The sequence below is a fragment of the Salvelinus fontinalis genome, chromosome 5, assembly GCF_029448725.1.
Source record: "Salvelinus fontinalis isolate EN_2023a chromosome 5, ASM2944872v1, whole genome shotgun sequence".
In the NCBI taxonomy this organism is placed as follows: domain Eukaryota; kingdom Metazoa; phylum Chordata; class Actinopteri; order Salmoniformes; family Salmonidae; genus Salvelinus; species Salvelinus fontinalis.
This window is the reverse complement of record NC_074669.1, coordinates 16,727,932-16,846,166: the sequence shown is the minus strand read 5'-3', so window position 1 is coordinate 16,846,166 and position 118,235 is coordinate 16,727,932. Positions and strand designations below refer to the sequence as shown.

Sequence of the window (118,235 nt, the reverse complement as noted above, 5' to 3'; positions counted from 1 at the left end):
AACACAATAATTGTAGAGAAACAGACTGGCTGTGCTGGTTGTCCTGAAAAGCAGTGTGTATGTAATAGGGGTCATTGAGACCTGACTGTAACCTATTGGGTGGACCCTGCGTGCGCTTTCCCCCCAGGCAGTTGGATAAGCGTTCAAAATGATTTATAATGTACAAAAACATTGTCAAACTTCCTCGACTCTGAAGTGCAGCATGCTGAAAAAAACGAGTCCATAGTGCGTTTGAAGATGAGGGGGACGCAGATTGACAGTTTGGTTTGGTGTGTGTGTTTTTCTATTGCATCCGTCTTCCGCCGCGAGGTGAGCTCAGAGACATAGAGAGAGAGAGACACGGGCGGGAGGAAACGCTCTGCGCCACGCCGCGGCCTTGAGAGAGGGAGGGAAATCGGCTGCACATTGCATGAGACTCAATCATTGTTCGGTGGTGTCTGTGACAGTGGTCGTCAACACAGCATTAATTAAAAAAGAATACAAGCATAAAATATAAACATAAGGCCACAAAAGCCACAACTGCCTCCCATATCAATTCTGGGCCCAGCCAAATAAGTCAATAAAATAATACTTTCAAGATTTGTTTCCCCAGCTAGAGAGCCCAACTATCTAAGGGCTTAAGTGAAATGGATTATTCAACAGATAGAAGCGTGAGGAAGTCATTCATTGGAAACCAAGCATGCCGGCATTAGATCCTGTTTCACATGACAGGGCCTGGCAGTCCCGCTCTGCAGATGTGCAACTTGGCATAATATTGAGTCATTTCTAAAATAACCCGTTTTTTTCTAGTGTGTGTATGTGTGTGTGAGTAAGTGAGTGCGTGCAGGGGGTTTTGGGGGGACAGCTGTAACGGAATCACTTCATAAGTGATATAGCACTCCGGGTACCATAGCCCGCTACAAACCAGAGCTGTGGTACAAATGTTTTTCCAACATGGCATAGATTTATCCAAGCATATTGGGAGTAAAAAAAAAAAACATTTTTCACTTCCTTAATACAAGAAACGAAAGAGGTTGTGACTCTTGTGCTTGAGTTTGGTTCCCAAGACTCATTTTATGCAAACACACTCGAGTAATGTTGGCAATGTTTAAACAATTTCAAAACTCTGACATTGATGTTCATGTAAAAAGGAGCACAATGAATACTTCTCCTTTGGGAAGTTTATCAACCTATGCAGTTGTCTGTTTCACTGTTTTGTTTCTGACAAGACGTTTACTAAGATGTGGTCTCGGATCACTCTGGTTTAAGTGAGAAGACAGTCTATTCAACGCCAGATAATGCAGGCGCTGAAATGCATTCGTTCTACATAGTTTCACATGGCAAGGGGTATTTTGCATCCCCTAAAAAGAAGGAGAAACAATGGCCTCTCACTCTGAATTTTCTAGAATGGATTATTGAAGAGGGTGAAGGGATGAACTACATTCCACAGGCCTGGTGGGAGAAAACAAGATGGCCGCCCGTCAGTGGGTGACATGTGGCTTTGTTGGCCCAGCAAGGGATGCCTCTCACGGCCATCATTGTGTCAGAGCGGGTTACTTCTAATCACAGTTGATGGGTAGGGACCAGGGGACGGATTTGCTGAGGTAGGGAGGGAGGGAGAGAGCCACAGCAAGCACGGCTTCATGATTCAAATCATAGCCGGTTAAAAAAGAACCATGACCACACATTGACAGCTTAAAATTTCATACGTTTAACTCAAATCGCAGGCAGTTAGAAGAGAGCCTTGATCCACCTCCACCCCACCCAGTAGGACCGCCGCAGATAACATTATTCAACCGTTGTCCCCATTCCTCACTTCCCCTCCCTTCTGGCCTTAACGTGATTGAATGTTACTATTGGAATGCCCATTGGAATGCCCAGGATGGAATTCCATTGAATGGCCACTGACCTGACTCACTGCTTAGTGTCGGCACAAGGCACATACTCAATGATTAGCAACTAGACCATGGTGACCGTAGTGCTGCAGATCGGACGTCTTGACCTGCCTGGGCCTTATGACTGGCACAGCTACTTATGGAAACGGGCGGGTGGTCAGGGAATCCCATTCAGAGCTGCCTGACCATTAGAAATGACCTCTCATTGTTTAGCCATGGTGGGACCAAGGAAGAATAGCAATGTGAGGGTTTACCTAGACAACTTTTCTCTTATTGAGTATCAAAAAGTAACCAAAAGGACAGGAATATAAAGAATATCTGTGGTATGGAGTTGTTGTTGTTTTGATACAAAATTGCTCTAGTTTATAACGCAATTCAGGTTAGAACCCATATTTATTTGAGCAGATTATATGGTTGCATCAGCTGGTGCCCAAATTCCTCAAATAGCAACTACTTACCTTACCTACCCTCCTCTGGTATGTTGTCCTCTTTTGACTCCACACCAGTCAATGCATGATCACTCTTTAGGAATATAAACATGAGTTCGGTGCCAACCTAGCAACTGTGATGTGAGATCTAAATATCCCTCATCCACACTTTTCATGTCACAATCAGTGATGGATCCCTTTTTGTCCCCAATGTCATGTCTAATTTATTGTGGCAATAATGCGCATCCCAGCGTCAGACAGAAACATGCACACAGAGCATCACATCAGACAGAAACATGCACACAGAGCATCACATCAGACAGAAACATGCACACAGAGCATCACATCAGACAGAAACATGCACACAGAGCATCACATCAGACAGAAACATGCACACAGAGCATCACATCAGACAGAAACATGCACACAGAGCATCACATCAGACAGAAACATGCACACAGAGCATCACATCAGACAGAAACATGCACACAGAGCATGACATCAGACAGAAACATGCACACAGAGCATCACATCAGACAGAAACATGCACACAGAGCATCACATCAGACATACAGGAGTTGTACTCTCATGACGTGGCGTCTCTCAAATCTCACAAACAAAGCAGAGCTAGCAACAAAATCATCAATAACTGACTAAGGCCAAATGTGACAACGGTCTTAGAAAAGGCTGCTTTGATCATGTAATTCACCCCCGTACACAATTACAAGTGTTTATTAACTGTCTAATTGCCTTGACCACACACAGACTGAAATCATTCCACAGGCGTTAAGCTGAGTGTCCAAGTGTCACTGGTTAGACTGGATAACCTTAAATACCCTGGCAGGGAACAATTACTGTCACTTCATCAGATTCATCTGTAGGCCACAGATTATCATCTCAATGCACCTGTAAAGTAGGAATGAGACATACAGTTTCTATGTGTGAGTAGTAATGTTGACAAAGGGAAATCTTGTCTGTACTATCTGATGATGATGTAGAACTTGGTGTAAACCGGGCGCAAACTATATGTGCGGAAATGCAAAGCCATGGCCATATCTTTTGAGATGTATACCAGATAGACAATGACGTTTGTGTGAAGTAAAATCAAACGAGTGGGAATAGGATGCAGGACCTCTCTGCCAACATTCTGAGTGTTCCCCAGCTCACCACCACCACACATGGGAATCCTATAGCATTTATCTTCTGGCACAGGCCAACTAACAGTATGCTATATTTGTTTTCGTAGCAATTTAATTACCACTATCCTTCTGCACAATAGACAAGGTCTTTATGTGGATCCTGAGTGATATGGAGTGCGTTAGAGACATAAGACTGTTTCCAATCCATCAGGGTGGTGGTGGTGCACCTGTTTATACCAAAACACTGTGGCCGATGATGGCATGTCTTCTTCGTAGAGATTGAGGGTGTCAGTGGGTTCATGTAGCCTATCACATTGTTGTCCTAGATTGAACATAATTAGTCACTGAGCTCATACTTGCACTTAGAAACCAGCCAAAGTGATGGTGTTGAATTGTGTCTGACCACAGATTGACTCTATCATGGTGTTTTTTTGCCAATAATTTTGTTACAGATGTGAAATGACATCATCATGGCTTAGTTCATTGTCCTGAAAACATTGCTGGAATGTTCGTGTAATGTTTCTGAAAAGATTGACTGTAGTGGCATTCCTTACATTTGAACAACAATATAATGACTATGTCCCTTCATTAGCCCTATACTGTAAAAGGAACCAAATAAAGATAAGACCCCACAGCCATGTAACAGCTGGTGGACTGGGGAGAGAAGGATGGGAAAGGAAAATAGGCTGACTTGTCACTGGGACGCTGCCATTCCCAGTGTGGCATTCGCTCTCTTTCAGGGGCCAGTCAGGGGCGAGGGGGGACCTGTGAAAGGGCCTGCAACTGGGAGAAAGGAGCCTCTCAGTGCCCATTGTGTGTGAATGCTGCAGCTCTTAGACCTGTCTGTCTCTCTATCTCTTCTCCAAGACACAGGCTTTCAGCCTCTTCCTAACCCCCCCCCCCCCCCCCTCTCTCTCTCTCTCTCTCTCTCTCTCTCTCTCTCTCTCTCTCTCTCTCTCTCTCTCTCTCTCTCTCTCTCTCTCTCTCTCTCTCTCTCATTACCCCAGACCACGCTTGCTCTCTCTTTCTCTTTCATTACAACCCACCCCCACACACGGCTGTCTTGTATGTGTTATTGTCGAGTGCAATGGATGCTATGCAGTTGTGCTGACTCGTTTGTCATTGGATTGAACCCCTTTCGCTGTCCGTTGACCTTATTTGTCCATACACATCTCTAAACGTTAAGTTTATTTTCTAAGCTTCAATTCAAGACATTGTTGTTTTTCATAGCTGTGAACATGAATACCCTGTAGATGGGGTTTGCAGTCTAGCTAAATCTGTGTTCAGTGGTGAATTGACGGGTTAAGTTCTCCATTCCAAACATGATATTGAGGCTAGATCCCTCCGCCATCGCTTGGACTGAGTGTAAGAAGTGTCTGGGATCACGGTTTGTTTTGCTTCAGCATCCAGCCTATAATCGGAGAGATTTATATCCTGTTCTACCTCTGTAATTAAAAGGCTTCCTAATACTTCACCCTAATACATATATATAGAACATTTAACTGCCCCACATATCAGGACAACAGCAGCTATTGGGATGTCAGCATCAAACTGGAAACACAAGGAGGTTGCCATAGTGACAGTCATCACTCACACACTACTCTAACCGTCTCTAACCATCTCCATTTTGGGCCAGTGTTTTGTCCTCTGGCCAGATCAGGGCACGTTTCTTGGAGGAAGTCAAAAGGGAAGTCTTACATTTATCATTCACAGTAAAGTTAGGAGTAGAAAGATGATTTAAAAATGAGAGGTTTAAACCGAGGGATGCCAAAATATGTTGACATTTCAATCTGTCACAGAACAAAGACATGTCAGTTTGTTGACAGGCAGACGGTATACCTACAGCACACACTCAATACTGTAGTTGTATTTATTTCAGAAAAACAATTTTCTGAAATAACACCAGACTATGGTTCAAACTATGGTCACAAGAGGAGACACAGAGTCCTCACTCCCTTAGCCTCCTCTGGTGAAGGCAGCACACTAGGAAACATGGCCAGAGACAGACCTCTGTCCGTCCAGGCTGAGGAGTTCTATCCATGCTGTCATCCATCTGGAGATGAGAACCTCACCACTGGCTCACCCACCACCCAGTAGACAGATGCTTCCCAGGTCACGTCTCAGCTAGCACGCGTTGTATGGTCGACCGGTCGGCCCACTGGTCAGGCACCACTCCCTGCCTACAACCACTGTCTGACAGCTCCATTCTCAAACCAACCTGGACTCATCGGAAAAGCCTGGCTAGAGCCAGCCAGAGGCTGGCCAGGGGACAGAGGGCCTGGGCTGCCTGGCTGGTGGTGTCTGACTAGGCCTGCCCTTGAGCCCCATCACCCTGTTCAAATGGTCATCGCAATGGCCCAGGAAGCAGGCTGTTATGGCCGGTGTGATGAGAGGTGTAGCTGTGGGTCGCAGAGCAGACCAGCCAGGCAGGGAGCAATGAATTAACTGTCTGGGAGTTAAAAATGGATTTAACTGCTGCTCCAGAGACCTAATGGCACTTCCCAATGAGGTCTAATGCATTTAGGTATTTGTGGATTTATTACAATTCAGCTCAATATAACAGAGAAACGTAAGGGCAGAAGTTTTCTTTGGAAAGATGACACATACATGTAGAAACCAGAAGACATTAAAATTAGAAACACATTAAGTTTTCCTTGCTTTCAGCCTCAAGACGCTAATTGATCAAACATAATTCCGGCAACTGACCACACATTGAAAGACGATGCAACTGCAGTGAAAAGTATCAGTATGAACTTGAAAGTCAATTAGTCTGTCAACTCAGAGAGTTTATGATTTTTATTTTCACAAATAGCTTGAAGCATTCATTTAACTTGCTGTGTTGTGTCGTGAGGACTCATAACAAAGGAGTCCATTAACACCCCATAATGATGCAGCCACTTGTTTCTCCTTGATTTGCATTTACAACACAATTGTATTGATGTGTGACAATCTCTCACCCACAGAACGTAATAGACTCAACAAATAAGTCATTTGAGATTCCAGTCAGACTTGACTAATTTGCAGGCTTTCCCTGACTCAACCTTTGGTGTACCTCTTTGATCGAACAGAGTCTATTGTTAAGCTGACAGAGCACCATAAGTTAATTTAACTTCAAATAGAGACCGAGGCCCATGATTACTGGATGTTTTGTGGTACAAGATTTAAGGAAATAATTATTGTGGGGGATGTGAAATAGTTGATTGTGAGTTCACCCATCACTGGGTGGCCCTCTTTGTGGTCCTTCGAATCAGATGGTCTTAAACTGCCAGAGCAATACACAGAAACATGGAGTGGCTCACTCCCCTATTGAATGACTCTTGAGTGGGCGAGGGTTCACATACTGTATCATATAGGCTACTGCTCAGTTCATGATATCTGTGCACTTGAGTTTCATTCAAATGATGTGTTTCGTTATGTTTCATTGACCCGTCTCCTCTGTAGCAACCAGGTGGGGCTGGTAGGGTCACTGTGGAGCTTGGCAGAGCAGTGTCTACAGTGCCAGAGAAAGAGAAGGCTGTGGGGGGTTAAACCCTGAGATCAAAGGCCCAGTGATGGACCAATAGGCTCTGCTAGATCGTCAGTACGACCTCTGTGCATCAATCAGGCATTAGGGTTCCGGATTGTGGCTAGAAGTGGACCGTTTAGTGAGGTTGGGCTGGGGGGGGACTAGGACCAGCATAAACAAGAGAGGAAAACTGTGAGGAGGAAGAGGAGGAGGAGGAGGAAGAGGAGGAGGCAGAGGAGTGTTGGATTAAAACCCAACCATCCTTTCACTTCTACAAAACCACATGACGTTCATGTCCAAAGCCCTACATATTCAAAGGCATGTACTCCAGCCAGCTCCAACCCTGTGACACAGATGGAGACCGAAATATACAAGTGCAGGCCGACCGGTCTCTCTGATGTTGCCATCGGTGTGGTGTGCTGTGCTGACAGAAGGAGTTAGCCATCAATCCTCTGAAGATAGAGATAGACAAGTCCACTCATATTTACTTTCATATGGTACACCGCCAACGTGCTGAAACAGACAACGGCTGTGAATCAGAACGATGTCTCTGCTATCCTAAAAGGATTGATGGCAGGGGAACCTTGTAGTATAGTGGATCAGTTGTCCTGTCACCCAGGATAAGAGTTAAATGGTGAGATGACACAAACCTCCTCTATATTAAAAACAAAAGCGAAGTTTTAAGTGCCAAGTAAGTATTGGTCTTAAGACTAAAAGGAAATTCATGAGCACCACAATGTGTACTTCACCAATGCCCCACCAAGGTTTTGCAGCACACAGCTTTGACCTAACACATTTGCTATGTTGATCAATTGTACTTCCAACAATGTGTAAGCAGGTTTCTTTGGATTCAAACCTTATCACAGCCTAATTTATACTCTTAGAGTAGGTGCTCCCACAGTATTGTGATTTGTACTGCATACAAGATAATGTATTGCATTCTTCCCACCCCACACTAAGACATTACCCCATTCCACTACCTTTTCAAAGAAAAATATTATATTAAAGCAAGCTTTGCTTTTATGCTTACAACTCAATCAGGGTTGATTGAGCTTGTTTACACAGTAAAAAATCTCATCAAATGTATTTGTCATATGCGCCAAATACAACAGGTGTTGACTTTAACGTGAAATGCTCATTTACGAGCCCTTTCCCAACAATGCTGAGTTAAAAAGTAAAAACAATTTGCAAATAAAAAAAGGGAATAGAAACACAACAAAATAACAATTAGGCTATATACAAGGAGGACCGGTAGACAATGTGCAGGAGTACGAGGCAGTTGAGGTAACTCACAGATATATATATATATATATATATATATATATATATATATATATATATATATATATATATATATACTACCGTTCAAAAGTTTGGGGTCACTTAGAAATGTCCTTGTTTTTTAAAGAAAAGCAAAAAAAATTGTCCCATAAAATAACATCAAATTGATCAGAAATACAGTGTAGACATTGTTAATGTTGTAAATGACTATTGTAGCTGGAAACAGCATATTTTTTAATGGTATATCTACATAGGTGTACAGAGGCCCGTTATCAGCAACCATCACTCCTGTGTTCCAATAGCACAGCACGTTGTGTTAGCTAATCCAAGTTCATAATTTTAAAAGGCTAATTTATCATTAGAAAACCCTTTTGTAATTATGTTAGCACAGCTGAAAACTGTTGTTCTGATTAAAGAAGCAATAAAACTGTCATTCTTTAGACTAGTTGAGTATCTGGAGCATCAGCATTTGTGGGTTCGATTGCAGGCTAAAAATGGCCAGACACAAAGAACTTTCTTCTGAAACTCGGCAGTCTATTCTTGTTCTGAGAAATGAAGGCTACTCCATGTGAGAAATTGCCAAGAAACTGAAGCTGGCTCTAACCAGGTTCGTGCCATAGGGGAGATCTTCGTGGGCTATTCCTGGCCTTGTCTCAGGGTAGTAAGTTGGTGGTTTGAAGATATCCCTCTAGTGGTGTGGGGTGCTGTGCTTTGGCAAAGTGTGTGTTGTTATATCCTGCCTGGTTGGCTGTATCGTCGGACTGGGCCATAGTGTCTCCCGACCCCTCCTGTCTCAGCCTCCAGTAATTATGCTGCAATACTTTGTGTCGGGGGGCTAGGGTCAGTCTGTTATATCGGGAGTATTTCTCTTGTCTTAATCTCTCTCTCTCTCTCTCTCTCTCTCTCTCTCTCTCTCTCTCTCTCTCTCTCTCTCTCTCTCTCTCTCTCTCTCTCTCTCTCTCTCTCTCTCTCTCTCTCTCTCTCTCTCTCTCTCTCTCTCTCTCTCTCTCTCTCTCTCTCTCTATCTCTTCTCTTGGAGAACCTGAGCCCTAGGACCATGCCTCAGGACTACCTGGCCTGATGACTCCTTGCTGTCCCCAGTCCACCTGGTCGTGCTGCTGCTCCAGTTTCAACTGTTCTGCCTACGGCTATGGAACCCTGACCTGTTCACCAGACGTGCTACCTTGTCGCGGACCTGCTGTTTTTGACTCTCTCTCTCTACCACACCTGCTGTCTCTAACTCTGAATGATTGGCTATGAAAAACCAACTGACATTTACTCCTGAGGTGCTGACCTGTTGCACAACCTCTACAACCACTGTGATTATTATTATTTGACCCTGCTGGTCATCTATGAACATTTGAACATCTTGGCCATGTACTGTTATAATCCCCACTCAGCACAGCCAGAAGAGGACTGGCCACCCCTCAGAGCCTGGTTCCTCTCTAGGTTTCTTCCCAGGTTCCTGCCTTTCTAGGGAGTGTGCTTCTAAATCTGCATTGCTTGCTGTTTGGGGTTTTAAGCTGGGTTTCTGTATAGCACTTTTGTTACATCGGCTGATGTAAAATGGGCTTTATAAATACATTTGATTGATTGATTGATTGATTGAAACAGACGCCTCACAAGTCCTCAACTGGCAGCTTCATTAAATAGTAAACGCAAAACACCAGTCTCAACATCAACAGTGAAGAGGTGACTCCGGGATGCTGGCCTTCTAGGCAGAGTTGCAAAGAAAAAGACATATCTCAGATTGGCCAATAAAAAGAAAAGATTAAGATAGGCAAAAGAACACAGACACTGGACAGAGGAAGATTGGAAAAAAAGTGCTATGGACAGACAAATCTAAGTTTGAGGTGTTCGGATCACAAAGAAGAATATTTGTGAGACGCAGAAAAAATGAAAAGATGCTGGAGGAGTGCTTGACGCCATCTGTCAAGCATGGTGGAGGCAATGTGATGGTCTGGTGGTGCTTTGTTGGTGGTAAAGTGGGAGATTTGTATAGGGTAAAAGGGATCTTGAAGAAGGAAGGCTATCACTCCATTTTGCAACGCCATGCCATACCCTGTGGACAGCGCATAATTGGAGCTAATTTCCTCCTACAACATCACAATGACCCAAAGCACAGCTCCAAACTATGCAATAACTATTTAGGGGGAGCAGCTTGACCATATGGTACATAAAAAGCGCCCATCAAGCCAATCCAACTTGTGGGAGGTGCTTCAGGAAGCATGGGGTGAAATCTCTTCAGATTACATCAACAAATTGGCAACTAGAATGCCAGAGGTCTGCAAGGCTGTAATTGCTGTAAATGTAGGATTATTTGTGTCACGTTCCTGACCTTATTTCCTTTGTTTAGCCTTTGTTTAGTTGGTCAGGAAGTGAGCTGGGTGGGTATATTCTATGTTATGTGTTTCATTGGTTTAGGGTTGTCTAATTGGCCTGATATGGTTCTCAATCAGAGGCAGGTGTTTTACATTGTCTCTGATTGGGAACCATATTAAGGTAGGCTGTTCTCACTGTTTGTATGTGGGTGATTGTTCCTGTTCGTTGCGTTCTTTGTTTTATATGTTCACTAGTTCAGGATTGTAGCGTCGTTGGTTTCGTTCTGTTTGTTGTTTTGTTCGTATTGAAGAGTATTCATATAAATATGGATACATACCACGCTGCCATTTGGTCCTCCTCTCTTCCACATTACGACGAGAGTCGTTACAATTTGACGAAAGCAAAGTTTGAAGGACACAATTATTATTTAAATAAAAAATCATTATTTATAACGTTGTCAACGTTTTGACTATTTATTTTGCAACTAATTTCATGTTTTCATGGAAAACAAGGACATTTCTAAGTTACCCCAAACTTTTGAACAGTAGTGTATATATATATATTATTATATAATTTAAAAAATCCTCATCAATCTACACACAATATCCCATAATGACAAAGTGAAAACAGGTTTTTAGAAATGTTTGCAAATGTATTTAAAATGTATAAAAATAATACAGAAATACCTTATTTACATATGTTTTCAGACTCTCTGCTATGAGACTATAAATTGAGCTCAGGCGTATTATGTATCCACTGATGATCCTTGAGATGTTTCTACAACTTGATTGAAGTCCACCTGTGGTAAATGCAATTGATTGGACATGATTTGGAAAGGCACACACCTATCTATATAAGGTCTCACAGTTGACAGTGCTTGTCAGAGCAAAAAACCAAGCCATGTCCGTAGAGCTCCGAGACAGTATTGTGTCGAGTCACAGATCTGGGGAAGGGCACCAAAATGATTACGCAGCATTGAAGGTCCCCAAGAACACAATGGCCTCTTTTATTCTTAAGGAAAAGGTTTGTAACCACCAAGACTATTCCAAGAGATGGCTGCCCGGCCAAACTGAGCAATCGGGAGAGAAGGGCCTTGGTCAGGGAGGTGACCAAGAACCCGATGGTCACTCTCTGGCAGAACTCCATAGTTCCTCTGTGGAGATGGGAGAACCTTCCAGAAGGACAACCATCTCCGCAGCACTCTACCAATCAGGCTTTTATGGTAGAGTGGCCAGACGGAAGCCACTCCCCAGTTAAATGCACATGATAGCCCGCTTGGAGTTTGCCAAAAGGCACCTAAAGGACTCTCAGACCATGAGAAACAAGATTCTCTGGTCTGATGAAACCAAGATTGAACTCTTTGGAATGAATGCCAAGAGTCACGTCTGGAGGAAACCTTGCACCATCCCTACGGTAAAGTGTGGTGGTAACATCATGCTGTGGGGATGTTTTTCAGCGGCAGGGACTGGGAGACTAGTCAGGATTGAGGGAATGATGAACAGAGTAAATTACAAAGATCCTTGATGAAAACCTGTTCCAGAGTGCTCAGGACGTCATACTGGGGTCGATGTTTCACCTTCCAACAGGACAACGACCCTAAGCACACAGCCAAGACAATGCAGGAGCGGCTTTGGGACAAGTCTTTGAATGTCCTTGAGTGGCCCAGCCAGAGCCCGGACATGAACCCGGTCAAACATCTCTGGAGAGACCTGAAAATAGCTGTGCAGCAACGCTCCCCATCCAACCTGACAGAGCTTGAGAGGATCTGCAGAGAAGAATGGGAGAAGTTCATCAAATACAGGTGTTTCAAGCTTGTAGTGTCATAGCAAAGAATACTTATGTAAATGTGGTATTTCAGTTTGCAAAAATTTCCACAAACCTGTTTTTGCTTTGGCATTATGGGGTTGTTGAGGATCTGAGGACCCATGCCAAATCTTTTCAGGCTCATGAGGGGGAATAGGCATTGTTGTGCCCTCTTCACGACTGTTTTGGTGTGCTTGAACCATGTTAGTTTGTTGGTGATGTGGAAACTAAGGAACTTGAAGCTCTCAACCTGCTCCTCTACAGCCCCATAGATGAGATTGGGGCGGGCTCGGTCCTCCTTTTCCTGTAGTTCACAATCATCTCCTTTGTCTTGATCACATTGAGGGAGAGGTTGTTGTCCTGGCACCACATAGCCAGGTCTCTGACCTCCTCCCTATAGGCTGTCTCGTCATTGTCTGTGATCAGGCCCACCACTGTTGTGTCATCGGCAAACTTAATGATGGTGTTGGTGTCGTGCCTGGCCGTGCAGTCAAGAGTACAGGGAGTACAGGAGAGGACTGAGCACGCACCCCTGAGACGCCACTGTGTTGAGGATCAGTGTGGTGGATGTGCTGTTCCCTACCCTTTCCACCTGGGGACGGCCCGTCAAGAAGTCCAGGATACAGTTGCAGAGGGATGTGTTTATTCCCAGGGTCCTTAGCTTATTGATGAGCTTTGAGGGTACTATGGTGTTGAACGCTGAGCTGTAGTCAGTGAATAGCATTCTCACATAGGTGTTCCTTTTGTCCAGGTGGGAAAGGGCAGTGAGGAGTACAATAGAGATTACATTTTGTGGATCTGTTAGGGCGGTATGCAAATTGGAGTAAGGTCTAGGGTTTCTGGGATAATGGTGTTGATGTGAGCCATGACCAGCCTTTCAAAGCACTTCATGGCTACAGACGTAGTCATATAGGCAGGTTACCTTAGTGTTCTTGGGCACAGGGACTATGGTGTTCTGCTTAAAACATGTTGGTATTACAGACTCAGACAGGGAGAGGTTGAAAATGTCAGTGAAGACAATTGACAGTTGGTCAGCGCATGCTCGCAGTACACGTCCTGGTAATCCGTCTGGTTCCGCAGCTTTGTGAATGTTGACCTGTTTATAGGTCTTACTCACATTGGCTGCAGAAAGCGTGATGACACAGTCTTCCAGAACAGCTGATGCTCTCACGCATGTTTCAGTGTTATTTGCCTCAAAGCGATCATAGAAGTAGTTTAGCTCCTCTGGTAGACTTGTGTCACTGGGCAGCTCTCGGCTGTGCTTCCATTTGTAGTCTGTAATGGTTTGCAAGCCCTTCTACATCCGACGAGCGTCGGTGCCGGTGTAGTACGATTCGATGTTAGTCCTGTATTGACACTTGCCTCTTTGATGGTTCGTCAGAGGGCATAGCGGGTTTTCTCATAAGAGACCGTAGCAACAACATTATGTACAACATAAGTTTAAAAAAAGTTACAAACAACTCAAAAAAAAAAACATAAAAACACAATCAATTAGAAGCACTTGAAACGTCAGCCATCTTCTCTGGCGCTGTCTTACAATTGATACATGGATTGTGTATGTGTGTCATTCGGATGTTGAATGGGCAAGACAAAATATTTAAGTGCCTTTGAACGAGTTAAGGTAGTAGGTGCCAGGCGCACCGGTTTGTGTCAACCGCAACTCTTCTGGGTTTTTCACACTCAACAGTTTTCCATGTATATCATGAATGCTCTACCACCCAAAGGACATCCAGCCAACTTGACACAACTATGAGACGTATTGGAGTCAACATGGGCCAGCATCCCTGTGGACTGCTTTCGAAATTTTGCAGAGTCAAATTGAGACTGTTCCGAGGGCAAAAATATGTATTATTTCACTAGCAGGACACTTTAAAGTCCATTATCCCTCTAAAGAGTATGATTTAGGCTGGTTGAGAAAGTTTGAAACCGAAGCAACCTCCCTACACAATGTTGGAAGTACAATAGACCAACATAGCTACTGTAGTAGTACAAAGCTGTGTGCTGGAAAACCTTGGTAGAGCAAGGTTTACTTTCTTTTTCAGCTTCAGACCAGTGCTTACTTCTCACTTAAAACATTGTTTTATGTTTTTAATTTCCATGGTTTTTACACAGGACGGGGATTATGCAACATTATTATACAACATTATAATACAGCATAACACAGTAATAAAAGTACACAATAATGACAAATGGCAACAGAAATAATGTAGTTATTATTTTTGATTTAATTTCCCACACAACATACATAGGTGCTACTGATAGTGTGCGATGTACTGTGCGCATATGGATGAGCGTGTGGTTTTTTCAGTTCCACGTGGGCCAACTTGTCAAATTTCTTAGCTTCTCACATGACAGAAAGTGGCGCCTGAAAAGGAGAAACATTTACAACCTGTGCAACTTATGGCATGCATTTGTACCGTAGGGATGGCTTGCATCTGATGGATGAGGGCAAAGACATCTTCCTTGAGAGATTGAGAGCTATATGTGACTGGTCTCTCTTCCTTAGTAGCAAGACGCACACACTAGTACTAGTACACATCACACTCCCTGTCCCTAGCTAGCTAGCAAGCTTCCTTTTCCATCTCATCCAACTGGTGTAAGCTAGACAGACAAAGACAGGGAAAGATGATGCTCAGTACTGGATTTTACCCACCTCTGTACACAGACAGACAGACAGACAGACAGACAGACAGACAGACAGACAGACAGACAGACAGACAGACAGACAGACAGACAGACAGACAGACAGACAGACAGACAGACAGACAGACAAACAGACAGACAGACAGACAGGGGAAGATGATGTTCAGTACTGGAGTTTACCCATCTATGTACACAAGCTACTGTCTGACACAACACCCGCACAAGGCAATGGCATGTAGTGCTGTTGTTTACAATACTTTTTAAATAAATGTCTTTTTTTACTGTATCTGAGTGCGAGTTGAACCGTTGCGAAAAGTACCTCATTGAAATGATTGTAAAGTCTGATCTCTTCTCACAGTTGGCAGATAATTTCTTAGCTTGTTGACAACATCTTGAGTGCTCTGAAAGCTAACCAAAACATTCAAAATGCAAAATATTTTCCAAATGTCCAAGGAATTGGGCTGTGGGGTATCGAGTTCTGTGGTCTCAGCTGTGTAGCACATTGATGTTTTATCAATTGAGAGCAGATCACTCAGAGCATGGCATTCTGGGCCATTTTCATGTTTCTGGCTTGGACCTGGTTTGTAAATGCAAGAAAACAATGCTCCTTTCTTTCTTCAATTCTCTCTTTATTATTCCCGTTTAATTCTAGCATGCAAGAGCAAGAGGATTATTACCATTGACAAAATGGCGTTTGTTTTCTTGTGTTTTACATGCCTGCTACTGGTCAAACAGTCACTGGTAAGTTCCAAAGCATTTTGTCCTCTGTTTCTTTTGAGGAGGGTGGGGTTGGGGTTTAGAGGAAGGGGCCAGTTTCAAATGTAAACTTTCAATGGATGTGCTAAGAAAAGCTGTGAAGGCTCCCTCTGAGTTTCCCTAGGTGGAGTCTGCTTTTAGAACCACAACCTCACTTCATGAAAAAAACAAATGCTAGGAAGAAAATATCCTCAAGGAAAAGCCGTGGCCTAGCCAACCACCGGACACCGAGACACACTGCACAAAGCGCATGTGGGCTGTCTTCGAACTCTACCCACCAATGTATCCATGTAGAAACCCACTTCCCTATGGGATCTGTCTGTCTGCCTCCAAAAGACACACACTAATTCATACAAAGCAACACTCATATATTCAACCTTTATTTAACTGGGTAAGTCAGTTAAGCACAAATGATTCTTTACAATGACGGCCTACCAAACCCAGATGATGCTGGGTCAATTGTGCACCGCCCAATCATGGCTAGATGTGATACAAACTGGATTGAACCAGGGACTGTAGTGACACCTCTTGCACTGAGATGCAGTGCCTTAGACCGCTGTACCACTCAGGAGCCTGTACAGCCACTCGTACATACAGACTCTCATACATACAGTACAGACACTAAGAGTTAATAAACAATGCAGTTTTAAGAAAATTACCTAAATAAAGTAATAAATAAAAGTAACAAATAATTAAAGAGTAGCAGTAAAATAACAATAGCAAGGCTATATACAGGGGGTACCAGTACAGAGTCAATTCGTGAGGGCACTGGTTAGTAGAGGTAATTGAGGTAATATGTACATGTAGGTAGAGTTGTTAAAGTGACTATGCATAGATAATAACAGAGAGTAGCAGCAGCGTAAAATGGGGGGGGGGGGGGGGATGCAAATAGTCTGGGGTAGCCATTTGATTAGATGTTCAGGAGCCTCTTGGACCTAGACTTGGAGCTCCGGTACCGCTTGCCATGCGGTAGCAGAGAGAACAGTCTATGACTGGGGTGGCTGGAGTCTTTGACAATTTTTAGGGCCTTCCTCTGACACCGCCTGGTATAGAGGTCCTGAATGGCAGGAAGCTTGGCCCCGGTGATGTACTGGGCAGTACGCACTACCCTCTGTAGTGCTTTGCGGTCGGAGGCCAAGCAGTTGCCATACCATCAATCAATCAAATGTATTTATAAAGCCCTTTTTACATCAGCCGATGTTACAAGTGCTGTACAGAACCCAGCCTAAAACCCCAAACAGCAAGCAATGCAGATGTAGTAGCACGGTGGCTAGGAAAAACTCCCTAGAAAGGCAGGAACCTAGGAAGAAACCTAGATAGGAACCAGGCCATGAGGGGTGGGCAGTCCTCTTCTGGCTGTGCCGGGTGGAGATTATTACAGAACACGGCCAAGATGTTCAAATGTTCATAGATGACCAGCAGGGTCAAATAATAATAATCACAGTGGTTGTAGATGGTGCAACAGGTCAGCACCTCAGGAGTAAATGTCAGTTGGTTTTTCATAGCCAATCATTCAGAGTTAGAGACAGCAGGTGTGGTAGAGAGAGAGAGTCAAAAACAGCAGGTCCGCGACAAGGTAGCACGTCTGGTGAACAGGTCAGGGTTCCGTAGCCATAGGCAAAACTGTTAAAACTGGAGCAGCAGCACAACCAAGTGGACTGGGGACAGCAAGTAGTATTCCAGATATAACAGACTGACCCTAGCCCCCCGACACAAACTATTGCAGCATAATTACTGGAGGCTGAGACAGGTGGCGGGAGACACTGTGGCCCCTTCCGACAATACCCCGGGACAGGGCCAACTAGGCAGGATATAACCCCACCCACTTTGCCAAAGCACAGCCCCCACACCACTAGAGGGATATCTTCAACCACCAACTTACTACCCTGAGACAAGGCCGAGTTTAGCCCACGAAGATCTCCCCCACGGCACGAATCCGAGGGGGGCGCCAACCCGGACAGGAAGATCACGTCAGAGACTGAACCCACTCAAGTGACGCACCCCTCCTAGGGACGGCATGGAAGAGCACCAGTAAGCCAGTGACTCAGCCCCCGTAATAAGGTTAGAGTCAGAGAATCCTAGTGGAGAAAGGGGAACCAGCCAGGCAGAGACAGCAAGGGTGGTTCGTCGCTCCAGTGCCTTTCCGTTCACCTTCACAGTAAAACCATGAAATCAGCCCTAGCCTTAACGGGAAGCCAGTGTAGAGAGGCTAGCGCTGGAGTAATATGATCACATTTTTTGGTTCTAGTCAAGATTCTAGCAGCCGTGTTTAACACTAACTGAAGTTTATTTAGTGCTTTATCCGGGTAGCCGGAAAGTAGAACATTGCAGTAGTCTAATCTAGAACTGACAAAAGCATGGATACATTTTTCTGCATCATTATTAGACAGAAAGTTTTGGATTTTTGCAATGTTACGTAGATGGACAAAAGCTGTCTTTGTAACAGTCTTGATATATTCGTCAATAGAGAGATCAGGTTCCAGAGTAACGCCAGGGCCCTTTACAGTTGTATTTGAGATGACTGTACAACAATCAAGATTAATTGTCAGATCTAACAGAAGATCTCTTAGTTTCTTGGGACCTAGAACTAGCATCTCTGTTTTGTCCGAGTTTAAAAGTAAACAATTTGCCACCATCCACTTTTTTCTTCCAGGAAGGGCCATTTTTTCTTCCAGGGATGGCAATTCTGGGGCTTCACCATGTTTCATTGAAATCTACAGCTGTGTATTGTCTGCAAAGCAGTGAAAGTTAACATTATGTTTCTGAATGACATCACCAAGAGGTAAAATATATAGTGAAAACAATAGAGGTCCTTAAACTCAACCTTGAAGAACACCGAAATTTACAGTTGATTTGTCACACGACAAACAATCCAGAGAGACAAACTGGTATCTTTCCAACAGATAAGATCTAAACCAGGCCAGAACTTGTCTGTGTAGACCAATTTGGGTTTCCTAACTCTCCAAAAGAATGTGGTGATCGATGGTATCAAAAGCAGCACTAAGGTCATTAAGGTCATTGACGCCATTAAAATATAATTTACTACGTTCACAAGTGCTGTCTCATGGCTATGATGGGGTCCAAAACCAGACTGAAGCATTTCATATACATTGTTGGTCTTCAGGGAGGCAGTGAGTTGCTGCGCAACAGCTTTTTCAATTTTGTTTGAGAGGAATGGGAGATTTGATATAGGTCGATAGATTTTCACATTTTCTGGGTCAAGGTTAGGCTTTTTCAAGAGAGGCAGAAAACAGTTTTCAACCAGTAATTGAGTTGTGAGACTCTGCTGTAGAGCTCATCACTCCCCCTAACTGTGAGGGGGCCAGATACAATTACTCGATGCCGACACATCTGTCTAGCTGATTTACACGCTGAGGCTATGTTGGGCTTGGTGACCTCTGACTGTTTCATCCTAATATCGTTGGGGCCGACATGCATAACAATATTCCTATACTCTCTACACTCGCCAGTTTTAGCCTTAGCCAGCACCATCTTCAGATTAGCCTTAACGTCGGTAGCCCTGCTCCCTGGTAAACAGTGTATGATCACTGGATGATTCTTTTTAAGTCTAATACTGCGGGTAATGGAGTCGCCAATGACTAGGGTTTTCAATTTGTCAGAGCTAATGGTGGGAGCCTTCGGCGTCTCAGACCCCGTAACGGGTGGAGGAGAGACCAGAGAAGGCTCGGCCTCTGACTCCGACTCGTTGCTTAATTGGGAGAACTGGTTGAAAGTTTCTGTCAGCTGAATGAGCGACACCGGTTGAGCATTCATACAGCATTTCCCTCCAGAAGCCATGAGAAAGTTGTCCGTCTGCGGGGACCGTCCGAAGGGGTTTATACCACCATCTGTACTTATTTGTGGCACAGACGCTGTTTCATCCTTCCTAACGATTGCGTATGAAGCTGGGCTTGCAGCACGGCTACCCTCCCCATTAGGCGATTGTTCTCCTCTATATTATAAGTACAACGACTGCAATTAAAAGGCATAATGTTAATGTCACGCCAGTACTTAGCTTCGGCTGGTAAGGTACTGTAGAACCATGTCCAGATAAAGCGTACGGGGTGAAAAGGTTGAATGAAAAAAGTTGAGCGAGGGGAAAAATGTAAATATAAAACGGTAATTAAAAAAGAATAACCGTAATCTTATGCAGGTAGCAAAGTAACGCTAGCAACAAAACACACAGCATCACGTAAACAAGTCCACAAGTTGTGACAGGAAATTACATAATCTCCAGTGATTTCTTGTTCACCAGGCAGTGATGCAACCCGTCAGGATGCTCTCGATGTTGCAGCTATAGAACCTTTTGAGGATCTGAGGACCCATGCCAAATATTTTCAGTCTCCTGAGGGGCAATTGGTTTTGTCGTGCCCTCTTCACGACTGTTTTGGTGTGCTTGGACCATGTTAGTTTGTTGGTGATGTGGACGCCAAGGAACTTGAAGCTCTCAACCTGCTCCGCTACAGCTCTGTCGATGAGAATGGGTCTGTGCTCGGTCCTCCTTTTCCTGTAGTCCACAATCATCTCCTTTGTCTTGATCACATTGAGGGATAGGTTGTTTCCCTTGCACCACACAGTCCGGTCTCTGACCTCCTCCCTATAGGCTGTCTCGTTGTCGGTGATCAGGCCTACCACTGTTGTGTCATTGGCAAACTTAATGATGGAGTCGTTCTTGGCCGTGCAGTTATGAGGGAACAGGCTGTACAGGAGGGGATTGAGCATGCACCCCTGAGGTGCCCCTGTGTTGAGGATCAGGGTGGCATATGTGTTGTTATCTACCCTTACCACCTGGAGGTGGCCCATCGAGAAGTCCAGGATATAGTTGCATAGGGAGGTGTTTAGTCCCAGGGTCCGTAGCTTAGTGATGAGCTTTGATGGCGCTATGGTGTTGAACTCTGAGCTGTAGTCAATGAATAGTATTCTCACATAGGTGTTCCTTTTGTCCAGGTGTGAAAGGGCAGTGTTGAGTGCAATAGAGATTACATCATCTGTGGATTTGTTGGGACAGTATGCAAATTGGAGTGGGTCTAGGGTTTCTGGGATAATGGTGTTTATGTGAGCCCTGACCAGCCTTTCAAAGCACTTTATGGCTACAGACGTGAGTGCTATGGGTCGGTAGACATTTAGGCAGGTTACCTTAGTGTTCTTGGGCACAGGGACTATGGTGGTCTGCTTGAAATATGTTGGTATGACAGACTCAGACAGGGAGAGGTTGAAAATGTCAGTGAAGACAATTGACAGTTGGTCAGCGCATGCTCAGAGTACACGTCCTGGTAATCTGTTTGGCCCTGCGGCCTTCTGAATGTTGACCTGTTTAAAGGTCTTACTCACATTGGCTGCGGAGAGCGTGATCACACAGTCGTCCGGAATAGCTGGTGCGCTCAAGAATGTTTCAGTGTTACTTTGCTCGAAGCAAGCATTGAAGTAATTTAGCTCATCGGGTAGGCTTGTGTCACTGGGCAGCTCTCGGCTGTGCTTCCCTTTGTAGACTGTAATAGATTGCAAGCCCTGCCACATCCGACAAGCGTTGGAGCCGGTGTAGTACGATTCGATCTTAGTCCTGTATTGATGCTTTGCCTGTTTGATGCTTCATCGGAGGGCAGAGCAGGATTTCTTATAAGCGTCCGGGTTAGAGTCCCGCTCCTTGAAAGCGGCAGCTCTACCCTTTAGCTCAGTGCGGATGTTGCCTGGAATCCATGGCTTCTGGTTGGGGTATGTACGTACAGTCACTGTGGGGATGACGTCATCGATGCACTTATTGATGAAGCCAGTGACTAATGTGGTGTACTCCTCATTGCCATCGGAAGAATCCTGGAACATATTCCAGTCTGTGCTAGCAAAACAGTCCTGTAGCTTAGCATCTGCTTCATCTGACCACTTTTTTATTGACCGAATCAATTGTGCATCCTGCTTTAATTTTTGCTTGTAAGCAGGAATCAGGAGGATCGAATTATGGTCAGATTTGCCTAATGGAGGGCAAGGGAGAATTTTGTGCGCGTATATCTGTGTGTGGAGTAAAGATGGTCTAGAGTTTTCTTTTCCTCTGGATGCACATTTACCATGCTAATAGAAATTAGGTAAAACGGATTTAAGTTTCCCTGCATTAAAGTCCTCGGCCATTTGGTGCCACTGTTTGCTTATGGCAGTATACAGCTCATTGAGGGCGGTCTTACTGCCAGCATCGGTCTGTGGTGGTATTTAGACAGCTACGAAAAATACAGATGAAAACTCTCTAGGTGGATAGTGTGGTCTACAGCTTGTCATGAGATACTCTATCTCAGGCAAGCAAAACCTTGAGACTTCCTTAGATGTCGTGCACCAGCTGTTGTTTACAAATATACAGTATATAGACCGCAACCCCTTGTCTTACCAAAGGCTGCTGTTTTTCCTGCCGATACAGTGTATAACCCGGCAGCTGTATGTTATTCATGTCGTCGTTCAGCCACGACCCGGTGAAACATAAGATATTAACGTTTTTAATGTGTCGTTAGTAGGATATACAAGCTTTTAGTTCGTCCAATTTATTATCCATCGATTGTACAATAGTATGGAAAAGGCAGATTATCCACTCGTCGCCTGATCCTCACAAGGCACCCCGACCTCCTTCCGCAAAATCTCTGTCTCTTTCTCCTGCGAATGACTGGTATGAGGGCCTGTTCGGGTGTCTGGAGTAAATCCCTCTCGTCTGACTCATTAAAGAAAAATTCTGCGTCCAATTCAAGATGAGTAATCGTTCTGATGGCTGTTCTGATGTCCAGAAGCTCTTTTCGGTCATAAGAGACGGTAGCAGCAACATTACGTACAAAATAAGTTACATACAATGCGAAAAAAATAACAAAATAGCACGGTTGGTTAAGATTCAATAAAATGGCAGCCATCCTCTCCAGCGCCATCACAACAAAACGCATCGCCATTACAAATGTCCTCACTTCTCTGAATTTTTGTTGATTTACTATTCTTGTGAGGACTTCTGGTACGCACAAGTATCGTAAAACGTGTACACACACACACACACACACACACACACACACACACACACACACACACACACACACACACACACACACACACACACACACACACACACACACACACACACACACACACACACACACACACACACACACACCCATCTGCTCAGCCTGGGGTTGGACCCATCACATCATGTAAGAGTACTGATGCTGTCTTAACTGTAGCTGTGGGGCCTGACTGAAGGAATCACCACATAAGTATTAACCTTGCCTGTATTTTACAAGCACCGCTTACCGCCCCTGTCCAACATAAACAGGTGTGCTGGCAAAATGACTCCCAAGGCAAATGTCTCGTCTCCACATACAACTTTCACCTTCACATTATCTATTCATCTGAAATGATTTAAAGTTTTACTTACGTATAGTTAGTAAATATCAAATGTCTATCACATTTACCCTGAAGAATTTGAGTAAATCATCTCTAAACATATATTACTGCTGAAATGTCAATGAATAGCACATTTTTTATATTCTAAGAGGTGTGCTCAAATTTGTCGCAAACAAAAACAGCAACATTTGCTTGTAGATTATGACCCCTTTCGTTGTCTTTGTTAGTCTCAATAAGAAAGTGATTATTTAGAATGAATATGCAACTTATTGATATTGGTTGACCATTTCCTGGAATTATGCAAATGTTATGTAGCCTCCTGAACCAGCCTCTAACAAGTAATGTGTGTTAAAGTTAATGTTTGAAGCCAAGAAGACTACATATAGTAAGTTGTACTGTTGAATAAATGAAGGTAATTGGAATCATTCTAAAGGGGGGTATACAAGTTGAATCCTATAGATGAAGACTACACCAATACAACAATGTAGTACGATGCAGGGTAGTGGGGTAGTCAGGTATACTGAACGCAACATACAACAATTTCAAGGATTTTACTGAGTTACAGTTCATATAAGGAAATCAGTCAATTTAAATACATTGATTAGGCCCTAATCTATGGATTTCACTTGACTGGGCAGGGGTGCAGCCGTGGGTGTGCCTGGGAGGACATAAGCCCACCCACTTCGGAGCCAGGCCCACCCACTGGGGAGCCAGGCCCGGCCAATCGAAATTATTTTTTCCTCACAAAAGGTCTTTATTACAGAAATATATACTCCTCAATTTCATCAGCTGTCCATGTGGCTGGTCTCAGACAATCCCACAGGTGAAGAAGCCAGATATGGAGCTCCTGGACTGGTTACACATTTTTTTATTTTTACATTTAACCTTTATTTAACTAGGCAAGTCAGTTAAGACGAAATTCTTATTTACAATGAATGCCTACACCGGCCAAACGCGGATGACACCGGGCTAATTGTGCACCGCCCTATGGGACTCCCAATCACAGCTAGTTGTGATACAGCCTGGAATTGAACCAGGGTGTCTGTAGTGACACCTCAAGCACTGAGACGCAGGGCCTTAGACCACTGAGCCACTCGCGTGGTCTGCAGTTTTGAGGCCGGTTGGACGTACTGCCAAATTATTTACAACGATGTTGAAGGCAGCTTCTGGTAGAGAAATGAACATTCAATTATTTGGTAACAGCTCTGGTGGACATTCCTGCAGTCAGCATGCCAATTGCATGCTCTCTCAAAACTTGAGACATCTGTGGCATTATGTTGTGTGACATTTTAGAGTGGCAGCACATGTGTAATGCACATGTGTAATGATCATGCTGTTTAATCAGCTTCTTGATATGCCTCACCTGTCAGGTGGATGGATTATCTTGGCAAAGGAGAAATGTTCACTAACAGGGATGTAAATACATTTGTGCACACAATTTGAGAGAAATAAGCTTTTTGTGAGTATGGGAAATTTCTGATATCTTTTATTTCAGCTATTGAAACATGGGACCAACACTTCACATGTTGCGTTTATATTTTTGTTCAGTATATATTTAAGAAGTCTCTGACTGGGGTCTGATGTTACGATCCCGGCTTCGCCATGCGGTCTATGATGTCACTCAGGCCTCTGCCTTTGAATAGCCATGTGTTCCTTGCCACTAATATCAAACAGACGATGCGAAACCTCAAAATGGCGGTCTTTCAATAAGACAAGCAGTCAAAACAATGTAAAATAACTGATGAGAAACACCATTCTAACCTAACAGCAGATAAAAGGCCATGTGATTTTGGAACTGGGTACAGTACTGTGTTGTAACCTTTGATGCACCAGAGGAATAGGTCCTGTTGACTTGGCAAAAATAGTTTGCACCTATTTTCTATTGATTCCATTTACTGGAAGAACACTTGAGTTTTGGTGTGTTGTTCTTAGATCACAGAAAATGATAACATGCATTTTAGATCTGAAATACATTTTAGAGCTAATAGAGATCCGTGGACATCAGCTGATTTACCTCTCAGGAACACTGAAGTCAGACTAAGCGACATATTCAATCTGTATGGTGTTACAGCGTGGTTGAAATGTAAAGACAATGTTCCCGTGTTAGCAGTCAATCGTAAATTTCCGTAAAATGTATAATTCGCAGTCTATAACGCTTCAGCGATACAGATTGAATTGAGTCTAAGATTACAATCAAATGACATATTATACTGTAAAAATTCTTACATCACGTTACAGAGTGCTACCATACCAGGACAGACTGTTTCAGCAGCACAGTAGTGCCTCAGGACTTTCTGTTCAGCTCATCAAAAGCCATCATCCCACTGGGCACATTGTCAATTCAATGTCTATTGATGTTCAGTGTCTGGAAGACAACAGTCCTTCCTTTCTTCTCTCTTGAGCCCTGGAAAATCTCAAACGTCAACTCCAACGACTCCTGACTCCTTGAATTTACTCCACCCCCCTGGTTTTGAGGAGATTTATTTTTCACCACCCTCGCCTCTCTCCCCCACCGCAGCTGTGTCTTATCTGTGATGGCCAGCCTCTGATCCTAAGGTTCTCGTTTGTTTCACAGAAGTTATAAATTACTGGGTGGAGCCAGATCCCCAGATCCCCTGAGCCAAGCTGGAGGAATCTATAGTGCTTTTGTCAATTCTGAAATGTTAAGGGAAAAGACACCTACACTGGTGTTTTCCGGTAGTTCTGTGCAAGGCAGGACTAGCTAACGTCTTTGTTACCTCTTTGGTGACCACCCCATATCTATTCTACATAGAGCTGGTCTGATACTTGAAGCTGACAGTTGGTTCTTGTGCCTCTGGGTTGACTCAGGCCCATTAGACCATAGGCGGTAACTAACGCTGCCCCATTTCCAGAAGCAGTGAATGGGGATGTTTGTCAGCTGATGCAGAACAACACTGCATGGTCAATCTGTGCAGGCACTTCAATGGGTCTGAACAGCAAAGACTTCCAGAAAAAAAGGAGAGAAAACATTCACTAGAATTGATCAGGAACTCACGAGGGAGGGCATCCAGCTTCCTGTCCTCTCTTCATCCTCTCTTTGCTCTGTGCTGTGGGCAACCAACTGGTCTCAAATGAGACTTGGCAGCCTTTTGGGCCTCTCTTATGTTCTTTAGACTCCGACTGTGTCTCAAATGGCACCCTATTCCCTATATAGTGCATTACTTCTTACCAGAGCCCTAATAGGGTGCCATTTTGGATGCACCCTCAGTCATCTTTAAGTTAACGGATCTCGTTCTCTTGCCAAAGTCATGTACATTGGATCAGACCTCCCCCTCTTGTTTGTCCCCACTCTAAACTCTTAATCATGACCATAGATGTGGGCTGGTTACAGATACAACCACTGTTCATCCATTCCCCACTAGTTTTTAATGACTGTGTTACTTTGCAACTCTCTCTCCCATCCCGGGCCCTGATTTGGAAAAGCAGACACGTCGCTCTCTAATAGTGTGAATTAGACCAGAAGCATTAGCTTGCAGAATATAACCCAATGAACTAATGATTCTGACACCTGAACAATAGCTGGTTTACAAGAAGGCACACACACAGCAAAGTCTGTTTTTCTATCTCATATTTTTTAATGACAAAATGTTTGTCAGACACAAATGGATTTATTTTTCTCAATCCAGGGTATAGTATGGGGAGCTTATGTGGTTCCGGTCCCCAGGGTTTCAGACAACTAACAAAACACATCTTACTTCTGCTCTGGTGCCCGGCTGTAATGCTTTTCACATAAAGGAGTGGGAGCCCCCACTAAATTAATAAAGTAGCATGGCCCTTTTCACAGTTATGTAGCGCCACTTTACATTAAGATCTGGATTCTAAATGTTGTCCAAGTTTAACACACAGCAACCATTTACACTTTTCACATAATAAAAAAACATAATTTACGAGATTTGTTTTCAATAGCTGTAATTTTGAAAGCTCTTTTTGTACAACGGTCAAAATATTACCTAGTAATGTAATTATGCATTAATATTGTGGTTTTTATACCAATTCACCCATCATCTTTACAAATATACACAGACACTTGTCTGTTTCAAAGCTGTAGATATATATATATCACATGTCAAATATACCATAAAACTCAACAATAATACCCATGGAAATGTTGATTTTGACTCATAGTCATGTATAAAAATAGCAATGTTGACACCATTGATTAAAAAAAAAAAAAATTGGATTTAAATAGAAATTAAACAATATTTTGTTGTCTAAATTATCTGGTAATATCTTCATATCTGAATTTTATTAAATACATGCTGGCCCAAGTGAATTTCATGTTTATTTTATTTTTCTTTATTTTTCAGGGATAACTAATTTGTTATATCAATCATATTGTCAATGCTAAAATACCAAGTTTTCAATTTTAAAGGCAACATTCACCCAAATTAGTCCTTCACTAGGAAATGACTAGGCACATTTTTCTCAACTCCACAATCTACATCACATCTATGGAGTTGAGCGCAGATGACTGTGCGTGTACCTCCAACAGCATTGAGTCTCTGTAAATTCTTAAACCCTTACCGTGTACCTATGTTTGTCCCCTGTAGCTGCACACATTTCTTTTTTTGCTGGAATCCCATACTTTTTAATAAAACGTTAATAAAATACAACCACCGACTGTTCCCTCGTATCGACTAAGTTGAGAAACCTATCTAGCAAATGACATGAACTTCTTAGCTCCTACAATGCTAATTTGAAGCTGTGGCTACATAAACAAACCCAAGTCTTGCTCACTGACTTTCAGAGTCCATATGAGAATCCATAGAAAAGTTGATTTAACCATCCACAACGAACAAGGGAACTAACCAACACATGAATTGGTTCAAAGATGAGTAGGCTATGGGTTTATTCTTACTTTTTGATCTGATCTTAATTGGATTTGAATTTTTTTAATTTATTTAACCTTTATTTAACTTATTGAATATTGACCATTAGAGAACACATTATCCCGGTTGAGGAAAAGACAGCAACACAAATCAAACATTTGTGATTCACATCATTTGCTCTCCGCCACACAGAACTGATAGGTTAATCCTACAGTTGTACTCCCTTAACAGTATCCCCACACGTTCTCTCCTTCTCCCAACCCATTTTCACCAGCCCCTCTCTCTCCTAACCATTCTTTTCACTTGCTGTTTCCGGCTGCACATGCACATCCTTGTTCCATCCAGCCATCCCATCCATCTAGAAAACACACTCAAAAGAACGACACTCTCGTTTGTGTCCAGAAACAAGAGGCAAACTGAGGCACTGCCTATTCAGCACAGGTCATTTGCATGGAGCTCCACTTCCCCAGTGACACTGGATGCCAATGCTGCCAACACAGAGCGTATGGAGAGGGTCCAGAGAGCTAAGATAATCACTGTACTGGTACTCTATCAACATATAAAGGAGGTCGTAACACTTGAGAGATAACTTATTGACGTCAATAAGTTATCTCATATCAAATGGTGATATATTGACGCACCGCAGTCAGGAACCTGGGCAATGCATGGTGACTGAGTTAGACCAGTTAATCAGATGATAGAGTGAGAAGGTTTATCTTCAGAGGCAGCTCTGACAATCCAAGCCAGACAACTCTAATTACCCAACATAAGAACTCCCAATGAGCCTTCACAAAGCCCCAAGACCACATGTGGCTGGTGGAAGCATAATTTGGGAGGACAGGCTCATTGTAATGGCTGGAAAGGGAAGAATTAAATGGTATCAAACACATTTTTTACCATGTGTTTGATACCGATCACTCCATTCCAGACATTATTATTATTACTATTATTATTACTATTATCCTCCCCTCATCAGTCTCTCTCAGACTCGCATGTGACTGTCTGACTCGGAGATGGGCTTCGAGAGATAATTCACTTTTTTTCCCTGCGTGCCATAACGAAGACAAACAAAGCACAGATTACTATGAACATGTGCTGTGTACAAAATAATGTATTTACAATATTTAATGATTTATGCTTCCTTCATATCGCCAATCGCCATATTAAGGGTGGTTGGAAGTTCTGAATAAGGGGTATGTTTTATATAAATGTTGGCAACTCAAACCTCTACATACAATGGCCAGACATATAAAGCATGTGTTCCATTTCAGGGAGTCAGAGCCCAAACAAGGGCTTTGGGTATTTGGTGGAACAGTTGACATGGGCAACTGAGATGAGCACCGACTTATAACATTATGTGGATTAACACGCACTTGGCCCAAACAATATTCAGTTGAAGTCGGAAGTTTACATACACCTTAGCCAAATATATTTAAACTCAATTTTTCACAATTCCTGACATTTAATCCTAGTAAAAATGTCCTGTCTGAGGTCAGTTAGGATAACCACTTTATTTTAAGAATGTTAAATGTCAGAATAATAGTAGAGAGTATGATTTATTTCAGCTTTTGTTTCTTTCATCACATTCTCGGTGGGTCATAAGTTTACATATACTCAGTTAGTATTTGGTAGCATTGCCTTTAAATTGTTTAACTTGGGTCAAACGTTTTGGGTAGCCTTCCACAAGCTTCCCACAATAAGTTGGGTAAATTTTGGCCCATTCCTCCTGACAGAGCTGGTGTAACTGAGTCAGGTTTGTAGGCCTCCTTGCTCGCACACGCCTTTTCAGTTCTGCCCACAAATTCTCTATGGGATTGAGGTCAGGGCTTTGTGATGGCCACTCCAGTACCTTGACTTTGTTGTCCTTAAGCCAATATGGCACAACTTTGGAAGTATGATTGCGGTCATTGTACATTTGGAAGATCCATTTGCGACCAAGCTTTAACTTCCTGACTGATGTCTTGAGATGTTGCTTCAATATATCCACATAATTTTCCTCCCTCATGATGCCATCTATTTTGTGAAGTGCACCAGTCCCTCCTGCCACAAAGCACCCCCACAACATGATGCTGCCACCCCTGTGCTTCACGGTTGGGATGGTGTTCTTAAGCTTGCAAGTTTCCGCCTTTTTCCTCCAAACATAATGATGGTCATTATGGCCAAACAGTTCTATTTTTGTTTCATCAGACCAGAGGACATTTCTCCAAAAGGTACAATCTTTGTCCCCATGTGCAGTTGCAAACCTTTGTCTGGCTTTTTTATGGCGGTTTTGGAGCAGTGGCTTCTTCCTTGCTGAGCGGCAATATAGGACTGTTGATATAGGACTCGGTTTTACTGTGGATATAGATACCTTTGTACCTGTTTCCTCCAGCATCTTTACAAGGTCCTTTGCTGTTGTTCTGGGATTAATTTGCACTTTTCGCACCAGAGTGCGTTCATCTCTAGGAGACAAAACGCGTCTCCTTCCTGAGCAGTATTATGGCTGCATGGTCCCATGGTGTTTATACTTGCGTACTATTGTTTGTACCGATGAACGTGGTGTTTGGAAATTGCTCCCAAGGATGAACCAGACTTGTGGATATCTACAATTTTTTTCTGAGGTCTTGGCTGATTTCTTTTGATTTTCCCATGATGTCAAGCAAAGAGGCACTGAGTTTGAAGGTGGGACTTGAAATACATCCACAGGTACACCTCCAATTGACTCAAATTATGTAAATTAGCCGATCAGAAGATTCTAAAGCCATGACATAATTTTCTGGAATTTTCCAAGCTGTTTAAAGACATAGTCAACTTAGTGTATGTAATCTTCTAACCCACTGGCATTGCGATACAATTAATTATAAGTGAAATAATCTGTTTGTAAACAATTGTTGGAAAAATTACTTGTGTCATGCACAAAGTAGATGTCCTAACCGACTTGCCAAAACTATAGTTTGTTAACAAGAAATGTGTGACGTGGTTGAAAAACGAGTTTTAATGACTCCAACCTAAGTGTATGTAAACTTCCGACTTCAACTGTATGGTCTTCTGCCAAAGAGGTTGGAAATAACTGATTCAGGATGAGTTTTTCATATTGTTTGTTTTGGTGTCGCTAAATGTGTATTAGTAATATTATGAGAAACTGTCTGAGAGATGGTTTGGATCATTTTCACACTTTTGTCCCCTTGTTGCTGAGTTCATACTGTATCTAGAAATAGCAACAGGCCTGCGGTGGTATTAATCAAAATTAGAACGCATATTCATTTTATACACCTGCACCTCTAGTAGCTGAGGAACACTCAACTCCGTTCTCTTATATCGAGACGGATATAAGCGGATAAGAGAACAGAGTTGAGCGTTCCTCAGCTACAGCTCTAGATGACATTAAATAGTTAGCTTTAGTCAGCAGACTATCCAGTTAATTACACTAGTATTGCATTGGAGTAGCACTTACATTGATAGCATAGTTGAAAACTATTAAGGACTAGATTTACATCATCACCACCATAAAACAGCACCTTCACCTAAATTGAGTGAATATTATTCAATATGCAAAACCTATGATGACAGATCTGTCTATCTTATGAAAACCAAGAAAATGAGCCAAGAAAGAAACTGGCCCATCTGACAGGTAAACCTTGGGTCATCATAATCTCAAATAAGCAGAAAGCAAATATTCGCTTATCAACATATGAAGGTTAAAGCTAGAATCGACTGTTGAAACTATACCAAAGTGGTCACCCGCCTCTGTTTTGGGAAAAAGTTGAGGGATGGGCCTGGAGAAATGTAACCACTCTCAAATTCATAGACAGAGCTATGGATGCAATGACTGACCATCCCTGATATCAAAATTATAGTTTCAATCATGTTTTAAGGCTATACAGTGTTTGGTTATGTTGTTTACAAACATTGGAGTAAACAGGCTTATATTTGGGGTTCTGATAGGATGAGACAGTTGAACTAAGCTCATGAGGCATTTACAAGTTATATTCTTCAAAAATCAATGGGTATATACCATTAGTTTATAAGTCCAAAAATGGATGTTGCAACTAAGTATTCTAGCTTTAAGCATGATGAAAAGATGCTGAAAATAATGACTGTTTTTGATCAGTGGTGTATACTGATGGTTTATGTCAATGAAACTCTACATAGCCTGACACTTGGTATAGTATAACCACAACCAATGAATAGAGATGAGAATGCCAACACAGCTTTGGATGCAGTGAATTACCGAAACTGTTGGCTAAAACCTAACATTTCCTCTCACGACCAGCAGACTTCACTCACTGACTATCAGTCTTGTTTTTCTTTGATTCTCAGTCTTGTTTTTCTTTGCAATAAATTTCAAAAAGCAGTCAAATGGGAGATTATTTCTTTTTAATTTTGGTCGTTTCTGAATAGAAACTAATATCAGTGTACCACTCTACAATACATCCAGCAATATCATGTTTAAATAATTGAGGAAGGATCTTTGCGGTTAAGAGATTAGTTCTCTTGCGACTGTCTATGCTAAATAACCCAGACAGGATGTAGGCCTAACGTCTGCTGCATAAATGACTGCAAACAAAAGCTATGCTACAGCAAAATATAACCAATGTGATTGATTGTGATGTGAAATACCCTGTATTGTTGATGTTTTATGTAGTCAACACACCAGTAGCAATGAAACCATTTTAGAAAAAGGGGGATTGATAGTGGGATGGGGCCATATTCTAAAAGACACGCATTATCTTCAGTCAGAGTTTTCTAAAAAGTAATTTTTACACTTAGTACATAAAAATACATTTCTACCCGTTAGTGCTTTGTTTTAAGATACTATAACATAAATAAACAATTTATTTTCAGTGTTCAAACAGACAGTTCCAGTGTGACTGGAAAACTAACATACTCCACCGTATTCCAGTTGGCAGCAGAGGGCTTACTATAGAGACTTCTCCACTTTCAATGTGCCCCAAGGCACCACACTTACACAGCGTTCTTCATGTCTACACAGCTCCAAAAAGATACACCTCCAGTTTGGGGGCTCAAATATTCACCTCTGAGCTCTCCCTCTGTGGAAAAAGAAAGTAAAACTCAAAGTTCTCACTGAAAGACTTTTAGAGTCTCAGGACAGTCTCATCCCTTAACAGTTACTGTCCTTTTCTACCACATCTCCAGAGTCTGTCTTTCTGTTCCATGAAGAATCCATTCTGTGAAAAAAATAACAACAAATTCCAGAGTGCAATGCACAGTTCCCATCCAGGCACCATTTGCTTCCTGTAGTCCTAACTTTTACATCAGTACGTGATCACACATTATTCTGTCTCAGTCAGTCAAAGATTTGAGTATTATTACCTATTGATATTTAGCCCTCACTTTTCTTTTAAAAAGCTCCTATATATTCTGCTGTGCAAAACGATGCCATGAAGAGCTGATATTGAACATTCCATTCCTTTTTATTTTTAAATCTCTCACTATTCCAAGACATGTCCTTTTATCTTTTCTCTGGGGGTCTTCCTTGTCATCCAGCTAGTCCTGCCACGCCCCTCCCAATTATAGTACCGTACTGTAGGTCCGTTATGTCATGCCCCTTTATTTGCAGGTAAACACCTCCGTCCTCTCGCTGCATGTGTTGCACTTGACGAAGCAGCACCACTGGAACTTACAGTTGCACTGCCACACTTTGGTGTACTGGTGCGTGTTGTAGCCCCGGCCACAGCACATGAGGTCGCAGCCGTCCGTGTGTGGCGAGGTGCGGTTACACAGCCTCCCCTGGGTGCCAACGCTCCCCGTGGCTGCGTCCTCCTCGCAGTAGTTGGGCGACCTCTCGATGTAGACGAGATCGGTCTCCATGGGCTTGCGGTAGCCCTGGGTCTTCTTCACCTTGAGGAAGGTGGGCTGGCGTAGTCGGCTGGCCCGGACCACCTCCACGTGGACCGCCTGGTTGTACTTGTCTTTCAGGACATAGCCGATCTCTCGGAACTTGGGCAGGGTCGTCCAGCAGGTTTTGGTGGTGCAGGAGCCTGACACGCCATGACACTTACACTCCAACTTCATCCGCTCCTCCAGGACCTGCATGGACACACAGGGATAGGGGAGGTTACATGGTGTTAGATTACATTGCTGAACATTACATGGACAAACAGGGAGAGAGAGTCATACATGACATTGTTTTACTGGGGTAGGCCCAGTGTTGAAATACAGAGATGACCTGACTTGGGTGGAAAGAGAAACCAAAAGAAACCCAAAGGGTGAAGAGGTTGCTAGCTAGCTCTGCTGCTGAATGAATGATGGAAAAACAATCCACAGAAGGTCAGTGAGAAAAGATGGTCCTTGGATAATATATATTTTTTCTATAATAAAAGAACATTAGACAAGACCAAGCTGTTCTCAAACGTTGGTGAACCACCACACTTTTCTAAAAACTCCCTACGAATTACCTCTTGAGCCAACAGCTATACTTTGAAGGGATATTATTTTAGTGCGTTTGGCAATAACTACTGAACTCCTAAACCAAATGCAAGGTGAAAACGTGACAGGATGCTGTCCAACAATCCTCTATTGGGCTTGGTAACACTGATGATGTTTCTTTTTAAAAAGTACGAGAACATTTAATGATACTAATGAATCACACTGCTCCAAAGTCTACCCTGACACTTTAAAAAGGACATACTCAGATAACAATCATGAACCAATTTTTAGTCTGAGAATACGTGAAAGCATAAAGTTTCAATGTCTCTAACAGTCTTTTAATATTCTTTAATTAAAAGTGTCAAAACATGGAGCGATACCACACTGTTGCATGGACCAAAAGACAACTGTTGTCTGTGATGTATTTGGAGCACTGTTAACTAATGTCTAAGTACAGTATACACCATAGCACTGTGGCAAAATGACACTATATAGACTACCGTTCAAAAGTTTGAGGTCACTTAGAAATATCCCTGTTTTTTGAAAGAAAATAAAAATTTTTTGTCCATTAAAATAACATCAAATTATTCCGAAATACAGTGTAGACATTATTAATGTTGTAAATGACTTGTAGCTGGAAACAGCATATTTTTTAATGGAATATCTACATAGGCGTACAGAGGCACATTATCAGCAACCATCACTCCTGTGTTCCAATGGCAAGTTGTGTTAGCTAATCCAAGTTTATCATTTTAAAAGGCTAATTGATCATTAGAAAACATTTTTGCAATTATGTTAGCACAGCTGAAAACTGTTGTCCTGATTAAAGAAGCAATAAAACTAGCCTTCTTTAGACTAGTTGAGTATCTGGAGCATCAGCATTTGTGGGTTCGATTAGAGGCTAAAAAATGGCCAGAAACAAAGACCTTTTTTCTGAAACTCGGCAGTCTATTCTTGTTCTGAGAAATGAAGGCTATTCCATGCGAGAAATTGCATATATAGATATATAAATATACAGAACCAGTCAAGAGTTTGGACACACTGTCACGGTAGTCCTCCTCCTCTTCATCCGAAGAGGAGGAGTAGTGATTGAACCAAGGCGCAGCGTTGAGAAATGACATGATTTAATTAAGACACGACAAAACAACGAAGACAGAAAACGAACTATACTTGAATAAACAAAATTACAAAACGAATGTGTAGACAAACCTAGACATACGAACTTACAATAAAACATGAAGAACGCACGAACAGGGAAAATAGACTACACAAAAATGACGATGAACAAACAAACCGAACAGTCCCGCATGGTGCGACAAACACTGACACAGGAGACAACCACCCACAACGAACACTGTGAAACAACCTACCTAAATATGACTCTCAATTAGAGGAACGCCAAACACCTGCCTCTAATTGAGAGCCATACCAGGCAACCCTTAAACCAACATAGAAACAGACAACATAGAATGCCCACCCAAACTCACGTCCTGACCAACTAACACATACAACAAACTAACAGAAATAGGTCAGGAACGTGACACACACCTACTCATTCAAGGGATTTTCTTTCTATTTTTACTATTTTCTACATTGTAGAATGATAGTGAAGCCATCAAAACTATGAAATAACACATATGGAATCATGTAGTAACCAAATTCTTTTTTTACACAAATCAATATATATTTTATATTTGAGATTCTTCAAAGTAGCCACCCGTTGCCCTGATGAAAGCTTTGCACACTCTTGGCATTATCTCAACCAGCTTCATGAAGGAGTCACCTGGAGTGCATTTAAATTAACAGGTGTAGCTTGTTAAAAGTTAATTTGTGGAATTTCTTTCCTTCTTAATGTGTTAGAGCCTATCAGTTCTGTTGTGACAAGGTAGGGATAGTATACAGAAGATAGACCAATTTGGTAAAAGACCAAGTCCATATTATGTCAAGAACAGCTAAAAATGAGCAAAGAGAAATGACAGTCCATCATTATTATAAGACCCGACACCAATAATAAGAAGAGACCTTCTTGGGCCAAGAAACACGAGCAATGGACATTAGACCGGTGGAAATCTGTCCTTGGTTCAAATTTGGAAAATCTGTCCTTTGGTCCAAATTTGAGATTTTTGGTTCCAACCGCCATGTCTTTGTGAGACGCAGAGTAGGTGAACGGGTCTGCATGTGTGGTTCCCACCGTGAATCATGGATGAGGAGGTGTGATGGTGTGGGGGTGCTTTGCTCGTGACACCGTCAGTGAGTTATTTAAAATTCAAGCCACACTTAACCAGCATGGCTACCACTGCATTCTGCAGCGATACGCCATCCCATCTGGTTTGCACTTAGTGGGACTATCATTTGTTTTTCAACAGGACAATGACATCCAGGCTGTAAGGGCTGTTTGACCAAGAAGGAGAGTGATGAAGTGCTGCATGGCCTCCACAATCACCTGACCTCAACCCAATTGAGATGGTTTTGAATGAGTTGGACCGCAGAGTGAAGGAAAAGGAGCCAACAAGTGCTCAGCTATGTGAGAACTCCTTCATGACTACTGGAAAAGCATTCCAGATGACTACCTCATGAGCTGGTTGAGAGAATGACAAGAGTGTGCAAAGCTGTCATCAAGGCAAAGGTTGGGTACTTTCAATAATCTCAAATATAAAATATATTTAGATTTGTTTAAAACTTTTTGGGTGACTACGGGATTCAATATGTGTTATTTCATAGTTTTGATGTCTCCACTATGATTCTATAGTAAAAATAAAGAATGAGTAGGTGGGTCCAAACTTTTGACTGGTACTGTATATACAGTTGAAGTCAGAAGTTTACATACACTTAGGTTGGAGTCATTAAAACTCGTTTTTCAACCACCCGACAAATGTCTTGTTAACAAACTATAGTTTTGGCAAGTCAGTTAGGACATCTACTTTGTGCATGACACAAGTAATTTTTCCAACAATTGTTTACAGACAGATTATTTCACTCATTATTCACTGTATCAGAATTCCAGTGTGTCAGACGTTTACATACACTAAGTTGAATGTGCCTTTAAACAGCTTGGAAAATTCCAGAAAATTATGTCATGGCTTTAGAAGCTTCTGATAGGCTAATTGACATCATTTGAGTCAATTGGAGGTGTACCTGTGGATGTATTTCAAGGCCTACCTTCAAACTCAGTAATTTGCTTGACATCCTTGGAAAATCAAAAGAAATCAGCCAAGTCCTCAAAAAAACTATTGTAGACCTCCACAAGTCTGGTTCATCCTTGGGAGGCCTACAAACCTGACTCAGTTACACCAGCTCTGTCAGGAGGAATGGGCCAAAATTCACCCAACATTGTGGGAAGCTTGTGGATGGCTACCCGAAACATTTGACCCAAGTTAAACAATTTAAAGGCAATGCTACCAAATACTAATTGAGTGTATGTAAACTTCTGACCCACTGGGAATGTGATGAAAGAAATAAAAGCTAAAATAAATCATTCTCTCTACTATTATTCTGACATTTCGCATTCTTAAAATAAAGTGGTGATCCAAACTGCCCTAAGACAGGCAATTTTTACTTGGATTAAATGTCAGGATGTAAACTTCCAACTTCAACTGTATATATATACTGTATATATATTTAAGCAACAAGGCCTGAGGGGGTATGGTATATTGCCAATATACCACGGCTAAGGGCTGTTCTTACGCATCGCGGAATGCCTGGATACAGCCATTAGCCGTCTTATATTGGCCATATACCACAAACCCCAAGGTGCCTTATTGCTATTATGAGCTGGTTACTAAAGTAATTAGAGCTGTAAAAATAAATGTTTTGTCATACCCATGGTATACGGGTATTTTGTTGAAATTGCTGCCGATTTCATTGATTGAATAGACATTTGGATGGTATTGCTCTATGGATGGTATTTCTCTGATATAACGTCAACTTCACAGTTCACACCAATGCTTTGTTTTCTGTTCAGTGTTACATGCTGACCAGACCGGACACGTCGCGTGCGCGAGCGTCTCAAAATAAATTTAGAAATCCATGTTATTCAATTATTGCACCCACAATGCTCGCGCGTGCCAACGCGCGTCTGCGATACCAAGGGCTAAAATAGAACACCTTTCTATTTCTGACGCAGATCGCGCTGCAAGTCCTGCATCTCCCATCTCCTCATTGGTTTATAGAAACACGTACCCACGTGCCATCTCCTCATTGGTTATACCCACGTGGGTGATTGAAAGACTAACTGTTTCGCCGGTTGTCGTGGTAATACTATGAAAGTGTAGATGCGATCACCATATAAGTTCAAAGATGAAAAAGCCTGGAAGGAGGAGAGATGACTAGAAACGATTTGGTTGGCCGTTTTATGTGTGGATTAATTGTCGGAGTAGAGGACCTTGTGCATTTCAGGTAAAATAACAACTCAATGTTTATAACCCAGGACAAATTAGCTAGCAACAGCAAGCTAGCTAAATAGGACAAATTAGCTAGCAAGTGCAAGCTTACTAGCTAAATTGCCATACATGTTTAATGCTTTTTGACCTGTCCCCAAATTAATGTCATTGGTTCAGAGTTTGTTTTGATATTTTAACCTGCGTGTCGTGATCGCGTTTGGTGTAGGGGGACTAAATAAATGTATGCACGATAGCGCATGATGGCGCACGCGCGCACCCGGTTTGGGTTCCGTGTTACATAAACATTAGGAACACCTTCCTAATATTGAGTTGCACCCCCTTTTCCCCTCAGAACAGCCTCAATTCGTCGGGGCATGGACTCTAAGCAAGGTGTTGAAAGTGTTCCACAGGGATGCTGGCCCATGTTGACCCCAATTTTTCCCACAGTTGTATCAAGTTGGCTGAATTTTCTTTGGGTGGTGGACCATTCTTGATAGACACGGGAAACTGTTGAGCGTGAAAAACCCAGCAGCATTGCAGTTCTTGACACACTGAAACCGGTGCGCCTGGCACCTACTACCATACCCCCTTCAAAGGCACTAAATCTTTTGTCTTGCCCATTCACCCTCTGAATGGCACACATACACAATCCATGTCTCAATTGTCTCAAAGCTTAAAAATCCTTCTTTAACTTGTCTCCTCTCATTCATCTACACTGATCTATCTCAAAGGACATCAGTCTGTTAAATAGCCATCACTAGCTGCCTTCCACCCGGTTACGCAACCCTGCACCTTAGAGGCTGCTGCCCTATATACATAGACTTAGAATTATTGGCCACTTTAATAATGGAACACTAGTCACTTCAATAATGTTTAAATAATGTTTACATACTGCTTTTCTCATCTCATATGTATATATTGTTTTCTATTCTACTGTATTTTAGTCAATGCCACTCCGACATTGCTCGATCTAATATTTATATATTTCTTAATTCCATTCTTTTACTTTTAGATTTGTGTGTATTGTTGTGAATTGTTAGATACTACTGCACTGTTGGAACTAGGAACACAAGCATTTCACTACAACCGCAATAACATCTGCTAAATATGTGTGGCCAATAACATTTGGATTTGATTTGATTGAAGTTAATTTAACAGGTGACATCAATAAGGGATCATAACTTTAACCTGGTCAGTCTGTCATGGAAAGATAAGGTGTTCCTAATGTTTTGTACACTCAGTGTAAATTCTTTAGAGAGAGACCAAGAAACATTCTGAGTGCAGAGGACATATTTATTTGAGTTCAATATTGTGTTTATTAATGAATAACAAAGCGTTTTCAGCAGACGGTTGGTGAATGCACTCTTTGTATGGAGGAGTCCCTGTAAGTGGAAACGGATGTTCACAATGACAGATGCGTGCCATTCCAAAGACAGATGTTTTGATTTGAAAGTATTTGAGTATATTGTGTTATAGAATAGAGAGTTGTGTTTGATCTGAATTCACACTGGTTGTTTGTTTTGTGCGTTGTGCCATAACCATTTACATCTGAGGGTCAAACATTCCCAATCTGGCGTAGAGTGACTGTTCCCTATGAAGTAGACCAAACCAGGCATATCTGACATTCTAAGAGGGACACTGATGCCAGCTATATGTCAAAAACAGGGGAAAATACACTTACTGGTAATATTCAACCATATAATTATCCCTACCTTCCTGAAGACTACATCAATAGCAAGGGAAAATAAATATAAATCTCATATAACCATACACCATTACGCTTGAGTTAAATGTGGATCATTCAGCTATTTAATGCGTTGCAGATACAACATACTTGTCACGTTCGTTGTATGGATGAGACCAAGGCACAGCGTGGGATGAACACATCTTCTCATTTAATGAAACGAAGAACACTTAAACAAACGTGAAGCTATATATGAAAAGTGCAGACACAGGCAACTAACACATAGACAATCACCCACGAAATACCCAAAGGAATATGGCTGCCTAAATATGGTTCCCAATCAGAGACAACGATAAACAGCTGCCTCTAATTGAGAACCAATCTAGGCAACCATAGACATATAACTACCTAGACTAGTCAAAAACCCATAGACATACAAAAACCCCTAGACAAGACAAAAACTAAACAAACCACCCCATGTCACACCCTGACCTAACCAAAATAATAAAGAAAACAAAGAATACTAAGGTCAGGGTGTGACAATACTCGACAGATGATTATTAACTGTTTGCATCTGGATCAGCGTGTATGCTGGGATCATGGTTTGGTTAATTAACTAAAGAAACATGACGTTTGAATGAAAGAAGTATTAAATATTGGATGTCACAATAAAACAGATCATCCAAATCAACACTTCAAGGCCTCGTATCTTAAATCAAAACACTCTTACATGTTCAGATAGCAGACATATATCTTAGAAACGGAATCGTTTCAAAATGCACTGGTACCCATTCATTACCAAGCTCATCTCTGACATGTGGCAAACAGTGTAGCAGAGAACTCCTTTTAAATGCCTAATCCTAGGGCATCTGGGAAATATTGTGTGGTGTGCTCAGCAGTTTAGTGTCAGGACCAAGTCAATCCTTGTTCTACAACAGGCCTCTACTTACCTACTGTAAATCTGCATTCTGTCACTACAGTACGTGCTGTATTCTGTGGAGAATAGAGTGGATGTCATTGAGTCATTGAGAAAAAACAGACTGTGGCGCTTGTATAGGACATGGGATACATATAGTAGTCCTAACATGATTCTTCCAACCTAACTGGGTGCTTCTACTTGTAAGAACCAAGTATGTATTCGTTATATAAGATGTTTAGTTTGTTGGCAGGGCATTTTTCCAGAGCAGTTATTTTCCTGGCATCACGACTTGCCAGCGGTAGTCATCGTTTCTGTCAGACACTTCCACAATGTACACAATGTACACAGAGTTATGGATTAATAAATGCTGCCTGATTCTTACATTGACACTGTATGTGTTTTGAAATCCCTCCTTAGCAGATATTCGATTGAAAGCGTGGGGGGAAGGTACATAGAATACTTGAGGGTCAACCGACAATCTCGTTACAGATGATGATTCAGAATGAGGATTTCCCAAAATATATGGTGGTATAAACCACAATGAATGTCTGTGTGAAACCGAATTACTGAATGGTTGAAAACATTTACTTTACACTGTGTCCATCAAAACCTTGTCTGCTACCAATTAGTCAGATATGACCAAATTTGTCAAACTCACTGGATCCCAGTATACAGAGAGACTAAATCATTCCATGGGTTTGTCTGTATTTATTTGGGATTCACAGAACTGGAGCCTACAGTGTTTGTGTCGGAATGTTCTAGATGCAGAGCGATCTTTGTAGTGGTAGAGTAGTAGTCTCGGGCCAGCATCAATCAAACCACAAACACTGTGAAGAAAATCACATTATTCCTGTGCTGTGAAAATGCATCCTTTCAAACAAAAAAATGTGTTTAGCTGAGTTTCCCCATTGTCTCGTTAATCAACAGATTGCACTTAAAAATGTACTGATCCCTCACAACGCCCTGTTTCCCCAGCGTGTGTTTGATTGAATCCCATCCTCTGTACCAAACCTCTGCCAGGCTTAACTCAGACGCAGACAGGTCATCTGACTACGATCCCCTCATATCAGTCTGCCTGCGTTAACTCCGGTATTGTCGCTGTGCTTTCAGAAACTGAATGGGCGCAGTGAAATGGCAGTGCTGTGTTTTTGGTACGGCTGAAAGACCAGCAATAATATCCTGTTCCTGACTTTACACTTCATAATTCCATGAAAGGGCTGGATGGAGGGCCATGGCAGAACTCCATCTGGCAGCCGGCTGCCGTCCGCGCTCCGCTTTCCCAGCGAACACACGATTAAACCCTGGACTTATTCATTAGATCCATTTGTCACCAGAACGCCAGAGAAGCCCAGGCAGGCATGCTCTCTCTTACTCTCTCTTGCTCTCTCACTCTTTCTCTCACTTTCTTGCTCTCGCTGTCTCTCTGTTATGATTCATGTTGTTCTTTGTTCTGGGATGACTAATAACAAACAAACATAACCCAGGACCACACCACCACCACCACCACCACCACAGGAGAAGTGTGCCAGATCTCCAAGAGAAAAACACCCCACGTTATAGTAGGAAAAAACCCTGTAATTGAGCTAAAGCAAAACAGGCTGCTGAGAGGCTAACTGTCAATCAGCACGACTCCCATTTAGGGGTTGCCGCCACCACTCTGTAGGTTCCATTCTTTATCTGGGCTGGGGTGTTTACACATGGATGCGCGTGCACACACACAAACCACAAATACACGAATGAACGAGTGTGCGCACACACACACACACACACACACACACACACACACACACACACACACACACACACACACACACACACACACACACACACACACACACACACACACACACACACACACACACACACACACACACACACACACACACACACAGACAGACAAACACCAATCTAAAAAGATAAAAATGTATTTCTTCTATGTGTTTGTTTACCTTTCTCCCTGCCTCATTGTTGTGGAGGTTCATCAGCCGGCGCGTGGTCTTCTTGATCTCGCGGGCATCCACGAACCTCCTGGAGAACTCAACGCCGTACTTGATGTCTGCCGAACAGCCTCCCCACTTCCAGCCCTCTTCCTGGTTATAGTAACCCTGCTTCTCCCGGTCACAGCCACACTGGCTCAGGTTTCCCTGGCTACACGCCGCAGTGATGGCATGGGCTACGCCGGCGGCCGTGATGGCGTACGTGAACGCAGCTTCCCGGCTACCTGAGAAGAGGTAGAGAGGTTAGGGACGTTAAATAATTGTAGAATTGCAGCGATGACAATAGAACGTCATAGAAGATTGTTTACTATGACCTTGTTGCTTTATTTTGACTTGATGATCTCTAGATAAGAAAATCAGGCACAATCGTCCAGGCAAGACCTCCCCGGCGTCCCTCCCTCCTACCTCCGGTCCCTCCAGCACCTTGGTAAGAAGGTGGTCACAGCATCAGACCACAAGTCCTCAAGGACAGCCTCCAAGTGTGCAGTGCTGTGATTCCAGGCCGAGTGGGGAGAGGAGAGTACTGTAGCTAGGTGCTGTCCACAGTGCTGAATTCCTCTCTTTGAGCACCTTGTACTGTATGCCCACATTACTACAGCTGTGATTTGCAGGTCTGTCTGGCTGTCTGGTGCAGTTACTTCCCTTCTCTCTATCTCTCTCTGGGAGCCTGGTGTTCTCTCTCTCTACAGTACACTTGCAGTGGTTAGGACTTCAGCTTTACTGGTATAGGCCATGTATGCATGCACAAGTTCAGACAGAGGACAATCAACAGACAAAAGTGATGCCGGTATGACATAGTATTTGCTCCAATGAGAGGAACTGTTCAAGTGTTAATACAAAATGCTTTTTTCTACCATCCCTTTTCAAGTATGCATCCCCCAGACAGTGCTGTCCAATTGTCAGTAGGGAGTGCAGTTTTTAAAAGACTGCTGTGCTCCAAAAGGGGCCGTGGATGCTGTGCTGTCACAGTGAGTTACCCAGGTGTCCCCTGAGTAGTCCTTCATGTGGGAGAAAGGGTGTGGGCCTCAGAGAGAGAAAAAGGGTCTCTGGGCCCCAGAGAGAATAGAGGGGCTCTGGGCCCCAGAGAGAGAGAGAGTAGAGGGGCTCTGGGCCTCAGGGAGAGAGAGAGTAGAGGGGCTCTGGGCCTCAAAGAGAGAGGGTAGAGGGGCTCTGGGCTTCAGAGAGAGAAAGTAGAGGTGCTCTGGGCCTCAGAGAGAGAGGTTAGAGGGGCTCTGGGCCTCAGAGAGAGAGAAAGGGTAGAGGTGCTCTGGGCCTCAGAGAGAGAGGGTAGATCGCCTCTGGGCCTCAGAGAGAGAGGGTAGAGGTGCTCTGGGCCTCAGAGAGAGAGAGGGTAGAGGGGCTCTGGGCCTCAGAGAGAGGTTAGATCGGCTCTGGGCCTCAGAGAGAAAGGGTAGAAGGGCTCTGGGCCTCAGGGAGAGAGAAAGGGTAGAGGGGCTCTGGGCCTCAGGAAGAGAGAGGGTAGAGGGGCTCTGGGCCTCAGGGAGAGAGAAAGGGTAGAGGGGCTCTGGGCCTCAGGGAGAGAGAAAGGGTAGAGGGGCTCTGGGCCTCAGGGAGAGAGAGAGGGTAGAGGGGCTCTGGGCCTCAGGGAGAGAGAAAGGGTAGAGGGGCTCTGGGCCTCAGGGAGAGAGAAAGGGTAGAGGGGCTCTGGGCCTCAGGGAGAGAGAGAGGGTAGAGGGGCTCTGGGCCTCAGGGAGAGAGAAAGGGTAGAGGGGCTCTGGGCCACAGAGAGAAAGGGTAGATGGTGGAAGGAGAACAAATGCTACTAGTGACAAACCAGTGGGTTTATTGGGCCTTAAAGGGGGATATATATATTTTTTTACATGGATGTTTCTGTTTCTTTACGTAACATACTTTGCGTGTAACATCACTCTGTAGAATTCATGGTTCTGTTTTCTTCTTACTCAAATATGTGTTCCATATCATGTAAACAATATTAATCAAGTATTTCAGATATCCAGGAGATTTTATGATCATCAGACCGACATGTACTTTCTGCTGTCTGGTCCATAAGGCAGAGCAGGCCTACTGTACCAGGCTACCAGCATGAGGGAAGGGGAAATGATATTGACCACTGCATATTGCAATACAGCCAAATTACATAAAAAAAACATGACAAATGTAACGATCGTTGTTGGAAGGATGGTCGGACCAAGATGCAGCACACCCTGACCTAACCAAAATAGAGAATAAAAAGGCTCTCTAAGGTCAGGGCATGACAGTACCCACCCCCAAAGGTGCGGACTCCGGCCGCAAAACCTGACTCTATGGGCGAGGGTCTCGGGTGGGCATCTAGCCTCGGTGGCGGCTCCAGTTTGGGACGTAGACCCCGCTCCGCTCGGGGATCCTTCCGCTTCCGTGGAACCGGACCGTGGATTGTTGCCGGAGGAACCGGACCGTAGATCGTTGCCGGAGGAACCGGACCGTAGATCGTCGCCGGGGACTCCGGCCCGTGGATCGTCGCCGGGGAATCCGGAACGTGAATCGTCGCCGGAGGAACCAGACCGTGGATCGTCGCCGGAGGCTCCGGGCCGTGGATCATCACCGGAGGCTCCGGGCCATGGATCATCACCGGAGGCTTCGGGCCATGGATCATCACTGGAGGCTTCGGGCCATAGATCATCACTGGAGGCCTCGGGCCATGGATCATCACTGGAGGCTTCGGGCCATGGATCATCACTGGAGGCTTCGGGCCATGGATCATCACTGGAGGCTCCGGGCCATGGATCATCACTGGAGGCTCCGGGCCATTGATCATCACTGGAGGCTTCGGGCCCTGGATCATTACTGGAGGTCTAGAGCGTAGAGCTGGCACAACGCGTCCTGGACAAATGACCACCTTCGCACGGCAAGTGCAGGGAGCTGGCACAGGACGAACTGGGCTGTGAAGGCGCACTGGGGACACAGTTCATATAGCCGGCGCAGGATGTACTGGACCCTGGAGGCGTACTGGAGACCAGGAGCGCTGAGCCGGCACAACCCGTCCTGGACAGATACCCACTTTAGCACGACAAGTGCGAGGAGCTGGCACAGAACGCACCGAGCTGTGGAGGCGCACTGGAGACACGGTGCGTAGAACCGGAAAACATGGCACCTGAACGGTGACCAACTCCACACGGTGAGTACAGGGAGTTGGTTCTGGTTCCCACCTTGGCTCTGCCAACCACCCCGTGTGCACCCCCCCCGCCCCCCCCCAATTTTTTTTAGGCTACCTCTCGGGCTTCCGTCGTGGCTGCCAACACAGGTGTCGTCGTTGTTGCTCACTCGCTGCCTCCGTCTGCTCCCATGGAAGGCGATCCTTTCCGGCCAAGATTTCCTCCCGTGTCCAGGATCCCTTCCCGTCCAATATATCCTCCCACGTCCAGGATGTCTGCTCCTCCTGGGCACGCTGCTTGGTCCGTGGGTGGTGGGATCTTGTCACGTTCGTTCAGAGATGGATTGGACCAAGGTGCAGCGTGGTAGGCGTACATCATACATTTATTAAATGAACACCAAAATCAAGAAAGAATAAACGACACGTAAAGTTTTGTAGCGCTAACACAGCAACTAACCAAAAACAAGAAAGAATAAACGACACGTAAAGTTTTGTAGCGATAACACAGCAACTAACCAAAAACAAGATCCCACAAACTAAAGGTGGAAAAAGGCTGCCTAAGTATGATCCCCAATCAGAGACAACGATAGACAGCTGCCTCTGATTGGGAACCATACCCGGCCAACAAAGAAATAGAAAAACTAGAATGCCCACCCAAATCACACCCCGACCTAACCAAATAGAGAAATAAAAAGGCTCTCTAAGGTCAGGGCGTGACAACAAATCTCAAATGTGAAAAGTTATACGTTATTTGGCTAAGCAAATAAATATTTAGAAACTTGCTAGATGCAGAATCACCGCTTATTTTACCTTATTTTACAGCCCCAAACACCGTGGTCACATCCAGTGGAGGCTGAGGACTAAGGCTGCTAGTCTGTGCTGCTGGAGATAAGCCCGGCCATGACTGCTGCTAATGCCCTGCCTGCCTGCCCACTGCCTGCTGTATGTACTGTATGGGGACTGACTCACAAACACCAGCCTTACTAGTTACCAACAGAGCTGTGCCCTGCCAGCTTGTGGTCACTCTCAGACACCTTCATCTCACACACACACACAGACACACACAGACACACACAGACACACACAGACACACACACACACACACACATACACACACACACACACACACACACACACACACACACACACACACACACACACACACACACACACACACACACACACACACACACACACACACACACATACACACACACACACGGCGGGGCAGTGTAATGGTAAAAACAGAATGGAGTATGACGTTTCCAGGGTAAGAAGGGAGGTTCCCTGTGTCATAGATGCATGCCTTTTTCTGGGCCCATTCAGCCTGCACTAACACTTCTCATGGGGGAAATGGTATTGGTTGACACCCCCTGTTGGGTCTGGAACTATCAACTAACGCTAAAGGCGTCAACATGCTTCAGTTTGGCTGGTGCCTAGCCGAGCTCGGCTAGGAAAACCAAACGAGTGTGCTCGCATACTCCCTTAAAGGACATTCACTTGAAAACATTTCCTTTAATTTGACCTTTATTTTAGCAGGGAGTCACCATTGAGACCAGTGTCTCTTTTTCAAGGATCCCTGCATATACAATATTCATAGAACTAAATAATATAATACAATTTAAAAAAAAGTCAAATACAGACAAGAATAATTACACAAAAGACAATCAACTAAAACAGACACATTGTTCATTATAACATTCCTCTTTCCACTCTCTAAACAGCCCCAGGGACACTAAGGCATCTCTCTAAACAGCCCCAGGGACACTCAGGCATCTCTCTAAACAGCCCCAGGGACACTAAGGCATCTCTCTAAACATCCCCAGGGACACTAAGGCATCTCTCTAAAGATCCCCAGAGACACTAAGGCATCTCTCTAAAGATCCCCAGAGACACTAAGGCATCTCTCTAAACAGCCCCAGGGACACTAAGGCATCTCTCTAAAGATCCCCAGAGACACTAAGGCATCTCTCTAAACAGCCCCAGGGACACTAAGGCATCTCTCTAAACAGCCCCAGGGACACTCAGGCATCTCTCTAAACAGCCCCAGGGACACTAAGGCATCTCTCTAAACAGCCCCAGGGACACTAAGGCATCTCTCTAAACATCCACAGAGACACTAAGGCATCTCTCTAAACAGCCACAGAGACACTAAGGCATCTCTCTGAACAGCCCCAGGGACACTAAGGCATCTCTCTAAACAGCCCCAGGGACACTAAGGCATCTCTCTAAACAGCCCCAGGGACACTAAGGCATCTCTCTAAACAGCCCCAGGGACACTAAGGCATCTCTCTAAACAGCCCCAGGGACACTAAGGCATCTCTCTAAACATCCACAGAGACACTAAGGCATCTCTCTAAACAGCCCCAGGGACACTAAGGCATCTCTCTGAACAGCCCCAGGGACACTAAGGCATCTCTCTAAACATCCCCAGGGACACTAAGGCATCTCTCTAAACAGGCCCAGGGACACTAAGGCATCTCTCTAAACAGCCCCAGGGACACTAAGGCATCTCTCTAAACAGGCCCAGGGACACTAAGGCATCTCTCTGAACAGCCCCAGGGACACTTAGGCATCTCTCTAAACAGCCCCAGAGACACTAAGGCATCTCTCTAAACAGCCCCAGAGACACTAAGGCATCTCTCTAAACAGCCCCAGGGACACTAAGGCATCTCTCTAAACAGCCCCAGGGACACTAAGGCATCTCTCTAAACAGCCCCAGGGACACTAAGGCATCTCTCTAAACAGCCCCAGGGACACTAAGGCATCTCTCTAAACAGCCCCAGGGACACTAAGGCATCTCTCTAAACAGCCCCAGGGACACTAAGGCATCTCTCTAAACAGCCCCAGGGACACTAAGGCATCTCTCTAAACAGCCCCAGAGACACTAAGGCATCTCTCTAAACAGGCCCAGGGACACTAAGGCATCTCTCTGAACAGCCCCAGGGACACTAAGGCATCTCTCTAAACATCCACAGAGACACTAAGGCATCTCTCTAAACAGCCCCAGAGACACTAAGGCATCTCTCTAAACAGCCCCAGGGACACTAAGGCATCTCTCTAAACAGCCCCAGAGACACTAAGGCTTCTCTCTAAACAGCCCCAGAGACACTAAGGCATCTCTCTAAACAGCCCCAGGGACACTAAGGCATCTCTCTAAACATCCCCAGGGACAATAAGGCATCTCTCTAAACAGCCCCAGAGACACTAAGGCATCTCTCTAAACATCCACAGGGACACTAAGGCATCTCTCTAAACAGCCCCAGGGACACTAAGGCATCTCTCTAAACATCCCCAGGGACAATAAGGCATCTCTCTAAACAGCCCCAGAGACACTAAGGCATCTCTCTAAACATCCACAGGGACACTAAGGCATCTCTCTAAACAGCCCCAGGGACACTAAGGCATCTCTCTAAACAGGCCCAGAGACACTAAGGCATCTCTCTAAACAGCCCCAGGGACACTAAGGCATCTCTCTGAACAGCCCCAGGGACACTAAGGCATCTCTCTGAACAGCCCCAGGGACACTAAGGCATCTCTCTGAACAGCCCCAGGGACACTAAGGCATCTCTCTGAACAGCCCCAGGGACACTAAGGCATCTCTCTGAACAGCCCCAGGGACACTAAGGCATCTCTCTGAACAGCCCCAGGGACACTAAGGCATCTCTCTAAACAGCCCCAGGGACACTAAGGCATCTCTCTAAACAGCCCCAGGGACACTAAGGCATCTCTCTAAACAGCCCCAGGGACACTAAGGCATCTCTCTAAACAGCACCAGGGACACTAAGGCATCAATCTAAACATCCCCAGGGAGACTAAGGCATCTCTCTAAACAGCCCCAGGGACACTAAGGCATCTCTCTAAACAGCCCCAGGGACACTAAGGCATCTCTCTAAACAGCCCCAGGGACACTAAGGCATCTCTCTAAACAGCCCCAGAGACACTAAGGCATCTCTCTAAACAGCCCCAGGGACACTAAGGCATCTCTCTAAACAGCCCCAGAGACACTAAGGCATCTCTCTAAACATCCCCAGAGACACTAAGGCATCTCTCTGAACAGCCCCAGGGACACTAAGGCATCTCTCTAAACATCCACAGAGACACTAAGGCATCTCTCTAAACAGCCCCAGGGACACTAAGGCATCTCTCTAAACAGCCCCAGGGACACTAAGGCATCTCTCTAAACAGCCCCAGGGACACTAAGGCATCTCTCTAAACAGCCCCAGGGACACTAAGGCATCTCTCTAAACAGCCCCAGGGACACTAAGGCATCTCTCTAAACAGCCCCAGGGACACTAAGGCATCTCTCTAAACAGGCCCAGAGACACTAAGGCATCTCTCTAAACAGCCCCAGGGACACTAAGGCTTCTCTCTGAACAGCCCCAGGGACACTAAGGCATCTCTCTAAACAGCCCCAGGGACACTAAGGCATCTCTCTAAACAGCCCCAGGGACACTAAGGCATCTCTCTAAACAGCCCCAGGGACACTAAGGCATCTCTCTAAACAGCCCCAGAGACACAAAGGCATCTCTCTAAACAGCCCCAGGGACACTAAGGCATCTCTCTGAACAGCCCCAGAGACACTAAGGCATCTCTCTAAACAGCCCCAGAGACACTAAGGCATCTCTCTAAACAGCCCCAGAGACAATAAGGCATCTCTCTAAACAGCCCCAGGGACACTAAGGCATCTCTCTAAACATCCACAGGGACACTAAGGCATCTCTCTAAACAGCCCCAGAGACACTAAGGCATCTCTCTGAACAGCCCCAGGGACACTAAGGCATCTCTCTAAACAGCCCCAGAGACACTAAGGCATCTCTCTAAACATCCCAAGAGACACTAAGGCATCTCTCTGAACAGCCCCAGAGACACTAAGGCATCTCTCTAAACATCCCCAGGGACACTAAGGCATCTCTCTAAACAGCCCCAGGGACACTAAGGCATCTCTCTAAACAGCCCCAGGGACACTAAGGCATCTCTCTAAACAGCCCCAGGGACACTAAGGCATCTCTCTAAACAGCCCCAGGGACACTAAGGCTTCTCTCTAAACAGCCCCAGGGACACTAAGGCATCTCTCTAAACAGCCCCAGAGACACTAAGGCATCTCTCTAAACATCCACAGAGACACTAAGGCATCTCTCTAAACAGCCCCAGGGACACTAAGGCATCTCTCTGAACAGCCCCAGGGACACTAAGGCATCTCTCTAAACAGGCCCAGAGACACTAAGGCATCTCTCTAAACAGCCCCAGGGACACTAAGGCTTCTCTCTGAACAGCCCCAGGGACACTAAGGCATCTCTCTAAACAGCCCCAGGGACACTAAGGCATCTCTCTAAACAGCCCCAGGGACACTAAGGCATCTCTCTAAACAGCCCCAGGGACACTAAGGCATCTCTCTAAACAGCCCCAGAGACACAAAGGCATCTCTCTAAACAGCCCCAGGGACACTAAGGCATCTCTCTAAACAGCCCCAGGGACACTAAGGCATCTCTCTAAACAGCCCCAGGGACACTAAGGCATCTCTCTAAACAGCCCCAGAGACACAAAGGCATCTCTCTAAACAGCCCCAGGGACACTAAGGCATCACTCTGAACAGCCCCAGAGACACTAAGGCATCTCTCTAAACAGCCCCAGAGACACTAAGGCATCTCTCTAAACAGCCCCAGAGACAATAAGGCATCTCTCTAAACAGCCCCAGGGACACTAAGGCATCTCTCTAAACATCCACAGGGACACTAAGGCATCTCTCTAAACAGCCCCAGAGACACTAAGGCATCTCTCTGAACAGCCCCAGGGACACTAAGGCATCTCTCTAAACAGCCCCAGAGACACTAAGGCATCTCTCTAAACATCCCAAGAGACACTAAGGCATCTCTCTGAACAGCCCCAGAGACACTAAGGCATCTCTCTAAACATCCCCAGGGACACTAAGGCATCTCTCTAAACAGCCCCAGGGACACTAAGGCATCTCTCTAAACAGCCCCAGGGACACTAAGGCATCTCTCTAAACAGCCCCAGGGACACTAAGGCATCTCTCTAAACAGCCCCAGGGACACTAAGGCTTCTCTCTAAACAGCCCCAGGGACACTAAGGCATCTCTCTAAACAGCCCCAGAGACACTAAGGCATCTCTCTAAACATCCACAGAGACACTAAGGCATCTCTCTAAACAGCCCCAGGGACACTAAGGCATCTCTCTGAACAGCCCCAGGGACACTAAGGCATCTCTCTAAACATCCCCAGGGACACTAAGGCATCTCTCTAAACAGGCCCAGGGACACTAAGGCATCTCTCTGAACAGCCCCAGGGACACTAAGGCATCTCTCTAAACAGCCCCAGGGACACTAAGGCATCTCTCTGAACAGCCCCAGGGACACTAAGGCATCTCTCTAAACATCCACAGAGACACTAAGGCATCTCTCTAAACAGCCCCAGAGACACTAAGGCATCTCTCTAAACATCCACAGGGACACTAAGGCATCTCTCTAAACAGCCCCAGGGACACTAAGGCATCTCTCTAAACAGGCCCAGAGACACTAAGGCATCTCTCTAAACAGCCCCAGGGACACTAAGGCATCTCTCTGAACAGCCCCAGGGACACTAAGGCATCTCTCTAAACAGCCCCAGGGACACTAAGGCATCTCTCTAAACATCCCCAGGGAGACTAAGGCATCTCTCTAAACAGCCCCAGGGACACTAAGGCATCTCTCTAAACAGCCCCAGGGAGACTAAGGCATCTCTCTAAACAGCCCCAGGGACACTAAGGCATCTCTCTAAACAGCCCCAGGGACACTAAGGCATCTCTCTAAACAGCCCCAGGGACACTAAGGCATCTCTCTAAACAGCCCCAGGGACACTAAGGCATCTCTCTAAACAGCCCCAGGGACACTAAGGCATCTCTCTAAACAGCCCCAGAGACACTAAGGCATCTCTCTAAACAGCCCCAGGGACAATAAGGCATCTCTCTAAACAGCCCCAGGGACACTAAGGCACCTCTCTAAACATCCCCAGGGACACTAAGGCATCTCTCTAAACAGCCCCAGGGACACTAAGGCATCTCTCTAAACATCCCCAGGGACACTAAGGCATCTCTCTGAACAGCCCCAGGGACACTAAGGCATCTCTCTGAACAGCCCCAGGGACACTAAGGCATCTCTCTAAACAGCCCCAGGGACACTAAGGCATCTCTCTAAACAGCCCCAGAGACACTAAGGCATCTCTCTAAACAGCCCCAGGGACACTAAGGCATCTCTCTAAACAGCCCCAGGGACACTAAGGCATCTCTCTAAACAGCCCCAGGGACACTAAGGCATCTCTCTAAACAGCCCCAGGGACACTAAGGCATCTCTCTAAACATCCCCAGAGACACTAAGGCATCTCTCTAAACAGCCCCAGGGACACTAAGGCATCTCTCTAAACAGCCCCAGGGACACTAAGGCATCTCTCTAAACATCCCCAGGGACACTAAGGCATCTCTCTACAAAGCACCAGGGACACTAAGGCATCTCTCTAAACAGCCCCAGGGACACTAAGGCATCTCTCTAAACAGCCCCAGGGACACTAAGGCATCTCTCTAAACAGCCCCAGGGACACTAAGGCATCTCTCTAAACAGCCCCAGGGACACTAAGGCATCTCTCTAAACAGCCCCAGAGACACTAAGGCATCTCTCTAAACAGCCCCAGAGACACTAAGGCATCTCTCTAAACAGCCCCAGGGACACTAAGGCATCTCTCTAAACAGCCCCAGGGACACTAAGGCATCTCTCTAAACAGCCCCAGGGACACTAAGGCATCTCTCTAAACAGCCCCAGGGACACTAAGGCATCTCTCTAAACAGCCCCAGGGACACTAAGGCATCTCTCTAAACAGCCCCAGGGACACTAAGGCATCTCTCTAAACAGCCCCAGGGACACTAAGGCATCTCTCTAAACAGCACCAGGGACACTAAGGCATCTCTCTAAACATCCCCAGGGACACCAAGGCATCTCTCTAAACAGCCCCAGGGACACCAAGGCATCTCTCTAAACAGCCCCAGAGACACCAAGGCATCTCTCTAAACAGCCCCAGGGACACTAAGGCATCTCTCTAAACAGCCCCAGAGACACTAAGGCATCTCTCTAAACATCCCCAGAGACACTAAGGCATCTCTCTAAACATCCACAGGGACACTAAGGCATCTCTCTAAACAGCCCCAGAGACACTAAGGCATCTCTCTAAACAGCCCCAGGGACACTAAGGCATCTCTCTAAACAGCCCCAGGGACACTAAGGCATCTCTCTAAACATCCCCAGAGACACTAAGGCATCTCTCTAAACATCCACAGGGACACTAAGGCATCTCTCTAAACATCCCCAGAGACACTAAGGCATCTCTCTAAACAGCCCCAGAGACACTAAGGCATCTCTCTAAACATCCACAGGGACACTAAGGCATCTCTCTAAACATCCCCAGAGACACTAAGGCATCTCTCTAAACAGCCCCAGAGACACTAAGGCATCTCTCTAAACAGCCCCAGGGACACAAAGGCACCTCTCTAAACAGCCCAAGGGACACTAAGACCTCTATGTGTACTGCTTTTTGGACACCAAAGGAGTCTCCAGAGTTAACCAACCCTGTGAACGTACTTTTAAATCTTAATAGTGAAGTTAAGTAAGTCAGAAGCTTGTGGAACAGGGCTTTGTGAACAAAATGAGCGTAATGATGTGATCTACATGACTTCAAAGAGGTTCAGCCAACCTTTTGGTAAAGAATACAGTGATGTGTAATAAAACTGTCTCCTGTGATAAAACGATGACAAAATGGCATCCAGGAGTTTAAGAGAAGAGGCAGCTGCACTTTAATAAATAGTATCACCATAAGCAACAACTGATAGAACGTTTGACTGCACAATCTGCTTCCTGCTGACTAGAGAGAGAAAATATCTGTTTTTGTAAAAGGCCACTTTAAATCTTAGTTTCTTAACAAGCTCATTGGTATGTTTTTTAAACTATAAATCATTGTTAATCCAAATACCAAGGTATTTGAATGACAGACTAGTACAATTATAGAAACATCCAACGAGTGAAGACCTAATCCATCTGAGACAATCTTACGAGAACTTGAAAACAACATGTATTTAGTTTTTCCTGTATTAAGCACTATTTTTAATCAGGGCTTTCTGCACTGCTGCAAAATTGGACTATAGCCTTGTCACAGCCAGGTCAGCAGTTGGAGCAATTGCATACATTGTAGTATCATTGACCAAGCATGTATATACATAGTGAAAAGACCAGGTCCTTTAATCAACCCCTGCCGAACACCTACATGTACTTCACGAAATTCGGACTTCACCCCATCAACCACGATGGCCTGAGTTCTGTCACTTAGATCAGTGGTTCCCAAACTTGACTACCAGTCTGAATTAATTGGTTGGGGCAGAGAGGAGGAAGTGCAACCCTTTAGAGATTAGACAGTTTTCCAGATTTTAGCTGAGTTTCCCTTGCAATCATAAAGACTGGTTAGATAATAATCACATTTAGCCTTTTTGGTCAGTCTTACACATTGACTGTTGCCTAAAAGAAAAAAAGCGGCTCTAGTACTGTTTGTCCATTTTGAGACGCCGTAGCCAGTATACACATCCTCAAAATAGTATAACTCAAGAAATCTGTCATTTATTTTGACGTTTTTGCCGAGGGGACCTTAGTCGCACAATTTTGCTTCTAACTAGGATGTTTGATGCAGTATTTTTATTTAACCTTTATTTAACTAGGCAAGTCAGTTAAGAACAAATTCTTATTTACAATGACGGCCTACCCGGACGACACTGGGCCAATTGTGCGCCGCCCAATGGGACTCCCAATCACGGCCGGATGTGATGCAGCCTGAATGACAACAGGCACTTCATTGAAGAATCTCTACTGTTGACCAATCACCAATGAGGTAGACTTCAGCTACTGACTTCGGCTTGCCTCATGAAAAAATGTTGTGCGCCCAAACAGCCCAAAAAAACTTGTTGTAGTCCAAATTGAACAAAAATAATAATAATAATACTTGCAAGATCTGTTCCAAACTGTTTTGGCTGTGAGGCATGTGGATGCCTTCAGAGGGCTGAACCTGGAACTGAGAGAATGGTAGGAGAGCAGCACCTCATTGTTAAATAAAGGTCAAATAAAGGTTCAATAAAACATTTATATACAAATATTCTCCTGCAGTGATCCTAAGCGCAATGGAGAGCTATGTTAGTGATAATCTGCATTATCCACTAGACAATGATATCAACTGGGAACCTGCATTATCCATTAGACAATGATGTCAACTGGGAACCTGCATTATCCATTAGACAATGATATCAACTGGGAATCTGCATTATAAATTAGACAATGATATCAACTGGGAACCTGCATTATACATTAGCCAATGATATCAACTGGGAATCTGCATTATACATTAGCCAATGATATCAACTGGGAACCTGCATTATACATTAGCCAATGATATCAACTGGGAACCTGCATTATCCATTAGACAATGATGTCAACTGGGAACCTGCATTTTCCATTAGACAATGATATCAACTGGGAAGCTGCATTATCCATTAGCCAATGATATCAAATGGGAACCTGCATTATCCATTAGACAATGATATCAACTGGGAACCTGCATTATCTATTAGACAATGATATCAACTGGGAACCTGCATTATCCATTAGATAATGATGTAAACATTTACCACTGCTGGACAACTTTCGTTGTGTCATGTTTTGACTTTGACTGCTTTAAGTGTCTCAAAACGCTATTTGAGTGTTCTACAATGTGATTTGAGTGTTCTACAATGTGATTTCTAAAATCTGTATCTTCTATTGTCAGCTCTTGTATTTTTATTAGCACATTTTCTTCATTGTTTACTCTGCTTTGTTGGACAGGCCTCTTAAGTAAGCATTTCACGGTAAAGTCTACACCTGTTGTATTCGGCGCACGTGACAAATAACATTTGATTTAATTTGTATAATTGTGGAGTGACACTTTAATACACGTTTCTAACTCTAACTCTACAACTGGTTTACGTTCTCATGAATCTGACTGATTTACCACTGACCCAAGACCCAACCCGAGGGTTTTAAAGGTTGTGATTTATGCTGTGTGAGTGAGTGAGTGAGTGAGTGAGTGAGTGAGTGAGTGAGTGAGGGAGGGAGGGAGGGATTTGCTTGATGCTTGGACTAGCAAGCAGTGAGAAGCTTTAATACTGCTTCCATGGAGGACTGTGAGATTTCTGATGCTCCAGTTCTGTGTTTGAGCCTCTGCGTCTCAGTGAGTGAAAGGTTTGATGGAGTAGTTCATCATTGACCCGTGAGGTGGTTGATTGTGTATTGAGAAGACAGATGTTTCATGCTGTGTTGGGCATGATGATCCAGTACATCTACATCTACTCTATGATTGGGAGTTGTGTACTGTACGCCCATGCCCTTGGGGAGCTCCTACTTGTTGAACAGGCATGTGGTTTATGAAAGAGAAAAAGGCGAAAGAGGCACCAGGCCCCAGAGTCCTGACAGGATTCCAGGAGGAACCACCCTGGTGGTAGCCTTGTAGGCTGCCAGTGGAAAATTGGACTGACCAGAAAAACCTCAATGAACTTGGAATGGTCTGGGGAGAAGAATAGAGAAATATTAAACCATCTGTCTAATGGAGTTTAGTGGCAAGTGTCTGTGACAGTGTCCAATATGGACAGAAGGAGAAGGAAGGAAGGCTCAAGCTCTTCCCTGAGATCAGTCAACATCCTGTGGCCATACAGGATCGCTCACTACGCACTGTACAGAGGAATACCCCCTGTATGGAGGAATACCCCCTGTATGGAGGAATACACCCTGTACGGAGGAATACACCCTGTATGGAGGAATACACACTGTACGGAGGAATACACCCTGTACGGAGGAATACACCCTGTATGGAGGAATACACCCTGTACGGAGGAATACACACTGTACGGAGGAATACACACTGTACAGAGGAATACCCCCTGTATGGAGGAATACCCCCTGTATGGAGGAATACACCCTGTACGGAGGAATACACACTGTACAGAGGAATACCCCCTGTATGGAGGAATACCCCCTGTATGGAGGAATACACCCTGTACGGAGGAATACACCCTGTACGGAGGAATACACCCTGTACGGAGGAATACACCCTGTACGGAGGAATACACACTGTACGGAGGAATACACCCTGTATGGAGGAATACACCCTGTACGGAGGAATACACCCTGTACGGAGGAATACACACTGTACGGAGGAATACATCCTGTATGAAGAGAGTGTGTGTGAGAGTCTGGCCTTCGCATCAGCTGACCACTTTCTGGTCTACGCGCGTCCTTCATATCTTGCCGTCCCAAATGGACCCAAACATTTCTGGATGTGGTGGCTTTTACGACAATCTGTGTTTAAAGCGGAGGCGAGCACACCACTAAACAAATTTACATGACACAGCAAAGGAGATTTACAACCTGAGAGAGTACAGGCAGTGCTAGGCTACACTAGCAACACTCTCCTTATGACCTCTCTGGGCTCAGCGTCTCCGTCACGCCAGGCCTATGTTGATGCTGACCAGGGAGGAAAAGAGGGCACAAAAGGACACAGAAAGGACACATTGGGGAGAGTCACAGTAGAAATGACAGCCGGTTCATACGTACTGAGGTTACAGCCAGCCCCTGGCCTGTCTTTTTGGTGAGCTCCTGGCCTTGACACTGGACTGCCTGGGAGTGGAAACACTACAACTAACCATTCCTTTGCTCTGGACTGCCTGGAAGTGGTAGTGAGTGGAAACACTACAACTAACCATGCCTCTGGACTGGTAGTGTGATGTCTCTGTAGATCCTGTGTTTGGAGCTATGTAGGTGATGGGGGACAGAGGATCAGAGGATCAGAAAGAGAGCTGTCCCAGTAAGTCACAGAGCACAGTGATGACTTAATCACTGCTCTGGGGTGGAGCGCCAGGAGAGGGGGAGAGGATGGGGAGCTGGGGAGAGGAGGGGGAGCTGGGGAAAGGTGGAGAGGAGATGGAGAGGGGGGGAGCTGGAGAGAGGAGGAGAGGAGGGGGAGCTGGGGAGAGAAGGAGAAGTTGGGTAGAGGGGGAGAGGAGGAGAAGCTGGGGAGAGGAGAGCGGGGAAAGGAAAGAGAGCTGGGTAGGGGGGAGCGGGGAAGAGGGGGAGCGGGGAAGAGGGGGAGAGGAGGGGGAGCTGGGGAGAGGGAAGCGGTCCCGGACGGAATCATGGTGGGAACCCAGGCAAAGCAGAGGCAGAACACACAGGCACACACACACACACTGAGCCCAGCAGGGCAGACCAGTGGCCTCTACACACAAGCCCAGCGTCTGTAAAATAGAGGGGGACAGCCTTGGCTTCTGGAGAGGAAAGACTTTTAAAGACCCTGTCTCTGACATGCACTCAGAGAGGAGGAGGAGGTGGAGGAGGATAGAGAGAGGAGGAGAGAAAGAAGAGGAGAGAGGGAGGATGGAGGAGGATGAGATAGGGAAGAGGAGAGAGGGAGGAGGTAGGAGATAGGGAAGAGGAGAGAGGAGGTGGAGGAGGAGAAAGAAGAGGACAGAGGGAGGAGGAGGAGATAGGGAAGAGGAGAGAGGAGGTGGAGGAGATAGGGAAGAGGAGAGAGGAGGTGGAGGAGGAGAAAGGGAGGATGAGAGAGGAGGTGGAGGAGGAGAAAGGGAGGATGAGAGAGGAGGAGAGAGGGAGGAGAAGGAGAGAGAGGAGGATAGAGGGAGGAGAAGAAGAGAGGAGGGAGGGCAGAGATGGTGAAGAAGGAGAGAGGAGGAGTGTGTTGCTTATAGCATGGACACATTTCAGTTATAGAACAGTAATATCGTTGTAGTCATCCATTAAAGGTACACTATGCAGAAATTTCTCCCCCATTTCCTGGTTGCAATTTTTTAAATAGTTCACCTAATTTCAGTTTATGTGACAAAACAGGCAAGTATAGTGTAGAGAATAATTTTACCATCTAAATCTCGCTGAAATATATTTTCCAAAACCAAAAATATTGTATTTTCAGCTGTTTGAAGCTGGTGTACACACCTGAAAGTAAAAGACACAAAACCGAAACTTAAGAACAGGAAGCATAGAAATAGCGCAAATAGAATTTCTTAGACTTTAATTTCAATGAGAATAACAGACCTATAACTCACATTTCTATGTGAATTTCGATGAATCGCCCAAAAAGTTACATATTGCAGCTTTAGGCACAGAGAGCCCATAACGTACAGCACAAATGTAATCATTCATTTAGAACTTAGAAAAAAGTGGCACCTGCTGGTAGTCACGAGGTGCTGCAGTTGACCAGTATGGTTCAGGATTCTTTAAAGGAAAACCCCTGCTTTGTATACCAACCACTCCACCCCCCCCCCCCCCGACTAATAGACTCTGTACTACTGTTTTCTGTTCCGCTTTATGTACAGTTGCTATGAACCTATGCTCAGAGAAAATTATAGACAAAGTTGTGGTCCGTGAGGTTTGCAGCTAGAGGAATTAGAGCAGCCATGTTCCTTTACAATAAAATCATATTTTTTTACCAGAACTACATACTGGATGCACTCACATTGTAACACACTCGGGCAGTCGGAAAAAGAATGAGTCTTAACCTCTGGTCCATAGAGTGATGATGAGAGAACGAGTTAAGTTGTAATTAGAACTGAAAAACAATATGGGGTCATTTGGGTTCAATGGTTTTAAATGCTGGGAAGCCAACCAATCTGCCTCCAAGACATGGACATAAGACTTACAGTTTGAACACTGTTCATATGCCTTGCCTACACTTCTCCCATCTGTCTTCCCCCAGGTGAGGATAAAGATTTCGACACAATGATGACACTGTCAAAAAATGAGCCAAAATCCATCAAACTCCTTTAATGGAAAATCCTATAATGAGTCAGTACAGTTCAAGACCTCATCTAACTGTGCAACTTAGAAAGAAGTTCATTTGAGGTCATTGTTAGAATGATTGTTTGTGACATCTTGTTTATTGACATCTTGTTTGATATTGAACAGTAGTACGCTGCCTAGATATCCAACGTACTGGTTGAACTGTAACTCAACCACTCATTCAAGTCTCTGAGGATAATTGATCGTCCCAACATTAACAATATGCAAAGCCTTCCATTTTCATATCGTCACCTCAATAAGGGGTTAAAGCCTCTTTAACATTTCCTCATCCAAACCTCTCTGTATCTATCTTTCAACTCTCTTTAATGGCCAATAGTACTGTGATTGTTGGCACATGTAAATGTGCTCTGCCGCCCTGCGGTAGTGAACACAGTTAGTGCTGGGATTGTGTGGAACAAAGCACGCTTTGAGATTACAGTTGATCCTCTCACATCCTGTTCCCCCGCGTCTAGCGGCCAGGCGGACATAGACGGACACAGATCCCAGCGGACGATAACGCACGTGGGTTATCGACCCACCCCGGCCCATGGCATCAGGCCCCCAGGGGGCAAAGGGGTGGGGCAGGCCGGGAAACCCAGCCCCTGTCAGCAGACAATATAATCTGTAGTGGAGGGGAGGGAGGGAGGGAGGGAGGGAGGGAGGGAGGGAGGGAGGGAGGGAGGGAGGGAGGGAGGGAGGGAGGGAGGGAGGGAGGGAGGGAGGGAGGGAGGGAGGGAGGGAGGGAAGAGAGGGGAACCCCATGCTGTCAGAGAGCAAGGGGTAGGTGGAGAGACAGAGAGATATTAACTTTTGGGAGCGCAATGTTTACTGTAAATGTTTAATTGTTTATTTCACTTTTGTTTATTATCTATTTCACCTGCTTTGGCAATGTAAACATATGTTTCCCATGCCAATAAAGCCCTTAAATTGAGAGAGAGAGAGAGAGAGAGAGAGAGAGAGAGAGAGAGAGAGAGAGAGAGAGAGAGAGAGAGAGAGAGAGAGAGAGACAATAAGACAGGAGAAATACTCCCGATATAACAGACTGACCCTAGCCCCCCGACACAAAGTATTGCAGCATAATTACTGGAGGCTGAGACAGGAGGGGTCGGGAGACACTGTGGCCCAGTCCGACGATACCCCAGTACCAGTCAAAAGTTCTACTATGTTGTACATTGTACAATAATAGGGAAGACATCAAAACTATAAAATTACACATATGGAATCATGTAGTAACCAATAAAGTGTTAAACACATTTTTAGATTCTTAAATTTCCACATATGCTGAGCACTTGTTGGCTGCTTTTCCTTCACTCTGCGGTCCAACTAATCCCAAACCATCTCAATTGGGTTGAGAATAGGTGATTATGAAGGTCAGGTCATCTGATGTAGCACTCCATCACATTCCTTCTTGGTCAAATAACCTGGAAGAGTGTTGGGTCATTGTCTTGTTGAAAAACAAATGATAGTCCCACTAAGCGCAAACCAGATGATATGGTGTATCGCTGCAGAACGCTTTAGTAGCCAAGCTGGTTAAGTGAGCCTTGAATTCTAAATAAATCACTGACTGTGTCACCAGCAAAGCACCCCCATACCATCACACCTCCTCTTCCATGCTTCACGGAGGGAACCACACATGCGGAGATCATCCGTTCACCTACTCTGCATCTCACAAAGACACAGAAGTTGGAACCAAAAATTTCAAATTTGGACTCATCAGATCAATGGACAGATTTCCACCGGTCTAGTGTCCATTGCTCGTGTTTCTTGGCCCAAACAAGTGTCTTCTTTTTTTAAAAGTGCGTTCTTCTTATTGGTGTCCTTTAGTAGTGGTTTCTTTGCACTAAATCGGCCATGAAGTCCTGGCTCACACAGTCTCCTCTGAACAGTTGATGTTGAGATGTGTCTGTTAATTGAACTCTGTGAAGCATTTATTTGGGCTGCAATTTATGAGGCTGGTAACTCCAAGGAACTTATCCTCTGCAGCAGAGGCAACTCTGGGTCTTCCATTCCTGTGGTGGTCCTTATGAGAGCCAGTTTCACCATTCATCATAGCGCTTGATGGTTTTTCAAAATTCCTTGAAATTTTCCGCATTGACTGACCTTCATGTCTTAAAGTAATGATGGACTGTCGTTTCTCTTTGCTTATTTGAGCTGTTCTTGCCATAATATGGACTTGGTCTTTTACCAAATAGGGCTATCTTCTGTATACCACCTCTACCTTGTCAGGACACAACTGACTGGCACAAACGCATTAAGAAAGAAAGAAATTCCTCAAATGAACTTTTAACAAGGCACAACTGTTAATTGAAATGCATTACAGGTGACCACCTCATGAAGCTGGTTGAGAGAATGCTAGCCGTATGCAAAGCTGTCATCAAGGCAAAGGGTGGCTAGTTCGAAGAATCTTAAATATAAAATATATTTTGATTTGTTTTACACTTTTTGGTTACTACATGATTCCATATGTGTTATTTCATAGTTGTGATGTCTTCACTATTATTCTACAATGTAGAATATAATCAAAATAAAGAAAAACCCTAAAATGAGTACATGTGTCCAAACTTTTGACTGGTACAATATACGCTACTGTTCAAAAGACCATGTTTTTGAAAGAAAAGCAATTTTTTTTGTCCATTACAATAACATCAAATTGATCAGAAATACAGTGTAGACATTGTTAATGTTGTAAATTACTATTGTAGTTGGAAACAGCTGATTTTTGATGGATTATCTAAATACAGAGGCGTACAGAGGCACATTATCAGCAACCATCACTCCTGTGTTCTAATGGCACGTTGTGTTAGCTAATCCAAGTTTATTATTTTAAAATGCTAATTGACCATTAGAAAACCCTTTTGCAATTATATTAGCACAGCTGAAAACTGTTGTTCTGATTAAAGAAGCATGAAAAATGGCCTTCTTTAGAGTATCTGGAGCATCAGCATTTGTGGGTTCGATTACAGGCTCAAAATGGCCAGAAGCAAAGAACTTTCTTCTGAAACTCGTCAGTCTATTCTTGTTCTGAGAAATGAAAGCTATTCCAAATGCTGATGCTCCAGATACTCTAAAGAAGGCCAGTTTTATTGCTTCTTTAATCAGAACAACAGTTTTCAGCTGTGCTAACATAATTGCGAAAGGGTTTTCTAATGATCAATCAAGCTAACACGACGTGATATTGGAAAACAGGAGTGGTGGTTGCTGATAACGGGCCTCTGTACGCCTATGTAGATATTCCATTAAAAAAACTGCCGGTTCCAGCTGCAATAGTCATTTACAATGTCTACACTGTACTTCTGATCAATTTGATGTTATTTTAATGGAGAAAAAAATAGATTTTCTTTCAAAAACACGGACATTTCTAAGTGACCCCAAACTTTTGAATGGTAGGGTATATGAGGGGAAAAATATATATATTTTTTCCCCCTCGTCAATTTACACACAATACTCCATAATGACAATATGTTTTTAGAAATGTTTGCAAATTTATTAAAAATAAAAACAGAAATACCTTATTTACATAAGTATTCAGATCCTTTGATATGAGACTCGAAATTGAGCTCAGGTGCATCCTGTTTCCATTGATCATCCTTGAGATGTTTCTACAACTTGATTGGAGTAAATTCAATTGATTGGGCATGACTTGGAAAGGCACACACCTGTCTATTTAAGGTCCCACAGTTGACAGTGCATGTCAGAGAAAAAAACAAGCCATGAGGTCAAAAGAATTGTCCGCAGAGCTCTGAGACAGTATTGTGTCGAGGCACAGATCTGGGGAAGGGTACCAAAAAATGTCTGCAGCATTGAAGGTCCCCAAAAACACAGTGGCCTCCATCATAAATGGAAGAAGTAAGAAATCACCAAGACTCTTCCTAGAGTTGACCGCCCGGCTAAACTGAGCTCCTAGAGCTGGCCGCCCGGCTAAACTGAGAAATCGGGAGAGAAGGGCCTTGGTCAGGGAGGTGACCAAGAACCCGATGGTCACTCTGACAGAGCTCCAGAGTTCCTCAGTGGAGATGGGAGAACTTTCCAGAAGGACAATCATCTCTGCATCTCTCCACCAATCAGCCATTTTCTGGTAGAGTGGCCAGACGGAAGCCACTCCTCTGTAAAAGGCAAATGACAGCACGCTTGGCACATGCCAAAAAGCATCTAAAGACTCTCAGACCATGAGAAACAAGATTCTCTGGTCTGATGAAACCAAGATTGAACTCTTTGGCCTGAATGCCAAGTGTCATGTCTGGAGGAAACCTGGCACCATCCCTATGGTGAAGCATGGTGGTAGCAGCATCATGCTGTGAGGATGTTTTTCAGCGGCAGGGACTGGGATACTAGTCAGTATCGAAGGAAAGATGAACGGAGCAAAGTACAGAGAGATCCTTGATGAAAACCTGCTCCTGAGCACTCAGGACTTCAGACCGGGGTGAATGTTCACCTTCCAACAGGACAACGACACTAAGCACACAGCCAAGACAATGCAGGATTGGCTTCGGGACAAGTCTCCGAATGTCCTTGAGTGGCCCAGGCAGACTTGAACACGATCGAACATCTCTGGGGAGAACTGAAAATAGCTGTGCAGTGACGCTCCCCATCAAACCTGACATAGCTTGAGAGTATCTGCAGAGAATAATGGGAGAAATTCCCCAAATACAAGTGTGTCAAGCTTGTACCGTCATTACCAAGAAGACTCGAGGCTATAATCTCTGTTAAAGGCGCTTGAACAAAGTACTGGGACTGAATATTTACGTGAATGTTATACTTGTGTTTGCAAAAAAAAAAAAAAAAATACTGTTTTTGCTTTGTCACCCCATGTATTGTGTGTAGATTGATCAGGGGGAAAACAATTTAATCAATTTCATAATGAGGCTGTAATGTAGCAAAATGTGTACAAAGTCAAGGGGTCTGAACACTTTCCAAATGCACTGTATATATATAGAGAGGGAAAGAGAGTGGGTGGGTATACATTTACATTTCAGTCATTTAGCAGATGCTCTTATCCAGAGCGACTTACAAGTACATACATTCATACTTTTTTGTACTGGCACCCCGTAGGAAACGAACCCACAACCCTGGCGTTGCAAGCGCCATGCTCTACCAACTGAGCCACACAGGACCGTATACAGAGAGAGAAAGAGAGAGGTATACAGAAAGAGAGAGAGAAAGAGAGAGCGAGAAAGAGGGAGAGAGAGAGAGGAAGAGAGACCAGCCATGGGGATCCCACATCACTGTTTCCCTGACGTAGGTGTTGGGCCCCGCCTAGCCAACAAACGCATTAGGGAAAACACTGCCCACTGTCTAAGGGAAAAAAGATCTGACCTTTGCCATGCCTTGGGTACTAACAACCCACTCTCTGTAGGTCGACTCACAGCCAGACTACTGTACCTGATAAAGCCTAAAGATACTGCCCACACTGTAGTGGAAGCCACAGCCAGACAACAGTACAGTACCTGATAAACTCTAATGATCCTGATAAAGCCTACAGATGGTGATACACATCCTGCATGTTTCCATTAGGAGTCCCTCATCCCACTCTGTTTCCCCTGGACTCAGCGGCTTGACAGGGAGGAGGCCAGTGGATTAGGCCTACCCACATGATGATGGCTCCAAACATAGGTATTTTATTTGCTGCCACTCTAGCATAGCACAATGTACGCATCACTTAAATAGGGTTATCCACATGATATCAGTTACTTGGCTATGGGTGACTCCATTTTCTGAGAGCTTCATGGACATTATGTTGTTGCACATTAAATCAATAGATACCATATCTATCCATAATAACGCTGTAGATAGTATGATAGCATCATTATCTGATTTGATTACAATAATTTACTTGAGAATAACATAGCCAACAGGAAGAGGAGAAACAGTGATGCTAAAAGGAATAGCCTCAGTAGCTGTATTATTCAAAGGTGAATAATAATATTTTGGGAGAGTGTCAAAGCATCAACATAGTGCTCTTCCAAAATATATTTCTTAAAAAATCTCTCCACATTAAACAAGGATTGGTTGGTTAAAGTACTTGGCTGTGGAATGGGATGTGCAATCAGATGCCGCATCAAATCATTATTCTAGCAAGAATTGAATTACTTTGTTTCCCTCCCCACTCGTCATGTTGGATGTAGAATTATGGGGAGAGAACAGAGAAATAGATGACCACTGTCACATGTGATAATGTACTGGGATAATGAGATTCAAAGACTAATTTATAGCATTTCCTTTTTAGCATTGTTTATAACCTTCTTCCAGATTCATAATTTATTTTTTGTATTTTATTAATTCTTTTTTTTTGGGGGGGGGGGTTATATTTTAAAGAAATATGTTTATTTTCAGATTTCTATATGACTTTTCCATTACGATGTCTGTATCAAGATATTTCTTTGAAAAAAGTAGCGGTTGTAGAAAACTTTCAGCAGGACATAATTAATATTGAAAAATGCCTTTCTTTTAATTTTGTCAAATTGGAAGAAAGCATAAAATACATTAATAAATTAAATCATATGTGTATGATTTTGATTTTGGCATTGCATTTCAATACATTGTTAGATTTAGGAGGATAATAGCTCATTATTAAGTAACCAATAAAGTGTTAAACAAATCAAAATATATTTTATATTTGAGGTTCTTCAAAGTAGCCACCCTTTGTCTTGATGACAGCTTTGCATACTCTTGGCATTCTCTCAACCAGCTTCATGAGGTAGTCACCTGGAATGCATTTCAATTAACAGGTGTGCCTTGATTGTGGAATTTCTTTCCTTCTTAATGCCTTTGAGCCAATCAGTTGTGTTGTGACAAGGTAGAGGTGGTAAATAGAAGATAGACCTACAGTTGAAGTCGGAAGTTTACATATACTTAGTTTGGAGTCATTAAAACTCGTTTTTCAACCACTCCACAAATGTCTTGTTAACAAACTATAGTTTTGGCAAGTCGGTTAGGACATCTACTTTGTGCATGACACAAGTAATTTTTCCAACAATTGTTTACAGACAGACTATTTCACTCATAATTCACTGTATCACAATTCCAGAGGGTCAGAAGAAAACATACAATAAGTTGACTGTGCCTTTAAACAGCTTGGAAAATTCCAGAAAATTATGTCATGGCTTTAGAAGCTTCTGATAGGCTAATTGACATAATTTGAGTCAATTGGAGGTGTACCTGCGGATGTATTTCAAGGCCTAACTTCAAACTCAGTGCATCTTTGCTTGACATCATGGGAAAATCTAAAGAAATCAGCCAAGACCTCAGAAAAAAATGGTAGACCTCCACAAGTCTGGTTCATCCTTGGGAGCAATTTCCAAACGCCTGAAGGTAACACGTTCATCTGTACAAACAATAGTACGCAAGTATAAACACCATGGGACCACGCAGCCGTCATACCGCTCAGGAAGGAGACGCGTTCTGTCTCCTAGAGATGAACATACTTTGGTGCGAAAAGCGCAAATCAATCCCAGAACAACAGCAAAGGACCATGTGAAGATGCTGGAGGAAACAGGTACAAAAGTTTCTATATCCACAGTAAAACGAGTCCTATATCAACATAACCTGAAAGGCCGCTCAGCAAGGAAGAAGCCACTGCTCCAAAACCGCCATAAAAAAGCCAGACTACGTTTTGCAACTGCACATGGGGACAAAGATCATACTTTTTGGAGAAGTGTCCTCTGGTCTAATGAAACAAAAATAGAACTGTTTGGCCATAATGACCATCATTATGTTTGGAGGAAAAAGGGGGAAGCTTGCAAGCCGAAGAACACCATTCCAACCGTGAAGCACGGGGTGGCAGCATCATGTTGTGGTGGTGCTTTGCTGCAGAGGGACTGGTGTACCTCACAAAATAGATGGCATCATGAGGGAGGAAAATTATGTGGATATATTGAAGCAATATCTCAAGACATCAGTCAGGAAGTTAAAGCTTGATCGCAAATGGGTCTTCCAAATGGACAATGACCCCAAGCATACTTCCAAAGTTTTGGCAAAATGGCTTAAGGACAACAAAGTCAAGGTACTGGAGTGGCCATCACAAAGCCCTGACCTCAATCCTATAGAAATTTTGTGGGCAGAACTGAAAAAGTGTGTGTGAGCAAGGAGGCCTACAAACCTGACTCAGTTACACCAGCTCTGTCAGGAGGAATGGGCCAAAATTCACCCAACTGACTGTGGGAAGCTTCTGGAAGGCTACCCGAAACGTTTGACCCAAGTTAAACAATTAAAAGGCAATGCTACCAAATACTAATTGAGTGTATGTAAACTTCTGACCCTGTCACGCCCTGACCGTGGAGAGCTTTTTATGTCTCTATGTTGGTTTGGTCAGGGTGTGTTTTGGGTGGGCATTCTATAGTCATTTTCTATGTTTTGTATTTCTTTGTGTTTGGCCGGGTGTGGTTCTCAATCAGAGGCAGCTGTCTATCGTTGTCTCTGATTGAGAATCATACTTAGGTAGCTTTTCCCCACTGATGCTTGGTGGGTAGTTATTTTCTGTTTTGTGTTTCTGCACCTGACAGGACTGTTTTGGTTTTCGTTCTTTCTCTTTGTTATTTTTGTTATAGTGTTCAGTTTAAATAAAAAGCATGAACACTTACCACGCTGCGCTTTGGTCCGATCCTTCTTCAGACGACGAACGTTACAGAACTACCCACCACCATAGGACCAAGCAGCGTGGAAGTGAGGACTGGACATGTGAGGACATCCTGGACGGCAAGGGATAATACACACAGGAGGAGAACCTGGCTGGAAGGGATGGCCTCCCATGGGAACAGGTGGAGGCAGCCAGGAGAGCGGAGGCAGCAGGAAAAGGGAACCAGCGGTATGAGAGAACACGGCTGGCAAGGAAGCCCGAGAGGCAGCCCCCAAAAACTTTTTTGGGGGGGGCACACGGGGAGTGTGGCAGAGTCAGATTGGAGACCTGAGCCAATTCCCCGTGCTTACCGTGGCGAGCATGTGACTGGTCAGGCCCCGTGCTATGGGGTGATGTGCACTGTGTCTCGGCCGAGCATTCACAGGCCTGTGTGCTCGGTGCCAGCGTCCTGCATTTGCCAGGTGGAAGTGGGTATCCAGCCAGAACGGGTGGTGCCAGCTCTGCGCTCGAGACCGCCAGTGCACCTCCATGGCCCAGTGTATCCAGTGCCTCGGCCAAGGAAGAGGCCTGCTCCTAGAGCCAGGTCTCCTGTGTGTCTTCCCAGCCTGGTGAGTCCTGTGCCTGACACCAGCCCGGAGCTTCCAGAGGCGCCCTTCAGCCCGGAGCTTCCAGAGGCGCCCTTCAGCCCGGAGCTTCCAGAGGCGCCCTTCAGCCCGGAGCTTCCAGAGGCGCCCTTCAGCCCGGAGCTTCCAGAGGCGCCCTTCAGTCCGGAGCTTCCAGAGGCGCCCTTCAGTCCGGAGCTTCCAGAGGCGCCCTTCAGTCCGGAGCTTCCAGAGGCGCCCTTCAGTCCGGAGCTTCCAGAGGCACCCTTTAGTCCGGAACTTCCAGAGGCGCCCTTCAGTCCGGAGCTTCCAACAAGTGTCCCCAGCCCGGAGCCCTCCAGGGACGGCCTCCAGCCCGGAGCCTCCAGAGACGCCCTTCAGCCCGGAGCTTCCAGAGGCGCCCTTCAGTCCGGAACTTCCAAAGTTGCCCTTCAGTCCGGAGCTTCCAACAAGTGTCCCCAACTCGGAGCCTCCAGGGACGGCCTCCAGCCCGGAGCCTCCAGAGACGCCCTTCAGCCTGGAGCTTCCAGAGGCGCCCTTCAGTCCGGAGCTTCCAGAGGCGCCCTTCAGTCCGGAGCTTCCAGAGGCGCCCTTCAGTCCGGAGCTTCTAGAGGCGCCCTTCAGTCCGGAGCTTCCAGAGGCGCCCTTCAGTCCGGAGCTTCCAGAGGCGCCCTTCAGTCCGGAGCTTCCAGAGGCGCCCTTCAGTCCGGAGCTTCCAGAGGCGCCTTTCAGTCCAGAGCTTCCAACAAGTGTCCCCAGTCCGGCCCCCACCACTACGAGGGTCCCTAGTCCTGGGTCGGCGGTGAGGATCCCCGCTCTAGAGGGCCACCTAAGTGGGCCGAGCCAGAGGTGGAGCGGGGTCTACGTCCCTCACCAGAGCCGCCACCGCGGAGAAATGCCCACCCAGACCCTCCCCTATAGGTTCAGGTTTTGCGGCCGAAGTGTCACCCCATGACCGTAGAGATATTTTTATGTCTCTATTTTGGTTTGGTCAGGGTGCGATTTGGGTGGGCATTCTATGTTCATTTTTTTATGTTTTCTAATTCTTTGTGTTTGGCCGGGTGTGGTTCTCAATCAGAGGCAGCTGTCTATCGTTGTCTGAGAACCATACTTAGGTAGCCTTTTCCCACCTGTGTTTTGTGGGTAGTTGTTTTCTGGTTTTGTGTCTTCACCAGACAGAACTGTTTCGTGTTGTTACATTTGGTTATTTTGTCTCAGTGTTCAGTTTTTTAAATAAATAATCATGAACACTTCCCACGCTGCGCTTTGGTCCACACCTTCTTCATACGACGGCCGTTAAAGACCCACTGGGAATGTGATGAAAGAAATAAAAGCTGAAAGAAATAATTCTCTCTACTATTATTCTGACATTTCACATTCTTAAAATAAAGTGGTGATCCTAACTGACTTAAGACAGGGAATTTTTACTAGTATTAAATGTCAGGAATTGTGAAATACTGAGTTTAAATATATTTGGCTAAGGTGTATGTAAACTTCCGACTTCAACTGTATGTAGATACCATCGGCATTTGCGTTCTTTCACAACAAATGACCATCAAGTGATTCTGAGAAAGGGAAGGTACTCTTACCAATTAATTTATAATTGGAATGGAGTATTAGTTGTCCTCCAATTGTGAGCTTTGGCTATATTACAGTCCATGAGACAGAGCTATACTTTCTTTGTTGCGCTCAAACCGCAAATAAATAATTTACACTATCACTTGCAACTCATCTTCAAGCTTTGGTTATTTGAATCAGCTGTGTAGTGCTAGGACAAACACCTAAATGTGCACCCGGTGGGGCCCCAGGATCGACTTTGGGAAACCCTGATTTATTTGAAACCTTATGAGCCTAGCACAGGGCTCTCATACACTGTTGCTGGAGCGCTACCTTCATGTAGGTTTTTGCTCCAACCGCAATCTAGCGCACCTCATACTTTATCTGACCAGAGCCATTAATACAAAAACATAAACACAAAATATATCCAATTCAATCACGAGTGCTGAGCAATTAGTGCTTTTGAGGTTGGTTTGTTTTAGGTTCGATTATTAAAAAAGAATCACGGTTTCTACTTTGGTTTCGATATTATTCTTTTTAAAATGAAATGCACTATGCATGATGTTGGTTGAATGCTGTAACAACACAGAATAAAACAATTAATAAAAGTCCCGTGATGGTAGTGACTGCCCATTACTGCTTATCACTTATCACTTGCTTATCATTTATTCACATTACTTTACTTTAATAAAATATTTCAGTTGTTGTGTATATTACATTTGTTTTATTTGATGGCTTTATTATTTCATTCCAAGTCATCATCTCATCTCTATAGGGCTGCTGCCTATGCTGTCTGACAAAATCTATTTAGTAGTTCTATAAAGTAAATAAGGCATACTTTAATGGATTATGGTCATTGTAGTTAATGACCACATTTTCTGCGCTAAACTATGTACAACCTTGGCCTGTTGGAAACTACAGCGCCGTACTGCATCGTTTGATCTGATATATCTCTAGAGAAACTGAGGAATGTGCGCATTGAGCTCACAGAAAAAGAAAAAAAACGAAATGGAATTCAAATAATGGAACTAATTTGGGTCAATTCATTGAATTTTGATTAATAACTCAGCACTATAAATCACAGATATTACTTTGGAGTGACCTGTATAAGTCAAACTCTCCTCCAACACAATGCCAAAACATGATTCATCTTCCTCTGTGCAGCCCACTTCTAAACAGAGATAAAAACACACTCTAATCACCGTGACTTATGGAGCGATGTGATCTATTGACAGTGACCTTGTCTGATCCGGGGCGGGGCGGGGGAGCTGGTCTGTTTAGGGGCGTAGTAGTTTCCATCTTCAGCTCCTGATCTAGAATGTTCCACTCAAGTGGCTTTCAATGAACTTGCTGACTTGCTCATCATTTATCTGGCTAGACGTCTCTTTGGCTCGGCCTACACCGGCACTTATCCTCCCCTTCTGAACCCCTCCCCTTCTGAACCCCTCCCCTTCTGAACCCCTCCCCTTCTGAACCCCTCCCCTTCTGAACCCCTCCCCTTCTGAACCCCTCCCCTTCTGAACCCCTCCCCTTCTGAACCCCTCCCCTTCTGAACCCCTCCCCTTCTGAACCCCTCCCCTTCTGAATCCCTCCCCTTCTGAACCCCTCCCCTTCTGAACCCCTCCCTGTCTACACCTCTCAGCCCTCCCCGTCTACACCTCTCAGTCAACCCCGTCTACACCTCTCAGCCCTCCCCGTCTACACCTCTCAGTCAACCCCGTCTACACCTCTCAGCCCACCCTGTCTACTGTACACCTCTCAGCCCACCCCGTCTACACCTCTCAGCCCACCCTGTCTACACCTCTCAGCCCACCCTGTCTACTGTACACCTCTCAGCCCACCCCGTCTACACCTCTCAGCCCACCCTGTCTATTGCACACCTCTCAGCCCACCCCGTCTACACCTCTCAGCCCACCCTGTCTACTGTACACATCTCAGCCCACCCCGTCTACACCTCTCAGCCCACCCTGTCTACTGTACACCTCTCAGCCCACCCCGTCTACACCTCTCAGCCCACCCTGTCTACACCTCTCAGCCCACCCCGTCTACTGTACACATCTCAGCCCACCCCGTCTACACCTCTCAGCCCACCCTGTCTACTGTACACCTCTCAGCCCACCCCGTTTACACCTCTCAGCCCACCCTGTCTACACCTCTCAGCCCACCCTGTCTACTGTACACCTCTCAGCCCACCCCGTCTACCCCTCTCAGCCCGTTCCCGTCTACTGTACACCTCTCAGCCCACCCTGTCTACTGTACACATCTCATCCCATCCCGTCTACCCCTCTCAGCCCGTTCCCGTCTACTGTACACATCTCAGCCCACCCCGTCTACACCTCTCAGCCCACCCCGTCTATTGTACACATCTCAGCCCACCCCGTCTACCCCTCTCAGCCCACCCCGTTTACCCCTCTCAGCCCGTTCCCGTCTACTGTACACCTCTCAGCCCACCCTGTCTACTGTACACATCTCAGCCCACCCCGTCTACCCCTCTCAGCCAGTTCCCGTCTACTGTACACATCTCAGCCCACCCTGTCTACACCTCTCAGCCCACCCCGTCTACTGTACACATCTCAGCCCACCCCGTCTACCCCTCTCAGCCCACCCCGTCTACTGTACACATCTCAGCCCACCCCGTCTACATCTCTCAGCCCACCCCGTCTACTGTACACATCTCAACCCACCCCGTCTACCCCTCTCAGCCCACCCCGTCTACACCTCTCAGCCCACCCTGTCTACACCTCTCAGCCCGTTCCCGTCTACTGTACACATCTCAGCCCACCCCGTCTACACCTCTCAGCCCACCCTGTCTACTGTACACCTCTCAGCCCACCCTGTCTACTGTACACCTCTCAGCCCACCCCGTCTACACCTCTCAGCCCACCCCGTCGACACCTCTCAGCTCACCCCGTCTACACCTCTCAGCCCACCCCGTCTACACCTCTCAGCCCATCCCGTCTACACCTCTCAGCCCACCCCGTCTACTGTACACATCTCAGCCCACCCCGTCTACACCTCTCAGCCCACCCCGTCTACTGTACACATCTCAGCCCACCCCGTCTACACCTCTCAGTCCACCCCGTCTACTGTACACATCTCAGCCCACCCCGTCTACACCTCTCAGCGGACCCTGTCTACTGTACACATCTCAGCCCACCCCGTCTACACCTCTCAGCCCACCCTGTCTACTGTACACCTCTCAGCCCACTCTATCTACTGTACACCTCTCAGCCCACCCTGTCTACTGTACACCTCTCAGCCCACCCCGTCGACACCTCTCAGCCCACCCTGTCTACTGTACACCTCTCAGCCCACCCCGTCTACACCTCTCAGCCCACCCCGTCTACTGTACACTTCTCAGCCCACCCTGTCTACTGTACACCTCTCAGCCCACCCCGTCTACACCTCTCAGCCCACTCCTTCTACAACTCTCAGCCCACCCCGTCTACACCTCTCAGCCCACCCTGTCTACATCTCTCAGCCCACCCCCCGGGCTGTGTGGGAGAGAGACAGAGCTTCCTTGGGGAGATGATAATGTTTGCTATGGGCCCAGGGGAGGGGAAAAAGAGATGGAACCACCCCCCACCAGCTCCCACATTCCACCCCTGTTTGTTTTTGCCTCTTCCTAAAGCACCGGACCTCTCGTTTGCTTGGTAACCAGGCAGTTGGAGCTGGTCGGCATTTCTGTTGCAGTCCGTTCGCCTCCTACCTGGTCGTGCCTTGGAGTGCCTCTCTCCAAAGCTGTACTCATGGAGTCAGGCTCAGCTCTATAACTCAACTCACAGCCTGTCTGTCTGTCTGTCTGTCTGTCTGTCTGTCTGTCTGTCTGTCTGTCTGCAGCCTGCAGCCTGCTGCTTCTGCTAATAAAACCTGGTGCAATGCAATGTCAGGCCTAGCGCTATAACTCAACTCACAGCCTGCGAGAACTACCTGTTAGTCTGACACCTTCTCCTCTCTGATAATTGAACAGATAGTTTTGTTCAAAAGCAACCTGGTCAAAAAACTAAAGGATAGACTACTACTGCATTGCTTTGTCATTGAATCAAAGCCTGTGGGTTGAGTTCTCCAGTCTCTAATAGATTCTATAAAGTGGATTCCCCAGCCCAACCCAGGCTTTTAGTGTTGGGATGAAATAATAGCAGCATTCATTTATTCTGCACTGAGGTTCACCAACCCCTTTGCTGCATCCATTCTCCATTATTGTGCAATGTGCCAGGGGGTAGAGTGATTGAGCCAGGGGACAGAGTGATTGAGCCAGGGGGTAGAGTGATTGGGCCAGGGGGTAGAGTGATTGAGCCAGGGGGTAGAGTGATTGAGCCAGGGGGTAGAGTGATTGAGACAGGGGGTAGAGTGATTGAGACAGGGGGTAGAGTGATTGAGACAGGGGGTAGAGTGATTGAGACTGGGGGTAGAGTGATTGAGCCAGGGGGTAGAGTGATTGAGCCAGGGGGTAGACTGATTGAGCCAGGGGACAGACTGATTGAGCCAGGGGACAGACTGATTGAGACAGGGGGTAGAGTGACTGAGCCAGGGGGTAGAGTGATTGAGCCAGGGGACAGAGTGATTGAGCCAGGAGCCAGACTGATTGAGCCAGGGGACAGAGTGATTGAGCCAGGGGGTAGAGTGATTGAGCCAGGGGAAAGAGTGATTGAGCCAGTGGGTAGAGTGATTGAGCCAGGGGGTAGAGTGATTGAGCCAGGGGGCAGACTGATTGAGCCAGGGGACAGAGTGATTGAGCCAGTGGGTAGAGTGATTGATCCAGGGGGTAGAGTGATTGAGCCAGGGGGCAGACTGATTGAGCCAGGGGACAGAGTGATTGAGCCAGTGGGTAGAGTGATTGAGCCAGTGGGTAGAGTGATTGAGCCAGGGGACAGAGTGATTGAGCCAGGAGCCAGACTGATTGAGCCAGGGGACAGAGTGATTGAGCCAGTGGGTAGAGTGATTGAGCCAGGGGGTAGAGTGATTGAGCCAGGGGACAGAGTGATTGAGCCAGGAGCCAGACTGATTGAGCCAGGGGACAGAGTGATTGAGCCAGGGGGTAGAGTGATTGAGCCAGGGGACAGAGTGATTGAGCCAGGAGCCAGACTGATTGAGCCAGGGGACAGAGTGATTGAGCCAGGGGGTAGAGTGATTGAGCCAGGGGACAGAGTGATTGAGCCAGGGGACAGACTGATTGAGCCAGGGGGAGGACTGACTGAGCCAGGGGACAGAGTGATTGAGCCAGGGGACAGAGTGATTGAGCCAGGGGACAGAGTGATTGAGCCAGGGTTCAGAGTGATTGAGCCAGGGGACAGCGTGATTGAGCCAGGGGGAGGACTGACTGAGCCAGGGGCTGGAGTGATTTAACTTTTGCAATGTTTCATCATTGAGCACAACATGAACCTCTTTGAGATGAAAAGCATGAATCCCTATGGTGACAAACTGGTTGGAATGTTAAATAGAAAGTAACCAGGGCAGGGCAGTTAGATGACGGAGCCTACATCTGCCTTTGATGCTGAGTGTAGCCGTTGAAAGGTGTCTGTTTTCATACTATAATTGCTAACATCAAGCGCTCTGCTCTTCTGTTCAGGCTGAGGCTGTTCAAGCTGAAGGTGCTCAGGCTCAGGGGCCTGGTGCTCCCTACAATCTACTATTTCACGTAAAATAACGGCAGGGTTCTTTTAACATCAACTACTACCAATTGAAGATGCCATTAATAATCTTAACTGGCCAGCAACAGGCCAAAGTAGACAGCAGTGTTCAAACTGACAAGGTGTTGACTTCCCACAGGTTGTGATAACCTACTGCTGGAAACAACCCACCATACATCCCTACTATTCTTACTGTATCAAAAACATGCTGCTGAGTATCACTCTCTTGCCATTTATCCGGGCTTTTTCCACGTCTCTGTCCAGCCCTACTGCGTCAATCTGCTTTTTATCCATAGCCCCTCCCTGCCTTGATGATGGATCTGACTTCAATTGCGTTATTAACTGTTAATAGAGGGAATATACCGTTCAATAACACCCACTTCTGTTAGCACAGGATAATTCACTCCGTATTTTATCGGCTCAACTTTCAGAGTGGTGCCAATGTCATTGTGCTGTGGCATACTACAACGTGAGTGAGTGAGATTGCTAAATCTTCTGTGTCCATAGGAGGAAACACAAACATATTTTAATACCCAGGATTCAGTGTTTATGGCCTTGTTCTCCAACGTGTCATTTAGAACATAACAGGAGAGCCAACGACTCTTCGCACAATAGAGGAACTGTTGAAGGACATGGCCGTAATGAGTATGTTTCCATCCATCCCTTAAAGTACCATGGAACAGAACTGCCAGTGTCGAGGAGTGCTGCGTTCGCCAACAGCACCCTTTTTCTCGAAAGGATCTATATTTACAGTAAAACACAGAAATAAATATGAAATTACTGGCCTTTTCTGAAACAGAATCTTTCCTTGAATCAAGATATTTGGGGTTCTGTAATTCTCAATAACCCAGCTATTAATGTGTGCTTTCTTGGAAGGCGAATGTAATACCACGGAACCCGGCCAAACTGACCGACTCCATCCAAGTGCAAGCAGCGCAGAGAGAAAGCATTAGGCTTGTGGTTCCCTGATCTTTAACTCTTCAGAAAACAACGGCATCTCCCCCGATCCAAAATGAAGACTGGATCACTGAGAAGAGGAAAGGTTTAGTGTTCATAATTTGGGTATTTGAATGAAAAACCTCAGCAGGAGCAGAACAGGGATCTTTTCCTAGGAGTTGATTATGTGGGAGGAGAAGGTAAAGGAGTGGAATGTTTGTCTACTAAGTAGGTGTGTTCCAAGGTGTATTCCATGACTTCATATTCCACACTGAACAACACTACTGTCATAAATACAACAGAATTAGAGAGCATGGCTACTCTCAATGTTCACTAATTGTAAAAATCAAATTAGTATCAAAAACAAGCAGCATTGAAAAACCCAATGGCAGATTGACAATAAGGTGTTTATGGAAACCACTAAATAGGGCCACTTTTAGAAGTGGAAGTTGACATGCAGCAGTGCTGGTTGATGTGGTGTCCCATGATGACCTACTAAGGGACATAAAAACCCTGAGCTGAATACTGACTGAATGGCCATCCAATGACCTTTCTACCTACAGTACTGGAGCAGGTGAACTCACAGGTCATTCGTCCATGGAGGCCCTGGTAGCAGCCAATCACTAACCAGTGTGAGTCATACTGTACAGTACCAGTACCCATGGTCTGGCTCTAGTTCTGAGAGAGTGTAGTGAAACTCTCTCTCTCTCTCTCTCTCTCTCTCTCTCTCTCTCTCTCTCTCTCTCTCTCTCTCTCTCTCTCTCTCTCTCTCTCTCTCTCTCTCTCTCTCTCTCTCTCTCTCTCTCTCTCTCTCTCTCTCTCTCTCTCTCTCTCTCTCTCTCTCTCTCTCTCTCTCTCTCTCTCAGGGTATAGAGTTAAAGTACATGCCTGACTGAGTTAAGGCTTTGACCATAGATGTGGCCGGGTTCATGAGTCAAATAATTAGAAGAAATCATACAAATTATCTAAAAACATAAGCAGCATAGTTTTTCAGGGACTAAAGAAAAGAAGATCCAGTAATCAGAGACATGCAGTAGCCTGCTCATGTTCTCAGTGATAAGCAAGGCATACCCTGCGGTGCTGTTCACTTCAAGTCTCTCTGAAGCTTGGCAAGAAAGAAAAGATGAAAAAGAAGTGCAAAAGAGATGCTGAAAACAGAAGAAAATGAGACGAGATCCATTACTAAAGCGCCAGAATTACAACAAAGAAAAATGCTTTTAGAGGGGTTGGAGCTAAGTCAGCCGCTCTTAAATAGCAGTGATTGTTAACAGAGCTATTGGATTAAATGCATAGTCAAACCGCACTTTAACAGCAACAAAACATTTCTAAATGAAAGGAAATGTATAAAAGTCCTTGTAAAAAAAAGCCATGGAGAAGAGCTCTGCAGAATGCCGTTTCCAACGAAAACACCGTAAATGTAAATGTAAATGTTTGTCTGTTTGGAGCTTGTTCTGACTGTATGTACACACACACACACACACACACACGCACGCACGCACGCACGCACGCACGCACGCACGCACGCACGCACACACCAAGCAATGGACACAACCAGTTTCCTAAGATGAACAACAGATGTGGCCATCGACAGTATTTTGGTTCAACAACGTTCTCTACAATAATACCATTGGTTGTCTCCTCATTTGCTATATCATTTTTCCACCATACTTTTTCCCCATTAGACTTTAGTGCTTCTGGTAACCTTTCCATAACTTTGGTACAGCCAGCAATGTACGGCATACTTTTAACCAGAAGTTCAATGCAAATCTTAGATCAACAGAAACCAAGCCATGCTGCAGAAAAGTAACAGTATGAATTGAGATGAGGATACACCGTACTGTAATATGTTGGAATGGTAACATAATGAAGACGTCTTGAGTTTGAGTTGAGTGCACTAAGCAACCATTGACAATATGTATGGTTATACAATAGAGTTGTGCTCAGTTGGTCAAAGTTTGACTCTGATGTGCACAGCTTGGGTTTGGCTTGTGAAGAGCCATTTTCACGAGGCCATGGGGGTCGGGGCTTGGTAGTGTATTGAGTTCCACTCTAAGGCTACCATTTAGAGAAGGCTACCATTCAAAATGTAACATGTTTTCCATCACAGCTTAAATGACCGATGACTACCATTTCAATCAGGGTGGGAAATGTACTCTTTGGTCCACCAGTCACTGGTGGATGCCCTAATTTTACCAGCCACTCAATTTGTTTACCAGATAAATAACAGAAAACACTGTACCCCATCCCGCTTTCACCACTGTGGCATTTTCAGAGATGACACACACACACACACACACACACACACACACACACACACACACACACACATGTTGTTGTTGCTTTTTTACATGTGGGCTTTGGAGACATTTTGTTTTACTACTCCCAAATGCTCTGTGTGACCACCCTCCAATGTGGCTGGTAAGAATAGACATTCTACCAGTAAGAATAGACATTCTACCAGTAAGAATAGACATTCTACCAGTAAGAATAGACATTCTACCAGTAAGAATAGACATTCTACCAGTAAGAATAGACATTCTACCAGTAAGAATAGACATTCTACCAGTAAGCATAGACATTCTACCAGTAAGCATAGACATTCTACCAGTAAGAATAGACATTCTACCAGTAAGAATAGACATTCTACCAGTAAGAATAGACATTCTACCAGTAAGAATAGACATTCTACCAGTAAGCATAGACATTCTACCAGTAAGAATAGACATTCTACCAGTAAGAATAGACATTCTACCAGTAAGCATAGACATTCTACCAGTAAGAATAGACATTCTACCAGTAAGAATAGACATTCTACCAGTAAGAATAGACATTCTACCAGTAAGAATAGACATTCTACCAGTAAGAATAGACATTCTACCAGTAAGAATAGACATTCTACCAGCCAATGCCAAAATCTACAAACATTTGGCTGGTGGCTGGTGTTAATTTCCCACCCTGATTGCAATCCAGTCCTCCCTGCAAATAAGATTTGAAGTAACTCTTAAAATGTCAGCCTCATGCCTCCCCCCAAATGTAGCAAACTTATTTTTGTTTTATTATAACTGGTATAGTTTTTATCTCAATTGCCCCCCCCCCCCCCACACCCCCCAATGGTCATGCTGCTCCCCCTATTGTCATCCACCCCCACCCCCCAATGGTCATGCTGCTCCCCCTATTGTCATCCACCCCCACCCCCCAATGGTCATGCTGCTCCCCCTATTGTCATCCCCCCACACCCCCCAATGGTCATGCTGCTCCCCCTATTGTCACCCCCCCCCCCACACCCCCCAATGGTCATGCTGCTCCCCCTATTGTCATCCACCCCCACCCCCCAATGGTCATGCTGCTCCCCCTAGTGTCATCCCCACACCCCCCAATGGTCATGCTGCTCCCCCTATTGTCATCCCCCCACACCCCCCAATGGTCATGCTGCTCCCCCTATTGTCATCCCTCCCCCACCCCCCAATGGTCATGCTGCTCCCCCTATTGTCATCCCCCCCACCCCCCAATGGTCATGCTGCTCCCCCTATTGTCATCCCCCCCACCCCCCAATGGTCATGCTGCTCCCCCTATTGTCATCCCCCCCACCCCCCAATGGTCATGCTGCTCCCCCTATTGTCATCCCCCCACACCCCCCAATGGTCATGCTGCTCCCCCTATTGTCATCCCCCCACACCCCCCAATGGTCATGCTGCTCCCCCTATTGTCATCCCCCCACACCCCCCAATGGTCATGCTGCTCCCCCTATTGTCATCCCCCCACACCCCCCAATGGTCATGCTGCCCCCCCTATTGTCATCCCCCCCCACCCCCCCAATGGTCATGCTGCTCCCCCTATTGTCATCCCCCCCCCACCCCCCAATGGTCATGCTGCTCCCCCTATTGTCATCCCCCCCCCCCCCAACAGTCTTTCTCGGCCTCCACTCCAATAGACGTGTATTTATTCATCATTCATCATTTTCACTGTACCCTGCAATCACACCTGCAACCCTGTACATGTGACAATTAAACACTCCAAATCTGACATACATGTCTTTCTGAGTTGAGGACATTACAGCGTCAAACCATAGAACAGCAGACAATGATCTTCCCCTCCAAAGCCAAATCCCCCCCAGCCTTGAGACAGAGCCAAGGTGCCCAGACTGACCTACTCGCAGCTCCTGTCCGAAGACAGTCCTCTCCCCCAGGGCGGAGCAATTCCAGCGGCCATAGCGGAACTGGTACTGACACTCATTGATGCCCAGCTGGGCGCCCTCCCCCACCACGATGATGGCATCCGGGCGGCTCTGGCAGATGGCCCTCTGGCGAGGGGCCAGCCCAGGGATCTTGTTGCAGATGATGTTGGCACCCAATGCCACCACGGAAGACAGGGCCCTATGGATCGGGAGGTAAAGACACATGCACATACATACACACACACACACACACACACACACACACACACACACACACACACACACACACACACACACACACACACACACACACACACACACACACACACACACACACACACACACACATAGTCAGTCAGTGCTACTGCAGGATATATTACATAGACTTTAGGCCTCTCCAGACCAGGAATAAATTAAACCAAAGCCTTGATGAGCATTCCTTAATTACTCAGTGCTGTTTTGAAAAAATATTACAATTTAATAGATTAGAGGTGAGATAGCAAAGAGAGCATCTGAAACCAATATCTGATGCTGCAGAGGATTGTAAAACAGATCCAAGGCAGAAAATGACATTGTGTTTATTTGCTTACTGACAATGCCTCTCCGCATTGGTTTGGCTCGTGATCGTAGAGAAATGAGTTGGGAGTTTTGCGTTAATTGTTAGGTAACATGGCTAGAATTGTTTCCAGGGATGAGGGAGCTGGGCAAGCCTTGCACCGGCACAACCGTGCCTTCAATTTGTAACTGGGCTTCTCAACCAAGAAGTCACACACAACTATGTTATCCCGACGAATTTGAGATTGATCTGTTTAAAGCATGCATGCAGTGTACTGCACCGCCTATTAATCTCTTTCCTGTGCGAGATTTCTTTCCTTTATCCACATTTTGAGAGCTATGCTTCAGTATGCCTGGCTAATAGCAAGGTTTCCGACACCAGCCTCTCTGCAAGCCCAATAAGGTGCAAGTCCTCGAGGGTTAACCCTAGATCAAGCAGCCACCCCTCATAGCCTGGTTCCTCTCTAGTTTTCTTCATAGGTTTTGGCCTTTCTAGGGAGTTTTTCCAAGCCACCGTGCTTCTACACCTGCATTGCTTGCTGTTTGGGGTTTTAGGCTGGGTTTCTGTACAGCACTTTGAGATATCAGCTGATGTAAGAAGGGCTATATAAATACATTTGATTTGATTTTACCCATGACATGACACCTTGGAGCTTCTGCTCCAAAGAGGTTGTTTTGTAGCTCCTCTGATCACCGCCTTGGGACTTAATATCATCCCGGTTTCTGACACATGTTGGATGGGTTTGGAACAGTCATGTACCAGAAAACAGACGGCTAAACAAATGGGGTTATTTCTCTATCAGAGTGTTTATAGCCATCCAAACCCTGCAGATACATGCCTTTCAAACATGTCAGTAGGAGCCGTAAAAGAGCATGAAGACGAATGCCAGCTTTGATGTCTGACGTAGGCCTTCAAGGGCTTTACCACAAGCAGGGCAAGCTGATGCAGGCAAGTTGTGTGTCAGCGAAAAACGACAGTAGGGGTAGAGAGAGAGAGAGCGAGAGAGAGAGAGAGAGAGAGTGCGAGAGAGAGGGATAGGGATACAGGGGAGAGAGAGGAGAGAGAGAAGAGAGGAGGAGAAGATAGAAAGGGGAGAGAGAGGAGAGAGGGAGATAAGAGAGAAAGGGGAGAGAGAGTAGAGAGGGAGAGAAGAGAGAAAGGGGGAGAGAGGGAGAGAAGAGAGAAAGGGGGAGAGGAGAGGAGAGAGGGGGAGAAGAGAGAAAGGGGAGAGAGGGAGAGAAGAGAGAAGAGAGAAAGGGGAGAGAGAGGAGAGAGGAGAGAGGGGGAGAGGAGAGAAAGGGGAGAGAGAGGAGAGAGGAGGAGAAGAGAGAAAGGGGGGAGAGGAGAGAGTGGGAGAAGAGAGAAAGGGGAGAGAGGGAGAGAAGAGAGAGAGGAGAGAGGAGAGAGGGGGAGAAGAGAGAAAGGGGAGAGAGAGGAGAGAGGAGAGAGGAGGAGAAGAGAGAAAGAGGGAGAGAGGAGAGAGGGAAAGAAGAGAGAAAGGGAGAGAGGGGGGAGAAGAGAGAAAGGGGAGAGAGAGGAGAGAGGGAGAGAAGAGAGAAAGGGGGAAGAGAGGAGAGAGTGGGAGAAGGGAGTGTGACAAATAAAAGAGGGAGAGTAGAGAGAGCGGGGTCAACTGCATTTTGTGGATTCCCCTTCAAAACGATTATGGAACAAAACCATACTGCCCCTCTGACTCGAACAACCCAAAGAGTGAATGAATATTGATTGTAAATTGGTTATGGCCAACCATGTTCCTCTTGATTATTTGGCTCTCTCCAAATAAAAAATAAACCTTGAATGTAAAACCACATGACATGTTGAAATTAAACCATAATGGCAACCAGTCATCTCTGGCAACAAGAAATACTTGTCTAATTCAGGCTCTTTGGTACTTCATCTGCACTAGAGGAGGATGTACTATGGATGTGTTGTGGGTAAGCTTCAGTTGCAAAAGTTGTTTAAAATTCTTAAAGATTCAAACATTTAAGCCCAGTGAACTCAAATGAACTGCAAAGGATTTCATTAGTTCAAAAGAGATGATTCAGACATCCCTGCTTGCTTCAAAACTGCTGTGCATCCTAAGCAACATATACCTCTCTGTTTTTCATATCCAAAACCATATGATAAATGAAGCTCACCCATGCTTTGATCTTTACAAAGATAACATAACCACCGTGCAGGCGTTAAGAAATCAGGTGCTTAATCAAAGTCTGGCAAATGCCATTAGAAATCTCTCAAATGTCATTACAAATCTCAGCTTCATATCCATCCAAAACTGAAATTGAGATATAAAGTAAATAATTTGTGAAGCACAGAACACTAAAATAACTCTGCATACCTTTCAAACCTGTTGTTCCTTGATGTCTACTAAACAAAACCATTCAAATGTTCCACCAACCTTCTCTACTGTAAAACAACCCCCATGGAGTTTGTGGTTTAAATGTATGTTTAAATGTATGTATGCATATAGTGCATTATGCTAATGTTTATGAGGTCAGGTGCACTGTAACTGAAGCTCTAGCAAGGTAAACAGATGCTCTGGATTACACCACGTGACACATCCAGGAGAACAAAAGAGTTTGGCAAACAAGGATCCCAAATATCCTATAACAACAATAATAACAGTAATACCTGTGTGTCGCGTCTCGGTCAGCAACGAGTCACTGTGCACCTCACTGACTATTAAAGTGATTATGAGGAGCTTAATGATGTTGCTATTATTCTCCTGGGTAATAGTATCCTTGCCATTTCCAGCTGCCAATTCCCAGTATCACTGTCTAACATGGGCTTGCAAAAGCAGCAGACAATGCAAAACAGAGCGTTCCTCAGCTAAGCTGTTAAATCCCTGCATCATCAAAGTGCACAAATGCGATTCTGTTTGCTTAGTGACAACTCTGTGTGCACAGTAGCAGTTTACAACAGAAAGCACTGCAGTAGACACAGCTAGGAGCCCCATTGCCTGCTCAAATTAGATATTGTGAATATGTGTTAACCAAAAAATGTGTTGACCAAAAATGTGTTATCCGGTCTTCATGTTGTTAGTGTAAGTACTTTTGGTAAATGTTTTGAAGGAAAAAATAAGATCTACAATAGATACTAAATAAAAATACTGTGTAAACGCAACATGTAAAGTGTTGGTCCCATGTTTAATGAGCTGAAAAAAAAGATCTCCGAAATTTTCCAAAAGCACAAAATTTGGGGTACAAATTTGTTTACATCCCTGTTAGTGAGCATTTCTCCTTTGCCAAGATAATCTATCCACCTGCCAGGTGTGGTATATCAAGAAGATGATTAAACAGCATGATAATTACACAGGTGCACCTTGTGCTGCATGGGGACAATAAAAGGCCACTCTAAAATTGGCATGCTGACTGCAGGAATGTCCACCAGAGCTGTTGCCAGAGAATTTAAAGTTAATTTCTCTACCATAAGCGCCTCCAATGTCATTTTACATCATTATTTCAGCACATCCAACCGGTCTCACAACCGCAGACCACGTGTAACCACGCCATCCCTGGACCTCTACTTCCTGCTTCTTCACCTGCGGGATCGTCTGAGATCAGCCACCCGGACAGCTGATGAAACTGAGGAGTATTTATGTCTGTAATAAAGCCCTTGTGTGGCAAAAAAATATTTCTGATTGGCTGGGCCTGGCTCCCTAGTGGGTGGGCCTATGCCCTGTCATGTGAAATCCATAGATTAGGGCATAATGAATTTATTTAAATTGACTGATTTCTTTATATGAACTGTAACTCAGTAAAATTGTTGAAATTGTTGCATGTTGCGTTTATATTTTTGTTCATTATAGAAACAATTCTGCTACCAGAAATGTACAGTAGGCTATGTAGGGATGTTAACAATAGCAAATCCAGGGATTCCCACAGTGTATTATTGTGCAGGCAAAATACCCTTCCCACAAACCTTCCATTATAAAGTGGTGGGTTGGATGGGGCTACACTCACACACCTATTTCATCAGAGAGAATGCCTTTGATATGACACAGCATTAAGCTCACAGGTATGTCTCACTGAGAAATAAGATGTCAGACACAAAGTGCTCCAGTGCTAAATTGCTGGAATATCAATTGTGAAACGAAATAAAACCGTAAGATTTGTTTTGTGGAAATTAAGGATATCAATTAATAATATTTACCTTAAGTAAAAACAAATAGTTCTCTAATGAAAAGCTTTGAAAACTTGTGTAATATATGTAGGCCTATTTGAAGGCAAGATAAATAAGTAGAACAGCTATGGAGCTCGTCTTCATGTATTATTCCACGTTGATGTTATTAGGGTTTAATATGGTAAAAACGTATTTCTAAAGTTCCCCGTTTTAAAAACCGTATACTGATCCTGTTTAGTGACGTGGTGCAATAAAGGCAACTTTAAATGTGTGATTGACCTTAATTTAATATGATTTAATTGAATGATAGCGTACTCTGACTAATCCCTCTGTGTGTGGATGAGTCATTTGCCACCCATGCAGTTCACCAAATGTCAATGTGAGTTTAACACATATAAACATTAGTTACACATGTAATGAGAGCGAAAGGAGCACCTTGGAGGATGGGGATCACAATCCTCTCTTTTCTTTTTCTACTTTAAAAACATCCTCATCCCTAAAACCTATTTCATTTTCTGTACTGTAAGCATGCTTGAATTATAAATTCAAACAATGGCATGTAGTTTATAATGTGCAAATCCATACTAAACATAGGCATAGCCACTTTTAACTGCAACCATAAACCACATATATTTTTACATCAAGTTCGGGGTCTCCAGCAACATGAAGTTTAGGGTCTCCCGGATGGATTCAAAGTATGGTTCGGTAATTATTTTTAAACCGAAAACAAAACGTTATCTTGCGAGAGCAACTGATTCAATGACGCAAGTATTATGACTAGTGTCAGTCACGTGCATACATGTCAGAGACCGATGTTTTAGAGACACTTTTCCAGATGTGGCTTTAAATTATACCTTGGTAGATCTGCATAAAACCATGGGTGATGTAATGCATAAATCCGAATCCATATCCATAACTGTGACAGGTAATAATCCAATGCATGCGTAAAAGCTATTCATACCTTCAGGGTTTGGTAACATAGGGGGAAAAATTAAATAATGTTCTCTCTCCATTTAAATGTCTTGAACATCTCTGCCACTCTGTGGCCAAATGAAACCGTGTCCAACCGTCATACAATGTTGTAAGGAGGATTTGGGTCTTTAAGAATAATAAATAGACCTAACAAAAAAGTATGTATATTACCTCATCAGAAGCAAGTCCTGTGTTACAACCCGCCCATAAAATAGGACTTCGGTTAATTGACATCGACGTATAACTCGATCCGTTATTTACCACGTGGACCGGAGGGATTCCCCAGCTACCTGAAGCATACATGTATGCTTTGATAACGAATAGATTTTGAGTATCATTTTGTCGTTTTAAACGGTAAAGTCTTTAGAACACAATCGAATGTCTGGAAATACCCAATATTCAATCAAATTCGGTGCGTAACATGCTCACCCAAGCAGAAAAGCGCTGACATCGAAATAATGTTGAATCTTAATTTTGATATACCCTAGTTGTCTTAAATTACTTGTTCTATATTCAACAATGTTTTATGCTCTATATTCAAACCGTTTTTATTAGGGACGTACACTGTGGAAGCAAACAACCATACCTTAACCAACAACATGCGCCAATCTTTCAGAGAGAGATTTAACAACAGAATTATCCATCAAGTACATCGAAAATGAAATTCATATAGGCCTACTCAGTATGTCTTTGAACACAAAAGCACAGAAGTGAGCTAACTAAGGGGCCCGTTGATTGGGTCAACTTACAGGTAGCTCCCACTCGTAAGGATGAGGAAGATCTGTGGATAGTAGACTGATAGCAGTACACTGCGCGACGAGAATATGATCATGATGACATTGAACAAATGGCCGCTTTCTGATGGAGTGAAAAGAAATACTGTGATAAACTCCTTTTTAATTCCTTGATGTCGCTCGTTTTAGTTCCCCTTTGCTCCAAAATCAAAGAGCTGACTCCCCGTTTGCTGCGATGCGTTTGCGGTGCTCGCTTGAGTGGCGGTGCTATGCAGCTCCTAGCTCCCAGTCCCAGGGCCGTGAGTGTGCAGCGGGCGCGGAGATTGGCTCTGTCATCTCTCAGCGGTAGAGGCTGTTACAGAGTGTGGTTTCCGAGCCGGAATGATGATGGTTTTAGGGATTTTGGATGGCAGAAAAGTGCCTTTCTTCACTCTCATGAGAGTCGTGGCTGCCATTGGGCAGAGAGAGACACTGCTATCCGCCCACTTCTGCGCCACAACAGGACCATAGGGTGATAGTGATCCGCTGCTACCCTGGACAAGCTGTATTTCATTCATCAAATCAAACTCCAAAGTAAACAAACACTGGCGCACTCACGGACGGTTTCATATTTAGGCCTACTGATTCACACACACATCATCAGTTTGAAAAAAAAAACGTCCGTGCGTAATGGCCTAAAGCAAATATATTAAATTGTATTGCAAACATTTTATCCAATGCTTGTTCAAAAAGTTAATGCGACCATATCGTTATTTAATTAATAGGCATACATTGTGAATAGCCTAATAACTAACTGTATATAAATTATCAATTGATATGATGTGTTATTAATGGCTTCAGTCTATCTATAAAAGAAAACTGCAGGTTAAGGTTTTAACACCAACAAGCTCTCACAGTCTCACTGCAGAATTAGACGTTTTAATACTCAGGATCCGCAAGGTGCACTTTTGCGTTGAACCCGGTGAATGAAAGGCTCTGTCTGCACAATCGCTTCAGCCCAACGTGATTTCACTCGTCACCTACAGACTCCACGTATTGTGTGTGAAGAGGTCATCGTGAAAGATTTCCCCAGGCTGATGCAGGGGTAGTGGGCGCGGGAATTAACTAACTGGTTTGGCTTGATGAAACCATGAGATATCTGGTGACGCTTCACTTGGAGTGTTTTTTTCCGATTTGAACTGTTTCGATGTGAATACCTGTGGAGGTTATCCGTTAGGCCTATTTCACTCAAGGATCACAGCAACGGAACGAGCTGGGGAATGACACGTGTTGTTTTGATAACTATGACATGGCTATGGATTCTTGTATGAGGAGCAACACTAGTCTGAAAGGCTTACCTCTGTTGAAATAGATGTGTTTTATTACTATTTTTTATGAACTGGTTGCATATAATTTTTCTCTATGAGGTATGGCATCTCTTCTTGTTTTTGCAAACACAGAACATGTATAAATCATCTCTCTTTATGCATCAAGGTGAGCTATTGCAAAACAGGTAAAAACTCAGTCTAGGCTGTGGAATGTGGAAATACAACTCAACCAGGCTGCCGCTATTAATGAAGGTATGCAGCAGTGAGCCGGAGCGGTGGAGACAGACAGCGGGTCAAATGATCTCGCTATAGAGCGACAGACTAACCAGACTCTGAGCAGATGAACAAAAACTCAAATTGAATATGGATTAATCTTCTTTGGGGGTTTTTGCAAACCGCTAAATAATTGGACAGCTTTTACGCACGCGTCCAGCAGTTGTCCTTGATGGCTATGGGTGTCAGGTTCATTTGAACACTGACATGGACGGAACACACTGAGGTGTTTTACTTAGTTTGTTATATATCATTTAGGTCAAAAGGGCAGGTGCGTCGAATTACTGCCCGAATTACACTGCATTTGTATACATTCAGAAGCCGTATGTGGTACAGGCGTGCTGTAGGCTATATTTAAAATAATAATACACACAACAAAGCAACATAAACATATTGACAGTTGCAATAAGTACATTTACACTTACCCAAGCCTTAAGTAGATGATGCCAAAACACAAGAAGACGTAAAAACTCCACCTTCGGAGGGGTCTGTGCATGATCATAACCGCTTCTGGGACTGGCCATTCACTAGAATGAAATGGTCACGCTTACGTTCACATTGGCAACACCACAATACCTAACCTTTCCAGATGCAGATAGGCCTGTAACTTCTGTTTTCCAAAATGTAAAATCTAAACACCTTTGAAATATTTAGCCGTCTGAAATCCATTGTCAACGCGTCACAGGTGAGAGTCGCAGAGTGATGTTGATCCAAAACGTGCGTGTTAAAAAACGAAACACTTATGAGAGTGAGAGAGAGGGTTCGAGGAGAAAGATGAGTTCTCGAGTGAAGCGTTCTTATATTTCGTCCTTTGTATCAAAGTAGGGCAAGTTATGTATTCTCACTTGTTCTTGCTAGCGCCAGGTACATTTACACCCGGTGCAATGTCCTCTTTTTCAATAGAATCTCGTCTGTATTGAAGCCGTGACACTTCGGTTGCAGTTCCTCTCCCTTGACGACATCTTAAATTCTTTCCATGTAGCTGCAGGTACTCTAATGCAGGTAACAAAAGTCCTATCCACGCCTCCTCCTTTGAACTGGTATGGATATGCAGGGGATGGGACGGGCTTCAGAGTTGAGCTGAACACGTGCAGTTGTTGTACAGTAACATACAGATAACCGAACCGAAACGGCCTTATATACTGTAGGCTAGTTGAGGTTGCAACCTTGGGTATTGCCCACCAGGAGATAGACTTTCCTCATCAAGTAGCCAATCAATGGTAGCGATTAGTCCACCAGTTTACATTGTGACTAGTGAGTAGAAAAGTATTCTGCATTTAATTCGTATAGCAACAAAAAAACTTTTATGGCACATTTTGTGAATTATAGACAATATGTAAAGCTCATTAGGGAAATGTATTTCTTATTTCTCGATAGATCAAATCATAGGGCTCGTTTTCAATAAATACGCGACAGATTTTCCTACTATGATGAATGCGTTTTAGAACAATACGTAAAAATGCCTCCTTGAGTGTCTGTCCCCTGGGGTCCCTTCCTGCTGTATAATACTCCCCCTGGTGGCTAAAGGAGACAACTGCTGTCTTACTGCCAGAAGTCTTCTGTGTTACTGATCAGTCCTATTTGATGTGAGTGGGTGTGCCTCTGAATGTGTTTCTGACTGGGTCAAGCTAGGTCTTCTAGTTATATCACTACTCTTTTCACATCAATATGCCATCACACTTGACATTACAGACAGTTTGGTGGCTCATTTCATGCATGTATATTTTAATATGATGTGCGCCTGTGTAATCATTAGAAAGTGTAAATCACCATCAATATGCAATATGCAAATGTGTTTAAATTGAGTTCTCTTAATTTCTGTATTTTTTTGTTGCATTTGAATTGTTTAAATGACAAAGAAATGTAATCCATTATTCAAGATTCCATAAGATTTTGATTCATTAATGCTCTTTGTCAAAACAGCACATAAACTGTAAGTCATACCATATTTGAACAAAACTATACGCATGATTACAGTTTAAAGAAGAATGACAGACATGACCCATCTCTGTGCTGCTGAGAGTTATTGTTAACCACGAGAAACAGACAAAACAGCAGAAACCTTTGTTTCAAGATATCCTTGCTTTGTGGTTTCTAGGCATTTTCCTTCAAAACATGTCCATCAAAATTCCAGATGGATTTTTTGAAATAATGAACGTCAACATAAAGACTCAGGGCGACGTAAAAATACACGAATTTGATGTGTCCCTGTAAAAGATGGATTTGCTTCTCTCTCTTCAAACACAACTCTTGGTAGAGGCAGGATGGTCCTGTTTAGTTTAATTAAAACGTTCAAAGGAGCTCCCATGTTTTATTAAGCCCGATCCTCAAAGACCAGGGACAAAATACGTCAATGCCATTTGTCACCCGCCACTGTCATTGCAGACAGACATGTCACACACATAGGCCTACACACACACAGGCACACACACATGCACGCACACACACACACACACTCATGACACTGTGGTGGCTGGCATGTGGAACATCTTATGACATAGTGTTTATGGTGTTTATTCTACTTTAAAGAGCTCAGGGAACAGGAGCAGAGATGAGAGCATCAGGGACAGGGAGGACTCATCAACCAAGCCAAGTCCTATGCCACAGCACACAATGCAGCCAGTTGTTTCAAAATGAAAACTCTAGTGATAATCATGTGAATGTAATTCATTAGATAATTCATTAAGACAGTTGCAGACAGTGAAGAATATTTAGATATTGATGATGTTCAAATTAGTTACATATTTAATGTGCATAGTGTACATAAATAACTTGTACAAATAGTAAATAACATAAATAGACTACTAAAGCAATTAGGCCCGAGGGGGTTTGTGGTATATGGCCGATATACCATGCTAAAGGCTGTTCTTATGCATGATGCAACGCGGAGTGCCTGTATACAGCGCTTAGCCACAGTATATTGGCCATATACCACAAACCCTGAGGTGCTATGCTGCTATTATAAACTGGTTACTAACATAATTAGAACAGTAAAAATAAATGTTTTCACATACCCGTGGTATACGGTCTCATATACCTTGGCTTTCAGCCAATCAGCATTCAGGGCTCGAACCACCCTGTTTAGAGAATGCTTTAGAATGTAACCTACTACTTGCTTGTAATTGTAGACTGGGAAGAATTGACATTTGCAATCATTCCCTATCTGCAAGCATGACCAATGGCATAACACCTTATTGATATGTAAATTCAACCAGCTAATAGGAATACATGAACATGATACTACATATTTCTGCAAAGGGAAGTCGAAACATCCTTATACAATAGCACATACAGTGCATTCAGAAAGATTTCATACCCCTTTACTTATTCAAAATGTTGTTGTCTCTCTCTAAGAGCTTTGCACACCTAGATTGTACAATATTTGCACATTATTCTTTAAAAATTCTTCAAGCTTTGTCAAGTTAGTTGTTGATCATTGTTAGACAGCCATTTTCAAGTCAAGCCGATTTAAGTCAAAACTGTAACTATGCCACTGTCACGACTTCAGCCGAAGTCGGTTCCTCTCCTTGTTCGGGCGGTGCTCGGCGGTCGGCGTCGCCGGTCTACTAGCCATCGCTGATCCACTAGCCATCGCTGATCCACTTTTCATTTTCCATTTGTTTTGTCTTTGTTTCTACACACCTGTTTTTCATTCCCCTAATTATTGTTAATGTATTTAACCCTCTGTTTCCCCCATGGTGTTGTGCGGAAGTGTTTTATGTCATGTTCGGTAATGTTGGTGACTGGTTATTTCGACGGGTGCTGTTTCTTGCCCGTGCGTAAAAGTTCATGTTTGTGTGTTTGTGTTTGGGCAAGTCCATTGTTTTACCTTGCACCATTCATTATTCTGAGTAAAGTTACGTTGCTCCCAATTCTCTGCTCTCCTGCGCCTGACTGCATACACCAGCTACAACCACCATTCTGACAGCCACTCAGGAACATTCAATGTCATCTTGGTAAGCAACTCCAGTGATGCGCTGTGTTGGATTTTCCCCAAACATAATGCTTTGTATTCAGCACATTAAGTTCATTTTTGGGGTTTTTACTTTAGTGCCTTATTGCAAATACTATTTTTTATTCCATACAGACTTCCTTCTTTACACTCTGTTATCTAGGTTACTATTGTGGAGTAACTACAAAGTTGTTGATCCACAGTTTTCACCTATCACAGCCATCTGTAACTGTTTTAAAGTCACCATTGGCCTCATGGTGAAATCCCTGAGCAGTTTCCTTCCTCTCCGGCAACTGAGTTAAGAAGGATGCCTGTATCTTTGTAGTGACTGGGTGTATTGATATACCATCCAAAGTGTAACTAATAACTTCACCATGCTCAAAGGTATATTCAATGTCTGCTTTTTTTTACCCATCTACCAATAGTTGTCCTTCTCTGCGAGGCATTGGAAAACCTCTCTTGTCTTTGTGGTTGAATCTGTGTTTGAAATTCACTGCTCGACTGAGAGACCTTACAGATAATTGTATGTGTGGGGTACAGATATGAAGTCGTCATTAAAAATTATGTTAAACCCTATTATTGCACACAGAATGAGTCCAAGCAACTTATTATGTAACTTTTTTACTCCTGAACTTATTTATGCACGCCATAACAAAGGGGTTGAATTCTTATTGACTCAAGACATTTCAGTTTTTAATTTTTAATGAATTTGTAAACATTTCTAAAAACATAATTCCACTTTGATATTATGGCGTTGACAAAAAATTGACAAAAAAAATGGAATTCATGCCATTTTAAATTCAGGTTGTAACGCAACAAAACTTGGAAAAAGTCAAGGGGTGTGAATACTCTCTGAAGGCGCTGTATATGGACAGGAGTTTTTTCTGAGATTCAAAACATTGGGCCCCAACTACATGATCAGGAAAACTCCTGGACCAAACGTTTTTATTTTGTTTGGTCTATTATCACTTCGTCTTTCCTGTAGCTAGATCCGTCCCTATTTGACCCAGTTATAAACATTACACACATAATACCTGTATTATAATCGTACACTAAATTGTATTGGCAGTTTTGTCCCATTTACATCGTGTTACGAACGTTCAAAGTGCTGTCTCCTTAAAAGTTTCTGAGATCTCTACAGTATGCTCCTCTGTAATCCAGCATTGCTTTCCAACTGTCAGTGAAATTATTTTGAAGATTGCACAATTGTATCTGCTTTTCATTTGCGATCTTTTCAAACTGCAGGAGGGAAGAAGTAAAGTTAAAAAAAGATCAGCCTGTGTTTTGGCAGAAGTCAGATGATATGTTGTACTGTCTTCTTGAATATTATTAAGTACTCTTGACCAACAACTAAATAAGAAAACCAACCGGGCATCCATGTGTTTGTGTGGGAGTTCTGTCAACTGGAAAGCAGCTGCAGCAGTGCAGTGAAATGGATAAATGCAGCAGCATGCCAAACCAAGGCCCCAGGCAGATGCAGCTCAGAGGGGGAACCAACCGGCTATTATGCTGCTCCCTGATGTCTCCGGCTCCATCAGCTCCACACTCTCTCTCCAGATTTTAACACTTCCCTCAATTAGCCCAGGGAAGATTTAGGTTGGCACGGAGATGGTGTGGATGAAAGAGGACTTCCTATTCCTGAAAGGGGGCCCCAGCTCACAGTCTGTCAGAGAGAGAAGAGACTGAGACCAGGATATGGATCACAGCAGAGAGGGATTGAGAGAGAGAGAAAGATAGAGAGGGAGAGAGCTCGGGAAAGAGAGAGCTCAGGAAAGAGAGAGCTCGGGAAAGAGAGAGCTCAGGAAAGAGAGAGAGGGAGAGAGCTCGGGAAAGAGAGAGCTCGGGAAAGAGAGAGAGGGAGAGAGCTCGGGAAAGAGAGAGCTCGGGAAAGAGAGAGGGAGAGAGCTCGGGAAAGAGAGAGAGGGAGAGAGCTCGGGAAAGATAGAGAGGGAGAGAGCTCGGGAAAGAGAGAGCTCAGGAAAGAGAGCGTAAGAAAGGGACAGAGAGACTGAAAGAGAGAGAGAGAGGGCGTGACCTGTATGACCAGTGCAGAAAACATCACACAATTAGGTATTTTAACCATTTAAAGGTATAAAAAAAACGTCCACTTCCTAACCTGATGGATGTGACTGAACTCCTCCTTTTCTGGTCGGGCACAGCTGTGGATAACCGTACGAGGGTGTAGAGTGGACCAAGGCCTGATTAGTTCCCCAACATGCCCACTGATATTGGGGCCTGAGAGGAGAGGCTTGACTGGGTGTGTGTAGATACGCCAGACTGTGTCCACATGCGGCCCGGCTCGCAACACTGGCTGATTAGAGCAAGCTGAAGTGCTCCACCATGCCCTCTAGATGGAAAGCAGGTTTGTCTGAGGTTCACTGTTGCTTGCCAGACCCGAATGCCACATCGGGGGTGCTTGAATAAAGATTTAATAAAAATTCTCAAAAGTGAGCGGGGGTTTTGCTAATGTTAAACCTTCAAACGCTAATTTGCGATGTTGCTATTTTAAATAGGGTTCACTTCTCACTTGGGCCTCTTGCCAACCTGTCAAGTGTGTTTTCTGATCAGTCAGGCTCAGAGACATTGCAGAGAGTCCCCAGATCGATATACCCAGATCTGACAGTTTTGGACTCAAAGCTACAGCCCTTTTTGTCAAGAGTACATTTCTAAAAATGGTCTAGTGGCTTAGAGAAAGAAAAGCATTCAGTTTCAAACAGGAGAGGAGCTTCCTCTGTCTGAGATGAGATTAGGATGTGCTGCCACTACTGGGTCATGGTGAGCTGTGTGTGTTGAGTAAGGGTCAGGAGTTTTTCCACAACAAATTCCACAGACAAATTACCTTATTAGCAGAATACACCAATCAAGTGAAGAGTCCATCTGCAGAGTTGAGCAACCAGTGATTTCTCAACTCTGTTAAACAGCTTAAGATCACTTTATTTGTCTATTGTACACCAACTGAAATTTATCCCAAATCAACACACAGCCTGTTAAACAGAATGGTGCCATGATTAACTGAAGGCCACATACGTAGAGTGGCGACTCTATAATGATGCACTGATCACATCCCACATTACCCTGGCTAGTCATGGTGATTACAGGGGACAACAGTCTGTTGATGACTTATGATCCCATCTGGAACTCCATTGTGTGACGTGTCCTCCCCAAAGCTCCGAGACAATAGACTCAACAAACATTTTGGCCATGTGTAATATTGAGTGAGTCCCACTCCCCTGCAGAGTACTGTAGCATACCAGACCTCCACTTAATCATCGTCTCCTGGCCAATGTCGAATATGTGAGCGCCCGCCGCATCCGCACACAGTATGCCTCTCTTAAGCTCCTTAAATCCCGTCATTATGTATCAATACTCTCTCCAATTCATTCCAGGGATAGAAGCCCGACTCTCTCTGCTCTAAGGCCTGTTACAATAGTTAGAGAAGCAATTTGTATGCAGATGTTTGAATTGAAATCAGATGGACAAGAGGCCATCACCACATTTGTGGACAGGGATTGTCAAATGAAAGGAGGACAGGCTGTCCATAAATGAGCATGTGTGTTGTGTTTTGGAATGTGCGGTAGACAAATGACTGCATTAAGCTTTAGTGTTTTCACATGCTGCCTGTAGACAAGATCCAGTTCATCTACTAGCAGACAAGGACCGGGTCCAGTTCATCTACTAGCAGACAAGGACCGGCTCCAGTTCATCTACTAGCAGACAGTCATATTTGAGTTCATCATTCAAAAACAAAACAAAGAATGATTGTAGTTACCCCAAAAAACATAAAAACATTCTGGTCTGCAAATGGAACTGAAGGATTTACATTGATAATAAAATCTGACAGACATATTGCTTAAAACCTCTACGGACCCCCCATCCCGGATCCGGAATCATCCTCATCAGAAACGCTGACTAGCATAGCCTAGCCTAGCACCACAGGGATATCATATAATATAATTTCATGAAATCACAAGTCCAATACAGCAAATGAAAGATAAAAATCTTGTGAATCCAGCCAACATGTCCGATTTTTTAAATGTTTTACAGCGAAAACACAACATATATTTATGTTAGCTCACCACAATAGCCCAACACACAACGTCATTTTTTCACCGCAAAGATTGCTTTCACAAAACCCACAAATAGAGATAAAATTAATCACTAACCTTTGAACAACTTCATCAGATGACAGTCTTATGACATCATGTTATACAATACATTTATGTTTTGTTCGAAAATGTGCATATTTATAGCTATAAATCGTGGTTTTACATTGCCGCCATGGTCACAAATGGCACCAAAACAGCCAGAATAATTACAGAGAGCAACGTGAAATACAGAAATACTCATCATAAATCTTTTATGAAAAATACATGTTGTACACATAATTAAAGATAAACATCTTGTGAATCCAGCCAACATGTCCGATTTTTTAAATATTTTACAGCGAAAACACAACATATATTTATGTTAGCTCACCACAATAGCCCAAAACACAACAGCATTTTTTCACCGTAAAGATAGCTTTCACAAAACCCACAAATAGAGATAAAATTAATCACTAACCTTTGAACAACTTCATCAGATGACAGTCTTATGACATCATGTTATACAATACATGTATGTTTTGTTCAAAAATGTGCATATTTATAGCTATAAATCGTGGTTCTACATTGCCGCCATGGTCACAAATGGCACCAAAATGTCCGGAGAAATTTTAGACAGCCAAGTAATCTAACAGAAAAACTCATCATAAACTTTGCTGAAAAATACATGTTGCATATATAATTAAAGATACACTGGTTCTTAATGCAACCGCTGTGTTAGATTTCAAAAAAATAACTTTAGTACAAAGCACAGCATGCAATAATCTGAGACAGCGCTCAGCCATTCTCCGTCATGTTGGAGTCCAAAGAGTCCACAAAAATACGAAATAACATCATAAATATTCCCTTACCTTTGATGAACCTTCATCAGAATGCAGTGCAAGGAATCCTAGTTCCACAATAAATCGTTGTTTTGTTTTATAATGTCCATTTCTTCTGTCGAATTAGCAACTTTGGCTAGCATGGTGTAGCTCACATGTTCATGAAGATTTTACGCATGAACGAAAAATTCAAAAAGTCATAATAAAAGTTGAATAAACTGGTCAAACTCAGTTGAGAATCCATCTTTAGGATGTTTTTCACAAATATATCCAATAACGTCCCAGACGGAGCATACCTAACGCATTGCAGACAACGATATGACAAACCCAAGTGCGTAGCCAAGTACTACCAATATGGCTGACCTCTCACTCCAACGAGTCCCATCTGGTCCCAGAAAAGGCTAGAGACTTCATTCCACGTTCTACTGCCTGTTGACATCTAGTGGAAGGTGTATGAAGTGCATACAGATCCATAAATACAAGACAATTGAATAGGCAATGCCTTTCACAGAGACCCATTTCAGAATTTTCACTTCCTGTTTGGAAGTTTGCCTGCCAAAGGAGTTCTGTTTTACTCACAGATATAATTCAAACAGTTTTAGAAACGTCAGAGTGTTTTCTATCCAATAGTAATACTAATATGCATATCATATGATCTAGGACAGAGTACGAGGCCGTTTAAATTGGGCACAATTTTATCAATTTTCTATTTCCAAGAGGATTTATATATGGCCTGACCAATGACAGTTTGTTCTATGCAAATAAACCAGACGATATGAAAAAAAAATTAAGAACAGACTAAGAAATCTAATTTAGTTTTTGGACATGATTTTGTCTGTAATATTAGCATTATAAAAGTTGTCTTTAAGTCAAGAGGAAACTAGTCCTCTAGTACATTTTAGTTTTGTTTTCAAATAGACGGCATGACAGAGATAGACAATAATAGCCTCCATTTATTAGATTGTGCTTATTGGCGTAGTACCGATTGTGCTTATTGGTGTAGTATAGATTGTGTTTATTGGCGTAGTATAGATTGTGCTTATTGGCGAAGTATAGATTGTGTTTATTGGTGTAGTATAGATTGTGCTTATTGGCGTAGCATAGATTGTGCTTATTGGCGTAGTACCGATTTTGCTTATTGGCGTAGTATAGATTGTGTTTATTGGTGTAGTACCGATTTTGCTTATTGGTGTAGTAGAGATTGTGCTTATTGGCGTAGTATAGATTGTGCTTATTGGCGTAGTACCCATTGTGCTTATTGGCGTAGTATAGATTGTGCTTATTGGTGTAGTAGAGATTGTGCTTATTGGCGTAGTATAGATTGTGCTTATTGGTGTAGTAGAGATTGTGCTTATTGGCGTAGTATAGATTGTGCTTATTGGCGTAGTACCCATTGTGCTTATTGGCGTAGTATAGATTGTGCTTATTGGTGAATTATAGATTGTGTTTATTGGCGTAGTATAGATTGTGTTTATTGGCGTAGTATAGATTGTGCTTATTGGTGTAGTGCCAATTGTGCTTATTGGCGAAGTATAGATTGTGCTTATTGGCGTAGTATAGATTGTGCTTATTGGCGTAGTACCGATTGTGCTTATTGGCGAAGTATAGATTGTGCTTATTGGCGTAGTATAGATTGTGTTTATTGGTGTAGTATAGATTGTGCTTATTGGCGTAGTATAGATTGTGCTTATTGGCGTAGTACCGATTTTGCTTATTGGCGTAGTATAGATTTTGCTTATTGGCGTAGTATAGATTGTGCTTATTGGCGTAGTATAGATTGTGCTTATTGGCGTAGTACCGATTGTGCTTATTGGCGTAGTATAGATTGTGCTTATTGGTGAATTATAGATTGTGTTTATTGGCGTAGTATAGATTGTGTTTATTGGCGTAGTATAGATTGTGCTTATTGGTGTAGTGCCAATTGTGCTTATTGGCGAAGTATAGATTGTGCTTATTGGCGTAGTATAGATTGTGCTTATTGGCGTAGTACCGATTGTGCTTATTGGCGTAGTATAGATTGTGTTTATTGGCGTAGTATAGATTGTGCTTATTGGCATAGTACCAATTGTGCTTATTGGCGTAGTATAGATTGTGCTTATTGGCATAGTACCAATTGTGCTTATTGGCGTAGTATAGATTGTGCTTATTGGTGTAGTATAGATTGTGCTTATTGGCATAGTACCAATTGTGCTTATTGGCATAGTATAGATTGTGCTTATTGGTGTAGTATAGATTGTGCTTATTGGCATAGTACCAATTGTGCTTATTGTCGTAGTATAGATTGTGTTTATTGGCGTAGTATAGATTGTGCTTATTGGCGTAGTATAGATTGTGCTCATTGGCGTAGTATAGATTGTGCTCATTGGCGTAGTATAGATTGTGCTTATTGGCATAGTACCGATTGTGCTTATTGGTGTAGTAGAGATTGTGCTTATTGGCGTAATATAGATTGTGCTTATTGGCGTAGTATAGATTATGCTTATTGGCGTAGTATAGATTGTGCTTATTGGCGTAGTATAGATTGTGCTTGTTGGTGTAGTATAGATTGTGCTTATTGGCATAGTACCAATTGTGCTTATTGGCATAGTACCAATTGTGCATATTGGCGTAGTATAGATTGTGTTTATTGGCGTAGTATAGATTGTGCTTATTGGCATAGTACCAATTGTGCTTATTGGCGTAGTATAGATTGTGCTTATTGGTGTAGTATAGATTGTGCTTATTGGCATAGTAACAATTGTGCTTATTGGTGTAGTATAGATTGTGCTTATTGGCATAGTACCAATTGTGCTTATTGGCGTAGTATAGATTGATCTTATTGGTGTAGTATAGATTGTGCTTATTGGCATAGTACCAATTGTGCTTATTGGCGTAGTATAGATTGTGTTTATTGGCGTAGTATAGATTGTGCTTATTGGTGTAGTATAGATTGTGCTTATTGGCATAGTATAGATTGTGCTTATCGGCATAGTATAGATTGTGCTTATTGGCGTAGTATAGATTGTGCTTATTGGCGTAGTATAGATTGTGCTTATTGGTGTAGTATAGATTGTGCTTATTGGCATAGTACCAATTGTGCTTATTGGCGTAGTATAGATTGTGCTTATTGGTGTAGTATAGATTGTGTTTATTGGCGTAGTATAGATTGTGCTTATTGGCGTAGTACCGATTGTGCTTATTGGCATAGTACCAATTGTGCTTATTGGCGTAGTATAGATTGTGCTTATTGGCGTAGTATAGATTGTGCTTATTGGCGTAGTACCGATTGTGCTTATTGGCGTAGTATAGATTGTGTTTATTGGCGTAGTATAGATTGTGCTTATTGGCGTAGTATAGATTGTGCTTATTGGCGTAGTATAGATTGTGTTTATTGGCGTAGTATAGATTGTGCTTATTGGCGTAGTATAGATTGTGCTTATTGGCGTAGTATAGATTGTGTTTATTGGCGTAGTATAGATTGTGCTTATTGGCGTAGTATAGATTGTGCTTATTGGCGTAGTATAGATTGTGCTTATTGGCGTAGTATAGATTGTGCTTATTGGCGTAGTATAGATTGTGTTTATTGGCGTAGTATAGATTGTGCTTATTGGCGTAGTATAGATTGTGCTTATTGGCGTAGTATAGATTGTGTTTATTGGCGTAGTATAGATTGTGCTTATTGGCGTAGTATAGATTGTGCTTATTGGCGTAGTATAGATTATGTTTATTGGCGTAGTATAGATTGTGCTTATTGGCGTAGTACCAATTGTGCTCATTGGCATAGTATAGATTGTGCTTATTGGCGTAATATAGATTGTGCTTATTGGCGTAGTATAGATTGTGCTTATTGGCATAGTACCAATTGTGCTTATTGGCGTAGTATAGATTGTGCTTATTGGCGTAGTATAGATTGTGCTTATTGGCGTAGTATAGATTGTGCTTATTGGCATAGTACCAATTGTGCTTATTGGCGTAGTATAGATTGTGTTTATTGGCGTAGTATAGATTGTGCTTATTGGCGTAGTATAGATTGTGCTTATTGGCATAGTACCAATTGTGCTTATTGGCGTAGTATAGATTGTGTTTATTGGCGTAGTATAGATTGTGCTTATTGGCATAGTACCAATTGTGCTTATTGGCGTAGTATAGATTGTGCTTATTGGCGTAGTATAGATTGTGCTTATTGGCATAGTACCAATTGTGCTTATTGGCGTAGTATAGATTGTGTTTATTGTCGTAGTATAGATTGTGCTTATTGGCATAGTACCAATTGTGCTTATTGGCATAGTACCGATTGTGCTCATTGGCGTAGTATAGATTGTGCTTTTTGGCGTAGTATAGATTGTGTTTATTGGCGTAGTATAGATTGTGTTTATTGGCGTAGTATAGATTGTGTTTATTGGCGTAGTATAGATTGTGCTTATTGGCATTGTACCAATTGTGCTTATTGGCATAGTACCGATTGTGCTCATTGGCGTAGTATAGATTGTGCTTTTTGGCGTAGTATAGATTGTGTTTATTGGCGTAGTATAGATTGTGCTTATTGGCGTAGTATGGATTGTGCTTATTGGCGTAGTATAGATTGTGCTTATTGGCGTAGTATAGATTGTGCTTATTGGCGTAGTATAGATTGTGCTTATTGGCATTGTACCAATTGTGCTTATTGGCATAGTACCGATTGTGCTTATTGGTGTAGTATAGATTGTGCTTATTGGCGTAGTATAGATTGTTCTTATTGGCGTAGTATAGATTGTGCTTATTGGCGTAGTATAGATTGTGCTTATTGGTGTAGTATAGATTGTGTTTATTGGCGTAGTATAGATTGTGCTTATTGGTGTAGTATAGATTGCGCTTATTGGCGTAGTATAGATTGTGCTTATTGGCGTAGTATAGATTGTTCTTATTGGCGTAGTATAGATTGCGCTTATTGGCGTAGTATAGATTGTGCTTATTGGCGTAGTATAGATTGTGCTTATTGGCGTAGTATAGATTGTGCTTATTGGCGTAGTACCGATTGTGCTTATTGGTGTAGTATAGATTGCGCTTATTGGCGAGGTATAGATTGTGCTTATTGGCGTAGTATAGATTGTTCTTATTGGCGTAGTATAGATTGTGCTTATTGGTGTAGTATAGATTGTGCTTATTGTCGTAGTATAGATTGTGCTCATTGGCGTAGTATAGATTGTGCTTTTTGGCGTAGTATAGATTGTGCTCATTGGCGTAGTATAGATTGTGCTTTTTGGCGTAGTATAGATTGTGCTTATTGGCATTGTACCAATTGTGCTTATTGGTGTAGTATAGATTGTGCTCATTGGCGTAGTATAGATTGTGCTTTTTGGCGTAGTATAGATTGTGTTTATTGGCGTAGTATAGATTGTGCTTATTGGCGTAGTATAGATTGTGCTTATTGGCGTAGTATAGATTGTGCTTATTGGCGTAGTATAGATTGTGCTTATTGGCGTAGTATAGATTGTGCTTATTGGCATTGTACCAATTGTGCTTATTGGCATAGTACCGATTGTGCTTATTGGTGTAGTATAGATTGTGTTTATTGGCATAGTACCAATTGTGCTCATTGGCGTATTATAGATTGTGCTTATTGGTGTAGTATAGATTGTGCTTATTGGCGTAGTATAGATTGTGCTTATTGGTGTAGTATAGATTGTGCTTATTGGCGTAGTATAGATTGTGCTTATTGGTGTAGTATAGATTGTGCTTATTGGTGTAGTATAGATTGTGCTTATTGGTGTAATATAGATTGTGCCTATTGGCGTAGTATAGATTGTGCTTATTTGTGTAGTATAGATTGTGCTTATTGGTGTAGTATAGATTGCGCTTTTTGGCTTAGTATAGATTGTGCTTATTGGTGTAGTATAGATTGCGCTTTTTGGCTTAGTATAGATTGTGCTTATTGGTGTAATATAGATTGTGCCTATTGGCGTAGTATAGATTGTGCTTATTGGTGTAGTATAGATTGTGCTTATTGGTGTAGTATAGATTGTGCTTATTGGCGTAGTATAGATTGTGCTTATTTGTGTAGTATAGATTGTGCTTATTTGTGTAGTATAGATTGTGCTTATTGGTGTAGTATAGATTGCGCTTTTTGGCTTAGTATAGATTGTGCTTATTGGTGTAGTATAGATTGTGCTTATTGGTGTAGTACCGATTGTGCTTATTGGTGTAGTATAGATTGTGCTTATTGGTGTAGTATAGATTGTGCTTACTGGTGTAGTATAGATTGTGCTTATTGGTGTAGTATAGATTGTGCTTATTGGCATAGTACCGATTGTGCTTATTGGTGTAGTATAGATTGTGCTTATTGGTGTAGTATAGATTGTGCTTACTGGTGTAGTATAGATTGTGCTGATTGGTGTAGTATAGATTGCGCTTATTGGCGTAGTATAGATTGTGCTTATTGGCGTAGTACCGATTGTGCTTATTGGTGTAGTATAGATTGTCCTTATTGGTGTAGTACCAATTGTGCTTATTGGCATAGTACCAATTGTGCTTATTGGCATAGTACCAATTGTGCTTATTGGTGTAGTATAGATTGTGCTTATTGGTGTAGTACCAATTGTGTTTATTGGCATAGTACCAATTGTGCTTATTGGTGTAGTACCAATTGTGCTTATTGGCATAGTATCAATTGTGCTTATTGGCATAGTACCAATTGTGCTTATTGGTGTAGTATAGATTGTGCTTATTGGCGTAGTACCGATTGTGCTTATTGGCGTAGTATAGATTGTGCTTATTGGCATAGTACCAATTGTGCTTATTGGTGTAGCATAGATTGTGTTTATTGGCGTAGTATAGATTGTGCTTATTGGCGTAGTATAGATTGTGCTTATTGGCGTAGTATAGATTGTGCTTATTGGCGTAGTATAGATTGTGTTTATTGGCGTAGTATAGATTGTGCTTATTGGCGTAGTATAGATTGTGCTTATTGGCATAGTATAGATTGTGCTTATTGGCATAGTACCGATTGTGCTTATTGGCGTAGTATAGATTGTGCTTATTGGCGTAGTATAGATTGTGTTTATTGGCATAGTATAGATTGTGCTTATTGGTGAAGTATAGATTGTGCTTATTGGCATAGTACCAATTGTGCTTATTGGCGTAGTATAGATTGTGTTTATTGGTGTAGTATAGAGTGTGCTTATTGGCATAGTACCGATTGTGCTTATTGGCGTAGTATAGATTGTGTTTATTGGCGTAGTATAGATTGTGTTTATTGGCGTAGTATAGATTGTGCTTATTGGCATAGTATAGATTGTGCTTTTTGGCATAGTACCGATTGTGCTTATTGGCGTAGTATAGATTGTGCTTATTGGCGTAGTATAGATTGTGTTTATTGGCGTACGTAGTATAGATTGTGCTTATTGGCGTAGTATAGATTGTGCTTATCGGTATAGTACCAATTGTGCTTATTGGCATAGTACCGATTGTGCTTATTGGTGTAGTATAGATTGTGCTTATTGGCGTAGTAAAGATTGTGTTTATTGGCGTAGTATAAATTGTGCTTATTGGCATAGTACTGATTGTGCTTATTGGCGAAGTATAGATTGTGCTTATTGGCGTAGTACCGATTGTGCTTATTGGCGTAGTATAGATTGTGTTTATTGGCGTAGTATAGATTGTGCTTATTGGCATAGTACCGATTGTGCTTATTGGTGTAGTATAGATTGTGTTTATTGGCGTAGTATAGATTGTGCTTATTGGCGTAGTATAGATTGTGTTTATTGGCATAGTATAGATTGTGCTTATTGGCGTAGTATAGATTGTGCTTATTGGCGTAGTACCGATTGTGCTTATTGGCGTAGTATAGATTGTGCTTATTGGCATAGTACCGATTGTGCTTATTGGCGTAGTATAGATTGTGCTTATTGGCGTAGTATAGATAGTGCTTATTGGCATAGTACCGATTGTGCTTATTGGTGTAGTATAGATTGTGCTTATTGGCATAGTACCGATTGTGCTTATTGGTGTAGTATAGATTGTGCTTATTGGCGTAGTATAGATTGTGCTTATTGGCGTAGTATAGATTGTGTTTATTGGCATAGTATAGATTGTGTTTATTGGCGTAGTATAGATTGTGCTTATTGGCGTAGTATAGATTGTGTTTATTGGCGTAGTATTGATTGTGCTTATTGGTGTAGTATAGATTGTGCTTATTGGCATAGTACCAATTGTGCTTATTGGCATAGTACCGATTGTGCTTATTGGTGTAGTATAGATTGTGCTTATTGGCGTAGTATAGATTGTGCTTATTGGTGTAGTACCAATTGTGTTTATTGGCATAGTACCAATTGTGCTTATTGGTGTAGTACCAATTGTGCTTATTGGCATAGTATCAATTGTGCTTATTGGCATAGTACCAATTGTGCTTATTGGTGTAGTATAGATTGTGCTTATTGGTGTAGTACCAATTGTGCTTATTGGCATAGTACCAATTGTGCTTATTGGTGTAGTATAGATTGTGTTTATTGGTGTAGTATAGATTGTGCTTATTGGCGTAGTACCGATTGTAATTATTGGCATAGTACCCATTGTGCTTATTGGCGTAGTATACATTGTGTTTATTGGCGTAGTATAGATTGTGCTTATTGGCGTAGTATAGATTGTGCTTATTGGTGTAGTATAGATTGTGTTTATTGGCGTAGTATAGATTGTGCTTATTGGCGTAGTATAGATTGTGCTTATTGGCGTAGTATAGATTGTGCTTATTGGCTTAGTATAGATTGTGTTTATTGGCGTAGTATAGATTGTGCTTATTGGCGTAGTATAGATTGTGCTTATTGGCGTAGTATAGATTGTGCTTATTGGCATAGTACCGATTGTGCTTATTGGCGTAGTATAGATTGTGCTTATTGGCGTAGTATAGATTGTGTTTATTGGCGTAGTATAGATTGTGCTTATTGGTGAAGTATAGATTGTGTTTATTGGCATAGTACCAATTGTGCTTATTGGCGTAGTATAGATTGTGTTTATTGGCGTACGTAGTATAGATTGTGCTTATTGGCGTAGTATAGATTGTGTTTATTGGCGTACGTAGTATAGATTGTGCTTATTGGCGTAGTATAGATTGTGTTTATTGGCGTACGTAGTATAGATTGTGCTTATTGGCGTAGTATAGATTGTGCTTATTGGTATAGTACCAATTGTGCTTATTGGCATAGTACCGATTGTGCTTATTGGCGTAGTATAGATTGTGCTTATTGGCGTAGTACCGATTGTGCTTATTGGCGTAGTATAGATTGTGCTTATTGGCATAGTACCGATTGTGCTTATTGGTGTAGTATAGATTGTGCTTATTGGCGTAGTATAGATTGTGCTTATTGGTGTAGTATAGATTGTGTTTATTGGCGTAGTATAGATTGTGCTTATTGGCGTAGTATAGATTGTGCTTATTGGCGTAGTATAGATTGTGCTTATTGGCTTAGTATAGATTGTGTTTATTGGCGTAGTATAGATTGTGCTTATTGGCGTAGTATAGATTGTGCTTATTGGCGTAGTATAGATTGTGCTTATTGGCGTAGTATAGATTGTGCTTATTGGTGTAGTATAGATTGTGCTTATTGGCATAGTACCGATTGTGCTTATTGGCGTAGTACCGATTGTGCTTATTGGCGTAGTATAGATTGTGCTTATTGGCGTAGTATAGATTGTGCTTATTGGTGTAGTATAGATTGTGCTTATTGGCATAGTACCAATTGTGCTTATTGGCATAGTACCGATTGTGCTTATTGGCGTAGTATAGATTGTGTTTATTGGCGTAGTATAGATTGTGTTTATTGGCGTAGTATAGATTGTGCTTATTGGCGTAGTATAGATTGTGCTTATTTGTGTAGTATAGATTGTGTTTATTGGCGTAGTATAGATTGTGCTTATTGGCGTAGTATAGATTGTGCTTATTGGCATAGTACCAATTGTGCTTATTGGCGTAGTATAGATTGTGCTTATTGGCGTAGTATAGATTGTGCTTATTGGCGTAGTATAGATTGTGTTTATTGGCGTAGTATAGATTGTGTTTATTGGCATAGTTGTTTTACCATTGCAGGTCATAAAGCTTTCCAATAAAGTAATGCTAATGCAACAAACCTACTGTCATCCAAGTGGCATATTAGTATTATGTTTTGAATATTACTATATTGCTTAATTGTTATTGATTTATTTCAGAGGATATTGCCAGGTAGGTCACAGTACTAACATTCCTTGGGCAAATGTTACGGAAGCAGCAAATGAATGGGAGTTCACGTGAGTTTACATACCTGTAAAAACTTAACAGACTGCATTGACTCGATTGTACCTGACCGCAGTTATGGACAGACCCATCTACACACACACACACACACACACACACACACACACACACACACACACACACACACACACACACACACACACACACACACACACACACACACACACACACACACACACACACACACACACACACACACACACACACACACACACACACACACACACACTCTTCTTCCTCTGAACAGCTGGATGAGTTTGTCCTGGGTGACAATAGCAGCATAATGATGCTGTACACACTGGGTGCTCTGTAGAAGAGAGATGTAGTCAAATACATTCAAAAGCTTTCAAGTATTTAAGGTAAACTTGTTTCAGTTTGCACTCTTTACCCTCCACCCCAATCTCTCACCATAACATCTACCATGTCCTTCATTGATTCCCACTGTTTATCTCTAACATTGTTTTGGGGGGGGTTTTAAGGCTCTTATTTCAACATGGCATGGGCTGATATGTTCAGCTATAAGATTGGGGTTTTCATTCTTGGCACTACGACAAGGTCCTTTCATATATAATCATAACATCAAGCACAGAGTATTGATATCACTGCAGGCAGGTCCTCTGTTATTTCCTCACATGTCCAACGATGGCTTGGCAACACAGCAAGAGTGTGAGTCTAATATCAGACTAATGTATTACTGTGGTATTGAGAAAATACAACCAGTATTTCCTGACTCCTAAGCCCATGCCATTCTGAAAGCTCAGGGGCACAGTAGGTCATATACGTTATACTGCATACCTAGTTGACAATTTGTTTATTAAGTCAATGTCAAAACCATTTGTCATGATGAATTCAGCTTTTATGCTATACTATTGCCACACGCCACAGGAGATAGCGCCTACATAGAGAGCAACAGTAATGGTGTATTTTTATAGCCACTAACGGAGGCTAACTATTCATGTTTTGGGGTAAACGCTGAAAATATGGTATGTGGTAAACACAGGCTTAGGAGATCTTATAGGTTTCGTTCTGAGATAATCTTCAGCAGCTAACGTCACTTTTTGTGATTTTTTAAGCATTTATGTAATCAAAACAAGCACATAAAGCACATAAAGGATTCAAAATTCATGAAGGTCATGTTAACTGATTGATATTATCTCATAGAACAAAACGTATAAGAGATCTTAAGCTGGTGATAACCTCAGACCTTATATGGCTGAACAAGGAGTTGAACAAGGAGTTGCTCCTGACCATGTGAAGAGGTTTTCCTGAGCAGGTCACATGGGCAAAAAAAATACAAATTCATATACTGTGCCTATACACGTAGTTTGAACGTATTGTGCCATTCTTCACAGCTTTCTACACTGCAGTATATGACTCATGTGTTATTGTGCTTCTGGCCCACAGTATTGTATGTGAGGTGGGTGTCCTGTCCTCCTTGAGTTAATGTGTCTTAGTGCAGGGATTTTCAAACTTTTTGAGGCTGGGGAGCCCTTTTGAAATAGCAAATTCATCAGGGACCCCCTCATAATCAGAACACAACTCCAGTGAGATAAATAGCATGCTAAAGAGTTTTACAATGGCTTCCGCAATGCCTGGTCAGAAGAACCAAGTCTTGGGCACTGGGAAGGAATATTTTAAAGGCCTGCCTTTTGTTATCGGAGATAACATTTTTGCAATTTTCAAGCAAATTTCCTGAGGCAGAAAGGAAAAATGGCAGTTTTAAAAGCCGAAATCACAGTGCATTTATGTAAAAAAAAAAAAAAAGGGGGGGAATACTAGAAGTATTGATTTTGAATCATGTATAATTGGTGGAGTACTCTGGATACCAATATCCCTGTGAGCCTCCCAGCCCCTTGTTGCCCAGAGTTAAGAACATATATTAGATTAATAATATTATATTGTATTGTAATACACCCGCTAAACATATTCCACATATCCCTTGGCCAAAATTGTATCTGTTTTTATTAATATTAATATTAATAATATTACAGTTATATATATAAATATACACTACCAGTCAAAAGTTTGGACACAACTACTCATTCAACGGTTATAATTAATTTTTTATATTTTCTACATTGCAGAATAATAGTTAAGACATCAAAACTATGAAATAGTACATGTAGAATCAATTAGTAACCAATAAAGTGTTAAACAAATCAAAATATATTTTATATTTGAGATTCTTCAAAGTAGCCACCCTTTGCCTTCAGCTTTGCATACTCTTGGCATTCTCTCAGCCAGCTTCATGAGGTAGTCACCTGGAATGCATTTCAATTAACAGGTTTGCCTTGTTTGTGGAATTTCTTTCCTTCTTAATGCCTTTGAGCCAATCAGTTGTGTTGTGACAAGGTAGAGGTGGTATATAGAAGATAGACCTACAGTTGAAGTCGGAAGTTTACATACACTTAGGTTGGAGTCATTAAAACTCGTTTTTCAACCACTCCATAAATTTGTTGTCAACAAACTGTAGTTTTGGCAAGTCGGTTAGGACATCTACTTTGTGCATGACACAAGTCATTTTTCCAACAATTGTTTACAGACAGATTATTTCACTTATAATTTACTGTATCACAATTCCAGTGGGTCAGAAGTTTACATACACTAAGTTGAATGGCTTTTGAAGCTTCTGATAGGCTAAATAATGAATCATAAATAAATAAATACATAATTTGAGTCAATTGGATGTGTACCTGTGGATGTATTTCAAGGCCTACCTTCAAACTCAGTGCCTCTTTGCTTGACATCATGGGAAAATCAAAAGAAATTAGCTAAGACCTCAGAAAAATATTGTACACCTCCACAAGTCTGGTTCATCCTTGGGAGCAATTTCCAAGCACCTGAAGGTACCATTTCAATCTGTACAAACAATAGTATGGTGATCCAAACTCACCTAAGGGAATTTTTACTCGGATTAAGTGTCAGGAATTGTGAAAAACTGAGTTTAAATGTATTTGGCTAAGGTGCATGTAACCTTCCAACTTCAACTGTATTCGTTAAAACACCAAGTCAATATTATGGTAAGAACAGCTCAAATAAGCAAAGAGAAATGACAGTCCATCATTACTTTAAGAGATGAAGGTCAGTTAATGCGGAAAATTTCAAGAACTTTGAAAGGTTCTTCAAGTGCAGTCACAAAAACCATCAAGCGCTATGATGAAACTGGTTCTTATGAGGACCGCCACAGGAAAGGGGGACCCAGAGTGACCTCTGCTGCAGAGGATAAGTTCATTAGAGTTACCAGCCTCAGATTGCAGCCCAAGTAAATGCTTCACAGAGTTCAAGCAACAGACACATCTCAACATCAACTGTTCAGAGGAGACTGTGTGAATCAGGCCTTCATAGTCAAATTGTTGCAAAGAAACCACTACTAAAGGAGACCAATAAGAAGAAGAGACTTGCTTGGGCCAAGAAACACGAGCAAAGGTGGAAGAATGGTGGAAATCTGTCCTTTGGTCTGATGAGTCCAAATTTGAGATTTTTGGTTCCAACTGCTCTCTTTGTGAGACGCAGAGTAGTTGAACGGATGATCTCCGCATGTGTGGTTCCCACCATGAAGCATGGAGGAGGAGGTGTGATGGTGTGGGGGTGCTTTGCTGGTGACACTGTCAGGGATTTATTTAGAATTCAAGGCACACTTAAAACTTCTTATGGCTCCAATCCCGTTAACGGGATCGATATGACAACAGCCAGTGAACGTGCAGGGCGCCAAATTCAAACAACAAAAATCTCATAATTAAAATTCCTCAAACATACATGTATTTTATACCATTTTAAAAGTAATCTTGTTGTTAATCCCACCAAAGTGTCCGATTTCAAATAGGCTTTTCAGCGAAAGCACCACAAACGATTACGATTACACCACAAACGATTACGAGTATGTACGATTATGATTATATAAGAAAAATTCTCATCATAAACTTTGATGAAAGATACATGTTTTACATATAATTAAAGATACACTTGTTCTTAATGAAATCGCTGTGTCAGATTTCAAAAAGCTTTACGGCAAAACACAATATTCAATAATCTGAAAACAGCGGTCAGCCACAAAAGCAAGCCATACAGTGACCTGCCAAATTGTGCAGTCAACAAAACTCATAAAAAGCATTATAAATCTTCACTTACCTTTGCTGATCTTCGTCGGAATGCACTCCCAGGACTCCCACTTCCACAAGAAATGTTCGTTTTTTTCGGTAATGTCCATCATTTATGTCCAAATAGCTATTTTTGTAGCGTGTTTGGTAAACAAATACAACGTCAGGGAAGCGCGTTCACTAAAACCTGACGAAATGTCCAAAAGTTCCATATCGGTCCGTAGAAACATGTCAAACGATGTATTGAATCAATCTTTAGAATGTTTTTAACATAAATCTTGAATAACGTTCCAACCGGAAAATCACATTGACTTCAGATGAGCGATGGAACAGAGCTCCCTCTCATGTGAACGCGCATGGTCAAAGAATGGTCAGGTCATGGCAGACCTGACTAATTCCCCTCTCATTCGGCCCCACTTCACAGTAGAGGCATCAGACAAGGTTCTACAGACTGTTGACATCTAGTGCAAGCTGTAGGAAGTGCAAACTCATCCATATTTCGTTGTGATTTCAATGGGATCTTGGTTGAAAATCGACCAGCCTCAGAATTTCAACTTCCTGTTTGGATTATTTCTCAGGTTTTTGCCTGCCATATGAGTTCTGTTATACTCACAGACATAATTCAAACAGTTTTAGAAATTTCGGAGTGTTTTCTATCCAATACAAATAACAATATGCATATATTAGCAACTATGACTGAGGAGCAGGCCGTTTACTCTGGGCACCTCTGTGCACCTTTCATCCAAGCTACTCAATACTGCCCCTGCAGCCATAAGAAGTTAACCAGCATGGCTACCACAGCATTCTGCCGCAATACGCCATCCCATCTGGTTTGCGCTTAGTGGGACTATCGTTTGTTTTTCAACAGGACAATGACCCAAAACACACCTCCAGGCTGTGTTAGCAATATTTGACCAAGAAAGAGAGTGATGGAGTGCTGCATCAGATGACCTGGCCTCCACAATCACCCAACCTCAACCCAATTGAGATGGTTTGGGATGAGTTGAACCACAGAGTGAAGGAAAAGCAGCCAACAAGTGCTTAGCATATGTGGGAACTCCTTCACGACTGTTGGAAAAACATTCCAGGTGAAGCTGGTTGAGGGAATTCCAAGAGTGTGCAAAGCTGTCATAAATGCAAAATGTGGCTGCTTTTAAGAATCTAAAATGTGAAATATATTATGATTTGATTTACACTATTTTGGTTACTACATGATTCCATATGAGTTATTTCATAGTTTTGATGTCGTCACTATTTTTCTACAATGTAGAAAGTAGTAAAAATAAAGTACAACCCTTGAATGAGTAGGTGTGTCCAAACTTTTGACTGGTACTGTATATATATTTTAGTTCTGGTCGCAGTACCTCCGCGGACGGACCCCACTTTGAGAACCCCTCTGCTAGTGTCTGTCCTAGATCTAGTGTGTGTCCTAGTGTTCTTTCTGACCTCAGGTTTGGCATGGTGCTGCCTGTCAAACACAGGTGCCCTTTGTTGTGTCTGTCTGCAGTCCAGGAGAGTGCCTCTGCCTCCACAGGGCCTCCCACACAAAGGAATGTTTAGTGGGATATATTACACAGGGACTGCTTGTTTGTTTGGGACCTAACAACAGTAACCTGATGACATCTCAGTCAGGTCAGGGGAGGATTTTAACCTCTACAGTAAAGCAAATGCTGCACTTCTTTTCAACAGGATTAGATTTTTAGTTGGAGGTCATGACTTATAAAAAGTCAAAAGAAGTTCTCAATGTCTTCTAGCTACCGTTTGTACTCAACACACTCTATTTCAGCCCCCATCTTGTAGCTGGCCCGTGGTGAGCCCCATGTTCCTCTCCCGGTGTTTGTGAGTTGATGAAAAGGCTGCTTTGTTGTGTTTCAGTAATGGACCGTCACATTGAGCTTGACTTCCTCACAGAAATGACTGTTATATGAAGTCAAGCCAGTTTGGGTGCCTGTGGCTTGTCTGTCTGTTTGTCCGTCTGTCTGTCCTACTGTCTGTCTGTCTGTCTGTCTCTTTGTCCGTCTGTCTGTCCTCCTGTCTGTCTGTCCGTCTGTCTGTCCTCATGTCTGTCTGTCTGTCCTCCTGTCTCTGTCCTCCTTAATGTCTGTGCGTCTCTCTATCTGTCCTCCTTTCACTGTCTGTCTGTCTGTCTGTCTGTCTGTCTGTCTGTCTGTCTGTCTGTCTGTCTGTCTGTCTGTCTATTTGCCCCCTGGCTTTCTCTCAGCCCATGTGAGACGGGATGGGAAGTGGACAGTTTCCACGGCGACAGAAGAGTGACAGTCAGTCACCATGGGTGACCCAGACGCCCCCGCTGAGTGGCTGAACTCCAGTGGAACTGCAAGCAGAAAGCATTCTGTGGTTTTTGGTGACAGAAGGTCAAAAGGCATATTTGGGTTCTGTTGTTGAAGTTTGTTTGTGGTTGACTCTACTTCTCTCCTCTCTTCTCATCATTCGTTATTGTTTTTTTCCGTCTGCGTCGCTCTGTCTGCAGTCTCCATCTTGTTTCTTTCCAATGTGTGGCCGACGTGACAACAGCTGGAGAGGGAGTCAGAGAAAGAGCCACCTTCAAGGCTATGCTGAATCCATTACCTCAGCTGACACAGAGATGTCAATGAAATTTTCAGTCACAGCGTAACCCAGCTATAAACTGGAACTGTTCGACATGAAAGGCATCCATTTAGTTTTATTTTGCTGTGGTGCATGAGTTCACTACATGTGTTTTCTTTGAGAATTAAGAAGACAGTTTGGTCTGTAGATGTCTTCAGACAATTACTCAGAGGCCATACTGAAGTGTAAAACTGGTCGCCATCAGCTTCTGCCTGCATGAGGCCCATGTAGAAAAACTGACTGAGTAGCCATGTTCTCATACAACGTGATGTGTTGATGTGGAATAAGTTGTTATGTCGCTATTCCAGAGGACCTCTTGTGGCCCTTTGCTCCTCTAGGGGCTCAATGTAATAAGTCAAGTAAGTCAAGTCTTTATTCCGGGTCCAGGGGCTTCTCTTTACACTGTAAAACAAGCTAGGATCAATAATTAGTTTAGTAAGCATAACTGGGCTGTGGCTAGTATAGTTTGTAGACTGTGACCCTCAGTAACCTGTTAAGGGCATGGGGCGCTATACAAGACACAGCTGACCTTGTGACACACTGTCTAAGAATCTGTTAGTTTAGATAATACCTAATTTAGCCTCTGTTTCTGTGAATAAATAAATACAGAAGGACATATAAATGCTGAAGTGACCGTTAGGAGGAGAGGCCACACACGCCATGCAGTGGCTCCAAACATACTGTTCCTCTGGGAATGTATTTCTTCTACACTGAATTTATTTGCTTTATGGTGAAATCGGCCACCTCCGTATCTGCCGAAGCCAATGTTACACCAGGGAGTGGTTGGCTATGAGTGGATTAAGACTTTTCCATTGACCAGCGGTTTACAGAGGTTATAATCTTGGGTCCCATTGAATGATTTCCCGTTAAGCCCAGGAAAGCTGTCAAGTGCTACTTACTGGAATCCAGTGGAATTTGTAGCTAGCGCTGAGTCGTTGGCAGCAACGTGCACAGACACAAAGCTCACAGGAAGTGGCAGATAGGACTGTCTCTGGACAATGAGGTTCTCTTTTATACAGTACAGAACAGGGCAATAAACTAGTATTTATTTTATCTCAGTTTTGACTGAAAGGGCTGTAATGGCTCCGAGTGTTGTCAGAGAGATAAATCATGTCATAACCAAGTAATTAAATAATTTGAGGGATATATTGAAGCTAGTGGGCGGTCGGTTGGTCTGTACCTCGCAACTTGTATGATATTCAGACCTGCCTTACATGCACTCATTGTCATTCATTGCATGATAAAATAAGATATCTCATGTCTTTGTGTGATTCAATACATTGGAATATGTTGTATAGATGTTGTAGTAAATATCCTCTGTAGTTTGTTGCATTTCTGTTGAAATTATTGAGTAACTGGCCATTATTGTATGTTAGTGAAAACATTATTGTCTGTAATTTCCTTGTAACACACACAGACACTGCCCTAGTCGTAATATTCTGCCATGGAGCTGTCATCCTCACCCATGGAATGTCCTCCACTGTTGCGTCGAGAGTTCCGTCTGTGTTTGTTGTGTAATGGCTTGGAAGATAAATAAAATAAGACGTTCCAAACCCTCCCAGTAGATGGAGACAGCGCAGGGTGAACAGACAATATAAATGGTCTAAAATGGATTATCACGGAAATAGAGAGAATGTATTCTTTGAATGCCTGTTTGCCTA

General features: G+C 43.4%; 1 protein-coding gene across 2 annotated transcripts; it reads right to left on the bottom strand.

The window, feature by feature from the left end:
* Positions 1 to 26,682: 26,682 nt before the first annotated feature.
* Positions 26,683 to 91,847, bottom strand: LOC129855219 (protein Wnt-7b). Of its 2 annotated transcripts, none has more exons than XM_055922631.1 (4): positions 91,183 to 91,847; positions 82,766 to 82,992; positions 43,261 to 43,532; positions 26,683 to 33,990 (listed from the first exon to the last, which is right to left on the bottom strand). In XM_055922631.1, the coding sequence occupies exons 1-4, from the start codon at positions 91,257 to 91,259 to the stop codon at positions 33,511 to 33,513; spliced, it is 1,056 nt and encodes a 351-aa protein (XP_055778606.1). In that variant the 5' UTR covers positions 91,260 to 91,847; the 3' UTR covers positions 26,683 to 33,510. The 2 variants fall into 2 exon arrangements, with proteins under 2 accessions (XP_055778606.1, XP_055778605.1); XM_055922630.1 differs by lacking the exon at positions 91,183 to 91,847 and adding an exon at positions 89,193 to 89,712.
* Positions 91,848 to 118,235: the final 26,388 nt, after the last annotated feature.

Bases quoted from the DNA above. Each gene is read 5' to 3' on its own strand.
- LOC129855219 (XM_055922630.1), bottom strand. From the start codon at position 89,275: ATGATCATATTCTCGTCGCGCAGTGTACTGCTATCAGTCTACTATCCA. The intron at 43,533-82,765 runs GTCAGTCTGGGC...ACCTCTTCTCAG, and splicing joins CGGACAGGAGCTGCGAGTAG to GTAGCCGGGAAGCTGCGTTC. The intron at 33,991-43,260 runs GTAAACAAACAC...GTGTCCATGCAG, and splicing joins ACAATGAGGCAGGGAGAAAG to GTCCTGGAGGAGCGGATGAA.